Source organism: Blennius ocellaris (genome assembly GCF_963422515.1).
Source record: "Blennius ocellaris genome assembly, chromosome: 7".
Lineage (NCBI taxonomy): Eukaryota > Metazoa > Chordata > Actinopteri > Blenniiformes > Blenniidae > Blennius > Blennius ocellaris.
In genome coordinates, this window is record NC_137656.1 from 5,608,883 (window position 1) to 5,721,621 (window position 112,739).

The 112,739-nt window shown below is 41.3% G+C and overlaps 6 protein-coding genes across 7 annotated transcripts; 4 read left to right on the top strand and 2 right to left on the bottom strand.

Annotated features, from left to right (window-relative positions):
* Window positions 1-22,489: 22,489 nt before the first annotated feature.
* jak2b (Janus kinase 2b) lies at window positions 22,490-47,560 on the top strand. Its single transcript, XM_080499711.1, has 24 exons — window positions 22,490-22,920; window positions 28,255-28,493; window positions 28,882-29,005; window positions 29,112-29,229; window positions 30,928-31,073; window positions 31,477-31,768; window positions 33,245-33,364; window positions 33,521-33,678; window positions 34,459-34,570; window positions 35,916-36,102; window positions 37,390-37,514; window positions 37,653-37,787; window positions 38,787-38,874; window positions 40,859-40,986; window positions 41,080-41,218; window positions 41,688-41,839; window positions 42,019-42,169; window positions 42,637-42,773; window positions 42,960-43,149; window positions 43,890-44,014; window positions 44,101-44,273; window positions 44,745-44,862; window positions 45,709-45,822; window positions 46,704-47,560. The coding sequence occupies exons 2-24, from the start codon at window positions 28,268-28,270 to the stop codon at window positions 46,809-46,811; spliced, it is 3,366 nt and encodes a 1,121-aa protein (XP_080355837.1). The 5' UTR covers window positions 22,490-22,920; window positions 28,255-28,267; the 3' UTR covers window positions 46,812-47,560.
* A 1,323-nt stretch (window positions 47,561-48,883) lies between these two features.
* LOC308132706 (monocarboxylate transporter 13) lies at window positions 48,884-54,748 on the top strand. The gene is made up of 5 exons (XM_080499887.1): window positions 48,884-49,068; window positions 50,709-50,963; window positions 51,057-51,200; window positions 51,292-52,062; window positions 53,135-54,748. Exons 2-5 carry the CDS (start codon window positions 50,762-50,764, stop codon window positions 53,320-53,322), a joined length of 1,305 nt encoding a protein of 434 aa, XP_080356013.1. The 5' UTR covers window positions 48,884-49,068; window positions 50,709-50,761; the 3' UTR covers window positions 53,323-54,748.
* A 2,229-nt stretch (window positions 54,749-56,977) lies between these two features.
* Window positions 56,978-74,596, bottom strand: gldc (glycine dehydrogenase (decarboxylating)). Its single transcript, XM_080498984.1, has 25 exons — window positions 74,193-74,596; window positions 74,018-74,096; window positions 70,306-70,441; window positions 69,869-70,033; window positions 69,685-69,762; window positions 68,577-68,724; window positions 67,727-67,923; window positions 67,535-67,631; window positions 67,325-67,430; window positions 66,970-67,109; window positions 66,017-66,097; window positions 65,828-65,925; window positions 65,034-65,118; window positions 64,905-64,946; window positions 64,676-64,818; window positions 63,496-63,571; window positions 61,895-62,020; window positions 61,649-61,798; window positions 61,166-61,278; window positions 59,469-59,610; window positions 58,735-58,846; window positions 58,553-58,648; window positions 58,285-58,457; window positions 58,124-58,204; window positions 56,978-57,594 (listed from the first exon to the last, which is right to left on the bottom strand). The coding sequence occupies exons 1-25, from the start codon at window positions 74,472-74,474 to the stop codon at window positions 57,454-57,456; spliced, it is 3,087 nt and encodes a 1,028-aa protein (XP_080355110.1). The 5' UTR covers window positions 74,475-74,596; the 3' UTR covers window positions 56,978-57,453.
* Window positions 74,597-79,265: 4,669 nt separating this feature from the next.
* Window positions 79,266-84,363, bottom strand: coq2 (coenzyme Q2 4-hydroxybenzoate polyprenyltransferase). The gene is made up of 8 exons (XM_080498989.1): window positions 84,299-84,363; window positions 83,642-83,991; window positions 82,195-82,361; window positions 81,908-82,029; window positions 81,366-81,451; window positions 81,132-81,265; window positions 80,485-80,673; window positions 79,266-79,442 (listed from the first exon to the last, which is right to left on the bottom strand). Exons 2-8 carry the CDS (start codon window positions 83,934-83,936, stop codon window positions 79,269-79,271), a joined length of 1,167 nt encoding a protein of 388 aa, XP_080355115.1. The 5' UTR covers window positions 83,937-83,991; window positions 84,299-84,363; the 3' UTR covers window positions 79,266-79,268.
* A 2,346-nt stretch (window positions 84,364-86,709) lies between these two features.
* On the top strand, window positions 86,710-97,336 carry LOC308132761 (zinc finger protein 462-like; the record flags this gene model as incomplete). The annotated part of the gene is made up of 11 exons (XM_080499943.1): window positions 86,710-87,961; window positions 88,994-90,406; window positions 90,482-91,170; window positions 91,260-91,549; window positions 91,838-91,956; window positions 92,232-92,348; window positions 92,474-92,711; window positions 93,766-93,908; window positions 94,009-94,232; window positions 95,073-96,021; window positions 96,837-97,336. The coding sequence occupies 11 exons, from the start codon at window positions 86,710-86,712 to the stop codon at window positions 96,926-96,928; spliced, it is 5,526 nt and encodes a 1,841-aa protein (XP_080356069.1). The 3' UTR covers window positions 96,929-97,336.
* A 1,005-nt stretch (window positions 97,337-98,341) lies between these two features.
* Window positions 98,342-105,352, top strand: mfsd10 (major facilitator superfamily domain containing 10). Of its 2 annotated transcripts, XM_080499169.1 has the most exons (13): window positions 98,342-98,452; window positions 100,411-100,595; window positions 101,259-101,355; window positions 101,439-101,542; window positions 101,709-101,867; window positions 101,971-102,162; window positions 102,479-102,581; window positions 102,701-102,812; window positions 102,922-103,030; window positions 103,117-103,207; window positions 104,518-104,565; window positions 104,654-104,743; window positions 104,823-105,352. In XM_080499169.1, the coding sequence occupies exons 2-13, from the start codon at window positions 100,443-100,445 to the stop codon at window positions 104,924-104,926; spliced, it is 1,362 nt and encodes a 453-aa protein (XP_080355295.1). In that variant the 5' UTR covers window positions 98,342-98,452; window positions 100,411-100,442; the 3' UTR covers window positions 104,927-105,352. The 2 variants fall into 2 exon arrangements, with proteins under 2 accessions (XP_080355295.1, XP_080355294.1); XM_080499168.1 differs by having other exon boundaries at window positions 104,654-105,352.
* Window positions 105,353-112,739: the final 7,387 nt, after the last annotated feature.

The following is a 112,739-nucleotide window of genomic DNA, read 5'->3' on the forward strand; positions in this document are numbered from 1 at the left end:
ATAAAATCGATGGGCCACCTCTCCGTGACAAAGATTTGGCATTGTCACCGTTTTGTTTCTGAACTGTCATACAACAAAGAGCAGGAGGCGCCTGGCGGGGTGGGTCGTACACACAGCAACCAGAGCAAGGAGAAATCCATGCAAAGGGAGGCAGTGATCAGCCCGAAGGAATATTTCCTCCTGTCATTGACATAACTTTGTGTGAATATAAACAGTACCACAGCTATTGTGGTGTCTCGTTTCCTAGAAACTTGCATTTCTTTAGAGGTATCGTGAAGCACTAAGGCAGAGATCAAATGAGTCAGACTTTTTTTAATGACCATATAGATATCTAATGAAAAAAACAAACTGAGATTTGATTTACTTTGCCACTTTCTAGTCATTCATTTGAAACTACTCATTAGCTACACCTTTACATGAACAGCATTTAGAGATTTATTTTTTTAACTGTAATGAACCGTATTTTTATTCCACAATTCTGTCCTCCATTCACTGTGTCAGGGCCGTGCTTATTTCAGTTAAAAGAGACAAAGTGAGAGGTGTTAACTAGTTTTCTGAAGCTGATGGAAAAACTCGCAGCCATGTTGTGTTAAAGTTGAAATGTAAATGTTCTCCTTATCTGAGTCATTCAGTGTGCAAATTGAACCAAACAACAACCATGTGATAATATTCTTAATTGTTATCAGGACAATAAAGGTATGTAAAAAATACCAATGAAGTTATAATATAAATGAACCTAATTAGACCCGTTCTTTTGGTGAACTTAGTTTATTGCCAGTTTATTGATTGATTTAATCCATGTAGTTAGCATGATGAAAACCTCATTTAAAATTATCCACAATCATAATTTTAAAGGCGAACCAGTTATATGTTTGCACTATAATTAATTATGTACAGCCAGTAACAAACGAATGAAAGCAACAGCAGTGTAATTGCTAATTATCATTACTGAGTGAGACCAAATTTACAAGCTCCAATCCAGTAGATGTTTTTGTTATTGTTGTTGTTTTTTATTGTGGCAGAGGCTCTTTATTTTTCAGTCACCATCCCTGCCTTGCACTAATCTCCTGGCTCCACTTCTTACCACCCACACTCATGTCACAGCTTTTTTTCTCTCCGAAACCCTTTTTCTCACTCAAGAAGCAACTTCCTGTGTAGTTCACTTCACACACGTGTAGAGGCACGAACAACACGTTGGCAAACCCAACAGACGTCATGTGACTGACACTCAGCTTGGTAGTGTGAGAATTGAAAACTAATCAGCTCAACACACACACACACACACACACACACACACACACACACACACACCACAATGTATTTGCTGATTGCGTTCGGATACTTACCCATCCTTCCACTGAGTAGACACAAATAGCTGTTGGCTACTATGGTTCCTAAAGTACCAAAAACATCAACACAGTCAAGCATCTCATTGCGTACCCACATACTGCTTCTACCTTCATGTGAAATCTCCTTCTTCTCTGTCTGCTAAAGGTCGGATTAAAGCTATGATAATTCCCTGTAAGAGGAAAATATGTCTTGCAGTTCAACTCCTTACAATTTTTCCCTAAAACTTTCTTGTGGTTGTTGTTGTTTTCCACGATGAGTGACTGCCACAGATCCTCTGTAGTACACTCAAAGTGCCTCCCGACCCCGAGATCACCACAAACCATTCATAGATAGCGACAGAAAAAAGGAAGAAAGCAAAAAAAATATTCGTCAAAGGTGTGCTTGGGAGGAAAACAACTTTTTTATTGTTCTTGTTTTGTTTTGTTTTCCCAGACACAGGGTTTACACCGGGCGCTGCACAAGTCTGCGTAGCGCTTTTTGGCCTTTGGTGTAAAAAGATATGATTATGCTGATAATACAATAAAGTAATAAAGCAGTTATCATCCCAACAAGAGCAAGAAACAAACTGAGATAAAGAGCAGTGTTTAGAAAAGGGAGTGATGTCTCCCCCATTAAAATGCAACGAGCTACCCGTTCCTTCGAGGGCACAAACAAGTGGGAGAGGCGACGAGAAGAAGGAGGAGGAGAAGGAGGACAAGGCAAATAAATGAAGAAAGGAGAAAATGAGAATGAGAGGAGAAGATGGGCTGGTCGCGCTGATCAAAGTGCGAATATTCACAGCACTCTCCTCTCCGAGATTAAATACTAATTACTCTCAACAGCTGCTCAGTGAGCTCGCTAAGACTCATTATCACAATGTACTACATGTGTACCACTTTAGAAATGCAGGGCTTCACTGCTAAACAAGGCGTCCGCCAAGGGGACAGCACTTTGCAAGATGTGAGTATTCCTGCAGGAAAATTCTCAGTTATTACAATTATTTGGTAAAAGCCTTCATGAAAAACAGTGGGTTTCATTACCAATACAATACATGTTTTTCACTTGGGAGGTTACTATTTTGCATTTTATTGAAAGAGATTTAGATCAGTTTAGTGAAGGTACAGATCACACTGTTTGTGTTAGAATGCATCGAAGGCACATTGCCAGATTTTTCTTATTTCTGTACTGAGTTAAGTATTTATTCTTTTGAATAATTTTTACTTTTACACTCTGTTTGAACTAAAAGGTCAGGACTTTTTCACTGTTTGTGTTCTTAAAACATTCCTTGTGACTTCAACAATTAATGATTTAAAATAAGATGAAAATGAGAGAAAAATCAAGCGTAGACAGAAGACATCGTGTCAAGATTTTTTTTTTTTATTATCATTAGATCATTACAAATTATTGGCCAGTTTCAAGACATCCAAGTAAACAAGGAAAAGATAAAAATAGGTGCAAACAACAGCAAATATTGAATAAGAACGATTAAAGATGTGCATTAACTCTAAAAATATGTGTTTTTTGAGAGCCAGCTGTCGGTGATGTGAATGTCAGGTGGGAGATGAATCCAGAGGTGGGGAGCAACATAGGCTCCATGTTGGTTATAATGGGTGGAGGGATATTGGGGCCGATGGAGGAAGAGGATCTGACTTAGTTTGCGGCTTGGAAGAAAAAACCTAAGGAAGTTAATGATACATGAACATAAATGATAACATGCTGACCCCGTGATATTATTGATGTAGATTTGAAATGAAGGAGCGATATCGCCCTTGTGCCAAGTGGAGGAGTTCAAGTATCTCAGGGTCTTGTTCACAAGTGGGGGGGAAGATGGAGCGTGAGATCGACAGGTGGAGTGGTGCAGCGTATGGGTAGCACTATAGTTGATGGCAACGCTTAGTCTGTAAATTTGCGATTAGAAAATGTGTATTGTTCAATTTCTGGTGACAGTTCTGTGTATGACTTCATATTTTGTTCTCAGCATTAAGCAGACCAGCATAATCCCACCACTGGCTGTGCCCTCTGTGCTACATCATATAATTTAATTAACAAGTCCATGACAGAGGTAACAAAAACGTATTACAGTCAACATAAAAGGTGTCATTTTTTTGGCAGGAGAGTTGAATTGGACGGGCGGATGCTGTAATGCATTAAAATACAATGACACGGCAAAAACGAGATTATGATCAGAACTTCAATTGTGAAGGAAAGTCAGAAAACAAACCTATTAGGGCTTAGATTCAGCACTGGTCATAATAACTTTGTGAGGTTAGACCAGGTGTAATTGGGCATAGCTGTGCGCGTGTCGCAAGATGGGTGTGGTGAATCCTTAGTATAAACTGGGAAGTGAATGATGAAATCCACTCATTACTGGCAATCATCAACAAACAAACCGTTCTGTGCTCTGTGTGGCAACACAAACTGTACTTATGGCAGAGGCCACTCTTCACCAGAAGTCATCATTGTGTCCTGATGTTGCAGAATCCACATAATAACACACAAATAACACTAAAAACTAGTGTGGCAGATGGTGAACTAGTCGCACAACCAAGTCAGCATATCAGCGACTGGACCACACTGCGCAATTTTCACACAGGCTGGATCAGACACTGTGCAGATTAAATTGATTACTGCAGCTGAACTTGCACATTCAATGCTACAACAAAAGTCGGGGGGGGGGGAAAAACGTATTGAAAAAGCTCAGGAAATTTCTCAGAAATATTGTCCTTGTGTAGCGGAGACAGGGTGTTTATCTAAAACATGTTTCCTGACTCTTTCAGTTATTTATTCAAGTGAATTAGCTGCAGTTTATGTGCTGTTGTGGCCATGACTGTGACAAGTATCCTGAGTGCATAATGGCTAGAGAGCAAACTGTGTGTGTGTATGTGTGTGTGTGTGTGTGTGTGTGTGTGTGTGTGTGTGTGTGTGTGTGTGTGTGTGTGTGTGTGTGTGTGTGTGTGTGTGTGTGTGTGTGTGTGTGTGTGTGTGTGTGTGTGTGTGTGTGTGTGTGTGTGTGTGTGTGTGTGTGTGTGTGTGTGGCAGTCTGGGAGTGCTGCTTCTTGTTTGCGTGACTGGCAGTCGGGCAGCATGAGAGTTGACGGTTAATCAGTGTGTCACTTCCTAATGGGCTGAAATGTACACACAAACGTATGCACACACACTCGCGTAGAAGCACACACATGCACAGCAAGGAGCATAATTGCATGTGATTGCATTTGGATACCCATCCACACTCATGCTGATTAGCAATGTGACGTTAACAGAAAGTAACTGCAGAGCATAAACGGGAGGGTGAGATGGGGAAAAGAAGCGAAGAAGACTTATTAGCTGGCACAGTTGTCTGCATATTGCTATTAATGAGAAATTTGGGGCAATTAAAGTGATTCTGAATCCACTAAACAACCAATATATCTGTTCACGGTGAATCACCATGCTCCCTATCTGTGTTACAGCTTAAAGCAACATCCCTACTGTACTGTTTGAAAAGAGGGATTTGCTTCTGGATACATACACGTTCAGATGGTAAATCCAAGGTCAGGTGAAAGGAAATCTGTCATTTTTACTTAAATCTGTTATGACAAACTCTGGTACAAGCACTTGGGTCTGATAAAAGGGCCATGACATATCTGAGGAGAGTTAGAATCAGGGAAGTGTATCTTATTAGCAATGATGATCTGTCCACTTTTACCCATGCCATCAACTGAGTCATGGCCGCCCAGGATTGTTAGAACAACCACACGTCATCACTAAACTATTTCATGATGGTCTCAACTCAAATCACGTTCGACAATTGTGAATGAATAAATCTATCACTTGATGAATTATGCTTCACAGTCATAGGAAAGGCCGAAAGATAAAAAGCAACATTGCAATGAACACTTGGCCACCACATGGCAGTTGTTCCTGTGCTAACCTTTCTGACACCTACTGCTTCCTACCTGCCTGAAAACTGAAAGAGTTGGGAGGATTGTTAAGTCCTGCTTTCAGAGTCTGTATTCATATAGAAAATCAAGATCAATGAAACGTTGTCCCTCCTTCTATGGCAGAATGAAAATCCAGTAATTGTCACGATTCGAATAGTCTTTCGCTTCAACTCAAAGTCATTTCTCTTGTTTTGAACAGACAAAATATTCTATGCATAATCCCAACCATACCTGATGTATAGCCAGATGATTGACATTTACTTCTGGTTTGTGTGGGGGGTTTTTTTGTTTTGTTTTTTTTCTAAGTTCTCTGGCAACCCCGAGGGAAAGCAAGTCCCACATGCTGAAAACCACTGGCCCTCAAAAAACAAGTTTTACATTTTGAAAACCCACAAAAGTTGCAAATCACTATGAAATATGTCAAAGGTGATTCATTTTATTTTGAATTTGAATCACTTTTGCTGCAGTCAATGGTCAGTAAGCGAGAACTTTTCTCACTTGTACTCAGCTGCCGAGTATATCAGAACTTCCTCACCACAAATCTACCACAATACCACACAAACTGTCCACCTGCAGGTCCAGGACAAAGCTTTGCATTGTTGAGCAGCGTCACTGTGTCAATGTGAAACTCTCTCTGGACAATCGAGATTTCATTTTTACCCACGGACGCTCAAACATAATGTCGACGGCTGCACCAACAAAAGATCTTGCAGGCAATCGAGGTTCTATATTCACCAGAATTAAAATGTCAAGCAGGTCCTCGGGGGTTTATACTTTAATGTGAGAGGCATATTGCAATGCATCACAGCTGATTTACAGCAAATGATTCGTAATAAGCAGATCCTGCACATAGCATCTTCATGAAAAGATAAACAGGGGATTTTTTTTTTCTCCAGCACGGCCCTCCTCACTCAATCCCGTGAAAAGACTGAGACATCTCATTCTTCCCATGTATGCAGATGGTAAGAGAGCAGGAGATTGAATGGAGGAGAGGGAGGGATGGAGGGCAGGGAGGAAACGGAGGAACCGTGAGGCAGAGAGATGAGAGCGGGGGGGGGGGGGGGTGAGGAAGGGGCAGGGTGGAGACGGGAGAAGAGGGAGAGAGAGCGGCAATAAAGAAGCGAGGAGAGGGAATGACAGCCTTAATGTGTCTGCTTGAGTGACAGCCATGTACGGGTATTGACAGTGTGATTAGGGAGCAGAGAAGATGGTGGTTAAATGGCTTGTTAACCGGAGCCTAAATAGTGGGAGCACGATGGAAGGGAACGTGGAAAAGGAAATGGAGAAGGAAAGGGACGCTCCAAAACACTGACAGAAAGAGAGTTGAGGGTGTAAGAGTGAGCGAGTGAGAGGCTGCAAGATAAGTGAACGTAAAGGGGAAGAAAAAAAAAAGCTTGATCTTTTATTGGCTGACACAGCAAGACACGGCGAGAGCAGCAGAGCGAGAAAATCAGGGAAAGAAGCTGAAATGACAGACAGATATTCAGGTAAAAGAAACTCAAGACGCTATATCCAACCCGAATCCAAGTGGTGTCCAGCCCCAGTGCTATAGATTTAAAGTTGATGGCACTCACATAAAGTCACAGTCTTCCTGTGAAAAACGTGCATGTTATCATGACTCTAAAGCCAACACTGCAAGTAAAAACGCATCATTTTTTGCATTTTCCTTTCAGAAGCGTTTTGTGTTTGCACACCAATGTTATGAAAATGATATTCGTTTACGCAGAAACCGCAGAAAAAAGGAAAAAAGTTTCCATGTAAGGCCACTCGCGAGTGCTGTTGGTTGTGTTTGTGATGAAATCACGCACACATGCATGCACAGAGCATTATACTTTAAACACAAACAATGGTGAGTACACAAACATTCGTATAGACAGACGACCAAGTTGGATTGCTATTACAGGCGACCCTCAAACTACGAAGTCCCAGGAGAATATCGACTGTGAGTCACACCACTCTGTTGTCCGCCATATTGTTATTGTCAATCTTGCTACCGTTCATGTTTTATCTTGTGTTTTTTGTGAGATTCTGAATCTGCCTCTCGTTTCAGTCTCCTTGACTTTCCCTCCTTGTGTTTGATTGCTGTTCCCCGCCCTGATGTCTTTCACTAGTGTCTGAGTATGTGATTGTCGTCACCTGTTGGCTTTGGTATATAATGGGATTTTCTTGTCTATTCTGGTTGTCGACCCGTCTGTGTTCCTGTGTCTGTGTGGCTATACTTCTGAGCTTCAATGCTTCAGTGTTGCAGTATCGCTTCCTTGAACTTGTGAACTCCTTGACTTTCAGATTTTTAGTTTCGCTTTTTTACCTTTGCATGCACAGTGGCAGCATTTCCATCATTTTACACCAAGACAGAATTGGAGCATTTTTGAAAAGTTGCATTTTTTGTGGCTCCAAGCACCGCTGTGTAAACGGACACCCAGAACACAATGGGAGTTCTGCAACTTTACTTGAAAACATCGTATAAATTTGGTGCCTAAAATGACCCATATATGTGAGCATTTGTGTGGTTGTCTGTCTCTCTGAGTTTGCCATGTTACTTCTTGTCTCATTCTTCTCTCATTAGTTTAGCTATGTGCTATATGCTATATTATTATTTCTCTCATATTTGCCTTTAGTTTGATTTCTGGTTTGTTTAAAGGTTTTTTTTTAGTTGGTGCTTTCCAATTTCAATATCACAGATGTTTTATTCATCACTAAATAGAAGGCAGAAGGTTCACTTACTACACAACACCATCTTCAATCTTGAGCCAAGATAATGAATAATGTGGACCGATTAATTGAATAAATCAAGCAATGCCACACGTATGATCGTGTAATTTGTTTGACTAATCATTAAGAAAATCTGCACTTTGGCAAAGTGACTAATTCTCACTAATTCTCATTAATTGTTGGCCAACATTGAACAAAAACACTTCTGGAATAATTTTTGCAAGATTGGCATGAGCTTTGCCGATGTCATTTATAATTTTTCCCTCTATTTTTCATTGTTCACAGCATTTTGGACAAGACGTTGGCAGTTTACAGAGCTCTTTTTTATTCATTTTTGCAGCATTTCAAACTTGTTTTTGGCATAGTGGAGATTTTCTCAACCAGTTTCTGGCAGCGGGCTTACTGTGATTGGGCAGTGTTGGACCAATGCTAATCGAAAGTGGCATCGTGCCCGTTTTGGCAGAGCGTCACGTATCGACAGAGCAGCGGACACTTTCTCAACTCCAAATCCTTGCTGCAGGACATTTTCTGGCAGGGAGCATTAACTGTCTGAGCCAGACATGGGCACACACACACACACGCAAGCTCACACACACACAGAGTTGTGCATACACTTATAAATACAGACTAGTGTGTGAAGAGAGGACAAATGAGATGCAGGCATAGCAGGGGTGGGTGGTTTAGGTGTGAACATGTAAATGACAGGCGTATGGGCAATAATAACACAGCCAGCATGTCCTTCTGTTTTTTCTCACGCTTATGAATAAAAGATGGGCAAGGCTACTTTTTATGCCTGATGCAGATTGATTGAGTCAAATTACATGAGGGCTGATGTGCCTAATTTAGATCTTTGAGCTCGTTCAGTCAGAGTCAGAGAGTGATAAACTTTCAGCGGCTCCTTCCATCCATTCTCATGACTGTTTCACTCACTGCTTCATTTGATTCTTTTTTGATTGAGTGGTGAAAGTAACAAAGTAGTAGTTTTGGGCTATTGTGTTTTTATAAGCATTTGTATCAAATATAAATATGAATAAAACACTATTATTTACAATATGTCATACTCTTGAAAAGTTGAAACTGAGACCTTTAACCATTTCATGGAAAATATTAGATAATTTGGGAAATTCATGGGAGCAACACTTCCAAAAGCATTAATGTGACAGGCATGTCAGTCACTTAGAGCAGGGAGAGGATAAATACCAATAAATAAATACATGCAGAGAAAAACATAACCTTCCCCCAACTTTTGTTGGCAAAGGTAAAAAACCACAACACATACACCAATACAAAGGCTACAACAAAAATATAAAAACCACAACAGAGATACAAAAGGAACAACACAAACCCCAAAACAGCCACATGAATAGAAGCCACAACACAAGTGTGAATAAAACAACACAAATACATTTATACAGGTGACAAGACAAACATAAAAGCCACAACACAAATATAAAAGTTGCAACACAAACATAACAGCCACAACAGGAATACAAAAGCCAAAACACTAATACGAAAAAATCCAGAACAGAATCGATTGAGCAGCTTAAGTGAGCCTCACCAGCTAAATCAGCAAGGTCGGGAATGGAGCAGAGGAGAATAAAGCCCTCTAACCATCACTCCTGATCATCTGATCGTAACTTTAACTGCAGCCTGATCCCTAAAGCCACATTTTAAAGCTGTAAAGATTTTTAGTTTGTTGTTGGCTTCTGCATTTTGACCTCACTCGTCTGTGTGCTTCCACTTATTGGGCCCCTTCTGGAGAACAATGCAAGAACACACACACACACACACACACACACACACACACACACACACACACACACACACACACACACACACACACACACACACACACACACACACACACACACACACACACACACACTCTTCACCCTCCTGCCAGGAATCCCATCTTTCTCACAGACCACTGTTGTGTGCAAAATCTCCTAAATCATTTTTCGCGCTTTGTTTCATTTAAAGCTAATGAAATGGCTTAAACGCGATCTTTCACGCTGAGGTGCCTCCTCACAGGCACAGGCCAGACAAAACATCAAGATATTTTCCAGATGACAAATACATTTCGCAAGTATCTCGCTTTTCTTTTCGTGAGATTGTTCGCCGGTGTGCTGAGTTTTACAGAGGAGCAGAAACAGCAGTTTGTTGCCTGTGAAAAGTTTTTTTTCCATGCAGTTTTCACATGTCTTTTACATGAAAACCACTGTATATGACTTTAACCATTCAGAACAGTCTGTATCTGGAAATCAAAAAATGTAAACAATCAGGTGCTGCAGAGCGTACTTTAAGATATATTTCACCACTTTCTACAAACAGCAAAAGAAGCACCTTTACTTCCCAGTTTTTGTTAATAAAATGTTTTAGAAAGTGTGTAACGACTTTCATCATTTGACCCAATTCCCCTAAAGGACAGTTATGTGGGCTATATAACACAGACTAAATGGCCACCAGGTCACATTTCTGATCTGACAGATCTGAAATGTGACATGCATGTTAGATCAGGTGTTAAATCTAAATATATTTCTGATTTGGAAACGCTTGAGTCTGTTTTTCATGTGTTTGTCCCAGCTATCATAACACCCCTCACTGGATGATTCTTGTTGCACTCTAAACCTCGAAACTAATTCTTCTCACTCATCATACAATCAAATTCATCAAACTCGCAAATACACTGAAAATTGAGCAACCAAATGTTCATGGTTTACTTCTTTTATTTGCTGAAATTCAAAGATTGTTTAATAATACATTCTTATAATAATTTCATTATCCAACTGTATTCTTTTTTTATGTTTGTATTTGATCAAATGTGATTTGAATCAGATTTGATGTTGAAAACATTTCACTCAGGTAAAATAACTGGGCAGCTTTTTTCTCAGACGTCACTGAGGTTCAAATCAAATGTAATGTCTCAGTTCCTGTGCGTTAAAGGTACTCTGTTGTAGTTTTTCATCCTCTAAACCTTTGAATATCAACTACAATGTAACATAATAAACAAAAAGTAAGTGACTCACTGGATTTATAGCCTAAGTGTAAGAAAGATGCCATCACTTGAACTTGTTTTATGTGCAAGATGCAAATTACTAAATATTATATTGGTATTTTGCTTTGCATCCATGCTTTCAAACCTAAAGCATCAGTCAGGTTTTTATGGTTAAGTTTCCAAATGTGTTAATTTGCCTGATGAAGGGTAACCCAAAAGTAGATTCAGTACTCTGTATAGTCCTCTCTTGGTCTAATCCACATCCTAAATATCAGAGCGAGTGAAAATAGACATTTCCATCAGTAATGCAAAGTGCTGCAAAAAGCTGACAGCTATCTGAACTGATTGTAATGTGCTTGGAAAAAACAGAAAGTCGTATAAATTTTATTTGTTTGCATTTTCACATCTCGTAAATGCTGTGGAAAGTTGATCCTATCCGAGTTTGCTTTGTGTTCCTTCTCCATCTAGTTTTAAGCACACCAACATCAAACTTTAATCATTTTTCTGACTGTGTATATGGTGCTTGACCAAATACTCCACTGAACAGATGGCAGAAGCTACCGCTGTGGTGAACATGTTCAACTTTGGGACAGATCTCCATCATTTTGAGAGTTTTACGGCTTTTTGTGTGAAATTAAGCATCTGGTCAAATAGAATTCCAGCATTCAGAGCCCTGCAAAAAGGGGCCCTCAGCCTTTATAAATGCTTCTGACCAACTGTGGAACAGCTAATTAAATGAAATTATGATTCATGCAGCTTCATAATGTATTTCGAGTGTCTGGAAAAACATACACAAGTGTTTACTTGACTGCAAAAGTCTGAACTGGATTTAACTGGAGCCACAGTCATGGATTTGCATTTAAATGTATCCACATTAGTCTATTAAATGCACTGAACAGATTAAAAAGTTTCCAATTCTGTTGAAATATATGCATTTTTAACATTATATACATTCCTGTTATACTTTCAATAATTAAACTCACCACCACAAAAGCATAATGGCATTTAAAAACACTCTGAAGCCCACAGGTATGTAACTCTCCACAATGATCCATTTTACTCATTTGTCTCCATGGCCTTAAATGTGGTTGGAACAAATTTTAAGGTTGGAGACTAGTCATCATACAATAGCATTGTTTAAATTTGAATTTCCTAAATTGATCATTAGTACCAATCGCTCCAATCAAGGTTAAGCTCTGATGGCAACACATTTGTGGTAATGGAAAATTTTCATTGAATTTTGGGTGTCTACTTACATAACATAGTGCTCAGAGCCATTGAAAAAGCAAGTTTTTGAAAATGGCTGCCAAGATGGAACTTTTTAAATACGATCCGACTCCATCTCCCTGGAAAATGAAGAAAATGCAATTTTTTTCTGAAATGCTGCTACTCTACGTGCGCACTAAAGTTGTAGTAAATAGTTCTTCTGCACATTGAGTTGATGAACAACAACAGCTATGGCAGCCTCCAGAATGTCATGACCCCCAGTCCACTTCCTGGGACTGGGTAGTTACCTGGAATAGCAATCCAACTTCATTGTCTGTCCATCAGAATGTCCTTGTATTCTCCATTGTCATTGTTTAGAACATATTGTTCTCTTTGCATGTGTGTGTGGTCTCAGTACAAAAACAAACAATCGCACTCACTCGTGGCCCAGCACGAAAACTACATAATTTTCAGCATTTCTTGTGTTTCCATCAAAATTGACATAGTTTGTCAAAACGCTGTGTAAATGCAAACATTTTCTGAAAAGAAAATGCAAAAAAACATGCATTTTCACTGGCATGTAAATGGGACCTAAATGACTTATAATGGTGTTGCAGTCGAATGCCATTTCAGGAGCTTAGAAAAAACAGAGAACTGAGAAAGTTGATGAAAAGTTGGTTTGAGTTTGCACGTATAGATTACTACTTCCTGTGCAGGAGCACAACCTCCTATTGTTGCTTACTGGCAATAGTATATTGTGGCTAAGTGGCTTCATCCCTTTGTCCAAGTTAGTTTCTGTAGCTGCCACTCTTATTTTTAATTATACTTGAACTGAATAACAGACTCTACCTCTGGGATTTCATTTAATTCTGTGACACCTCTGGTTAGCTTAGTGACAGCAGGACCCTGTGGCTTTAAACAGTGTATTCAATTTATACTCAATATAACATGTTTCATAAATGGATGTAGATGGAAAATCCTTGCCTAGTTCAACAAACAAATAATCTTTTCTTTCAATAAACAAAGTTATATTCGTGTTTGGAAACCTGTCAAATGATGGATGGAGCTGCCCCAAAGATAAACATTCTCCACACAGAAATACCAAATGCAGAAATGTGTGCTATATCTTTGAAGTTTGAATAATAATATGTCGGGAGCCTACGTACCGTGTATAACTCAGTCTTTCTCATTTGTTCGCCTCACAATTTGTTGACGGATTATTTGTGGACGATTGTGTTTTCTTTGTGTTTTTGTGTGAGCACAGTGCTCAGCCTTCTGCAAGATGCAACTTCAGTTGACTCATTTGGGGGTTTTTTTTGTCTTTATTGTAAGCTGCTTGACTTTGTTATTGTTACTAAGTTGTTTCGGCTCTTTTTGCGACAGTTTTTCATTATATTTGTAAAAGCCTGTTTGGAAGCGAGGAAAATAAATAACTTTGTGTTTCCCACCTTGTAACGCTGGCCTGGACTGAAACCTGGACACTCACTGTGAGGCGGCAGAAAGAAACACCACATCACCACTCCATTCAATACACAGCAAAGTTTCGGAGTATTGTCCTTTTTTCTAACGGGTTATATACATTTTATTATTAGAATCGACTTGTCCTCCTTCTTCTTCATAAAGAAAGTCACATAAGATAATAATTTAAATTTTTTGCTGGGGGATTACATACATATATGAAATGATTCTATACAATTGCTATGCTTGAAAAAGTACAGAAATTGGAGGTTTTAGACACAAGGGAACAAATGTAAATAAAATAAGTATTACAGAAGTAATGTCAGTGTCCTCAGTGGGAGCCACAGTGTGATAGGCAAAAAAAAGTAGTGTATATTTAGTATGACTTACACAACTTTTATATGCGCCTCCATAGTGTAGGATTGTGTAGGATAGGATCAGTTAAGATATGGCATTTCTAAAGTGAAATCCAAAATGCAGTAGAAGTTTGGGAGCCGTTTCCCGGAGACGAAGGAGGGGGAAAATGCCATAGACAGAGGAAAGCAGATGAAAGAGGAGATGAGGGGATGGTAGCGAGATGGAAAGAGGTTCAGGTAAAGCGCGGAAGGGAAGAAAAAAAAAGATACTGGAGTTAGGAAATGAAAAAGACAAACAGTCAGAGGAGGGGGAAAAAAAGTTATAAAAGGGCTTTAAGGGGCTTATCGCTCATATGATAATCATCATTCAATTTGATTGGTTGGCAGATAGAAGGTCAAGAAGGCAGCGACTCATAATTGTGCCTCCCAGCTCAGGCGTTTCAGGTATTAGCTATCATGTGCATCTACGCGTGTTTGTGCGGTGTTGTGCTTCTGTCTTTGTGAGGACCAATTTGGTTTGTAGACCTTGAGATTGAGGATGTCGTTAGACACTAAGCACTTTCTTGAGTGTTGGTAATGTTTTTTTTTTGGGGGGGGGGGGTTTAGAGAACAGTAACAAGTAGTTTCAGGTGGTGATGTAAAAGATCCAGGTAGGTTAGATCCTGCATGCCTGCGTAATAAGAAGTCATTTACAAATCCTCACGTAGCTTTTATTGACTTTATTATGGCTCAAATGTGGTACAAGTGTGTACAATGTACCAATATAGTACAAGTGATTTTGATTGAAATCGTATTACTATTATAATTTCCCCTTTTCCTGTACAAGAATAACTTTTTTTATACAGCGTTTTAGAGATGATCTTTGATTCAACACCAGCGTTTTTCAAGTCAGAAGTATACAAGTACAGTTGTTTTGTTTTTAAATAAAAGTCTTTCTCTTACAGGTGTTTTAACACAGGGTGAAGTAAAAGACCATGGCAGTCACAGCATAGGTGTAGTTTTGTCAGTGCTATCTGAGTGAGTTTTATTCTGTTTCAAAACAAGTTGGTTGCTGGAAATGTAATTTCAGTCTTGGTTTTATTGTTGAACATTCACCACCTGAGAGAGAAAAACAAGTAAAGAATCTCAGGAGTTTAAAACCTCATTTTACATACTTGCTGGTTGCTTTGATTTTCAATTTGACGTGTTGCTTATTAACAGCATTTTATTTTGATTAGTTTTAATTAATTTATATTTTAATTCCTCCAGTAGGTGTGGAAAAACTGACTTTCATTAAAACAGTCAATTAACTCTTGTCAAAATTAAAACTCCAAGTGCTAGTCCTTAATTTCACTCTTTAATCCCTTTTTCTGTTATGCACACTGTTAAGAGAAAAAAAAGTTGTGGTCAAAATCCAGAGGGAATGAAATTCTTGGAGTGTTGTGAACAACTCAACCTCAACGTCAACAACTTCAACAACTGAACACAAAGGGGGGAAAGCAAAGTTGGTATTTTGTGAGTCTGTGTATGTATGTAATTAGAAGCACACAATCTGACAAAAAAATTTAGAAACGGAACGCTGATTTTCCTCCTCTGCCAGGTTTGGATGGGTTTATTTGTATGTGTGAAAAGCTTTTTGACTGTTGCAAAAGCTTCGGCTCTGTTCTCAAGTCTCCAACTACTCCAAAAATGTATTTAAAGAACTTGGAGAAGAAAAATGTGCTGTGTGCTTTGTGTGTGTGTGCGTGTGTGTGTGTGTGTGTGTGTGTGTGTGTGTGTGTGTGTGTGTGTGTGTGTGTGTGTGTGTGTGTGTGTGTGTGTGTGTGTGTGTGTGTGTGTGTGTGTGTGTGTGTGTGTGTGTGAGTGAAGCGCAGGTGGTCGGTTACAGGCATGGGAAGCCTTTGGAGGCTTCAAATCACCAGAGAGAGAGAGGGGGGGGGGGGGCGTGAGAGAGAGAGAGAAGAACGTCTTTGTTTCTATTTTTTTTTCTTGCAGCGGATTTTTTCCGTGCATGTTCTATTTATATATATACATTTTCCATACGTCTAATGGCTCGCGGCTTCTCTCTGCACAACTTGTGTTCATGTAGCACCATCTAGTGGAGAGATTTAAAAAAAAAATTCTTGTTGGTTAAAAAGAGTAAGTTATTACTTTTTGTTTGTGTTATTGAATATTTCTATCTTTAAAACACCTTTATCCAAACATTTTTTTCAAGGAAAAAAAAAGCTTGTGCAATAGTATTTCAAGTGAAATGTTGCATGATTAGCCTTCTAACGTTGTAAACGATGCTATTTACTTTGTTGCAGAAAATGAAATCAGACAGTCAATATCACTATCATGCCTGTGCAGACACTGATTATCTGGACAATCTGTCAAAGTCCAGAGCAGCTGTCTGAACTGCTGGCCTAAATACTGATCACTGCAAGGAATAACAAGTATTTCCACACATATTCTCCTTTTGTGGACGTAAATGTTCAGACTATAGCTATTTTTCCCAGCACTTTCCACCTTAACAAATCAGTTATGTAGTTATTCTATTCTTTGTCTGAATGGATTAGTTTTGCAGCATGCATGTAAACAAGCTGGTCTTATGAAAGTGCAAGAATCATAACCCAGTTTGTTGGAGTGACGTGGAGAAAAGTGGGTGGTCATGTGCAGTGTTGTGCAAGCAACAGCGGATTGGTACATTATTTTTCCCTGAAAAGCAGTGGAGTTCTTTTGATAGCTATTGGAAAAAAAAAAAGAAAAAAAAACTCCTCCCCATAAATCTGTCTCCTGGCCGTAATATTGTGGATTTAGTTGCATTATTGTTGTGTTACTGTGACAAATTGGGTGAGCTGTTGTCACTGCGTACCTGACTGATTCAATCATTTAGTTAAAGACATCTGATGCTGAATAATCTGGATGTTGCTAGAAATCTACAATCGGCTAATGTCATGTAGTCATTCGTGACATGTTCATCACGGTTTCATCAAGCATCGCGGTTGTATTTTATTGTCAGGTCATGTCATGTTTAGTTCTATGTTTTTGTGGTTTTAAACTAGTCTCTCTTTTTTTTCAGGTGTTTCATCACTCCCTCCCATATTCTGATTGTCTCCAGCTGTACCTTGTTGAGCTCTCATGTATTAAATCCTTGTCTCTGCCAGTTGGTTTCATCTAATTGTCACGCACACTCATTTTTCCCCACCATTGCATCTCATTCCAGCCTTTTTGTGTCTCTCATAACACTAAGAATTTATGATTTCAGCCATTGCTATAGTTTTCTCATTACGTCTTCATCCGATCCCTTTTCTGCCTCTGCTCTCTGGCTGGGCGTTGAGTTTTTAAAAATGTCCCTCAAAAGTCTGTCTCGTGAGGCGTGGATTCGATTCCAATCATGTCGCATCATGTCAGATGCGAGCAGGTCTTCAAGGAAACAGATTTATGAACAAATGACAACGAGGCTCGACCGATGGATAATTTCATTGTAGGTGTAATAGAAATGAATTTCAATATGCTTAAAAAGATTAATATAAGAATAGTTGCTGACAACCAGAGGAAGGCCAGATGTTTCAAATTAAGATTTATGGATCCCAACTGGCCCGGATTGTTTTTTTTTCTTATAATGAGGTTAGGAAATCTGGCATGGAGGTGCATTGTGGTTTAGCTTCAGGAAGGACAAGCCTCGTCCTACTACACTTTGAGAACGTCTGCCTTAAAACGGTTTTACCAAAAATATATAGTCTAACTAATCCATGGCACCGACCAGCAAAGTTTCATTTAGAAATAATGTATGACCACAATCTTTTAATGTAAGATCTCAAGAGTGATTAAAAATATAGATTTTAAATATTTGGTCTGGGACAAGTTGAGAGGGGTCAAAGTTGAGGAAAGTCTTCCAAGACATTTTTGAGATTTCACAATCAAGTGATCAGTGACCACAAATGTTTGTCATGTGTGCAAACTTTAACTTGACTTTTCTCAAGTCCTCTCATTCAAACTGTGTGAAACCAATTTTGTCATATAGAAGGACAGCCAGAAAACATATTTGGAACACAGCTGCTCTGGTAGTGGAGCCAACTAACAAGGCAAAACGGCAAAAGGACACAGGAGCAACGGAACAAAACTGAAGCACATTGAAAAATGGAAGAAGTAAATAAAATGTTATGTCAAAGTGATAAACGGATAAATGTCTCTTTAACATTCCACAACTTGTATTTAACAACTTAAAATACATTTAGAACTACAATCATAATCACATTTATAGCTGTTATTATTTATTATTTAGTGGGTACTGTAGGGATTCATACATATCAGACCCTAAATTGTTTTTGCTTGAGCTGAAAATATAACTGATAGGATGGCCAAAGAGCCCGGCTCGCTCTCAGGGAGCAGGCTGTGTTGAGAAAAAGGTGCCTGAAACAACACAATCTGGTCATTTTGTTCTGAAAAAAAAATTCCTGGACCAGTTTTTGGTTATGGCAAAGCATCTTATCCCACTAAAAAAAATACCCTGCCATCTATATCCACAAGAGGCTATACAATACTTAAGTAGGTGTTACTTGTCGAAGTAACATCCGCCTCAATCAGCACTCAAAACCACAGCACCCGGGCCAATTGCTGAACATGGCCAGTTTTTTTACCAAACCCTCAGACTTTCAACTGAAACTGCAAAGTATTGTACCGTTTGCACAATATTAATGACGCCTGAAATTTTCCATCAGTACCTCAAAAGTCTCACACGATCTTCTCACATGTTTTCCAACATTTTAAACAACTAAAACATTGTTAAAACATTATCAAATATACTTCACATATGATGTTGGTGCTTCACTGCATTGTAGACTTGGGTCTCAACTCGAGGTGGAGTTTTAACACGGAAACATTTTTCCAACAAAACCAAGCCGAGCGCAGAACAATGTTACTGCTTCTAACGGGGGGATTAATGTTTGAAAAGCAAAAACAAGTGTCCAAAGCACCACGGGCTCATTTTAATGTCCCATAGTGCATTCCGGGTAGCATGTGTTCCCTATTAATGGACAAAAAAGATAGAAAAGCATTGCCGTGTTGTCCAGTTCGGTCAATTTATGGTGCTTTCAGTGAAATACAAGGGTCACCATGAACATCCTGCCCACATTAGCTACCCTTTGCTGCATTAAGCTTGTCCACTGGACTGGACTCAAGGGTGTGTCGAGAAAACACACTTCTCTGCTTTTGAACCGACAGAATTTAAGGTTAACATCCAGAAAAGTGAAATAATATTGGTGGGAGGCATAACTTTAACAATCTTTCTAGCATTTCTGTCTCCCCCTGCTCCACCTGTTTTCTCTTTGTCTGTTTCTCTCAGTTCCACCACTCGTCCTCGCTTCCTCCTCTATACTCCTCCCATGCTTTCATTTCCTCCTTCCTGCAGTGTCCCGCCTTATTATTTGTGTGTCATTTTCCTCCCTTCACCTCCTCTTGCAGCCGCAGGCAAACTGCTTCCTCGGGGTTAGGAGAGCAAAGACACCTGAATATTGCCCCAGGCCAGGACCTCCACTGCCGCTTTACTTCATTCAAGTGTGTGTGAGTTTGTTTGTGGTCCAGGTGTTGCGGGTGTGTGCATGTATGCATGATTGTATATCAGGTACATGCTTGAAAGTTTCACCGAGCATCTTAAACGCATGTCTGTCAATCAGTCCATCTCTTCCGTCACACAAAAGCATCTTGCTTTTTAAATCATAATGCTTGAGAGAAAAACTGAACTCTGAAAAACTCAGCTACATCTATAAATCTACTTAACTTCTTTGGTGCAAATAAAAGCAGAAGGAAAAACTGACAATCCCAGCACTTTTTTTTTTGTCAGATGTTGCTTCCATGAGCAGATTTTAAATACTGTAACAGCTTTTATGACTCACCTCACCCTGCCTTCCATAGTCATCCTGCCCTTTCAGTTCAGATTTAAGAGTGGGATTTCTCTGGTGGGATTGGAGGGATATACTCATTGCCTAAATACCTCCCTGTCCACTTCTGCTGCTTACCTTTGTGTGTATTGCTGACACTTTAAAAAAAAAATTGGGGGGGTTCAAATAAATTATACACTTCTAATGTAAACGCTTAAACCTAGTGGTTTTGTGACATAAACGAATGAAATCCTTACTCACCTTTGTTTAAAACCCACATAAAACTTTCTACCCCTCAAAATCAATAGCCCCCTGAATCTTTGCCCCCACTGGTTTTCGGGACGTCCACTTGGGATAACCTTTCCGTTATGAGCTTTCTGCATAACTTTCATGGTCTCTAATACCAGTTACTTCACTTCACTTCCAGAAAACCCTCAATGCCAGTCTTTCCTCTGGGAAAACCTGTCACCTCATCGGAGCTGCTGATCTGCATATCAAGTGCTTCATATTTAATTACAAACTATTCCATTGCATCATAAGTTTCCTTCTTAACTGCAGCTACTATTCATGACGTGCGACTGATTCTGAGTGTCTCTTCCTGAAAAATGATAATATTGGTTTGTCGCAAAATATCTCAACAACTATCGCATAGCTTACCCAAAAATGACTTTTTCTTTTTTAGGCCCAGAGGACAAATTCATTGTCCACAGATCTTATTATCCTCCTAACATTTGTGATTCTCAGACTTATCCTTAGTGCTGCTTTGAGCTTGACCTTTGGATATTTTAGTGAAATGACTTAGTTGAGGGGTCTGTATTTACCTCTATGACCAAACTGTTTTAGTGACTTTCCACAAAATCTAATTTAATTGGTGCCACAAAAAAACACATTTAACTTTTAAAATGAGGCTAATACAGTTTATAAAGTTTCGTACATATATGGCTTTGATGCAGCTGTATCTTATGTTGAATTTTTGAAGTCTGAATTCCAATTCAGGAAAGTAAACTGTTTTGTGCATGATTTTAATGGTTTCATCCTTCTTTTTCAGCATTTTTTTTTTTTTACAGTTTTGACCTTCATGCAATTGTGACCTTAATTGCTTCAAACTTTAATGTCATTATCCAGATATAAAATATATAACACTTCATAGGGGACTCATTTGTGGACATGGAAACTAGAATGTCTCACTCTGAGGTGTTATTTAAGGATCGAAACAAGCATAAAAAAGATATAATAATGATAAAAACACAATTTTTAAAAATATATTCATACAATCTCAATTTGTTGGAGAGTGCAAAACTCACTGAAATCCATGTCCAATTGTCCAATTACTTATAAGATAGAAAAATGTTACTAATTGGGATTAATTTCTCACTAAATTTCACATCCTCACCGTTACTTAGTGCTACTGCCCCACAATAGTTTATTGTGAGTAATAAAAACTGCCGGAGCACATATTACCACGTACTGCATTTAAACATACCAAGCTCATAGAGAGGAAGTATTAAACATTTGCGAAAAAGTGATACAAATAAACAACTTGTGACCCACAGTAAAGATCTGTAACCCCCGGCTGTGAACCAGTGTTCAAGACAACAGTATGCTCTCAACTTTGTGCAAACACTTAAACAATATGTGAAGGGTCATTTCCTCTCTCAACAAAACAATGTTATTGTGCATTATATAAGGCCAATAAGGTAATGGCTTTCCCATTGTGTGGAGGATGGAACTATTTGTGTGTGGGACATGCCTGCAAGCAGAACTCTTTTAGTCACACTTTTTCTCTATCTATATCTATCCTTTCATCCATTCGTCCCTAAATATGTTCATTATATTTAGATAAAAGAGCAAAATCAGCAGGGACAGGAAGCACGGTGAAGTGGAGAGTTTTGGTAAATGAAAATTACGGCAGCCAAGCACAAGGGAAGAAGAACCTGGTGGCCTGTAAAGAAGTAGCAACAAGAAGGTGTATGCATGTTTGTGAATAAAATGGTTAAAACATACTCTGTGTTCGCATCTCTGTGCCTGGAGAACCCCAGAGAAGCAGGGTCTCCTGTTACAATATCAAATAAAAAGGAACTCTTCTCTTCCAATAACAAGTCTTAAGTTTCACAGTGGAGTCGTGGTTAGTTCACAATTAAAATCAAGCTCTCCAAGTACTGCCATGATGGCTGACCTGAACCTACAGTAATGGAGGCTTACCCATTAGCTATGCACTTATTATGTACATATTACTTATACACTTATTTTGAATATGAATTTCACGTTTTATATTTCTTCATTTTAAGTTAAATTGTATTTTAACAATTTTAGATATTTTCAAACACATTTTCTGTTAAAACATTTTATATATATATATATATATATATATATATATATATATATATATATATATATATATATATATATATATATATATATATATATATATATATATATATATATATATATATATATATATATATATATATATATATATATATATGACTTGCTCCCACGTACCACCAGAGTAAAATATAAACAGTCATTATATTTCAGAGAATACCTGAACGCAGCACGGCATGTAGGTAACAATCGACATATTTCCGAGCGTCCCTGAATGCAGCACGGTGCAGTGGGAGAGGCTCCGTGTTGACTCACTCGGCTCGGTTCACTGTGGCCGTCGCTCTCAAAGTAAGATCGCAGGCTTGTTAAAGCTGATCCATTTCACTAAGTGTCAATAATGTAGCTCTCCTTGTAGACGCATGTTCACGTCCAGGAAAGAAAGCCCGTGCGGCTCTCTCACGACCTGTTTGTTTTTTGTTTGTTTTTTAGTTTTAAAGATTGAGCAGATAAACAGAGTTTAAGTTCCTCCGCGGCGCGATGGGTAACGTCAAGCTGTCCAAACGCAGCTCCTGCAGCCAGTTAGCCAGCTCGTCAGCTGACTGAGCGTTAGAATAATGAACATTCGTTGAGGCTTTTCGAACAAATCGCCTGTGTTTGTACTTGAGAAGTGACGGAGCGAAGCAGCGAGCCGTGAGCCCGCAGCTCGTCCCCCGGCTGCAGCGCTGGCCTAGGCGGCTAGCGGGGAGCTAGCTAGCGGCACGGCTGGCTCGTCCGCCAAAGTAAGTATTTACACTCATTACTGTGACTCTTGACAGCTTTATTTAAGGTGATTATAAAGTTGGCACTATTAAACGCTCACTTTGCACGGCTGCGGAAATGCTTTTGCGCACTTTATGTACGAAGCGCGTAGCATGAAGTTGTGTTGGTGTGTGCGTGTGTATGTTTGGTGGGTGTGTGCGCGGCTGCTCGCGTGAAGTTAATCTACTGCCGCTAACGGCAACATATCACGGCCTTGATGGGTTTGTGTTGCAGCAGAGGGTGAGGGTATTTGACAAGATGTCAGCCTGCTAGCCTCACTCCGCATGTGGGAGACTGCCACCTTGCAGATCCCGCTATAAATAAAATGTTGCGTTTCTTTACTTACCTGTGACATAAAACAGTCCTGGAAGTGTGAAGGTGCCCTACCAGACGTGTCTCGTCGGTATCAAGGTATACGCCGACAATGTCATTTGTTCTTTTAAAAGACGTGAATGGGAAGATTTTAAATATTTTTCGATGGTATTAAGGGATCCCCCCCCATCAAACATATTTAGCATCACGAGGCACACATGTAAACACAAACTCAGAAGAATCTAAATATGTGATCAAAAGCGCTTAATTGCAAATGCCAACATACTGGAGCGTGTTGATGCATATGCACCACTAGATCATATCTTCTAGCACTTTATAGTTAATTAAGTTAGAACAAAAATCAAAGAATTATCTGTGTCTAATGCATTTCTCGTTTACGTTGTTTCAAGTGAAATCGATTTAGTGATTTCGTTTCAGAAATGCCTTGTTTACACAGCAACTACGAAAAAATTGTTTACTCAAAAGAGTTGACAATTATGTAGTTTTCATGCTGTGCAACGAGTGATTGCTGTTGGTTGTTTTTGTAAGGAAACCACACACGAAAACAGAGAACAATACTCTACAAAAAAAATGTATGGAGCATACACTGAGAATATGGACATGTCATGACACTCTGGAAGTAAATTTTGTTGTTATTGTACATCTATTCCCGTATGTGCAGAAGAAATATTTACCAAAGCCCTGGTGTTTATGTGAAGTAGTAGAGGTTCCCCTGTTTCCATGGAGACGGGATCAGAATATTTTTGAAAAGTACAACCTTGGAAGGTGCTTTCAAAAAGTGAAAATCCCACATGTTTCAAACATGCAGCCTGCAATCCTAAACAGGCCCATCAAAAGGTCTAATCTGTCCAGATTTTAGAATTTTGCAAAGCTTAAAAAAATACAGAGAGGAATTTAAAGGCCATTTTCTGTAAAAGTAACTATCAAACCAGATGGACGTTTGCATAAAATAGATTAGTAGACATAATGAAGGTGAGACCTAAAACTAAACAGATGACTGTATCAAAATGCTTGAAATTGACCTGCTTTTCTTCTCGAATTATATTTCATCTTGTGAAAACGTGCACGCTGAAAGCTTCAGAATTTATCACAGCCTGAGAAGCAACAGGCTTTTCTCATGTACGTTCTGCACAGTGTGCTTTAAATGTTCTCACTTTCTTCTTTGTACCAAAACAAAGGTACAAATAGTACATTTGTTGTTATAGTTGTTTTTTTACAGCATTATTCTAGCACACCAACATAATTGAGATCGAATGCTGCTGTAGGTGTTGGTATGTCTCAGCTCAGCTAAAATATGCGAATAATGAGCACTGCAGTGGACTAAACATGCGGCTGGCTGACTTGGGGAAGAAAAATCTAAGAACATATTTCGATTTTCAAAGGGAACTTCTTGTTCAAAAAGTGCTGATCTGTTACTTTCTTTACTTCCTCATATTGGAGCAGCTGCTTCTACTCAGCGTTTGTGTTGATCCAACTATTTTCACTCTGACAGTTTAAACATACTGTTGGCTAGGAGACCTTTTTTTGTTGATTTCTGCAGGCTGGCATCAATGCATCGACAACCGTGACCACATTCATCTTTGCGTCCCAGAATTTCGATTGAAGGCGGGTGACACAAATCATCCCGATTAAAAGAAATGAGCTACTCGCTTTGCTTTCACAGAACTTTTTTTATTTTTTATTTTTTTTGTCATTTGATGTCATAAAAGTAAAATGGTGTAGTTAGTATGATTGGAAACATTGTGGAAGTGTTTTGGAAAAGTTGTGATTACATTTCAGACTTTGGGTAGTAATGTCCTAACGATCAGGAAAGCAGTTCAGATCCCACTGCCAACAGGTCACCGCTGCGGGTTATCAAGCACGGCCCTTAACCCCAAATCGTGACGGTTGCATCAGAAAGGACATCCGTCTTTTCTCCGGCTGCTTACACTTTTAACGTAAACACTTAAACTTAGTACATTTGTGACATAAATTAAATAAATGGAGACTCTGGTAGCATTAAGACAAATATACTGCTTAAATCAGAGGCTGGACCAGTAAAATAGTCATAATATTGAAATTTTAATACTCTTAAGAAATAAAAAAAAAAAATCAATGTTTTCTCAGAAATGTTTACAATCTGCTTGGTGTTTTGATGGGCTGGATGGAACCTGTTTTGTCCCACGGGCTTTATGTTTGAAACCCGTGCTTCAATATCTAATCGCAGCCCCCTGGTTGAGAGTCTAGATCAGGTGTTCTCAACCTTTTTGACCCCAAGGCCCAATTTTCCCAGTACAAAGTGTCCCACAGCCCATTTAAATACAGTATTAACACTTTCATTTCAACTGATCTGAGTCTTTGTTTGATTTGTATTCAAACTAAATCAAGTCCAACCTCGGATTAGCGGCTTAAAGCTTGTTAAATAAATGATACGATGCACTGTGATGATCTCAAAAACATTTCTTTATCTTGTGTATGTATACCTGCACATACAACACTGAACAGGAAAACAATTATAACAACTGGAGTTGCTGCAAGCACAAATATAGAGGCAAAAGTTTTTCATTAAATACTGAAGAGAAAGTCCGATAAATAAAATGCTGTGTTAAAACCAGCAGCAGTGCTACGTTTGTGACATCTGTTACCTTCTTCCAGGTTATCATCTGAACTGTAGTCGGGAAGCCTGGTTTATTGCAGAGTTTCACTCGCTCACTTGTGGCTTGTGCCTGCTGTTGACGAAGGCTGTCCGTCAGGCAAATTCAGATGTGGAGTAGGATGGAGGGAGACGGGACGATGCTTGTGGTTGTAGAATTGTGGCTGTTTATTCCGCTTTTAACACCCGCTAGACTAACATGGGCGTTCCACACACCTGCAGCAAAATGCAGTGGAGTAACAAAAACTACACTTTCCAAAACAATGCATGCTATGACCCCACTTACCGCAATGCAATTGTTCGTTCAAGTGGCAGGCTCAGCATGGCTTCTGCCTCGCTACCCACGTTCATCAAATAAACAACGTGATAAAGTCAGGGTTGTACTTACGGACATATTTTGTTTTTGAGGAGAGGTGGCATCACTTTCATCTTTTTTTTTTTTTTAATAACTTCAACATCAACAACTGAATGGGGTGTCACCGCCCCAAGTGGTGAGAAGTGGAATTGCGGTCCCACAGCCAACTGGAGAATAATAGAAATTTTTTCGCGGCCCATCCTTGTACGGAGAAGGATGCAATGTTGTTCAAAAAAACTTAAATATGTACAAAGCAGTAGCAGGCCCATCATGGCTGGAGGCACAACATGCAGGTGGCTCAGGTGTCGATCCCTCAAACTTCACTTGAGAGACAACGTGTAAGACCTTGCCAGTCATTTTACCAGACCTGGAGCTGCACCAACGTTTGCTTGCTCTTAGTCCCAGACAGTGGACATGAATTATTTTGACGACTTGTCACGACCGTCCCTGGTTCACATTAACCCTGTACTCACCGCAGGGGTCTAGGATTAGTTGGTTGCATGTAGTGAGTTTGTGTGACAACGGCTTTATGGTCACGGAGCCCTGGAGCTGATCCCAGCTGACCATGGGTGAAAGCAGGATGTGACCTTGACATCAGGACAAATGCAGAGAAGATGCCTGCATTCATACCTAAGAGCAGTTATCTTCATGGCTTTAACTGAATTTTTTTAATCTCATTATGTAAAGTCTCCTCCATAAAGATTCAGAGACTTATAACCTTTGTTCCCAACTTAATTTTTTTTTTAAGTATCCACATTCTCTGGCAGCAGCAGGGACCTAAACAATCACAATATTCCCTGCTGTTAACAAAAATCCCTTCACTGGGGAAGGAGGTGGCTGGTATGGATAGGAAGGCTTTTGCTCGAGAGCGCAGTCGCTCCTGCTTTGTATTTGTCCCTCCGCCAGTTGAGTGGACAGCTGTTGACGGGAAATTGATTTTTGTGCCGTTGGTGTCACTCTCCTGCAATATTTGCAGATTGTTTTAGACTTGTACATTATCTTTTCACCATCCAACCTCGGAAAGCCAAAATGCTGCCACACCTCCCAATTCCGCTCTCTGTTATTTGCATTGCAATACATATTTATTATTCCATCAATGTAATTTGTCACACATTTAATGTCTCGCTATGCATAATGAATCCCTGGTATTTACTGATGGGAACAAAAATCTTGTTTTCAGGTTAGGAGATTCTGGTTAATTTACTTTTGTTCCATTAAAAAAAATATATAGACATTTGTTTTTTCTGTTGATTAAATCATCAGTGTCTTTTCATTGGAGACGTGAAAATATTGGAATAAATATTTTCTACTCATTGGTCATTCGAACTGAAATCATTTTCTCAACTTGTGCACTTTTGCATTTATTAAAGCAGGAAAAACTATGTTTTGAATGTCGGACGCTAACTTTAATATTTGTTTCTATTTGTGAAAGGGTGAGTATGTGACAGGTGCACAGTCAGTAATCACCCATAGTTAGTTATTGTACTCTGACAACTTGATTTTGAGATGGATGTAACTCTGCCTGTGAACCAGTGGCTGACTGAATAGCAGCTAATTGAAAGAGAGGATTTAATTATGCTGCTTAACTTCAGTCTCAGTCCAGTCTGGATATACGTGTTGAACGACGATGCCTTCAGTCTTCACTGTTTCAACTTGAGTAAATAATGACATAAGAATATTTGATGCACAGTTGGGGGGTGAAAGAAAAATGGAAAAAAAAGAATCATCTTATGTATGGGTTTACATTGAAGTGGATGACTCTCACCAAGAGCTGCCCATTTCTGAATTGGATTTACAGATTTTATAACCTTTCTTCCAGACAGTGGGTCCTCTGTGCTGCAGCTTTATGTAATGCTCTTGATAACCGTTTATGCAACAGATCATACCATGTCGCCTCATCAGCTTTTTACATTTATCACACTTTGCTGAGAAACGGGACAAAGGCGAGCCTCCCTTGTCTTTCCTACTGACGTTGTGTTTTGAACCGATTGAAAGGTGCGTGTTGTTGATGGCCTCCCTGCCAGCCATGGATGCTGTGACTGACACGTGCCCTGCGGTACACCAAAACGGGACCGCCCGCCGGGAATCTCCGGACCCGAGGCAGACGGCAGCCGTGCTGAGGCTCCACTTTTACAACAGCAGCCAGGGAGCAGGCGACTGCGGCGGCCCGCTCAGCTACCCTCCTGGGGACTATGCGACGGAGGAGCTGTGCATAGATGCAGCCAAGGCTTGCAGTGAGTACCGAAGTCCCAGAACTCTACTCACACTCAAAAGGCCAAACTGACAATCGAACAGCTGAAGGGAAACGTTTGCTTTTCAACCATCACCTTGCTTTGTTTCCAGTCCGTCTCACTTTCTTCAGGACGTTTGAGGATAAGCAAAAAATGTAGCTGTAATGATGAGATGAGACGAGAGTAGATTTCACCTGCATGTCTCTGATGACAAACCAAACACTCCAAGCCTTTGAGTCTCTCCGTCTTGACCTTTTTTATTCTGTGTTGTTACTGGAAACAAAGAGTCTGCATCCTGTCTATGACATTATGAATTCCTGAAAGCTCTAAATATTGAGGTCAAGCTTACCATGCATTTTTTTTTTCTCTCTCTCTCTTCTCCTCACTGTAGGTATATCGCCTCTCTACGGCAGCCTCTTCGGCCTCTTCAGAGAGCGGGACCGCTTGTGGTTTTCGCCCAACCACATCTTCCAGCTCGACGACGCCGCTTGTGAAGATCTGTTTTTTAGAATACGGTAGCCGACGTCAATTTTCTTCACCATTTTTAACATCCACAATACTCACTGAGTTTGCGTTCATCACTTTTTTTTTTTTCCTTCTTTTTTTTTTTTGAAACCACAGGTACTACTTTCCTGGCTGGTACAGTGGGGGAACGTCCCGGGCGTATCGATACGGGGTCACCAAGGGGTCAGAAAGCCCTGTGCTTGATGACATTGTAATGTCATACCTGTTCTTTCAGGTGAACTTGCCCTCCTCATCAACTGTGACAGTGCGACATAAAGTGCCCTTCATATGTGGGTGGTTTAACATGATAGCATTGAGGAAATTGATATGATGCCCTGCAGCGCAGTTCATATAGCAAGCGCTCTATTATCTGTTGGGTGGAGGACGAGTCGCTTCAAATGAAGGTTTTACTGAAAGAGAAATGCACAAGTGACAAACTGCGCTACTCCTGAATTTTATTTTCTTCTGAAATGACATCACATGCAAGCAAAAAGCAACAGTGACACAGCTGGAGCCGATTGTCTTGAGGTTTTATATGTAAACTTGAATGTTTTCTTGTAGAAATTCATCTGTTTGAGAGTTTGGGGCAGGTTCAAAACTGAGGGTGTAATTCAGCCTGCGGGACCACCTAACAATGATGTTGGTAAGATTGACATTCAACAGCAGGTCATTTTCTAGTCAAATTAACTGTAGATTACTGGACATAACACTATATTATCGTCTCAGCCAAAATATCAGTGAAGCAGCATTGAAAGTTAATTACCTTCAAGGTCCTGCTGGCTGAGTAGCATTAATAATAAAGGCCATATTGTTATGATGGACTTGTGAAAATGGAAAACCCCAGTCTGCTCATTTGTTGCATTTTTGGATGCTAAAAGAAATATGGGAGACAACTTTAACATTTGATTTCTTTTTTAATTACTATTATTTGAATTTGATATTTCTGTTACTGTGTGTTGTTGAATATCCTCCTTGTGTTCAGAGTGTAGGAAATATATTAAATGTATGATTGTGGTAATGTACTCGTACATTCTTGCTTTAAAGATTAGAAAAACACCAGAAGTTGTTGGTGTTTAAAGGTTTTTAGGATGTTGCAAGACTTATTTGACCCCATGGACATCATGCTGATTCCCAATACCACCACTTTGATATTTCCCTCATCAATGCAATTAAGAGATTTCAGCCATTTAAAACTTGCAGACTTGATTTTATTGCACCCAACAGCAAAGCTACAGTTTCCTATATTTGCTCTATCAGGACAGTCGCATAATCGTAGTATAATATTCGAGAAATAAGTGTCTGTGTAAACCTTGTAAAGTTACAAAAACAAATTCTGAGGTGAGTTCTAATGAAACTAATGTTAATGAAACTGTAATTGTTTTCCATTGGTCTTATAAATTAGTTTTGACAAGGTTTACTTCAGCACATTGTTGTTCATTATATATATGTTCAGTCAAAATGAAGATAGACTGTGTACTGACTGACTATCCACTCTTTTTGGCTCTTTGGCCTCATCAGGAAGCCGACAGTGACATGTAGGTCCTCTCAGGCAGCTCGAGCCAGGAGTATGACTGCGGTTGAGTCCTGAAGGATAATCTGGAATTATGTCGGTGGAAATCTGCCCCGGTGGCCCGGGACGTGCCTAAAAGGGAGAAGGGTTGCCACCCCGCGGGGGGTCATTTGAGCCCATTATGAGTCTGGAGCCTCTAAGCCATCACTCATGCTTGCTCGCACTTATTGTGATCAGTTGTAGTTTTCAGGCGGTGAAGTATACGTTAAATTCCTCGCAGTCTAATTGGGAGTTGAGGCTGTTGTGCTGGAGAGTACGCCGATGCATGATAAGATGCGAGATCGCATACCTGTGTTCACCATCCACAATCGAAGCGTTTTGCCTGTGGTAGCTCCAGCTTCTGTGTTCCTCTCCTTTTTGCAGTGGAGGTATGACTTTGTGAACGGCTTCGTGAAAATCCCCAACTCCCACGAGACCCAGGAGGAGTGCCTTGGTATGGCTGTGCTCGACATGACGAGAACCGCCAAGGAGAGACAGATGTCACCTCTGGACATCTACCACACTATAAGGTATTTAAGGAATTCATCTGAGTAGGGGAATTGAATGTGTTGGGTTTTTTACCATCAGTATCTGCAATAATCTTCCAGGGGTTTCCCCTATTTGTAAAAGGTGTGAAACAAATTCCTTTCGCACATATGTTGAGTCAGCAGTCCTTTTGATTGCAGTAAGTTGTGTTCATGAGAAAATGATTTATTCAAAGTTGACATGATCGGGTTTACTTTTCAAATTGCAAATTCAAAACTAAAAACAAAGGACCTTCGAGCACGTTTTATGTTAAATCTAAAATGTTAACAGTTCCAGTCTTCTGAAATATAGATTTTTTTTTTTTTCCTAAAGACAATTCTGTGGCTTTCATTGTTTCAAACAAAACAGTTCAAGGCATTTGTTCTAAAAGTGTCCTTCTTGATGTAGCTACAAGTCCTTCCTGCCAAAGGACATGAGAGCTCAGATCCAAGACTGCAATTTCCTGACGCGCAAGCGGATCCGCTTCCGCTTCAAGCGCTTCATCCAGCAGTTCAGCCAGTGCCGGACCACAGTGCGTGACCTCAAGCTCAAGTACCTCATCAGCATGGAGTCTCTGGAGAGAGCCTTCTACACGGAGACGTTCCTGGTCAAGGAGCCGTCCAGCGGGCAGCTAATCATCCTGGTGGCGGCTGACACCGGCATACAGTGGTGTCGGGAGAAATTGAAAGACTCGGACCAGGTTGGTTCCAGTACCGAGAACATTTGTCATACTCCAAAAATGAGTGTCCAGCAGCAACAATAAACTGTTTATTGAAATACATGCTGAACATCAAAATCACACTATCCTGACTCAAAATTGCAAAGTTTATATCCTGGTGTTTAGCTTAAGTTTTGGTACGAAATAAAGAAAAAAAAAAAGTAAATGAGAAACTATTCAAAAACACGTTGGTGTCAAAATTTCATCTGAAAACACATTTGAGTGGGGTGTGTCTAAATTTAGCCTTCAAAAACAAAAACACCTCCCACAGACATAAGTCACAGTGGAATTTGTTTACATGGTTTCTTTTTTCTGACAGTTATGTGATGCCGAATCAACAGATTTAATCAGGTTTTTCATAATTTGTTAACAGGAATGTATTTTACACAAATGACTGAAAAGGTTAATTGCAGAGACGCACCTCTGTGCTATATAGAGTCCATTTAGACGACATTGCTCCTGTGCATGTTTAGAACCCTAGCCCTAAACTGGCGCTTTGAGAACAACTATCATGGTCATGATGAACTTGATGGAAATGAATTTACCACCCTTCGGGGCAATTTAGTTTGTGGACAGCGGGACTGAAAGCCCACCCACGCAGAGGGAAATTGTGCAAGCTCCATGCAGAAAGGCTCCCAATCCAAGAAATTGACCTAGAACTAACCAATACAAATGTAATTTCCTCTGCAGGTCATCAATAAAGAAAGACGCTGACAGTCAGTTCCTCTATTGAGTCTAAAATAATATTTAAAAAAAAAAACAGTTGGCACCCACATGGCACAGACCAGCTCACTGTAGTTGGAACACACACACGTTGTGAGGGACTTAAGAATCACTGCATCCTCACCCTTTACTCTGTTTTTATGCCGTTACACTTTTTTATATATAATCGGTGAGTTTGAAGCTGATTGAAATGCCACCGCACAGTAATCAACTGGCCTTATGTTGCGTTTACCTCAGCACACAATATCGGTACAACTCTGGGTTTGTGTGATGCTGGATCTAATGAATAACTGGTTCATCCTGGACTGACCCCGGTCTCAACACTTCCAGCTTTTCCCAAATTAGTATACAAGGAACGAATTGACACCACTGACAAGTCAATTGAGTCTGTGTCCGGTCACCAAAGAAGCACACAAGCTAAAATAAGCGATTGAAGGCATGATTGATGGAGATAACACCAAAAAAAATCAAGAAAAATACAACCCCAAAGCTTGTGCTATGTTTCGCAAGTAAACCGCGTCCGTCACGTTAATTGCTACCAGTCGCTATTTCATCAAACATGTAATGTCTCCCGGCAGCCATGGTCTGTTCCCGAAAACCTTTATCAACTCTGATCAGTGTTCACACACATCTTCTCTTTTAGGAAATTGTTGTTACCTAAAACCAAGAAGATGAAAAATTAGACGGGTAAACTTCTTCTTTTATTTAATTTTCAATCTTTCATTGCATTACCAGGAACTTCAGACTTTGTGCGACTTTACCGATGTCACCGACATCAGCGTCAAACAAGCCAACAAGGAGGGCGCCGCAGAGAGCCGGGTGGTCACCATCAACAAGCAGGATGGCAAAAATCTGGTAATTTCACTCCCGTTGAAACAAACATTCCCATCAAGCTTTTTGATGCAGGAATAAATCATGATAAACGTGCAGCTTCCGTTTTATAGCGTCATGTGTCAACTGTTTTGGATGTCTTTGATTTTGTTTTGTTTTTGTTTTTTTCAAATGTTTCAGGAGCTGGAGTTCCCCAACCTGAGTGAAGCCCTCTCATTTGTTTCGCTGATCGACGGCTACTACCGGCTAACCACAGACGCACACCACTACCTTTGTAAAGAAGTGGCACCTCTTCGACTTGTCGAGTCCATATCCTCTCACTGCCACGGTCCCATCTCGTGAGTATTAGTGAACAATCTGATTGGAATGATTTAATCAGACTTATTTACAAGCCTCCACAAGATAGAGGTTGAAACTTTCAAGGGTTGAATGGAAGTTTATTCACAAGTGGTGTAAGTTCCCTGGACGGGGTTTTAGGAATGACTATTTTAGAGTGCGGTCTAAAGAGCTGAACGTTTCTAATATCCTATTTTTTCTTCATTCATTGTTTTTTTGTGCTTTAATCAGACAGAGGAGTCGAACATTTTCTGCTCGAGCTTCTCTCTTTTGGCTTTTGGCTTTGGCTCATTTTATTTACAAAACACACAATTTGGACCTCCTCTTTGTTTACAGTCCATCGAGGATGTTTGTGTCACTCACCTTCTTTTTCTTCTTCTTCTTTTTTTTTTTTTGTGGCCATTTTAGTAAAGTTACCAAACTCGTAAAAATGGTCTCAGATTGCATGTGCAGGATGGACAAACTTGTTTTCTATTACCACACTCCTTACCAGTTGTTTCTTGTGTATGGTGAATGTATTTGGTATATAAATGCCACACTCGTTTATTACAGTCTGTGACCAAGAAAAATGAAGTACAAATCCTACTTTGGACAGACGTATTTTAGCGTCCCTGAGCTTCCTTTGCTGCTAATGGCACTGTACGAGAAGAAAATGCTCGATCACCTCATGATATGTTCAAAATCCATAAGCGTTACTCTGCTCTTTGCAGTTTGCATTCCGACATTGTGTTGTATTTTTCTCAGTACTCCGCACGTTGTTTTTTTTTTTTTTCCTGTTGCAGAATGGAGTTTGCCGTCTGCCAGCTCCAGAAGTGCGGGAACAAACGTGGGCTGTATATTCTGCGATGCAGCCCCAAAGACTTCAACAAGTATTTCCTGACGTTCCCTGTAGAGGTGTGTGTCACTCAGCTCTGGTGGTTTAGTTAAGCGGAAGTATTGGTTCAGCTAAGACTCAAAATGTGACATTTTCTCTAGGTTGGTCACATCTGACATAGGTGCATATACAGTGGGGTTATATCTTGTGTTGACTGATTTGTCTTTACCTCTGTGGTGTTTTACTTTTGATTCATGATGAAAATTTAAGTTTTATCCATTTTTTCCCCCCACTTACATTAAACGTGAGATTATATAACTGCAGTTGATTTTAAGAGGTTTTCATTTGGTTATGAGGAAGAAAAAAAGGTGTCCCAATCAAAATTTGATTCTTATTTAAAGGGAGTTACTAACCTAAGCATTAGTGAGGCCAAACAGTGGGGGAAATCACAAGAAAGAAAAGAAAAAAAAAAAATTCTGGTTTTTGTTCCCCTGTACAAATGTAATTTTGGCAAGCTCCACAGAAGGAAACATTTTTCCTGTGAGGCCAGGTCCCTCGTTTGAGACCGACAGGTTAAGTTTAGTTTACCACAGGGATGTCAAATTCTTTTTAGTTCAGAGGCCACAAACAGCCCAATTAAGACCAGTTTCACTCCAAATTGTGTAATACCTACGTTTGTCCTCAGCTCAAATACATAGTTATTTCACAAAATTGCACAGAATCATTCTGAAAATGTGAGATGGGTATTAGGCAGTCTTTAGGTCACATGACTGCTGAGACTCCCGACATAAAGACCAAACATGGCGGCCATCCCTTCTATTTTCGGTGGAAATTGCTATATCTTTTAGATAGACTGTGGCTTAAGCTTTGTTTTGATAGCTTTTCTTGTGACGAATGTACACTTTATTTTCACAGTATCTGTTCACTTTTTGTGTACGATCTGAAAAGCAATTAAAACGAAGCTAAAGCCACAATCGATCTTAAAATGTAGCAATTTCCACGGAAAATAAAAAGAATGTCTGCCATGTTTTGTCTTCAGGCCGTGTTGTTTGTGTCCGCTACCCCTAGTTTCACACATAACTTCATTAGTATTTAAAAAAAATGCAAAGCAGAGGACTCTAATATAAAATTATCTTTGTGTACGTTTTCACAATCCCACATCAGAGAGAAGTAAACTTGTTTTCTTCTTTTGCCTGAAGAGTTTCTCAGGTTTTGCATTTCATTCTTTGATTTTGAACATGCATAGGAAGATTGTGTTATCATTAATATGTTCTTTTATCGCTTTAGTTTTTTGATCACATGTTGCTATTGTCACTAAAGCCACCTCTGAGTATTTTGTATTTGTCCTGCTCAATAAAACGGGCGCCGTTGATTGATGTCGAGATGGGAAACAAACGTGGTTTTTTCCGTTTTATTCTCTGCTAGGTGTATGACACTGTGGAATACAAGCACTGCCAGGTAACCCGGTCTGCCTGCGGAGAGTTCAACCTCAGTGGAACCAAAAGGAACTTCAGTAGCCTCCAGGAGCTACTCAGCTGCTACCAAAAGGAAACTGTGCGCTCAGACAGCATCATTTTCCAATTCAGCAAGTGCTGCCCTCCTAAATCCAAAGGTACGCCAAAAGCTGCCCAATGTTGTGTTAGAGGTTCATTATAAATCTGCTCAGTGTGCGCGCTACTACACGATAAACGTAAACGAGTTTTGTTGAGAGTCATGACACGGAAAAATCTATTCATTGCCGATTCAGCAACACGTTTGTCGGTTGTCTTGGATCATTTGAATGCAAATCATTTCCAAGCCTAAGAGTTGATAACAATTTAGACCAGTGGGTGTCAAGCATAAGGCCTGTCGGAAATAACAGATAGGCTGTGTTAGAATTGAAAGGAGAAGTTCTCTGTGTCGTTTTGTTTGTACACTGAGCATTAATGGCACTTTTAAGGAATGTCTGTTATGGGTATATAAAGCATGCAAGTGTTTCTCAAAGACGATGCACATTAATCATTTGCAGTTCAGAGCAGGTAAAGAGAAATTTAATGTGTGGAGTAATTTTAGCTTTTTCTTCATATGGTTTTCGCTGCCCTGTCTGTAATTGTATTGGCTGGACCTTCTAAGATAGAAAATCCTGAAATAAAAGATCAAAGTTTTTGTTTCAGCTACATGATTCGCTATATAATTTGATTAAACAATGCTATGAATGTGTTGTGTTGATCCCACTTACAAAACACGGTCATGGGTCACGATCACGATCCTTTTATTTTTTCCACATGGCTGATCACGTTGTGATATACATGCAACAGTATCTGACCACTACTGGCCGTCATTCACAGACGAAAAACATAACAGTTAATACCAGTCCCAGTTAATGGATGCTACACGTCAATGGCATGTATGGCTTGAACCCCAATCAGAGATGACAAACCCATCAGAGAAATTAGAAAGACAAGAAATAATAAAATAATAAGCAATGACTGCTACCAGTGTACAGGGGGAGGATGTGTTGATGTAGAGTTTTGTTCATTGTTTGAGGTGTGTGTCCCCCACCTCTTCCTGGTGCTCATCCAATGACAGAAGTTGTATGAAATACATCACTGCTGTTCATACTGAGGTTGGTCTGGAAAAAAAGAAGCCATGTACCTGTTATAGGATCACATATGAAAGTGCCCTGGATCCAGATCCTGAAAGATATTTGGGCCGTTTTTGCCTTCAAGTTTAAGAAACTTTTGTCTCTAAAGACGGCATCAACTTTTCCAGGAATCTGTGACTCAAAGTTGTCTCTGTTTTCCCTTGTTTCTTGTAAATCTCCCCAAACTGATTTTCACAATTCTCTTGAACCACTTGCATCGTCTGGTGAGAAATAAAAAAAAAAAAAAACACCCCAACTATATTTCTTCATCAACAGAAAAGTCCTGCCTCGTCGTGTGCAGAAGCAACAAAGGCTCCGAAGTGCCTCTCTCTCCATCCCTGCATCGACACGTTATCAGTCAAATGGTTTTCCACAAGATCCGGAAAGAAGATCTGGAATTTGTAAGTCGTCAACCTCTCGTCATGACGGTGACAAGTCTCCATTTAATTCTTTTTTTAATTTCCACTGTAAAGTGCTGCGTAATTGTTGTTGTTCGGGTTTACATGTGACCTTCTGTCCTGTATTGATCTTCCTGTCAGATGGAAAGTCTGGGTCAAGGGACGTTCACAAAGATCTTTAAAGGGATCCGCAAGGAGCTAGGAGACTACGGGCTGATGCACCAGACGGAGGTCGTCATGAAGGTGTTGGATCAGGCACACAGGAACTACTCTGAGGTCAGTGGCTCCAGAGACCAGCAAACCATGAATTGTCTTTTTGTTTGCACGCCCCAGATTTTGTGTTATTTGGCAGAGTTTGCACACTTTGCTGAATCAATACTTGTCTTCCTGTATTTTGCGCACAAATTGTCCAAACTCTCACATGATGCTGAGCTGCACATTCAGATGTCGTTAGAAATGGTCTGATAGATGAACAGGCAAAATCCTCTGATTTGAATCATCTTCTTTTATTTTAATGTACATTTTGTGTGAGGAGCCAGCTTCCCATACTACATACATGTCTCATGTCCAGTAAACCTTAAGGTGAAATAAGATTTTACCTACAGAGGGCTCGTTCAACCAAAAAATGGAACTGAGTGATCATGTACGGCAAAGAAAGACGGTTTAAAGGACCTTCAATGAATTCATCTGCATGCATGCATGCATGAATGGTTGTATTGTAGTCCAAAAGCACACAGCACCAACTAGCAGCGGGACCTTTCTAAATGTCCAGTGGTCTGTATCAGAGCGTTTGAGTCGAGCTTGGAAATGCTTTATAGTAATTTGAAATATGAGATTCTGAGTTGACATTTTAAAAAAAATGTGCTGAGATCCAACGCACCAAACAAACAATCAATGATGTTACTGTTGATCAAGTATAAATCCAAAAGCCCCTCCCTTTGCTTCCACAACTGTAGCTGTTATATGATGATGATGATAATAATTAGTAATAATGTCTTGACATTTGCAAATAGTAGGTTATATTTAATTGTTGTGATTTTTCCAATATTTTCTAGATATTTCTGATTAATCTCAATCAACTCATTAGTACCAAAGTGGTGTTGCCATAGTAACCATGTTTGTACCAGTCCCCCTCACTGCACCGCTGAGGCTGTATTTTAGTTTTCCATTAATGTACTCAGTTTATAAAATAAAGTACCAGGGTTTGTTGGCCTCCTAAAAAAAAGTTTCAAAGACGTGTGTGTGTGTGAATAAGAAGTTTTTATTTCTTTGCAGTCGTTTTTTGAAGCCGCCAGCATGATGAGCCAGTTGTCCCACAAGCACCTGATCCTCAACTACGGCGTGTGTGTCTGCGGGGATGAGAGTAAGTCTGCTGCCCTCCAATCTCAAGCACAAGTTATGTCCTCAAGTGCCACCAAACTCCTTAATTGTTTAAGAAGCCAGTGATTTCAATCCAGTGATGGCAAACACACCTGTGTGTCCCACTGTGATCTTCGCTATTAGCTTGCGGCCCAGAGCCGCGATCAAACCATTAGCATGGTGGCTTATTCTTAGGAGGATTATAATACCCTGGCCCAGAAATGCTGCGTTCACCTCGCAGGACCCCTGCTGCTCTGCGCTGCCCTGTACACTTCGGCTCAGGCTGACTTGCATATCAGATGGTAACATGGTTGGCAAAGGATATTCTGTGCACTAAACTAAACTAATACCTTATTAATCCCCTTGGGAATTTTGTACTTTTTTTTTTTTAACTTTTATAAAAATCACACAGCTTTAGTAATGTGCATGATAACTTTACTGTTTCAAAAGTGCTGCTCTCGATCACTGTGATTAACCCTTTAAACTCCCTTAAAAGCCTTTTTATTTCCCCCCACTGAGACCTGCTGTGTGATTAAAGACCAGTTTTGTCTTGTTTACTTTTTTTTTTCAGGGTTATCGGGGGCTATTATAAAATATATTCCATAACACTGATCATGTGAATCAAATTTGAAGTCGCAACAAACCAAAACCGAAATTGAATTTTACAGGATTAATTCAAATTATACACAGAGCAACACTGAACAAGTCTTTTCCCTTTCAGGTATGCATCCCTTCAAGACATAGCTTGAAAAACAAGTACATCACACAAACCGTTTACTCTAGGTTGTTTTGTTTTGTTTTGTTTTTTTTACTCTATTTCATCCAACTCTTTTTGTCAAGCCACCAGGCAGATAATAATCTTATTTATTATCTTTGCAAAAGTATAGATTTTCAACCAGAAGCAGCCAGAGCGTTGCTGCATGCAGCTTTTTCTAGCGCTCTTCTTTTAACTTCTGACAAAAAGCCAGAGACCAGAGGTGTCAAACATGAGGCCTGTGGGCCAAAACTAGCCAGCAAGGAGTTCCCATGTGGACCGACAAACCTCCAAGACAATTGTAAAAAAATATATATATAAAAAAATTTTTTTTGATGTTTTTAGCTAATTCCTTAAGAGTACCAACACAACACTGAAACCCGAGCTGAGATATTGGCATGAAGGCGACCTTGTTATCAAATTGGCCTCAAAACCATGCTGTCAGGGTTTTAACTTGATTTGAACAGTTTATTTCAGACATGTGGGAACAACAACAAAACAAAAAAAATTTAATAGACACACAAACGAATATCACAGAGCGAATCAAACCAGTCCCTACAAACTAAATAAATAATGACCCGACATATCTGAAAAAGAGCAGGAAGAAGCAAATTTTATTTACTCCTACCTCCTAAGTGTCATAAAATATTCTGATTCTACAACACTGAACAGATCTGCAGAAATCTGTGAACAAGACTGACGGACTTTAAATTTGTGTGTGGTTTCAGAATTTGAAATTTTCATGTACTCTCGTTCAAGCAGAAACCAATGGTTTTAAGATTCAGAAGAGGAAATAATATAGCTTTCTTTGTGGCTCAAAATAATTGTCAGAGTATCATATCTCTGGAAATTGGAGATTTTTCGTACCTGTGTCACACCACTGATGTGCAAAAGAGTATTTTAAGAATTGTTTGGGGAACAGAGATCCATTTAAAGTTTACATACCATCCATTCAGCCAGTCCAGTTTGGTAAATGCTTGTTGAGCATCACAGCAGTTTTGGATTTGAGCTTTTTACTTGAATTGATAAATAAAACTTTCTGGCCAAAAGAAATTAAAAAGTAAACTATACAAGTTTGTTCCACCTCATTACGTATGTGGATTCTGCTAAGGTCATTACGAAATGAGAATCGGGTGCTCAACGATAATTTAAATGATGATAATGCTTTGAAATAATATTCTCTCTGTAGGTTTCAATGTGAAGCTCTTTTTTTTTTTTTTTTTTTCCCCCGCAGACATCATGGTTCAGGAGTACGTGAAATTTGGCTCACTGGACACTTATCTGAAGAAGAACAAGAACTCCATAAACATCCTGTGGAAGCTGGAGGTGGCCAAGCAGCTGGCCTGGGCCATGAACTTCCTGGTACAAAATCTACATTCGTGTCACATTTATGAACTTGAACTGGTCCAAAATGATGCCGATTTCTGAGACTTCAGTATGTTTGTGTACCTGCAGGAAGAAAAGCACCTCGTCCACGGCAACGTCTGCGCTAAGAATGTTCTTCTGATCAGAGAGGAGGACCGCAGGGCCGGGAACCCCCCGTTTATAAAACTGAGCGACCCTGGGGTCAGCATCATTGTCCTGCCGAAAGAAAGTGAGTCAAGGTGTTCTGTTGAGTAGTGATAACCCTGTTCTGCCAGCAGGGGGCAGTAGATATCCATTCAATAGGTTTACTCTGAAAGTTCATGGCTGTGGATTCATTTAATGTGACTAAAAACTTGAAATAAAAGTAGTAGAAAGATTCTGATAGAAAATACTTTTATTTTGTACGTGTAGAAATACACAAAACAAAGTACAGAAGAAGCTCCTATAGTTCATTTGTTTAAAAAAAAATTTATTCTCAAGTCAGAAACAAACGGGAGCACAACTTTAAATAGGAAACACTATGATTTGCATTTAAGACTATATTTTTGAGGAACTTTTCATTTTTAAATGGAAACAAGGACTCTTGGCATGTAACTATTATAGATGTAATTAGATTAGTCTCATGCATCACTTCCTTTAGCTTCAGTACTTCTTCATTTGCAACCTCTAATATGATTAAATCTTTGTTGTATGATCAGTCCTGATCGAGAGGATCCCTTGGGTGCCCCCCGAATGCATCGAAGACCCTACCAAGCTGAGCCTGGCTGGGGACAAGTGGAGCTTTGGCACCACACTGTGGGAAATCTGCAGCGGTGGAGAGAAACCTTTATCCACGCTAGACAACTCCAAGGTACGACCCGGCGGCGTGAAAAATATCCGTTCTGAAGGTTTGAATAAGCATGAGCAAAGAAGTCTACATATTTTTGGATTAATGAGAGGACCGCGGTGTTCGGCTTGCTTAAGATGTCCTCGACTGTCTGTTTACCTTTTTGGTGCACCTGCATAAATCACCCGCTTTGTGCCTCCCAGAAAACTCTGTTCTACGAGCATCACCACCAGCTGCCTGCTCCGAAGTGGACCGAGCTGGCCAACCTCATCACCAGCTGCATGGACTACGAGCCCACGTTCAGGCCCACGTTTCGCGCCATCATCCGAGACCTGCACAGCTTGTTCACGCCAGGTTGGCAGCAAAATTACCCTTCGCCCTGTCGTTGCCAGATCGGGAATGTAGGTCACACGGGCGTGGAATGTCAAATTGCGTAAGCATGTGGATCACAATGTTTCCACCAACCTGCCAGTGAGCCCATCCTTTTTTTTTTTCTTTTTTTTTTTTAATGAAGTGAGGGGTGATGAGTCGAGGAGGGATCATGTTAAAGGGATTCCTCTCCATATTGGACCTGTTACATAACTCTAAAAGGTTGAAGGAGAAGGCAGTAAACACCCCCCCCATGCAGATGCATACGTGTTAATGTGCTTGTAGATGAGAATAGAAATTACAAGATGTCTTTAGCCTGGTTTGTAACCAGTGAAATAGTGTTGAAAAATGGTTAAATGTTGGGCTTTTCTCATCTGAAAACATTAAAACAAACTCTTTTCATTCAGTCGATGTAGATTCGCGTTCTAATTTTGTCCTTGTGTGTTCTGCAGACTACGAGTTGATCGTGGACAGTGACATCCTGCCCAACAGGACGGCGGGCTCTAGCTGGACCACTGGCGGTTTTGAGAATCAGGAGCCAGCTCAGTTTGAGGAAAGACACCTCATATTTTTACAACAGCTAGGCAAGGTATGTGTGAGAGGAAAACTAAAGCTTCGGCACTGTCTGATTTTACAGATCCACCTGTATTTATTCACAGGTTGGCACATAGGGGGACATAGTTGTCATATCTTTTACATAAGAGTTCAAAACTTCTTGGTTTCTGTTTGCCTGGTGGTGAATAGTCAGAATCAGAAGTGGTTGCTTTTCCATCAGGGGAACTTTGGCAGCGTGGAGATGTGTCGCTACGACCCGCTTCAGGACAACACGGGGGAGGTGGTGGCTGTGAAGAAGTTGCAGCACAGCACAGCGGAGCACATCCGCGACTTTGAGCGCGAGATCGAGATCCTGAAATCTCTTCAGCACGAGAACATCGTCAAGTACAAGGGCGTTTGTTACAGCGCAGGTACTTCACTCACGTGTGTAACACATGGTTCTGAAACCTTAAGTCTCAATGACTGCAATCTTTATGGAGTGAGTAAAATAATGGCAGCTTTCAAAACACACTGGATGACACAAAAAAAACAGAGCAACGCTCTCCAGCATATACTTGTGCTTGTCAAGAGTCGTTCGGTAATGAGACGCCATGAAAGAGAGAATTTAGTCTGAGTGTTCTTAGCAGCTTTCCACACAATTCATGTCCTAAAATGAATACGTCATTAGAAATGAACGCTTCATTGTCTGGCTGTATCAGCATGACTGCCATATTGGATGAGGACACGCTTCTCCAGTACAAGATGGTTTTTATGGTTAAATTATGATACCATTGAAGTCTCAAGCGCTATACTTTGTTACAAACAGATGTGTAGCTATCATCCAGAATTGTTTCGTTTGTTAAAAATAATGGTTTTCATACCTAAAATACTTTAATATAATGGTAACCGTGCTAGTGATGTTAGCTATTCACCGTCTGTTCCTCATCTGGGGATGACGACGTTTGAAAATTCAGTAAGATATGATTATCTGCTGATGTTTGTACAATCATTGACGAGAGAACTTTTAAACTAATCAGCAACAGATTTTTATTCGTTGAAGTCGGTTATTAGTTTTAATGGAGTTAATGAGGAGAAACAATTAATCCGCTAATAAAATGCAGGATCAAGATTCTTCCTACCGCCATATTCAGCGGAGCTGTTTTTGTTTCAGGTCGACGAAACCTGCGTCTCATCATGGAATATCTCCCATTCGGGAGCCTGCGAGATTACCTCATGAAAAATAAGGAGCGGATTGACCACAACAAGCTGTTGCACTACACATCTCAGATCTGCAAGGTACCGCTCCCTCGCCTGTTTTAGTCAGATTTTAGTTGCTGCATTTCAGGCTCGGTGATGGAAATGTTGTATTTTGTCTTGCTCAGGGCATGGAGTACCTGTCCAGTAAGCGCTACATCCACCGAGACTTGGCCACACGGAACATCTTGGTCGAGAGCGAGCTGAGGGTGAAGATCGGAGACTTCGGCCTCACTAAAGTCCTGCCCCAGGACAAAGAGTACTACATGGTCAAGGAGCCTGGAGAAAGCCCCATTTTCTGGTCAGACTTACTTCATCAATGTTTAAACCTGTTTTTTAAGGGAAATCTCTCAACATGTTGTAACCTGATGAACAATCAGTGGTTTAGTTGGTTTATGTTACCATTCTCTTGATTGGATGGACAATAACAATCGGAAAAAAATATACATGCTGCAATGTTAAACACAAATTCGTATCACATTTAAGACATTAAATTGCATGCATAGTAACAAACAAAAGCCTGGACCAGGTTAGCAATTAGCAGATATGCGTTCAGAGTTGTCGCATAATTGAAATAATGCAAATGACTGAAGAATTGTGTCCTCCAGTGAACCTGTAACCACGAAAACAAACACAGCTTGTCATTATTTTGACTTTGTGGAATTCCAAATGTCACTCCAGCCCTTTCTGTTGAGTTTGATGTGCATTTCCAGCCCTTCTTGACAAGCAGCGCAAACAGGCTCCCGGGTTAACAAGCCGTTTTCTTTTACAGGTATGCCCCCGAGTCACTGACGGAGAGCAAGTTCTCAGTGGCGTCCGACATCTGGAGCTTTGGAGTGGTGCTTTATGAGCTCTTCACCCACAGTGATAAGAATTGCAGCCCTCCTGCAGTAAGTACAAAAACATGCTCGCGTGCAGCAGCTCATCTTTCATGGTAACTCATCAGTAAGCGAATGGGAACAAGTAAAATTACATCATCACCGCAAACGTGCTGGATTGGAACCTCTCCGATGAGCTGGACTGTTTATGTTCAGATTAGTGTTACACGAGGGGGGAAAAAGGAAGAGATGCATCTTTTATGTCAACCTGATATTGAAATGCTGGTGAAACACGACTGTTGCAAGTCATTTTAGCATCGTGAAGATTGATGAATATTTTTTTAAGGTGTTTTTTGAGACCTGTAATCTGTAAAACAGCCATCAAAGCTGTGAAGCTGTTCAAACCGGTTTGCCTGACGCGCACTCACACGCACACACACTGGTATATTATGATCTTAATCTAACAGCCTGGCATAGTAGTGATATGAGTAGGAATCAAACACTGCTGTGAAATAAAATGTTGACGGCATCATTTTCCACCCAATTTTAGAAAAGTATAAAGTGGAATTCACATTTCCAATACTTCCCTCACCTGCCATGTAAAAACCAGTTTGAATGAGACTTGTTTTTGCCCTTGTATTGGTATTTGTTCTGGACTACAAACAAGTCCTTGTTTATTTCCACGATCCCTTTTTCATGATCAGTCTATTCAAGGTGCACACAAGGTGAAAACCTGTTCTCACAGTCATGACAGTCTGATCTTACCCACACCCAGGACTGGCTCACCGCACTTATGTTGACAGTTTTTTTCCCTGAACACACGATCGTGACATTTCACAACTTTACATTCAGAGCCGTGTTGATTACCTGCCCGGTTTCTGCCGAACCCTCGTCATTCACTCTCCTCTTGTTCACCAGGTGTTCATGTCGATGATGGGGAACGACAAGCAGGGCCAGCTGATCGTCTATCACCTCATCGAGCTGCTCCGATCAGGCAGCAGGCTGCCTCAGCCTCTGGGCTGTCCCACCGAGGTACCTCACTCAACAAGTTATTGGTTTCACGGGTGATGGTTATAGTAAAGTCCATCTAATGACACTTAAACCAGATATTACTTGTAAGCACTGTTGTGAAATTAATTTTTATTGAGAAATGGTCAATTTGGTCGATGAAATGAGGAATTCAGTTATTTTCATTAATTAATTAATAGTCACCGTTTGAATTAATCATTGTCAGTTACAATTTTCCTTTTCTTTTTCCTGTGGTCCCCACAATAATCAAACAAGACAAGGTTCTCCGTGTTGAAATAATTAACAGTATCAATGAGTTTCTGAACAACCCCCCCCCCACCCCTTCAATAAATTCTATTTATTTTGAGATGTTTTAAAGTAAAAACCTGGTGGGGAAAAAAACCTTTCCCGTTCTTTCTGCACAGAAATTAATAACTTTATTTCTTGCATGTTTTTTTTTTCTTCTGGTTGTATTACAATCATCGTCCACTACAAACTCAGATAGTTAAGGTCTTTACATCGTGGTCAGAACTGAGCTTTTAGTTTTAAAACGGTTTATGCCTACTGATGGACAGTCGAGATGTCATTCACTATTAAACGAAGATATTTAAACTGAAAACTAGTCTGCCATGTTAAAATTGAAATGAATGATCCACAACAAACATTTATTGTTTGCACATTTGGTAGATCCGATTTTTAGTTTTAATTACTTTGCTTCTCTTTAAACTCATGATTGTTATTAACACTTGTTTTGGAAGAAATAAACATGATACCAGAGGTACATATGTCTGTGTGGGAAAACTAACCTTGCTGATACTTTTGAGGTGTAGCAATACTGAAACGCATGAAAACTTGACTTTTTCATGATGCGCTCATGCTCGCTAACGCTGCACTGTTCCCCTCAGATCCACGAGATCATGGAGGAGTGCTGGGACAAAGACCCCTGCCTGCGTCCTTCCTTCAAGGAGTTGGCGCTGCGCATCGACTTGTTCAGGGACAGCAAAGACTTTTAGAATCACCCCAAGTGCCGCGCTGCTCCTCAGCCAAGACGCGCTCGGTGTGGCAAAAGGGACAGAGGCCAAAGAAAAGCTCCTCCTTCTTTTTGGGATCGACTGGGAGAGCGGATTACCTGCTCGCCATCTACTGCCAAGGTGCCTTTTAAGCAAGGCACTGAGAACCCCTCCCATCAGACGGAAGCGGTGCAGGATGTGGCGATCGGACTGTTTGAAGAAACCAGTGAATGTGCTGACTCAGCATTTTAAAGGAGGAGTTTGTAGTTACTGTGAGTAGACTGTTGCCAGGCCTGAAGCTCTGTGTGTGTGTGTGTGTGTGTGTGTGTGTGTGTGTGTGTGTGTGTGTGTGTGTGTGTGTGTGTGTGTGTGTGTGTGTGTGTGTGTGTGTGTGTGTGTGTGTGTGTGTGTGTGTGTGTGTGTGTGTGTGTGTGTGTGTGTGTGTGTGTGTGTGTGTGTCCTACAAAAGTGCTAGCAGGGCTAGCTCTTATGCCATCACCCAAAGACAAATAGGCCGGTAGATCTGAGTGTTTTCTATTTGTGTATATACCTACAGTGTATTTGTGTACATATGTCCAGATTTTGTTTTTTATATATATATAATTTTATAAAAATGAAAATATAGTGAGCGCTACATTTCCGCTGCCAGCAGGATGCCGTTGTAAATGAAGTACATACAAAAGTGATTTTAAAAATGTTTTCTGTTTTCAATGTGAGAGGTAGTGTGAAGATTAAAGAACAGTTTAATTCAGGATCTGCTGTACTTGTCTTTCTTTACTCACAGAATAAACCACAAGCTAAGAAATGCAGGTCAAAACAGCTCTGAGGCGCACCGACTGCCAGGAACGAGGAAACATTCGAGGACATTTATCAACAGGATCTGATTATGTAACTGCGTTAACAAGAGAGGTGTGAATAAGTCGCATGAAGGGCTTCGTCGTAGCTGTCAGGACATGACTTTTTCAGTGGGGATAAAACACTAAAGTGATCAACAGCATGATCATATTATTAAAAACTATTCAAAGTAGAATAGACTCGACTGAAACGACTCCTGCCGGCCTCGGCTTTATACTTCCTCTCAGACCGTGCACGCCATGGCAGACCGGAGTAGAACGCTACGCGTCAGGGCCACAAACCGTCACACGCCGGGATAAGCCACGATTGCACGTGATGAAACTGCTTCCATACGCCGTAGCTTGCCGAGGGAATCATGACGAAGCACCACCAACTAATCAAAGTGATATATTTGAATCTAAAGCACAGTTCGCACCAAGTGGTCATGTTTTACTCAATCTACAGCAAATTTTAGCCCAGGGGTCAAGTTCAGCTCAATTTAATCTTGAGTGGTCTGGACAATTTAAACAAAATTTTAACTTTGAAAGTTTTTCTTTATTGTGCCGCAGAGTATGCATGAGCAAAATGTCTATATTCTCACACGACTAAACGATTACTACTGAATATTGCCAACATTCTCAGCATAAAGACAATTGTCGTGAAATCTTCTGGTACAAAATACAGTGAAATGTCTAAAAAAAAAAACTGAGGTAGCTTTTATACACATAACTCAGCTCAGTTTCAGAGTTGTATTTTGTCCACTTCCTGTAATCCCAGCTCAGGATACTCAATATTAACCTTATTTCACAATACTCAATAATATTGTCATCCCCTATGCTCAATGTTAATACTTATTGCATATCTGCCTTGTAGACAATTTACAGGCAAAAATAGTTTCAAATGCAATTAAAGTGACTTAAAAATACTCATGTATCTTCGTCCAATTGGCAACTGTCTGATCTGTAATTTTCATTGGTCAACATTCAGAACTTTACTATGAGATTTAATACGGAAGTGAACAAAAGTAACATTTTGGTACTTGCCATTACAGTGACACGAAATAGTTAATTTAGAATATTTAGAATAAAAACTACAAACCCTAAGTGTGCCGTGACGTATTGAGTTTCCTGCTCGGTGGCGCTGCTGATTGGCTGGTGGTTGGAGAGACGCTCCTCACGAGCAGCTTCCAGCTTTAAATATCAGCATCACCGCCCGGAGTCGCTCCCCGTTTCGCCTCCGTGTCGCTGCAGCGGAGGACACCGAGAATTCACCGGCAGCTGGAGGACTCTTCCCCGGTGACGGTGCACGTCCTCCTCCGCCGCTTCTCCTCCGGACTTGGAGGCCGCTCGAGGAGTCCGAGCGGCGGCTCCACGGCTCCGGGGCAGTAATGTGGAGGACACAGGGAACGACCCGGGACGTGAATAACGTGAGAAATTCAACTCTGTAATCTATTAATTTGTTTATTCACATGCCCGCCTCGTACGCTGCGGAGAGTTTTTCATGTGTTTTTCGCTTTAAATATTATCGTTGTTGTTGTTGTTGTGGTTGTTGTGGTTGTTGTTGTTGTTGTTGTTGTTGTTGTTAAAATCACCGAATCTCACTCAAATAAACTCCAGTAAATGAGTTTACACAGCTTCCAATAGTGTTTTTATCCACTCAGTTTTGTAATAAATAAGGTCTTGTTGCTGTTTCTGTGTTTATTATAAAGTCGCATACAGGAAGCAGGGGCGCCTCGAGAGAACTGAGGGCCCGGGTTTGGAGGGGGCCCCATCCCCTCGATTATTATAGAAAATAATAGAATTCAACTATTTAACACATCTATTTCTACTAATTGACATAGAACTACAGTTTCACAATATAAATACATCTTAAAATTGGACTTTGCTATATCAAAAAATCTTAACTTGCAGCTTACATTGCTCCTTTTAAATTAAGTTAATAAGATTGCAGTGTAGATATGCATATAGTGATTACAATGAGACAACAGGATTATGAAACAAAAGGCTTTGTTGACTATAAATTGTGAAATATAGTGTTTTATGATTAATTTTTCACTGCCCAATTGATTTTGGTTGCATATATTGCAAAGCATAAACAAAATACAGATGCATACAAAAACAAAGCCCAAATCTATTTCCAATAATATGAATTATACCACATATTGACCATTGTAAGAAGTGAAAAGAGCATCTTATTTCACTATTCATCCAACAGCATGCTTCATATCTCATCAGCATTCCTCTTTCAGTTACACTTACACAAACATATACACAGGAATATATTAGTCCGACACAACTACGTTTCTTTGCTGTAATAGAAATGGATAGAGTACCCTGCTTCTGTCCAAGCAATTCATATTTACTGTAAACAAATTATAGTATAGAGATGTGTGCAGCATAAATGTAATTTTGACCTTCAGTAGAAAGTTATTTTTCAAACTTTAAAGGATGGTGCTTTAATCAATTTTAATAAAGGTTGTCAATCAAAATGATAAAAAAAATATATATTTTAGGCCAAAAATTTAGTTCAATTTTCTCTGCGCTTTATTGTACGATCAGCGGGAACAATTCTCTCACACATACATTAAAGACATTACAGAGACTGTAGAGAGTCATGCTGCATAAGAAATATTTCTGTAAAATTCATATTGGCGATATGCTGAGGAACAGAAAACGTGCTGCGATAATTCACTCAGGGATGTGATCGCCGTGGGGCCCCCACTGCGTTGACAGTGGCGCCAATTAGCATGACATGCGTCATATATCACCGCCTGGTCCCGTGGGCTCTGCAAATGGAATGCAGAGGTCAAAATATTAAACAAAGAAACTGTGCTGATGATGTCATGGATTCCTCAATTACTGGGTGAAAAAAGGGTGAAAATCATGAGCGCACTAGAAATTGCAATATTTTTGATAAAATTTAGATTATACTCCCACATTGCAAAATCCAAGGTGGGAATTTCCCAATTGGTGTCTCTGATGTGTGCACTGCGTAATATGTCTGACAGCTGCCCGGCATGTTTTGCATGTTTTATGATCTCCACTGAACATTTGTAATTGCTTGTAGGCAGAGCGAGTCGAGAGAGCGAGAGGCCCCTCTCCCCCGGGTACCTGACAGCCATGACGCCCAGGAAAGCCCAGCCTCCTGATGGGGGCTACGGCTGGGTGGTGGTCATGTCGGCGTTCATCATCATGGGCCTCACCACCGCCGTCCTCAAGAACTTTGGACTCTTCTTCCTGGAGATCCAGAGCCACTTCGGGGTCCTCACCAGCACCACCTCCTGGGTCACCTCCACCACCATTGCTGTATTTCACCTCTTAGGTCAAGACCTTCAAGCTCCAGAATTGTATTAATATATATATATATTTTTAACTCTAGGAAGGTCTTCATGTTGACGTCTCCTCCTCTCTCCAGCTCCAGCTGCCAGCGCGCTCACCCTGCGGTTCTCTCAGAGGGTGGTCATCATCGTCGGAGGTCTGCTGACTTCCTCCGGGGTGTTGCTGGCCTCTCTGGACCTCAGCCTGCCCTGGCTCTACTTCAGCCTGGGCATCCTGCAAGGTAGCGTTTAATAGTGTCTGAGGTGGGCACTTATTATCAGAAGACCACAATCTAAATCTATATTTGATGGCGTGAAACGTTTGTCTTCCAGGAACGGGCTTCGCCTTCTCGTGGCTGCCGGCCAACAGCATGGTGAGCCACTACTTCGTCCGGTGGCGTCCCATCGCCATCGCCATCGCCAGCGCCGGGGAGAGCGTCTTCGCCTTCTCCTTCAGCCCCTTCTTCCAGTGGCTCATCGAGACGTACGGCTGGCAGGGCGCCTTGCTCATCATCGGAGGCCTCCAGCTCAACATCTGCGTGTGCGGCGCGCTCATGAGACCCCTGCACACGCGGGAGACCAAAGACGAGGCTCACGACGGCGACGCCGCCGCGCCCTCGCCAGAGAGGAAGACTCTTTTCCAGTGCGCCCTCCTGAGAAAACCCGAACTCTGCCTCTACTTTGCGTTCGCCATCTTGTCGGCTGCGGGGATTTTCATCCCGCCGCTCTTCATGGTGCCGTTCTCCAACAGTCTGGGGATCGAGAAGTACTGGTCCGCCTCCGTCCTGTCGGTCCTGGCGCTGGCCGACCTGCTGGGCCGGCTGGCGTGCGGCTGGCTGGCCAACATGCGGCTGATGAGGAACCTGCAGCTGCTCACCATGGTGACCGCCCTGTACGGCGTGGTCCTCCTGCTGCTGCCCGTCAGCTACAACTACTGGGTCGTGGTGGTGTTCACCTCGCTCTACGGCTTCCTGTTCGGCTGCACCGTGGCCATTCACATCACCGCCATCGTGGACATCGTCACTCTGGAGGGGTTTGACAACGGGCTGGGCCTCTTTATGTTGTTCAGGAGCGTCGGCGGTTTCGTGGGTCCACCTGCCGCAGGTGAGGAGTCCGTGTTTTAAATTCACTTCAGTTTTATTTCTGTAGCGCCAAATACAATACGGTCATTCCGAGGCACTTTTACACAGGAAATACCAACGATTCCACATGAGCAAGCAAAGGAGATGACGGAAAGGAAAATCTCACTTTAACAGGAAGAATCCTGCAGAATATGTAGCCTATGTAAATTAAACATACAGCAGCTTCACTAGAAAATGGTCCAGGGTGGCCTGGACCAGCCTGAATGTAGAGAGTTTCAGCCGCCAGATAGACGATGAAGGCGGAACAAATAAATAGGCTTTAAGGAATCCAAACACCAACACTACTACATTTTTTTTTTGTCACAGTCATGACGCAATGTGCTACTATAACATCAGCACTTATAGCAGAAAGGTAACCAATTGTGGAAAGTTGTAGCAGCGCTCCAATTTTATACAGATAACATATAGAAACAATTCACAGTGCTTTAGAAGAAAAAGAACAGAAATGTATTAAAACAAAGCAAATTAGAAATCTATTCAAGAGGAGAATAAATAAAGTAAAAGTGCTAAAGAAAAATCTATTGCTTCTAGGAAAGCTGAGTTTATAATAATATTTTAGCGCCTGATGCTAAAGAGAAAGTGTCAGCCGTTAATGACTGATGGTTATTTAGATGCTCATAATGTAATAATGTCTCATTTTAAGGAAAATGAGGCATCGTCACACTTGTTTTGGCCCCTGTCATTCCTCCAGAGGTGGACAGAAATGTAAGGAAGTGATTCGCTATTAAATAAACCTTAATAATTGTACTACTGCTCCGAAACAGTTTTTTCTTAATTCATACGTTTACAAAAACGATTATCGCACACACATTTTCTCACAATATGTGCTGTTATTACATTATGAGCAGCTAATAATGCTAATAATATGAGTTCAGTATTACTACATTCTGCGCTAAGCACTGGTTATGTGCTCCTGATTATATTACATAGGGTTTTCCTCAGGTTAACTGATATAACGCCTAATGAGTGAACCATTTAGTGCTCAGCAGAATCAAATGTTAACGTTCTGATGTGCTGCGTTTTCCCCCCTGCAGGCTGGCTGGTGGACCACACCAGTGGCTACAGTTCTGCCTTCTACCTGTCAGGCCTCTGCCTGGTGTTTTCTGCCTTCTTCGTCGTGCTGGTCGACCGCCTCATCCAGAGGAGAAAAGCCGCCGAGGCTCGAACCGAGCAGGCGATCGACCAGGAAGAGCTCACGGGGAAAAAAATAACTGTTGCGTGACAACTTTACCAGACCTCGAGACATTAAGAAGGCTCTGGGTTATGGGAATATATACATATATTTAAATCTGATTTTAGAGAAGTGGAAACAAAACGCTGTGTATTTCTATTTAAAAGGAACACTATGCTATAGTGGAGTTGTGCCTTTGTTAAACATTGGTATTGTGGTATTACGAGGGGAAACGGTTCAGGGCAAGTTGGATCACCATCTGATTTAAGTAAATGTGCAGGAAGCACATGACAAAGCCATCTTTGAGATGCTTTATGTCTCATTCAGCCTAAAATATGAGGTTATGTTGTTCAAAATTCCACTAAAATATGACATAACATCAGCTAGAGACCAGACCACCTGTTTCCTACACCCTCTTTGCAGCTGGAACAAATAGGACAGTTGATCCTGATGGGTGGATGTATAAACCTGTAAAGACCAAATATGGTCAGACGTGAGGTTCCTGGAAACTCACATCAAACTGTTTGGGAGACGGTGAGAAACGATTCATGATTAAGAGGACGTTCAGGAAAGAACCAGTTATGCCAGCTTATCAGTGATTTACCTTTAAAAAAAAAAGACACTTTGAGGATAACTTTCTTCATTATCATCCTCAGCATCTGTCATTTGTAGGAGTTGGGAAAAGCTCTACCAGATATGGCAGCTTGTGCTGTGAAAGAGGAAAAATATTTTTATAGGTCATTCTTTTAAAGCTCTGATGTTCTATGTAAAATATAGGTTTCATGGGATTTCATAGTATTATTAACACTGTATTAAACACATTGACTATGAGTAAGCAGGTGTTACTGTTGCATTACAACAGTTACAAAGGAACAATGAACAACCCAATGGTTCAAAGAAAACATTGGGGTTTTTTTGTTTGTTTTTTTAAATCAGTTGAGACCACACAATGCTATGCCATCAGGGTGAATTTGAAAAACAAAAAAATACAAAAAAACAAACTAACATAATGCAACAGCTATAGGATAAGCTTTCTCGGACATTTCACTGCATTTTACACCAGAAGGTTCAATTAAAATTGACTTTATGTTGCACTTGTAGTCATTTTAGTATAGTAATTGTATGAATTTGTGAAAATATAGACATTTTCATCACAACAAATAAAAAGTTTAAATGTAAATGTCATTACGGCACTATTTCACCCCCAAACTAAAATGTGTTTGGTTCCCCGTGCTTAGCAGATCGACATCATTTCACTTCCTTTTTTTATTTGCAGCAGCAGCAGGACTGTCCATCATATGTAGGTCATACTGCTCAAGTGGTGACCTTTTAGTATTCATGGCTCTGTCAAGCAGTCGCCATGTTCAGTCAAATCTGTTGAGCTTTTTCACGTTTTATATGGACACAGTTTTAAGAAATGTTTCTGTTATTAAGGTTTGAATAATAAACTTGCCCTGAGGGTTTTTTTTAAAAAGTCTGACTTGTTGTTTCCTTGTTTTACATCTGCTGAAATTGGGCGTGTCTCTGGATGAAACTGAGTCCATGTTTAAGGCCACATGACCCCCGGGTTGTGGATATTTCTGCTCCGAGCGCCACACATCGCTCAGATGTTTGGAGTGCATTTTATATAACAGACTCCTCCAACCAGCACCGACTGGTTTCACGCGGCAGAAGCAGTCACACCCAACAATAAACGTTTGACATCTTAATTTATTGTGCTAGTCAACAAAAACATTATTTTTCTCACTCAATCATTTTATCTAAACAATTATATACATTTTCAAAAGAGATGACCGGTTGGCGTCATATTCAAAACTTTCATAGACTTGACAAAAAAGTATGCAAAAAACATGGGAATTTCCCAGATTTCTGTATCGATTAGTCATGAAATTTCATCTGATTTACATCAAAGTCTCAAGTTTAGACAACCACAACGTGCTTAACCTAAAAGACAAATAATTATGTTAATAACTTAATACTCCAATAATTAGACATGCACAGACTGATGCAAACATTCAATAACTGTAGTATTCACAATTATGATTATATTTTATCTAGTTATGTGAAGCACTTTGGCTTTAGCCACAGCTGTTGTAAATTGCTATACAAATAAAGCTGACATGATAAGAATCTGCTGGCTTGAACAATGCCTGCACTGGGAAAATATTTTACGGCCTGATAAAACAGATTTTTGTGGGGACGAACACTCGGTTCAGTGTAAAACTGGGACTGAATCCCCATGTTAAGATAATCATATGAGCACCAACCCTCTGTATTAAACTAGGGAACTATATTTCAAAAAGCTGTCCAGGTTTGAATGAAATACATCTACAACAGAACGAGTTAAAAGCACCTAAATCTCCCCCGTTTGGAGGAGCCCCGGGGAAGCTGGAAGTTAATCAGAGACGCTCTGGGAGGAAGAAGGCTGAAGCAGCTTTGTGAGGAAGAACGGTCCAAAGTTCCTCCAGCAGCTACGGAAATGATTAAATCCAAGGGTTTCTGTACTTTCCCCGCCACCAGCAATGTGCATGTTTTATTAGAAATGTTTAAAGACGTGTCCTCAAAATGCCATAAAATAATTTAGTAACTCAATGATGATGCAATGCCTTTATGATTTATTATATCTTCAGTTAAGAAAACAACTTCCAGTGTTTCAGATTTTAATTCGTGGTTGTTTCATAAACTAGCTTCAGTTTCTTGGATGTAAGACGTGTGTGTGTGTGTGTCGGGGGGGGGGGGGGGGGGGGGGGGTCCAATTGTTCACATAAACCCAGCAATACAAACGTGGAAACAATAGCCACAAGAAATGCATTTTCTTCTTTACTTTATCAAAGCCAATCATGAATCATCAAATGTTTGTCGAGAAAAAGAATCCAAGAATGTATGTTTCTTTTTTTTTTGCAATATTTACTCATTTCCTCCAAATCAACTGTAATGATCAAATGCATCTATTGACTTGAATCGGCTTCATGTGGTTGAAAACTTTGTGCCAATGCTGAAATAGAGAACAAAATGTTTAAAGTTTCATCAACAGTCTTATCCAATAACATCCACACCTATGCACAAATTGAAGTCGAGTAAAAACCAAACGAAAAAAACCAACCAGAGAAAACCCACACATACACAGAAAAAAAACGTGCAAAGTCCACAGAGAAAGATCTTACAAAGACAACATGGGGACCTTCTCTCTCTGGTGTACTAAAGTTTGTGAAGAGTTTGTTGGTTTTCTTGTGCAGTGAATTTTTTTTTAACTTATACAAATGCGATAAATTCAAATTGAAGCAGATGTGATGCACATTTTCACCATTTTATGAATCGTGTCAAAATTGCCAAACCAAAATTGTAAATACCAGTGTTAATTCACGTGGGATCGTTTTTACCAACTCAATTGGACGTTCATTAGAATGTGCTGATGACCAACACCTACAGGTGAATGTAGACAATGGGTCTGCTGTAAAATTGAATGTGTCCACCAGATGGCAGTGTTGTTCATCTGTAGGGATGATCCCGTAGAAGACGTGAACAAAGTCAAAGACATGAACAAAGTTTAATACACAAGTGGACAGTTAAGATTAGAAAATTCATTTAAAACTACCACCATCTTTGTCTACTTGTTCAACAAAACATCACAACATCTTCAAACATTGAATACATATAAAAAAAAAAAAAAAACTATACCAACTAGAACTTCTATAGTTTGTCATGATTTTGGGATGAAAAAAAAGGGAAAGTAAACAAATTTATTTTACACATCAAAACAGGCACTGAGGTCTTGTTTTTCTCTGTCTTTTTTTTTTTTAAATCAGTAGTAGGAGTAAAGAAATTAATCGAGCTCAGCTCAACATCCAGTTTCTCCAGAGAGGTGTTACAGAGTGGCGTCTGTGGCGACGGGTGAGCTTGTTAACGTGGAAAGGTAGAAAAAAAAAAAAAAAAGAAAAGAAAAAAAGTCGCACCTTTGGTCCATTGGAAAAAATTTGAGTTCATCCACTCCGACGAGGAGGGGCGCAGTGAGGCGAAGCCCCGTCCCAATGTCCACCTCGCAGACTTCTACTGGTCGACGACGGCTCAGAGGAGTCTCCCATGCCGACCCGACCCCTTCCCACCGAGCAGCGGGAGTCCGTGAGGTGTGAGCGGCTGTAGAGCAGAGTGGAGTGGACACCGGGACCGAGCCGCACGGCGCGCCTACGACGACGCCCTATTCTCCTCGTACGGGGACTCGTACACCTCCATGGGCGGGCAGGTGCACACCAGGTTCTGGTCGCCGTAGATGTCGTCGATCCTGGAGATGCTCGGCCAGAATTTGGTTTCGGGCTTTATGAATGGCTGTTAGAAGGGGAAAAAAGAAACGTGAGAAACAAAACATCTCGTGTCAAAAACAAACACCTAAATCTAGAAGTCAAGTTTTTCGACTTCATCGATGTTAGCAGTCATCTGCTGCTGTCCTCCACAAACGTGCTAAAAAAAATGTTTTAAATGGCCGAAAGAGAGAAATATAACGTTTTCTGTAGTCATAAATGAATAACTTACAGTCTACCACTACATAAAGGAGATTTGAACATCTTGGGCTGACTTTTCTTTTGGTAATTATGAGTAAATCGGTCATTAAAATTACATCATGTCAAATAATGACAAAGTACTTTGAGTAGAGTTTGATTAACTACACACCTCCAACTATGATTTTTACATTTATGGATCTCAGTTGTGGACTTTATTGACATTCATAATGTCAATAAGGAAGCCAATGGAAAGTCGAGCATTCAACCAATAATGACTACTGGTTGTGAGTTGCACATCTTGGTTCTGACCCCTAGATGGCAGGAAAGACTGCAACATTCATGAAGTCGTCGCTCACCAGGGGGAACGCTGCATGCTCCCTGGAGTAGGGTCTGTCCCAGGTGGAGGAGGTGATGCACGCCAGCGAGTGAGGAGCCATCTACACACAAACACACACACGTGAGGATCTCGGAGGGTGCGCGAGAAATCCAAAATCTGAAAGTAAAGCTGGAGGCGTACCTTCAGCGGGTTGATGCGCGAGTCCATCCTGCCCTCCTCGATGTCTGCGATCTCCTGCCGGATGCCCAGCAGGGCGTCGCAGAAGCGGTCCATCTCGGCCTTGTCCTCCGACTCGGTGGGCTCGATCATGAGAGTGCCGGCCACGGGCCAAGACATGGTGGGAGCGTGGAAACCTGTGGGTCAAGAAATAAGGAGAATATCAAATAAAAAAACCTCACATCAGCAACAGTTTGCACTGGAAGCCAAACACAAGTTTGATTCAGCCCACCGTAGTCCTGCAGCCTCTTGGCCACGTCGACCGCCTCGATGTTTGCCGTCTTCTTGAACGGCCGCACGTCCAGAATGAATTCGTGGGCAACGTAACCTGTTCAGAAGTACGAGACAGTCACATCTTTTCGAAGGGGTTTCCGACTTCATCGTTAACCGCAGGCATTAGGTGGGCGACTTTACCTTTCCTGCCTCTGAAGAGGATTTTATAGTGACTCTCTAGCCTCTTGGCCATGTAATTGGCGTTGAGGATGGCCACCTCTGTAGAGTGGACCAGTCCCTTCGAACCCATCATCTGCAACGTACAGGTCAGGCATCAGCAGGAATCTACACAATATGGAGCGTTTTTATTGAAACCATTGAAGTGGGATCAATATGGAGGGCAGAGCTGTAACCCGACCTCATGAATACATAAAAACATATGAAGCTTATAAAGACTTCAGTAAATCGTTAAGCAGAAAAACAAACAGTGAAGCCAATACAATGTCGTACAGGACGAACACAGGACAAAAACCGGATTTAGAATTTCCCTGCAGGCTCACGTGGGTCAGTCAGTATTTCACCTACAAAGCAGCACGTTGCCCAGGTCCACTCTGAGGATAAGAGTTCTTGATAACAAAATGTCAGTCTTTCCTCCCCGTTCCCTTCAGTAAACGATCAGATCGGCTTTTAGAAAACCTGCACATGGCGTCCACTCAGCACTCCCTCCTGATAAACCGCAGACAAAAGGCAAGCGTGACACTTATTAACCAGTCGGAGTGACTGTGACCTTCCTCCTCAGCCAGTTTATCACAAATCCACACTTTGGTGCACTCGAGCCTCGCATGAACTTCACATGACGGGCACGTGGCCTGTGGACCCGAGGAAGGCTTGGAGGCGCGATCAGAGCGAGCGTGACCGGGGGGATCCACACAGACCTTGATATAAGCCCAGGAGATGGGCAGGATGGCGCTGGAGCCCCAGGGAGCAGCGCTGATGGTGCCCAGGGAGCTGCTGGTGTTCACGGACTGCATGGAGACCACCGGGTGGCTCGGCAGGAAGGGGGCGAGGTGGGCCTTCCTGTGGAGGACACAAGGGAGAACCTGCCGTCAAGTTCACATGAAAGCCAAACAAAAAGTTCTCGACTGAAAGCATCACATTCACATTACTAGTTTCCAACATGGATTAAGAAACTCTTTCTATGCAAGAGCCATTACTGAACTCAATGTTTGACTGGTGGCGTTTTCCCACTTTGTGAACTTTTTTATCTATTTATATTGTTGTTTCGCTTTTATCAGCACATTCTATTATATTTTATACATTTTATATTTTTTATAAAACAGCACTTTAAAGAGGACTGCACCTTATAATTTCGTTGTACGGTGTTTCAATGACAATAAAGACATTCTATTCTATTCTGGATGGAAATTCCTGCATCAGCGGTTTGTTAAAAACGATCCCTAATGGTTTTGATGATTTAACGGTTTCATGAAACTTTCACATAAAATGTACATTTGCCACTATAACATTAAAAACATTTGAAATTATGTCGACGTGATCTCATGACACATTAGTTTGATCCACTGTCAAGACAGGAGATTAACTAAAACAAATACTTCTCGGTGTTAATCTCAGAGGTGTCAGCCGTGCAACACGATATAATGACAATTTCTGCAAAGCTTTGAACAAGGCAACAATTTGCAATTGTAAAAAAAAATATATATATACATATATATATATATTGGGAAAATGGCAACACTAAATTCACCTGTTCCAACAGCACCACTTCAAATGCACTGAGCTGCATGGACCAATCATTTCACAGTGTTTCAGGTTTTCTATAGTGTCCAACATAAAAACTATTATGGTGTCACATTTGTGCCCCTTTTATTTCCAAGCAAATGTTAGATTTGAATAAGTTCCATTTCTTTGTACCCAGTGTTCAGTAAATGAGACTCCTGATTGTCATCCTGGAAACCAGAATCCGTTCGTGTCTGCAGGTTTTTGATGCAGGCGGCTGCTGGAGTGCAGATTAAAACCATGCATGAATAATTGATCATAGATTATAGATTCTCAGTTAAAATTAGTACATTGTGGAACGTTTCATAAAATCGTCTAGTGTTCGAGACTTTTTAAACTTTATTCAAAATCACCTGCCGTCCAACATTTCCTTTATTTTATTCCAACTCTGCTCAATAAAACATTTGCAGTCAGCAGACTGCATTTGCTTGCTTTGCTACGGCCTATTTGACTCAGTCACCAAAATGCAAAATCCAACCAGGCCTTGGAAACAATAGAAGTAATTATTTTATTCTTTTTTTGCTTTGCTCTGTTGATGTTTTGACTGATTTCATTGGTTCGTCTGAAAAACTTTTCAAACTCTTGACTAAAACAGTGACAGTCGTACAGCCCAAGCTAAATAACAGTGGAACTGTTGACTACATAAAAATAGCTTTTCCTTTTCAAAGAAAATGACCGATTTTAAGCACCGAGCCATTCGAGAGTTAAATGTCCAACTGAAGCGTACGGGTGTGCCCACACATACACAAGTTAAAACGTCGTTCCACTCAGCCATTAAGACACTTGAAATGCACGCACACACACACACAAGTTTAGAGCTCCTACTGGGACTCACACGCCGATGGGGCCCATGCCGGGTCCTCCTCCACCGTGAGGGATGCAGAAGGTTTTGTGCAGGTTCAGGTGAGACACGTCGGAGCCGTAGTCTCCAGGACGACACAGACCCACCTGGGAGATCCAGCAGTTCAGTCAGTATGCGTTAGCTTTTTTCTAAAGCTTACTGTAACAACACGATTGCCAAAATTCACCCTCTGGTGGCAATTTTCCCTTTTAGTCATCACACAAGATATTACATGATAACTACTACAACTTTCATTATGTCAAACTCCCTCTTTCACTTTGAGGAGGCAGGGTCTGAGGGGCCATCAGGAAATGGTACAAGCTATCATCTGCATACCGCAGAGACCAAAGGTTCCCCATTTATAGCATGATAACACATTGATAAACCTTTATCTCATTAGCCTTCAGTTTTCCCACATGTACTTTCTGATTGAAAACTCCAGATTCTTCCCTTTTCTGTTGCCTCTTCTAATCTCACCTGCGCGTTCATGTTGGCGCCGTCCAGGTAAACCTGACCGCCGTTCTGGTGGATTAGGTCGCAGATGTCACTGACGTGCTCCTCGAACACTCCGAACGTGGAGGGGTAGGTGATCATCATGGCGGCCAGGCTGGCCTTGTGTTTGTCGACCTGCGAGGAGGAAAAAATAAAAAGGGTTCAAGAGAGATCCCAAAGAAATCCCACAAAGCTTTTAATGCAAAGTGGACTTTCAGTGTTTAGCCCCACCAAAGCTTTGAGGTGTGCCAGATCGATGTTTCCGTCCTTGTCCACCTCCACCACCTGGACCTTCATGCCCGCCATCTGAGCACTGGCTGGGTTGGTGCCGTGCGCCGATTTGGGGATCAGACAAACCTGGAATGAACAAGGGAAACAGAAAATCATCAGGACTATAAGCAGGTTGTGGCTGGAGGCAAAAGAGCCATACAAACATGTCAAATCTGCAGATAAAACTTTGTCAATACTCTTTTTTTTTTTTTTTATGAACTTTGAGTGAGGCAATCTGTCCCAACACACACCTCTGACAGGAATGTGCAACTTGTCCTCGGGGCACTAATTGATTTTATGCCTTATTAGGGATCGTCACACAAGACAAACTGGGGCACTTGGACCTGTGGTTTGGCCAACCTTGACATCTGACTGCCTGTAAAAACACCAGCGCATGTTTTCCCATTTCACAAAGTCTTAAAAGCCTCCAAATATGGCATCTTGAAAACCGGCAGCCTATAGTGGGATGACAAATTTTTCAGCCCCTTTGTTTGCACAAACAGCAGTTTGGACCTTGACTGTTTCCAGGGAGCAGGGAGCCACCAAGATGTTAAAACACAAGCTACACACAAAAATAATCTTGCAACCCCTCCTGTTCCTGCCAATCAGCACAGTGAAACACTGAAGAAAAATAAAACGCCACTTCCAGCAGGGGAAATCTGAACCGATGTCAAAGTGACCCGTTGTAACGAGTGAACAATTAACCTGGCTGGCAGGACCCGACACAGATAGTGAGGAGACGCTGTGTGGCTCTGCACTCCTGCACACCTCTGCACAGTACAATACAGCTGCAAATAAATCATCCTCGCATATCAGGAGGTAATACCGGTTCTGATGACTATTATGTACTAACTGCATTCAACTCAATGTCGCTTTAGCCTCTCCAGTTCATGTAGGTGAGAAAGAAATATACCCTCGAGAGTGACGTTGTACGATATAGCGTGTTTGCTCTTAGTATTGGCTTTCTATATTAACCGAGCTAGAGTAATTTCATTCTGTGGCAGTAGCTCAAATGAGCGAACAAAGGAAAGTGTGTGTGTGGGGGGGGGGGGGGGGGGGGACATCTCCCCTGTCCTCACCACACACTATGGCTCATTTCTGGAAGATTCCATCTTCTCCATCGATCAGAAGTGACTGAAACCAACGCAAGCTTCAGTGTCATCTGAACATACAGATTTGCCTCATTGCGAATGCCATTTGCATCATTTTAACTTATTAGAAGGAAATAATCTGATTTGCACTATTTAGAAAACAACTTGACCAAAGAAGAAAAATAAAAATGCTGTTTCAACAGCATGTTTTGCCATTATGCTGCATTCTTCTGTCGGTGACTTAAAATGTGGCACAATTCTAAACAAAAAGTGTTTATCACAGTGTTTGTCTGGCCATAGTTTCAAGCTTTTACGCTTAGCAAAGCCAAAACACTCGGCCCATCTTCCGTCACAGAAATGGCAGCTGCTTTAATTTCCCCTAAACTGCAAGACTGCATATCAAAGCACATAATCATTCAAATCTGCATTTAAGATAAAGTTTAAGATCAAATCGCATGGGGACACACTTACACTTCGCGAGTTCTCGCCCTTTGAGTTCAGGTAGGCTTTTATGGCAGCCAGACCGGCATATTCTCCCTGAGCACCACTGCAAAAAAAAAAAAGACAAACACACCACGGTCATATATCTCACACACACACACCTTTATTTCACGGTCTGAAGTCCGACCTGCAGACATTACCAAAAGAGGAGAGAAGGATGGGATGAAAAGCTGAGCTGCACGATAACTCAACGTAGCGTGACTTGCTACAACGCTGCTGATAAGAGGTCAAACTTAAAATCGAGTTTGTACCTTTGACTATTGAATACTGACTGAGTCCAGAGTTCATCGCATTTCTACTTTTGAACTCTGAGACAAAAGATCTCTGCCTCTGAATGGCCGTCGATATTATCCTGAGCCCATTTCCTATGAAGAAAACCAAATCAGAGGTGGAGTACTGATCAGGTCAGTCAACTTTTCAAACCGACTTAACGCCTGCTCAAACGGCACAAAACTAAATTCCCCTGGACATCAAGATGTTCCGATTTAAATAATATCAATGACAACCCTTAAAGACATACGTCTATGCAATGTGGTGAAATAAGTGGTCAGTTGCCTCCCATCTTGGTGTGAATGTCATAGGTTCAAGAGGCTTCCATATGGAGGGTGTGTGTGTTTTTCCTTGTCTTGGAGAGCTTAATTGACCCTAAAATTGCATGGAGTTGTAATATGTGTGTTAAAGTGTCTCTGTGATGGACCCTAGTTTTGTTTGAAAATCCACATGATGAAATTAACCAAAAGCTTTCTGTGCTGTACAAGATTCTTTTTCAAAACCTAGTACTTGCTTCACTGGTCTGTGTGGATAAAATTAGTTCATTGTCAAAGTATCAATATAGCAGTATTATTGTCCGCTGAACCTAATGAGAGAGCACTGACCAGTCAGCTGCAGGTAAATCAGTTAGCTGGACGAAGACGCTCTATAATCTGGATGTTAGTGCAAGTTGATTGAAATCAAATAAAACAAAAATCTTTACAATTTCCTTTGTACATTTCCGTCCCCCAGCCTCACTCCAAGACTTTTGACCCACCAACAAAAACTCACATTTGCACTTTTGATTTGACAAAAAAATGTTAAATGTCAGATTTGTCCACACCCAAGTCTCACCTAAGAAAGTACGTTTATTGGACACAAGCCGGTGGTGGAGCCTCACCTGTTTGGCTGGAAGGAGATCTTATCATAGCCCGTCAGCTCGCAGAGGTCCTTCTCCAGCTGCCAGAAGAGCTTCTGGTAACCTTCTGCCTGATCCAGAGGGACGAAGGGGTGGATGTTGGCAAACTCCCTCCACGTGATGGGCTGGAAGCGGAGAGCACGGCTGTGAGACGGAGCGAAGCGGCCGAAAGAGGATTTCACAGGAATTGGCCAATAACCGACGTACTCACCATGAGCTCTGAGGAACTGTTGAGCTTCATGGTGCAGGAGCCCTGTGGAGGAACACAACCAGTTCAACGCTACACATGACAGGTTAGGGGCTAATAGGGTGTGCTTTTTGAGTCCAGGCGGGGGCTGACCAGAGGTATCATGCTGTGAACCAGGGAGATGTCCTTGTTCTCCAGACGCTTCATGTAGCGCACAATGTTGGTCTCCGAATGGTAACTGAGAGGAAAACAAAAGAGACCGAAAGCAGTGAAGACCCGTTACTGCAACTCAAACACCAGGTCCTAGAAAGGCAGAGTCAGCACTTTTTTTACAAGACAAAGAATAAACGGGGGAGGACTTGGACATTAGAAGCTCTGATGCAAGATTATTTTATGATGCTAATAAAGATAATATGTTCTACTTTTGTCATTTTATAACCATGCAGAAAACAGAAGATAAATCTCAGTGGATGTACGGAGAAGACGACCAGGATTCAAATATCCATTAATAAAGTATTTGAGGAATTCACAGCAGCATTAGCGTGGGACAATTAAACAAATAAGATCGAGAAAAAAAGATTTGGAACACCAGTTCATAACATGAAACAAAATCCTTGTTTAAGTGTTAGTTAATTATCTCAACTTTATCAAGATATCAGAGCTCTACAGAAAGTTTAATCTTATTTAAACTCAAATCTGCATTGTGTGTGATGATTCAGCTCATTAAACAATTCTAAGTTGTTAAACTGTCTCACTAAGAATCAGTGATGTTAAAGTGTAAATTGTTATAAAAAAAAAAAAACTTATTACTGAAACTTTCACACAGGTGCCAGAAAAGTGTTGGAATTAACTGATATTTAAAAGTTAATTGTCAGTTTTTTTGTTTCGTTTTTTTTTTTTTACTGACCAGAAGCAATATCAGGAGAAATAATTGTAAATAAACCAACCTGTTGAACACCTGGTGCGTCAGGTACTTGCTTGTCCTCTTGAAAGGACTTCCCATGATGCCCTTCACCCGCTCACCCATCTTTTCAGCGGTCAGCTCCTGTGGCCGTTAAAGTCAAAGGATGCAGAAGGGGTTGTGAAGATTTCGTTTAGAACAAATGAGTAAGAAATTAATATAAACGTCAACGTACAGCAGAGGATTCACAGCCAAACACCCAGAGCAGGTCGTCCAGGTCCCTCTCGGTCACCGTCTCGTCCAGAGAGACCCCCACCTGTTGAAAAGAGCAGCAGAAAGGTTTAAACCTCACCGAGCTTAAAACAAGCTGTGATTGGTGGGTAGTGGCCTCTTCTCAATTTGGTCACGCGAGTCATATTTAACTTTCCCTTTTACCTTAAATAAACCTGCATATGCATCTACTTCCTGCTACTACATAAGAACTGCAAGCAGGAATGGTGTGATCAGGTATCGGCAAGTCACCTGTTGTCTTTCCCAGACGGTTCGACTCATCAAGTAAATACAATGACAAAAAGCAAATGGAAAAGACAAAGACAAAACAGGAGAAGCATTGACAAAATGGAATATGCAAAGACAAGGTAGAAAAAGAATGACTACCTTTGTATATTTTTTGTATTATTGAGTTTCTTTACATTTCCACACAAATCTGCCATTTCTCCTGTCACACAGCAAGTCAAGTTCATGCCATGTGCCATATTTGGTTTCCATGAATTACATATTGTATCTGTGACGCAACCACAGAAAGAGTGAGTGTGGACTCTGGATTAGTTGCTGCCTTGAAGGCAGTCAAATTGGTCGAGTTCAGAAAGAGGTGATCCATCACAATATATAGATGATTTTGTGCTTGAAACAAGCAAAATAGAGGCTTTCAGATAGTGAAACTTCAAATCAAACAATCCAAAATATTTTAAATGTGGCACCTTTAATAATTTGCTCTTTATGTATAATCTGTAACCACTTCTACATCCCTAGATTCACACTAAAGCTTATTTCACAATTTAGTTTTAACTCGGCGACACTTGGGCTTTAAAAATACTTCACAACTTCATCTTCCACATACTCCTTTTCATCATGATTACTTCTTAACCATATAAAAATGTTTGTTGAAAGGGCAGTGCTGGTGCTCACCACGCCCTCAGCGAAGACGCGCAGGTTGATCTGCCGCTGCTCGGCCCGTTCCAAGATGTCTTTGGCCGCCACGCCGCAGTTGATCTTCAGCGTGTCGAAGAACATGTCGCTGTGCAGCCGGTGTCCGGCTCGCTTCAGACCTGAACCGCAGGGCGATGGGAGGAGACGAGGGTCAGGTCGGATCAGATTGAGATGACACACACTGGTTTGAATCTTTGGACAAGTTGTCAGTTTATGGCAAAAAAATAAATAAATTATATATATATATATTACAGTGCTTCGTTAATTTCCCCCCCTTTATCGCTGTCAGAAAGTGGTGCCTTTAAATGTTTTGAGAGGACATGACCCACTTTACCTTCAGCGAGGATGAGTGTAGCATTGTGCGTCCTCTCGGCGATGTGTTTGAGTCCCTGGGGTCCGTGGTACAGCGTGAACATGGCAGCCATGTTGGCCAGGAGAGCCTAAGTCCAACAAACAAGGCAAACCTTTAATCTTGATCTCAAGTCTTTTCCTCCAGAAGCTCTCCGGCTTCCTTCTCTGTAATCACATGAAATGCGATCCTCACCTGTGCCGTGCAGATGTTGCTGGTTGCTTTATCCCTCCGGATGTGCTGCTCTCTGGTCTGCAGGGCCAGACGATACACCTCCTTACCGGCAGCGTCTCTAAAAAAAAAAACGGTTAAAACATGCAGCTCTTCAAGAAAATGTGGTGGTTTCGTCGACTCGTTTCAGACGTGGGAAGTGGCGTCGGCCCTCACCGGGTCACTCCTACCATCCTGCCGGGCATCATGCGCACCAGGTTCTCTTTAACGGCGAAAAAGGCGGCGTGGGGACCGCCGTAGCAGAGGGGGACCCCGAACCTCTGGGAGCTGCCCAGCGCGATGTCGGCCCCGAACTCGCCGGGCGGGCGCAGCACGCAGAGGGCGAGCAGGTCGGTGGCACAGCAGGCCAAGGCCTGGACGAGACGGGAGACAAGAGCAGGATCCATCAACCGTTTTATCGCAGGCGCTGCATGTTTGTACAGATGAGTCAACCTGCCTGGAAATCCCACTCTCGAGAAAAGAACTGGCTCCGTTAACATTTAACAAATATTTGAGGGTAAACCGGATGAATCAAAAATGCGCAAAACAAAAACTAACCCACGTAGCACAGGAGTGACTTGTCATCAAAGGAGAAAGGATGTTTGGGAGCTACATTTATTATAAATGTGGGTGTGTTTCATGTCTAATGTTCCTAATAATAATTCAGCAAAAGGGGAGCGTATAGAACAGAGTGACGGTATAAACCCCGGGTGAGATTAGTAAACAAGTATACTGGTTTGTAGCATCACATTACACCATCGTGAGACTATACAAAGTTATTTTTGTGACTTGTAACTGAAGCCGCCTTATTAAAAAAAAAAAAAAAATTCCAGATTTTGTACAGAATAAAAAATAAATTTCCAGGAAGGAAAATTAGAGTCAAGACTCATGCACATACTCCTGATATTTACTTTCTTTGCAGCAGACAATATTGTCGGAAAGCAAATGGCATTTAAAGACCCAATTCTGGCCAATTTCTTCAGAAACACTCAAGATGCACAGTAAACTGCAGGTTTCAAACTCTCACCCCTCCTTTGTGTGCGCGATCGACGAGCGCGGTGAAGTCCTCCACCCTGCCGTCGGTGTCCGGGTACTGAAAGAGTACGCCGCTCACGTCTTTCCCGCTGAAGTCCATCTCGTGAGGCAACTTCAACACCGTTTTGACTCCAATATAGCTGCAACACATCGGAGTTTGATTAACAGTCCGGCGACATTCAAATAATAAGCCACGACCCTCAAATTCAAGCCGCTCGACACCAATTAACCATATAATACTGTTGAGTTTTGTGACATATACAAACACAAGTATGTGAAGTTGATGTTTTCAAGCACAGTTTCAACCAGCAGTACTTCAGGGGTATATTATATGAATATTTTTGGTTCAATCACACTTGTTTGTTATTTAAAATTCTGTAATTTTACATAATTGATCACAGTTCACTCCTTCACAATATCTATAATGCAAATATTAATATTGTCATGATAACCGTTGTTGTACAGCATTACTGCAAACCCTTTTTGGTATTGGTACAAAAGTTGCTATTGCACCAACTTTTAGTCAAAGAAACAACGGGCTTCATGCTGCAACTACAAATATAGCTTCTTGGGAAATTGCTGCATGTGTAGAACAAGAAGCAAGGCTAATATTTTAAATCATTCCTCTGCTATTTGTTGGATCTCCGTTTACAGAATCCTATTCATCTCTTTCTGCCATATGGCAAAAGTAGAGAATCAAATTTCCAAATCTGTGCAAAAGCACTGGTTTCTGTCACGTCTTTGGCTTTTACCGTGAAACTAGTACTGAGAAAATACTGCGGAAACAAAAGTTCGTATGAGGATATTCAACAGGATTCAGCACGTCGATTATTCATCAAAGTTATGCAGGCCATGACATGATAAATATGCAGTGACTCAAGTGTGGACCATGCAATGATTGCTGAAAGGTCAGGTATCATAAACAAGTTATGAGTTATAAGTTATATTTAGGTTGTTGCCATTTGCACTTCCACAAGGAAATCCCGGACTGACCCACTATCCTATGAGGTCAAGTGGGGTTTGCTTTGGTTTTTTTGGCCGATTTCACAAAGAGTCGTTTCATCGTCATTTCTTTGAGACGATGCATGGATTCCACATACTTGGCTCGGGTCTGCACCACAGCGATGGTCTGGGGGTGGCAGCGTGGATCAATGTAGAAGGTTCTTCTTTTGTTCTGCCTGTGATGGGAAGCAAACAAGACGAGTGACAGAGATCAGGGTCATTTACAAAACAGCCTGCACGGACTGCAGGAACAGTCCGGGGTAGAGCAGAGTGCGTGGGCACCTGTGGCAGAGCTGCATGGCCTCCGCGGCGGCCGTCGCCTCGTCCAGCAGCGAGGCGTTGGCCACAGGCATGCCCGTGATGTCACAGATCATGGTTTGGTAGTTGAGGAGGGACTCCAGGCGACCCTGGGAGACCTCGGGCTGGTAAGGCGTGTACTGAGTCACCCTGTGGACACAAGGGGATACAATGAACCAACAGAGTCTGGACGGAAGGACAAAAGGCACAAGGTGGAAGGAATGCGTCACTCCGGGAGTTTGGAGGGACAGGGGCAGCCGACTTGGACCAGGGTGAAAGAAAATCTTGTTCAGCCGTCAGTGGGAGAGATGCACATCATCAGTTCTCACACGAGTTTAACTCAAGTCACAAGCCCTCCACCAACGACTACTCTCGCTACTCGATTTGGTGAAAGAAAAAGAAAAAAGAAAAAAAAAACTCACCAGCCTGCATTCTCCAGCAGATTTCTCTGGATGGGCGGTGGCACAGAGCAGTTGTAGTAGCCCATGCCAATGTACGATCTCCACACTTTGTTCTTTGATGCAATCTTCTGCAGAGTGTCCAGAATCTCATTCTCGCCTGATAAAAAAAAGCATTACGAATTTAACAGTTACGCAACACCAGTCGCGATACTGTGGTCTTGAAACCACAGCATTAAAATGAAGCTGATTAACAGTTTGCTGAATCACTCTTACCACAGCATACAACTGTCAGTCATTACCCCTCATATAAACAGATAAAACACTATAAATCTACACATTGTATGCAAGCATTAACAGATTTATTAATGTAATCTCAGACTTGAATTAACACCATAATCTGTGGGGGGAAAAAAAACAAAACCTCAGAAGAAATGTAGATGTTTTTAAATGGTCACCTTTCCAATAAAGGGTTATTTAGAATTATCTTCTATTATTTAGAATCATAGATTCGGCCTAACATCAAGCATTCTCAGTCGCTTTGTTAAACATTGAGTGATGAAACAAACAAACACAAACCCAACGATCTGATGGAGAGCGATGCATCCCTCACGTGAGAGACTGACTGCATAACAGAATCAGGACATTGAATGTGGAGTGCAGTCAGATGAGGTCAGGCTGGACAAATATAGCTGGAAACTGCACTGATCTTTCCTTGATCTAATATTCTAAGGGATTTACTATTCGAGCAGTAAACCCCGGGACACTACTGTAACTCAGCAGTTCAACTACGACCACAGGTAAAATTCATACTTTGGTGATTTAAATTACTTGACACATACTCTGGGCAGCTTTTTGGAGATTTATGAGTTGTAGCGCTATATATAAATAAAATTAAACACAAAATATTACTTGGGATGTTTTTATTGATTAAGAAGAATTTCCTACCAACTCAATTTGTAAAAGGGAAAAGAACTGCAATGCACGTGTCCCTCATTTCTGGCCACGTCATATTCAGCTATCCTTCTCCAACAGGAGAAACCCATAAAGTTTCCTTCCTGATGTTATTTAGCCTCGTTCCCCACTGCTGTAAGGAGTTGTGCCAGTGCACGACCAGCCTCTGAGATTCCTCTGGCCTTCCTGGCTGCCTAGCAACTCCGAGGAATGGACAATACAGCCCGTCTGAAGTGAGCACCCCGACGACTTCTGCTTTTTCTAGAAAAAGAAAGACACCTCCAGCACTCTGCGTGGAAAAAGGGAATGTGGCCAGTGCAGGAGTGGATATTTACAGCTTCTGTTTAAAAGAAAAGGCAATAAACAACCTGTATTAAACTGAAAAAGTAAACCACGAAGCAGTTCGTTTTAAATTTTAAATCTGTGGATGATTAGCAGCTTTAAAGCGAGCTGGTGGTGAGAGTGTGAGCTCATTTCAGTAGAGAAGGACAGCTTTCCCATGGTCCCCCTAGTTCTACAGAGCACCAACACACACACACACACACACACACACAAAACAGCCTGATTCAGAAGCATCCAGGAGGTCCATTGTTGAAGAGAGAATCCCTCGCTGGCTTTGCAAACCGAAGCCCTTCAAAGCTGAACAAGCAGAAAAAGCGGCACGGCCTTCTGTCTGTTCCTTCAGCATGGCTTGTTGTATTATGAAAGTGGGCAGAGTCGGAGGAGACATATTACCTGAGAACAAATCGCGAAAGTTTAACCGCCGCTTTGCTTTTACAGTGAGGTTTTGTCCAATAATCTCCCTCACGGGTCAAAATGTCTTACGTGAATGACTAAGACTATCTGTGCCTCAGATTAGGGAAGAATGGAGTCAGCACACTCCGAGGTGTTACGACACACCTCACGATGAATCAATGAAGCAGCGTGCATCCAAGATGGGCGGCAACTATGTGTCAAAGTTTATCTTTTCCCTCGCAGGATGACACGGCAACAAATTGACCAAGCAATATGAAAACAATCTGCAACTATTCATTCACGTAGGAACAGCTTGTTGTGTGCAAACATGTCAAGGTTTTGTAATGAACCAATAAAGTTATTTGCATTAAACCCATGAACCAGTTTCCTGTTAGGTGCAATGAAAGAGCCCAAGTAAAGTGCTGCAGCCTTCTTTATCTTCCCATCACTCCCCGAGCCTATTGGAAGTTACCACAAGCATTGTTCCTGTTCATGACCCCGACTGAGGATCAACTATTTGCACCATTTATATTATACTTATATGAGCCTAATGGCAACTCATGAATGAATGAATGAATGAATGCAACTGATTCATTGGAGGGAACAGGGAGGTTGCTTTCCCTGCAAATGTGCAAGTATCAGTTCCTGGCTGCGCAAAGCTGCAGCTTTTATTTTAATTTGTAAACACCACCAGAGGCGACCGGGTTTATATTGGACAAAACTTCCATTTTCACTACTTCTTATTTTCAATAAATCGATGCTGCTGAAGATTCTCAAGAAATATAGACTGAAGTGCCAGTTTCAATGATATTTCCCAGCATTAGTTTTCTCTTCTCAAATTTGCACATCTGCCCACTCAGAACATCAACATTGTGGAAATTGAAAGCAGTGGCAACTTTATTAGGTCTAATGAAGAATATTAATGTGATCCAGCCACACATTATGTGGCAATACTTCTTTAATTTCATTATGTATTGATATGATGTAGTCTGTCCAAAAAACTGGTGCAAATCAAGTGATGGTCTTGACCCCAACAACATGCAGGCAAGTCAGACAATGATCTATGCAACACCAATTGGTCACACACACACACACACACACACACACACACACACACACACACACACACACACACACACACACACACACACACACACACACACACACACACACACACACACACACACACACACACACACACACACACACACACACACACACACACACACACACACACACACACACACACACACACACACACACAAAAATGCCATACAAGCTCACATACGATTTAATTATAGCATCTGTGGTAATCTGAAGCTGAATATTATATCATGATCTTTGTGAAAGCACAATGTATTGGGGCCACAATATAGTGGATTCATTTGCATATGAAATCACGTTATTTCAGAGCTGACAAAGAAGCAGTAAAAAACGCTGTTAAACCACACTTTAGGCGCTTTTCTTATGTTAATGTGGCTCGTAATTCTATTCCAATGTGCGTCTTGTGGGAAAATTGAAGCAATAAAACGAAGGAATAAACCAACAGCATCCAGGCAAATGTAATGCAAAACATGCCAAAGTCACCTTATTAGGAAGCCCCTCGGCTGTGATGTAATGTGAACGCTGTAACCAGATTGAACTGGACTTGGGACTGGAGCTTCAAGGCTAAACTTTACACTCCAGTTGCCATCCTATGAGCATCGGCTTCCCAACAGGAGATTGGTGCCGCTCGCCGAGTTTCGCGAAAACAACTCCAAATATGTTCAAAGGAAGACTTAGACCGGGGAGAGCACAATAGAGGGGCAACCTACATTTCAGCCACTCGCTCGGCTTCATTTAACGCCCGCTGGATGAGAGGAAAAGGGAAAAGACAGCTCATCGTGCAGAAATAGCGAGAGATGGGCTCGAGAAATGCTTTTATGAGTGATATTTAGGCGTTTTTACGCGCGATGCGCGCAGAGGATGGCGCAGCGTTTGAGCGCTACACGGATGCAGAAATGAGACAATGTCACGCACATTTATTAATAAATTAAACCAAACTTACACACTGGATCATCCATTTTCATACCGCGCTGCATGCGGATGGAGGATGGAACTGTGCTTTCAATCAACTGGTCGATTGACTGCGCGGGATGGAGAAAAAGAAAAAGGTGGTTTTGCAATAATTAAAACAAAACTAGTGAGTGGTGTGATCAAATACGAGTGTCAGAGCTTTTTACCTCCACTCCCAGGACGTCCAGCATTTCTCTCTTCTCCCGTTCACCTGGCCCGATGTGCCTCTCCGCGAAATCATCGTGCCTGGGTAATATTCTCTCGATCTGTCTGGAGGAGACGGTCGCAGACGTGCCCAGAGCCCGGGCTGCAGCCGGCCAGCTGTGCGGGGCTCCGCTCCGAAGTTTCCACACCACGCGGCTCTTGTCCCGCAGATGCCCGCACGACGCGCCGCCGGGACTCAGGGACCTGGCAAGGAGGATCCCCCACGACTTGGCACAGCTCTGCATCTTTGAACTTTTGGAGGAGGCAGCAACAACAACAACAACAAAAAAATCACACACAACAACCCCACTGAGGAAAGACGGGCGAGCCCCTGGTATGACGAAGCCTCCCCGATCCGCGCAAGAGACAAAACTCCTCAAACTGCACCGGACTTTATACGTCCAAGCCAATTGCACAACTGCAAGCCAATGAGCGCGCGGACGCACCGTGACGCAGCGACGATCCCCCGGCGGGGCGGCTCCTCGACTTGTCCAAAGGACACCGACTCTGGAGGAGCTTCAGCAGCGTTTCATCACCTCTCTGTTTTCACTTTTCCATCTGTGTTGTGAAGAAAAGAAGAAGAAGAAGAAGAAGAAGAAGAAGAAAAAAAAGAAACTTCCCCAAAAAACCGTCTTATGCCGTTTATTATGATATCAAAGAAAGGGGGACCTCAAGGCTCTTTTTTGGTACAACTAAATTAAAACACAAAAAGGTGTGATCAGTTTGATGGATTGATAATCACAATGCCAAATAAAGGTTAGCTTCAGTTAACCAATAAATCTGCAGTTCACGTGGTTTATGTAGGGATTCAATAGTTCTACAGCTAGATTCTATTAGCACACTCATACCACAAACAGTAATCATATCTGAAAATGAGTTGGAGGAAGCTGATCTGAGGATCGTGTGCTTTGGGATTTGGTCACTTGAACGAAAGAGACATGCGTCAACAGTCACAATTGCATTGGTGCTCAAACTACCATCATAAGATAGCATATGACTAAACATCATAAATTGAGTAGTTACTAACTTTAAGGCAGAAAAAAAAATCAATGTTGGGATATGTCTTTGGAGATCAATCAAAATTGTCAATTGTACTCTTCAGCCTGGTTAAAAACTGTTTGTGGCTTATCTGCCTGTGACTAGTGCAGTTGAACCTGTTTTGCCAATGTTCATATGCAAATCTGTAATTCGAAACAACAAAAACATATCAGTGTTACACCCATTGCATTTATAGCATCATGCTGACATCTCTGCTGTGCCAGACAACCTCTTTGAATTGGCACTGTTTTGCCTCTGCAGCCTGGTCTTAAAAATAGAAACAAAATAGAAACATCCACAGTGTGAGAGAACACAAAGAAAAGGCCATCATCAAGTTCAGAAGGCTTGTAAATGTGTACTCTTCACATTTTTGCACTGTATTTAACTTGGCTGCCTCTTCAACTGGAGCTCAAATATTTCTCAGTAATTGATTGCTGGATTTTTCCAACAAGGTTGGTTGAATATTTTATGATGAAATTACTTTCTTAATTGTGTGGAATGTATCGAGGAATAATTTGTTCTGCACAGGATGCTGTTGTTAGTGTCAATATTCTTGTTCGATGCACAATGTACAGTAATGGTAGAATCACCATATTTTGACCCCCCCCCCCCTCCATTCTCACTCTCCCTCTGTTTTTTCACATTTTGTTACGTTACTGCCCCCTTTTAAAAGATAGATACATTTTTTTCCCCTCAACAATTCTACACACAATATGTATAATGATGTCATGACAAAAACATTTTTTTAATTAAATTCTTTTAATAGAAAATTTAATATAATATAAGTATTCACAGTCTTTTCCATGAAGCCCAAATTTGAGTCTGCAGACCAGAAGTCTTCAAATCGGGGCCTCGGGAGCCGGTGTCCTGCAAGTTTTAGGTCTCTCACGGGTCCAACACACCTGAATTCAATAAGGGGCTCATTATTGGGCTTTTTTAAAAGCTCGGTTATCACCTCAAATTTAGATTGAGGCGTTCTGAAGTTGGGAGAGCGCTAAAACATGCAGGACACAGGCTCTTTAGCCCAAGATTTGAGGACCCCGACTGTAGACCTTCGAGACAGGACTGTCTCCAGGCACAAATATGAAAACCGTCTGCTGCTTTGAAGGTCCTAATGAGAACAACGGATTCCATCATCTGCAAATGGAAGATGTTCAGTTCCTCTGTCTTCTCCCTCAGGGTGCAACTATCCGTGTTGTTATGAGTTTCTCCGGTGTCCTCTTTCTCTCTTTCTCTTTGCTCTCCATAACTATTACATACATATGATGAATACATATGATGAAAATAGTTGTCACAGCTTCACATTTTTGCGAAAATTTATGTAATACAGGGAAACAAAGTAAGTGTAAGATCAGGGTTAGGTTAGGTAATTGTGATCCAGTTGGAAGCACTCTTGTTGTGTGTGTGTTTAAACCAGCAGGATGCTGGTAAGAGAATAATTACTATTGCAACAACACTTGCAGACCATGTTTTCGAAAGTGTTTGAGAACATGTGCACCACTTCCTTTTTTGTTATTAATGTTGTACATGTGTAAAGTCAAACAGGTTCCAAATAAGTTTCCTGTTTCTCCTGTGTACTGAGTTCCACATGTGTTGCATGTATATGTAGTTTGTGGTGTTCATGTTCATTGTTGGATGTTGCAACAGCTATTTTTAACATGAGTGAGCCAGTAAAAATATGAGTCAGGAAGAAACAGCTTTCTTAATTGTCAAACATCAGGGAAGAGGGAAGTGACACGCTGCAGATTGCACATATCCATGGGAAGTGCAACATCAGCCTTTTTTCTGTTATATCATGACTTTCAAAAGTATCTTTTACCCAAAAACATAACACAACATAAAAGACTTGGGATTGTGAAAAACATCACTGTGATAAAGTAACTCACTTATTATGAATCCAATAAATGAACATTCTGTGCTGTAATATGAGGCTCCGTTACTGTCCTGACTGATTTAAACGAGCTGGACCTGCTTACATGTACCAATTGTCTGTACTTAATTTAGATTAAACGCATTTTAGTGTTCTGTATTTCCACTTTGAGAATGGGGCCACACTGAGGTGTTGTGATGGGCACCATCAGTTATGGCATCCCCGAGTGGCATTTGCATATTCTTCCGAGTTGAGCGTGGCTTTTGAGGACAATCTTGGGTGTATGTGGTTGTTTGTCTTTCTGTGTTTGGCCCGCAATGGACTATTTGAACATTTCTGTTTCATATGGGATACTAATTCACCATACATGATTCATAATCCATTCCAGGTCAAACATAGTTAGTGTTTTCATCTATTGATATTGGCTGGCAGTGTCTGTCAACAAAAGCCACTTCAAGTTGCTACAATCATATAAATATGGACCAACAAAGTGCTTCCCTCGACACACAGCACTGATAAAAGAACACAAAGCAAACTACTGCTATCGCTAATCGATAATAGGGCAGGCAGGAGCTTTGACTTCAATGTTAACCACGTGAGGAATGTTTCAGATGGTTACATATGGAACTGGCTTATTACAATAAACTCAGCTCTAGAAGCGTGTCCACGGACCCTTGACAGCCTGCAGGGGCTTTCTGAATCTCATACTCTAAAATGACCTAAATATGTGAGTTTTTGACTTCATAAATGCTACCAAAGTGAATATTTGTAGAAAAAAACACAAGAGCTGAAAAGTCACGAGTTTAAATAAAGCTCATTTAATTAAACATGTGCATCTAACTTGTCGTGACAATTATAAAATTTTCTTGTGCTTCATACCCCGTGCAAAACATTTGAACGGTGCAATCCGTCACAGGGGTATAACTGCCTCATCGTCTCAGTAACAGACAAGCTGCGGCATAAACAAGTAGTATCAAACTGATCTAATAGGAAAGAGGAGCTTCTATCAACAGGTATCTGCTTGTTGCTGTCTGGCACTGGGATTAAGGATCCAGTATTAGTCTCACTGGAAGACGAGCGAACGTCTCAGTAATGCCGCAGGGTTTGCTTCTTGGAAGAACCCATCTGAACATTCCCATTAGTGAAGTGGACTATGTGATGGACACTTCTGGACCACTGAGGCCTCGAGCAGCGTGTCAGAGTTTGCTGGGTGATGCAACGTCACTACATTTCTGAGGCTTGTTTACACCAGGCACATCGCACTTTTGAATTTCCCATGTGGTGGAACTGGTTTCACTTCAATTACTTTGTAGGAGTTTACTTGGGCGTTGTCAGTGAAGGCAGATCAACATATTCACAGACACCTTGTGGCAAAATCTTTCATCAACATGGAGGAAGTATTACACTTTATTAATCTGGGTCAACACTCATTGTTGTTAACTGCATTAATATTGCAGTAGAATTGAGAGACGTGTGCTTCCACTTGGTCCGGTGATTCTACTCAATGAAAGGAAACTGTATTAATTATTCATATTGTATTATTCAATTGTCTACATTACTGTAATCTGATTACTTTGGCCTCTAATATCTGCACAGTACATTTAAAGTGACCTAACACTCCCACAGTCCAAAAGCATTTGAGGCTAATTGTTTTTTTCTAAATTGCTCATATGCTCATTGCTTCTGACAGTTTGCTGATCAGTACAAGGTGCCCCCCTGCACTTAAATATGGTACACAAATAAAGTTGCCTTGCTTTACAATTTAATGAAAAGTTCAGTTAAAGCAACTTCCCTGCTTCCAGGACTTGAGTCATGATAAAATAGGTTTAGAAGACTGGTGTAGATTAATATGGATAGATGACCAACCCAAAACCCGAGGCTGGTGCACAATTCATTGATCAGACGTCTAAAGAGAAACATCACCCCCTGGTGGTAAAAGAAAATAACGCATACTGCGGGTTAAATGTACGTTCATAAAGGGAAATCATATTACTTTATTTTAAAAACATTTTTTTAATGTATCGTTGTTTAAGACAACAACCAAAAACACACGTACAAAGTGTGCATCCAATTATCTGAATTCTTAAAAAAAAAAAAAAAAAAAAAAAAAAAAACCATATTGTGTATTTATTCATGTTGAACACTGACTGTCTCTGATTTCTTCTTCATTTTGCAGCAAAACCTCCCTTCGCTGTTTCCACAAATTGCCTGTGACGATGCCTAAAAATAGCAACAGTCCAAGATTCTTGTTTGACACAAATTTCTTCCAGCAGTCCTCTGGTTTGTTGATGTCAAGTGTATAAATCTACAAGAGAGGGAAGAACATATTGAGTAATATCACTTAACAGTATGTTATTCATACCAGTAGTTTTCAAAGTGTGTGACCCTGAGGGGCTCTCGAAGTTGCATGAGAGGCACAGGAACAACTAATATATAAGGATCACTGGCCTTTACCCGCTTCTTTTTATTTATGTGTAAAATTGATGATTTAAAAAAAAAATTACTACAGAGTAAACAATATTGGATTTAAACACAGAATTTTAAAACTTTTGAGCATATTGAAAATACACTCAATAATTAAAAGTATACTAATCAATTAAAATGATAAAGATTTAATGCAAAATTCTAAGTTTAGCAGGTATGACAGCTGCACACAGAATTTAAGCATCTAATAAGCATAAGACTTGTATTTTTTATTGCTTATGGAGCTGTAAATAATACACTACATTGCCAAAACAATTTGCTCAGTTCTCCAAATCATTAAATTAATGAGTTCCAATCACTTCCATGGCCACGGGCGTGTTAAACCAAACACCTCGGCATGCAGACTATTTCCGTAAACATTAGTGAAAGAATGCGTCGCTCTCAGGAGCTCAGTAGATTCCAGCTTGGCACAGTGACAGGATGCCACCCGTGCAATAAGTCCAGATGGGACATTTCCTCACAATCAACCGTGAGTTGTGCTATAACAAAGTGGAAGCAATTGGGAATAACAGCATCTCTGCCACGAACAATCACAGAGCGGGGTCTGCGGGCGCTGACAAGCACAATGTGCAGAGGTCACCAACATTCTGCAGCGTTTGGTGTTGAAGAACTCGACTGGCCGAGACAGATTCCTGATCTCAACCCAACCGAACACGTCTGGCATGACTAAGTGCCGACACTGTGAGCCAGGCCTTCTCGTCCCACGTCAGTGTCTGACCTCACTCAAGTTCATATGCGTGTGAAGGCAGGCGAGCGAATAATTTTGGCAACATTGTGCATCTCATGACGTGGAAAACATTAGTGAGTAGTACAATCGCGTCAAATTCGTTTACTTGATGCAAGACTATGCATTTATTCCTCACCTGGCGCGCCACATGAGCAGCCACGGCGGTCAGGACTGTGTAGTATGGGAGTGTCTGTTCAGCGTTCATGCCCGCTACGACCAGTCCCGACATCATGGCCACAGCGAAACCACTCAGCCAGGGTTTGGTTTGGTCCTGGAGCCTCAGCGCAGTAGATTTGACTCCCACCTTGATGTCGTCCTCCTTATCCTAGTTAAAAAGGAAAGAACCATGGGAAAAAACTTGACATTGGTTATCTGTTCAGTTCCACCTTCAGAAATGGAAAAAAAAAATAAATAAATCTGTGAAATATCATATCTACAATATAATAAACAAAAGGAAATTCAAACACTTGAAGTTGTTTAGCTATTAATATGTATGCATATCTGTGTGTCCTCTCACCACATACTGGTTAAAATTAAACATCTCATATAGAGAAGCATCTCAAATACAAGGGAAAAAGTTTTTAACTAGATTTTTATGAAACTGTGAAAATCCCATATATTTTAGATGCTGTCAGTCAAACTTAAAAGTTAAAATTTTTCTTAACTGATATTTTTGGAAAAACACACCTGTGTGTCAGGAAATACTCTTTCACTCATTGAAATACTGACCCTTCTCAAGTGATATATTTCACAGGAACTAAACACAGTTATTTCTGGTGTCACCTGATGTGCATATATCGTGTCGTATATCAGCGTCCACATCAAGCCTGAGAAATACAGCGGAAGGCACACGGACCAATCGCAGGAGCCCTTAACAGCCGCCCAGCCCAGCAGAGCGCCCCAGTTAAACGTGAGCCCTAAAAGAAAGGGAACAAAAACACTAAAGAACTTTAACTTCACAGACGGTGTGAGACGCTACTTTCATACAGAGGACCGCACAGAATGAGCGGGTCATACCCAAGACGAACTGTGGCCAGTAGGTGATCCTCTTCATCAGCGGGTAGGTGATGACGAGGGATAAGGAGGCAGCACCCAGAGCTATGCTGCGAGTCCAACAGAAGTGAGAATTACTAACCCTTCTTTAAGAATGGTGGAACATATAAAATGTTTATCTTCAACTTTTTATCTTTCAACCTGTTAAGAGTTAACTAAACTAACATACAAAGATTACTAATGAAACGTTCATATTCTTAAGTGAAAAACACACCTTTTTTTTGTATTTCCATATGAAAATAGAAACAAGGATATCTCAATGAATGCATCTCACAACTACAAATATTTCCTTAACAAGGTATAAGGGTTAACACTGCACATAAACAAACAGCAAGTGAAGTGACACAGGTCTAAAAAGAGATTAAAAAACAAACAAAAGCATTAGTAACCATCTGAAGCGCCACACTTTATTCATTCCCTCACTCATGAATGTATGCATTGGTTGCATCTTGTATTGTTTTCTCGTCCAATTGTTTTGAATTAAAGCTCAAAAAAAAGGAATCAACCTGTAATAGTTGAGGCACAAAAGAACCCCAAGAGCGAGAGACAGCTGCCCGCCCAGAAAGACCAGTGCCTGGAATCGAGAGATCTCTCCGGACGCGATGGGTCGGGAGGCGGTCCTGGTGACCTGCAAGAAAACATTGTGTGTTTCAACCAATCAGAGCCGAGAGCAAGTCCTCTTTTTCCTGTCATATAGTACAAAGCTGAATGTTTCTGACTGAATACGGATGACTGGATGCAATTTTGTGGGAGAAATATCCCCAGAGTGAGATGAACGTCAGACTCATAAAACCTTTTTGTCAAAGTCTTTGTCCCACATGTCGTTGATGGTGCAGCCAGCCCCCCTCATCAGCAGGGCCCCTGTGCCGAACAGAGTGAGCATGCCCAGATCGGGCAGGCAGCCGGGGTCGCCCGCCAGAGCAATGCTCCACGTACAGGGGAGGTACAGCAGCCATGTTCCTGCAGCACAAGTCAAGGGGTCAAGTCAGAGGATTGCTATTAGAAAAAAATGCACAGCTTAAAAATTAAGGAGAAACAGAACAGGTTTTTTTTTCTGGAGATGTTAGGACACTAACCGTTAGGTATCATCATCCCGATACTTTTCCTTTGGCTAATACGCACAGCATCCCTTGACTTCTTTTAGATCATATTTTTTAAATCAAATAGTTTATCGTGTTCAGTTTTTCTTTTTTGGACATGTTATTGTAATATTCCAGTTTTGCTAAACTGGTTTAATACTACAGTTGGACTACTGTATTCAAAATATGGAGTGACAATAGTCTATAAAAACTCTATCAGCAGGGACTTGAAAAGATTAAATGGTAATTTATCCAACGAGTTTCATACCAGCAACATAAAATCTGTGTGTGGAAACAGTGCCGTGCTTTTACCTTGCTGAGCATTCGTTTCAAATAAACACTTAGCAATAGCAAAACATTCCAGCTTCAGCTGTGTAAAGCCTGGCTGAATAACAATATGTGAGAAAAGCAGCTTTTAAATTCACAAGACCAGCCGTAATGTCATCAAAGAATCATTAAAAGGTTCAGTATTTGTCATGCACACTTTCCTATGACTTACACTCAATGAAACCTAATCTCAGTTTCTTCACTTCTACTTACTACAACTTCAGAGACCAACTGTGAGTAACACTAAGGTGTTACTGATTTACTTTACACTTTTAAACCAATTATAATGTGCCTGATGATGACGCCTCAAACTCACATTACCAAGCTTGGAATGGACCATTGAGGATTATCTGTGTCGATGAATTGGCTTCCCTTACAGTCTGAATCAAATGAGTTAACAGTGATTTGATCATTTTAAAAAAAACAATTAAAAAAAATGCATTGATTCATGATACCACTTGGCAGAACAGACCGAGAACAAGTTTAAGTGTTAATAATGTGTGCATGATCCAGTGTGGATATTTGTGATGGTCCAGTTGTGCAAAATACCTCATCTGTGATCAATGACTACACTGCACTCAGATATAATTGACATCTAACATGTTGACGTAACAGAGATGTTTGCCAAAACAAATTCTACTTTACTCAGTCCGCCGCACAACATCTGGTCAAAATGACGGCTCTTCCAATCTTCGACTAAGGTTATGTAACTTCCACATCAAATGTGCCTCAGTGCTACCTCTTGGCCAGGTCATCACTGTAAATGAGAACTGGTTCTCAAATGGCTTACCTGGTGAAATAAATATGTACATACATTTCAATGAATATACAAACCAATGGGTTTATCCAGCCGCATCAATCGCAGGTATGGTTGGACGTGAACTGGTGCTGAGTTCACAATGGCAGCAGCGGATAAACTGAAGGATCTTCTCCCACTGTGCACTCTAGCTGATGGCCGGATGCCATTGCAGTGCTGAAAAATCCTGGCCTCTGAGCAGCCTTCAGTCCTCGTCCATGTCTTTTGAAGGCAGCAGTGTGACAGGCTTGAGATGCAGGAGTAACCACCTCCATGATGAATCCTCCTCAAAGTGTCTGCGGTCAGCAGGCTGCTCAGCTTGGCTCGAAACATTTTGCCTCTCTGAGGTCAGATGGGCATTTTTTTTTAACCATTCAATGAGTAGCTCCTGAACACACAAAGAAGAAGAAAACACAATAGCTTTTCCACAGAGTGACAGTGATTTGCTTCAACAGCCTTTTCTTTTGTTTTTGCAGAGTATGAGCTGCACAAATACGGAGCTGAGTTACAGTCCAACTATTTTAACTGTGTTATCATTAAAACAAATATACATATATCACTATTCACCGCTTGAATCGTTCATAATATGTCTAATATTAACTGTTAATGTAAAATGCTGGCTAATCCTAGCTTCGGTTAGCTGCCTCATGTTGTCCTCCTTATAACTGTACGAAACAGAACCAAAACCAACTTACAATGTGAGAAACAGAGACGAAATGTGTGTTTATAGGACGAAAGAAACGACATGCGGCTGTCAGGTCATATATTTACATTCTTCCGTGTTGTGGTACGTCTCCTATTAACGCACGACAAGAAACATTCATTCCGGAACCAATGATGGACCACTTTGAAAGCCACTCTTTTTTTATTAATCGAATAATCGATTCAGAACAATGCAAATATTTCAAAGATATTGCCATTTCTAGTCTAATTAACAATGAGGTTTTAATACATGTCAAAAACATACATACATACATACATACATACATACATACATACATACATACATACATACATACATACATACATACATACACGCATGCATGCATGCATGCATGCATGCATGCATACATACATACACGCACGCACGCACGCATGCATGCATGCATACATACATACATACATACATACATATATACATACATACATACAAAAAATAAATAAATTATATACACTGCTATCTAGGCATACATACATTCACACATATAACACATATTTAATTTAACATGTCTTACAACATAAAATATTTTAAGACTGTGAAATATATATGTATACATAAAATACACAAAAAGGCATTAACCCAGAATAAAGAAATAAATAAGTATACATGGCGTTTCATCACTGTTTTGTAGACACATAGGAGACATGTTCATTGTAATACGATGATCGCTCTTGTTTTCCAGCCACACTACAAATCAGTAGCATTATAACTGACACTTACAGTCATCCAAGCTCTTTTTCTAAGTAACACAACAAGACTTAAGAATGACCCAAAATGAACTTATCTCCTGGAATCCATGTTTTTTTTATTTAATTTTTTTTATTTTAATTTTACGTTTTAATATTTTTACAATATCATTTCGAGGATATGATGCTCTTGCCTGTGCCACTAGGGTGCCACAGTTTGAGAGCCACTGGTTTACGCTGTATAATGATATGTGCAGAAAAGAGAAATAAATAATCCAGATGAAAAGTACACTCTAAAACTGATGCTTATTCTATTAATTTTGAAATGCCATACATCTAATATGTCGTTTTTAAGTATACTATATCTTAAAAAGAACTTTAGGAAACAAATTACATTTTAAAAGTTAGGCGTTACTTTAAAAAAGTAAAATATCGAAAATAATCATACTACTTCCGACTGCGGTCTCATTACGAACAGTTTTTAAAAAAAAGGTTAAAACACGATTTAATTTCTGAACACATCACTACATACATATATTTACATCTTTTCAGTAATCCCAAACACAGTAAAAAAAAATAACAACACAAAAAACAAACAATAAACGACAACTTTTATTTGAAATACAGAATTAACCTGTTTATTGTGAAGGGCCGGGCACTCCGGGTGGAAGTGCAGTGAGACATCGGAGCGTGGAGCCACACACGCTTTTCCTTTTTTTGTAAGCCCGGGCGGAAGGAGAAGCCGGACGGAGTGGTACTCGCGGGAAAAATGGCGGAAATGTGTGGCTTCTTCACGTTATCAACAACTACTCGGATGATTGTCGTGTGAGCCTTCGGGCTGAGTCTATCTGCACTCGTGAGTACGCAACCTGCACCCGCGGAGCGTAGACCCGCGTTATATCTGCTCACTTTTTCCTCTTTATTGTGATCAGAGTGAGTTTACCGAGCGGACTGCAGGTCTCCTGTGTCCTGCTTGGAAAGTTCAACACCGAGGCGGAGTGCTCCCCCTTTTCTTTTCTCCGTCGGTTTCTTTCAGAAATGCCCTCGTTTGAAGTTATTTGAGATGTTCTACTAAGTTTGAACTTCTTGTGTAATTTAGTAACGCGCGCTTTTCCGTGATTTAGGTGCTGGGCAGCTCTGATTTTTCCATGTAAACCTTGAGAGAGGAACGCAACATGCAAAACGGTACGTATCAATCATGATGGTCGCTCGAGACGTCACGTGATCGGATAGTATTTACTGCCATGTTTTACTTACTCCAGCAGATTCCGTGCAGCTTTCCAACTCCGGCCTCGTCAGTCAAAGCAGCAATACAGTGTCCTCTGCAAAGCCTTACCACTGTAGCCACTGTCCCCTCGTCCTCAAATCCAAGTTGTACCTTTTCGAGCACCTCAACAAGGTCCACGGCTTAAATGTGGACGCTGCTCTCACACATTCTGGCTTGAAACCCAGCAGTTCTGGAAGTGATTTGAAATGCCAACACTGTGATTTTATAGATGACAGTGGGGATGGTTTCAAGGATCACCTGAGCCAGTGTGTGAAGAAATCTGAGGTGTCCTGTTTGATGGGCCCTCGTGCCAGTGATCAAAATCCTGACACTAAAATAACATTAACTGAGCGCAAGGAACATCCAAGCAATTCCTCAAAGTTTAAATCCCCGACTAATTTGTCAAAGCATCTGAAAATATACACAAAACCGATGCAAACCATCACAAAGTTCTTAGTGCCAACATCTAAATCTACCAGGAAGTCCACAAACCCTGACGATGCACAAGAAACTCTGCTACTGCAAGAGGCTTCATTGCGCTCGACCCCAAACAGTCACGGTGTGTCTCAGGTCAATGCACAGTCGATTGACATAAACACAGTTTCTCCTCACTGTTCTTTGCGATATGACGCGCTTTGGGCTGCCACGCTGAACAACTCAAAAACTGAGGAAAAATCTGAAGAAGAACTCCCCAAGAATGTCGCCAAGAGGACTAATAGTGACAGTCCAGCAGGTGGCCCTGTTAAAAAAGCAAAATTACACACAGAGGATACAACTCTTCCACAGAATGAAAATGCAAGCAATCGCAAATCATGCAAGAACTTCGACTTCGAACTTAGTGAAGATGAAAGTGAAAAGAGGAATCCTGCTCACGTGGGCGCATTGGTTTATTTTTGTAAGCACTGTGACTACAGTGATTTGGGCGTCAGAGGCATGTCAAACCATTATAAGAGCAACCACCCTTACGTCAGATACAACGCCACCTACGTTCAGGACTCCAGTGATGAGAGTGCTACGTTTCGATGCCTGGAGTGTCCAGTGGAATTTACTAGCACAGCCAACCTCAAGAGGCACTACAAGAAAGACCATCCAGATGCCCCAAATGTATTTACAAAGAAAGTAAGTGAGCTTAATTTGGCTTTCAGATGTTTTCTGTGCCCATTTAACACCACTGCATTGAAAAATCTGAAAGAACATCGCAGTGAAATGCACCCAAACCACAAAGTGAGTAATTCTTTGTTGTACTACCGATACTCTGTGACGGGATGCCCAAAGGAGTCACATCAACTGAGTAAACATGAAAGAAAACCAGAAGATTCTTCTCCTGAGAATGGCTGCTTATCGCAGAAAAAAGCCAAAAGTACCACTTTCCCTCAATCCACCTCCAAAGGAGCAGGCGTGACCTTGTTCAAATGCAACAACTGCGCCTTCAGTCACAAGTCGGTGGTTGTCATGCATGTTCACTATCAAAAAAGCCACCCGGAAGAGGCCATGACTATTGACAAAATCAAACAGTTGGCTCGTTTCACAGTACACACAACAGAGCCGACGTCGCCTGAAAAGTCTGCAAACTCTGAGACGGCATTAACAAAGTCTACAGCTTTGAAGAGTCCCTCAGATCCCTCAAAGAAAGGCAAAGCTGAGCCATCACCTCCAAATGACATCAGGTTGTCTTTCGACACTTGTGAGAGTCGGTCAAAGTCCCCAAATAATCAAGTGGATAAATCTTTGAAGAAAAAAGACAAGTCAAAGAATCCGTCCATCAAACAAGAAGTAGAAATTCCGCTAGATGAACACAATGATCCTTCCTGCTCAAATGCTGACATTTTTTATTGTCCTTTCTGCACATTCGAAAGTTCCAAATTGAAAAGTGTGCTTCACCATCAAAATGCAAAACATGTTTTACAAAACATTGCAAACACTGACGAGATCTGTAGGTACAGTGCTGAGGTGCAGAAAAAGAAAGCTCTTAGTAAAGCCGAGATGTCCGAAACCATTCCATCCCGTCATTCTGACACTGAGCAACAGGTGAAAGTTGAAGCAAACGATGATACAGATGCTTGCTGGACTGAAGTTAATCTATATGCAGATCCAACCAAACTGTTTTATTGCTCACAGTGCAACTATGCAAACCCTTCAGCAAAAGGAATCCAGTACCATCATATCAGAGTGCACATGGGCAATGTTACCAACAAGGAAGACGTCATCAAATATACAGATTCTGTTTTACAGGAACTCGAGACAACAAAATCTCAACCAAAGGAGCTCCCGTTTTTGACTCGTCTACCTCGTCCGCACATCCACAAACGTGATAGACATAAGTTCTTCTGCCACTTTTGCAACTACAGGCATGTTGGTATTTCCCAAGTCTTGAGGCATTACAGAAAAGTACATCAAGGACACCAAGAGAAGCGTTCCACCATTGAAATGTACACATCTCTCGTCCTCAAACAGGCAGGGATATTGCAAGTTAAAGCAACAGTACACAAAGAAATCGATAAATCTCTGAAGAAAGTCAAGACGGTAAAAGAAACAAAGCTCCCCAAAATCTCATCAGGTAAACAGAAACTGCTGAGGTCATTATTGTGTAATAAATGTCCATACAGGACACAGTGTGTCTATCTTTTAAGGGGGCACTTGGCTAGAGTTCATGATAAAAAGTATCGGGCCTCAGAGATCTTGAAGTATTGTTTTAAACAAGGATCATTACAAGCAGGCTTTCACTGCGAGTTTTGCGTCTTCTCCCACGAACATGGACCCACCGTCTTCAAGCACTGCCAGGAGCGACACCCGTATAGGAAGTTGACCCTCAACTACGTGTTAACTCAGCTACATGTCGGTGCCCCAGCGTCGCCTCCTAAAAATAAGGAGCGAGAAGTGATGAGCACAGACGCAACAAGCGACGATGACCGCAATGACGGTTTACCGTCCAGACAAAGTGAAGTCAAGACGTATCCCTGCAGCGAATGTTCTTTTCAAGGAAGCTCATTAGAAAGTGTCATACAACATTTTCGTACAGATCATCCTTGGACTGAGAGACACAGCCAAGTTCAAGACGACAGTGAAGCCCGCCCACCGTTTGATTCTTTTCAAGAGCCACTTGATTTGAAGAAATCAGATGGTGATGATGATGATGACGAAGAATCCTCTCAGGAGTTCAAGTGCCCTTTTTGCCCAGCAGTGCTCAGCACCCACCATGGCCTCAACACCCACTGTGGATTAAAACACCAGAAGGATGTGAACAATACTGTCCAGTCAACAAAAGTCAAGACACGCATGCGCCTGTACAAATGTCAACACTGCAGCTTCGTCAACACTTGCTACCAATGGGCCCAATCGCACAGCCAGAAGAAGCATCCCGACCTGACCGCCGAGCCAGAGAGTATTCATGTGGATATGAAACGGGTGCAAAACTTGGAATGGGTAACAAGACATCATAGTGGGATGTTGAAAATTAAGGCGTACATATGTACAACCTGCTCTCTACTCTGTAGAACTGTGTCGAAACTGATCAGGCATCGGGAGAAGGACCATTCCGTGACCTCTGTGGCTGCTGCACAGAGAGAGCTCAAAGCAGCCTCGAAGCCACCAATCAAATGTAAGATAGTCCTGCCTCAAGTCCATGGTGCTACGAAATTAAAACTTTCGAAGGCCTTTCTAAGTAAGAAAGGGCCTTCTAAGTTTAAGTGCCTGCATTGTCATTATGTCTGCACCACCATTGTGAAGCTGGGTCAACACGTGCGTCTTCAGCACAACAACAAATATGCAATTTCAAAGGGTTCCTTGTACAAATGTGTGGTCTGTTCCAAAAGATACTTCACGAGAAAGCATCTTGCTGGTCATTACGTTATGAAACATGGAAAGGACGCCTACTTGGCACACTTTGTTCCAGTCTACATGCAACCGAAGCCGGCCGCGACATCTTCTGGCTCCCCATCAAGTGAGCAGCGCTCTGAATCGAGCACATCGGCAGAGGAGGGTAAAATACAGATCTACAGGTGTCCATTCTGTTTATATGTGCACACCAGCCCCCACGGAACTCTCACCCACTGTCAAATGAAACATCCTAATTTCACAGTGAAGACGGATATTCTTCAAATAGACACAATCCAAGTGACTCGCCTCATCGGTAGTCGGCAAGGGTCCAAAACTAAACTGGGAGGGTATGTGTGTAAAAAATGTTCACATGTTTGTACGTCAATAGGAAAATATAAACTCCACTGCCAAAAAGGCTGTAAAACGGCTTTGAACGATTTGGACAAATATAAAAATGTGGCTCCTCACAGGTTTCAGACCTCAATGTCTTTGGGCGACGAGAGAAGAGACGGAATGTCCGAAGTTGATGCTGAACAAAATCCCCCGTCGGTTGCTCGTGAAACAAACTCATCACAGTCTCCGCTAACGCAGTCCGAGTCAAAAATATACAAGTGCCACATGTGCAACTACAGGGGATTATACCGGCGATATCTGCAAGCTCACTACAAACAATTTCACAAACTGAATTCAGATGTTATAATGAAGCTGCTGCAGAAGTATAACAAGCGGAGATCCTTCAAGATGTCGAAACTGCTTGAATTACCTGAGGAAAAATGTGAGCAAATCCCACACAATAGGTGTATAAAGTGTCCAGACCTGACGTTCGACTCAAAGGAGCTGCTCCTTGAACACTACTGCACTTTTCATCGCTCAGAAATACAAATGGACTTTGTTGTGCTGTCAACTGGAGAAAGGAAGAAATCAACGGGGCTTTACATGTGTAAGCATTGCATTAGACAGTTAAATGGCATTAAAAAGCTCGGCATTCACATGCAAAAACACAGAGAAACCAAGAAAGAGGAGGCAATGAAGCAGGCAGCTCTCCAAGAGTCTACACTGGATCCCAATTCCACTGAGGTATGTTAATTTATCCAGAACACAAATTTGAACTTTCTTTGTTTCTATTAGAAGAAATTATTTCAACACCATTTCTATTTTATTTTCAGCCATCCATGATCGATGAGCAGCCCGCGTTCGAGTCTTTGGAGGAGTTCACACCAGGAAGCGCGACACCGTTGGATTTGACCGGTTTGTCGACCATTCCTGTCGAGTCTCTTCCCAAACTGGACGACACGAAGCAGTCGGCGCCACAGGGAAATGACAACAAACACACCTGTAAGCAGTGTGGGCGGTCGTTCATATCCCCAAAAGTCTTGCTCTCGCATGAACGAAGTCATGCTACCATGGCAGCTATCAAGAACTTTGGCAGCAAGTTCATAACCGACCTGGACAGCAGGTGAGAAGCTTCCGTTTTTACTACAAATGTTTACACTTGTGATGTGAATTGTGAATTCCCATGTTTACACTCTGCTCCATTTAACGGTTGTAGCCTTCAGCTTCACAAGTGTCGTATCCTATTTTATTCAGTTTAATTTAAACAGCACCAAATACAACATACAAGTCATTTCAAGGCAGTAGAACAGAATTCGTTTTTGTCTCTTGCTTTTGATTGTCACTGGCTTCACATAGCAAACAGGACTTACTTTTGTTTTATCATTCAATTTCTCTCTTGTTCTCTGCACAGAGTTTCCAAATACGTCATATACAAGTATGGTGTTACGAGACCATTTCAGTGTAGCATCTGTTTATACCGAGCACCTGTGCTTGGCCTGTGGTGGAGTCATTTTCAGAAAAAGCATCAAGGTAAGATTTATGTTTTATTTCTGGTCATAATTCTGCACATAGAAAATACAAATTCTGTTCATTTTAACTGACCAAGAAAATCACAGGCTGGAGCCGGTGGCTTATTTATGCATGTCCTGTAAATTCTATGGAATAACCTAGAATATGTACAAGTTACAAACTTTGTATGAAAGCCTTATGTCTGCAGAACTTGGTGTTTATGGTGTGCTGTGCCTCTTTCACATGAACTTTTCTTGTGGTTTCCTTCCATCGTCTTTGTGCTCCTGAATGTCCAGATGTTGTGGATCTGACTAAAGCCATCCACGATGAGGATGTTGGTGAGGAAAGCGTTGAGAGGATGGGCATGGAGCCTCCAGAACTACTGAAGCAAACCGGCAGCTTGTCTGATCCTGGTGACAAACGTGCAGTGACTGAAAGCAAGTGCTCCATTTCTAGCTGTATAGGTTCTCTCAATGCTGTCAAATAAATCTGTTTAAAAACAAGCCACTTAAACTGACTGACCGTGTCCATTTGACAGACTCCATGGACTTGGAGCCTCCGGACGTGAGGAGGCAGCTCAACCACTTCAACTTCATGGCACAGAGGAACGCTGACGCGCATGAGCAAGAGTGGAGGTTACGCAGGGACAGTCTGCTTTACTGTGAGATGTGCGATTTCAACACTGAACACCTGTCGAGTATCCGGCGGCACTACCTGAACCGCCACGGAAAGAAGATGCACCGGTGTAAACAGTGCGAGTTCTTTACCGAGTCAAGGTACGCTGCAGACATTTTCCCCAGCATGCTGAATTAACATACATTGCACTCAACTTTTCCACCAGTTCCAGTTTGAACAACTCAACATTGGAGTATTTGTCTACTGTGCTATAAAAGACCCGGTATTGCTCATTTGACTCTAAACTCGTGCTTCTTGCCCACATATTCATTTTCATACTATTAAGCTGAAGATTTTAACTTCCTGCGTTTCACATCTGATGATGGTTTTTACCACCGTTGCAAAAGCCAATCTACTGGAAGTTGAAGAGTTTCCCTGTGGGATTAATCAAGTATTTCTTTTTTCCTCCACATTTATCACCTAATTGTCCAAATAATCATGCCAATGGTTTTATATCACAGCGTATTTGATAGCTTTTGTATGTCCTGTTACATCTATATCCTCATATTTATGCCTGGATAATACGTTTCAGAGATTTGACTCTATGGACACATCTCAAAATTCAAATGCTATCATCCCTGTGTATAGTGAGGAAAAATACTTAAAGATATCACGTTGTGTTTAATTTGATAGTGTGTCAATTCTCAAAAACACAATGAGCTTTTAACAAATTACAAAATGCGTCCACATATTTCCATGTTCTCTACCTTTTGAATATTTGCGAGCTAATACTGACGGCACATTTGAATTGATTTTATGTTTCTCATGTAGAAATGCCTGAGAATACTTCCAATACTGCCACAGACTGAGCTTGATTTTTGATATTTGATGGACACTGATTGGGGAAAAATACTCTTCTCTGTTCCGATTCTACAAAAAAATAAAATAAAATCTTTTCAGTTTTCAACATGTATCCTTTTATATTACTTATATATCACAATATTTCACAATATGGCAAATTGTTATTTACGATGTAGCACATGCATACACAAAGCCTAAGCCTTTGTACACAAAGGATGTCAAAATTTAGATATGAATAGTCATAAACACATATTTACAGAGGTCATCTTTCACTTGAGATATGTAGTTTATTGTTGGTACCACAGGCAATCTCTAGATATTTGTCACAATTTGTATTTTGGTTTCCTCCTTCAGAAAAGTCCTAGAAATGCACATGTTGATGGGCCACTCCAGCTGTCAGTCTGTGCCGACTCATCAGAAAGACCTCTGCTGCCCTTTCTGCCTCTACCAGACCAAGAACAAGAACAACATGATCGATCACATTGACCTGCATCGCGGTACGTACGTCTGTGTTCTCCGCGCTCCTCGTCACCCCCGTCTGCCGCATCCTGCTCACTCCGCCCGTCTCTTCTTTTTATTTATTTATTTTTTTTCCAGATAACCGCGTTGTGCCAATAGAGGTCCGCCGCCCGAAACTCTCGCGTTACCTCCGAGGCGTCGTCTTCCGCTGTCACAGGTGCACCTTCATGAGCAGCAGTGCGGAGAACCTCCGCCTGCACATGACCAGGCACGACGACGTCAGACCCTACAAGTGCCGGCTCTGTTTCTTCGACTGCACTCAGCTGAGCGACCTGGAGGCGCACCTGAACGATAAGCATCAGGTGAGGATGTGGTTGTAGTCCCCAACAGTGCATTACTGGAATTCCTCCATCTGGAGGAAAAAAAATGCACTCATTCTGTGGGGAATTTGTGTGTCTACCTTGGTTCAATCTGTTGTTTTTAGAGTTATGGGATGCCGCTTAAGTTATTTTCTTTTGAAGATACTGGCCCATTTGAAGACATCACTATAGGGGGAAAAAAATGACAATCGATGGCATAATGCTGAACTAATTCTGTCATTAGTCCAATGTGTAACTTTCAACTAAGCAGATGGAGATGCCGTCACCTGTTTGTTGTAGGTTTCACATGTGTTGCCTCAGTATGCCGTTGTGGGATATGTGGGGAAGAGGAAGTTGTTGGAATTCCAAGTTTAAACTTTTCCAACTTGAAGCAGTCCTAAGTTCAGATTGTAAAACACGATTTGGTTTTGGTAGCATTCAGAGATTCCGTAACCATTACAATGACTTGGGTTTGAAGTGTTCTGGTCAACGAAATGCAACATGATGGTTTTAATTTTAGATCTCCACTGGCACAAAAACAGCATTGCTGGCTGCATCAATATTATCTGCATTTCAACTGCAGGAACATTTAATAAGGGAGAGCATTTATCAACCTCCCGCTATGCAGTATCTTCACCTAAGAGAATAGTGTAGATTTTAACAAATGTAGTACTCAAGTGCTTGTGGTGTTTTGGGTCCCTGTCACTGCTCAGGTTGTCTCCTGTCCATGCTTGTCTCAATGGAACTATCCACAATACCAGTAAAGCGAAATCAATATGAACACAAGTTGAACCTCCATGTGTACAGACATGTCAGCCTCTCCTTCCTCTCTTTTTTGGACAGGTCATGAGGAATCATGAACTTGTGGGTGAGGTGCGTCTCGACCAGCTGGAGGCCAGGTCTGGTCAGACCCCCTACGTGGAAGATGAGCCTTTGTCCAACGCAGAGCTCTGCAGCAATCGTAGCGAAGACGAGGACATGGAGGAGTTGTTTACAGACTGCAGCGACGTTCAGCAAGCTGGGAACCAGAATCAGGGTCAGGAAGGAAATGGAGGAAGCCCCAACATCAAGACTTTGTTGGACATTCATATTGCTGAGCAAAAGAAGCATGAGCCAGAACCACAGCCTGGGTTGAGGTCAGAAAGCGACGAGCAAGACCAAGCAGAACTCTGGGGCAATGAAGGCGGGGAAACGGCGGGGAGCTCGCCCACGTACTCCAACATCACTGATGAAGGCGAGCACACTGAGTCACAGAGAGCACTGACCATTGAGGCGAGCGTAGAGGACGACATCCTGCGCAACATCCTGACGCTTGACGGCGACGGCAGTCTCTGCAGGACCTTGAAGAAGCCCGACCCGGACAGAATGGTTAAAATGGAGCCAGATACCTCCCCGAGGGATGAACAGAGCAGCATCACTCAGGACCAGAACTTGGCAGAAATCAGTCCAACACATGTCACTGATATCAAGACCAAAAAGAGTTTCACCAGCGAAATTCAAACTCTCCCGCCCAGTATTTTGCCCAAGCAGCCGAGCTTGAGCCGTGAAGACGGCTCTCCGACTTGCCAGCTGGACCAGGAGCAGAGTGGGAGGAACGACGACGACGCACCGTATACATGCAGAGAGATGCCAGTGCTGGAGAATGAATACCTCAAGGATAAGATGCACTTCCTGGATTCTTGCAAGCAAGAGAAGGACGGTGATCATCTGGTGAAGGAAGAAGACGTCAACATGAGCAGTGAAGATGACGCCAAGTCCTGCAAGGAACAGCAGAGTGCCAGTGAGCTCACAGGTAACTATGAATCTCATAATATTTCCTCATCTTTTTTTTGTTTGACAGCGACAAACCATCTAAAATCTGAGTCGTATTCCTTAAAACAGTGGTCCCTAGCCTGTTTTGCATCACGGATCGATTTTAAGCAATATAATTTTTTCTGCGGCCTGACAAGACGGTGTATGAAAGGAGGTCAAACACACATAATAAAGCACAATAAAGTGTCTTGTATATAATTTCATTATTAGATATGTAACGTAAATTTACTCATTCCAAAAACTCATTTTGATGGCTTCGCTAGATAGCAGCTCACCACGTTATACACTTGATTTGGAGCATGAGAATCACTTGTTGAAGTCCTAATTTAAGCAGGATTCTTGGTATTTTCTTTTGAATGGAGCTTTGCTTTTCGTGGCAGGTGAGGAGCCTGTCATAGAAGCTCTTCAGCTGTGTTTGCTTTACGTTAGTTTGACGACTTAACGATGCACGGAAACAACTGAGGGAGTCGAGTGCGGTAAAGAAGTACTGGCTGAATAGAGATTAATGGATTTAACTGCACAATTTCAAAATAAAGCTTTCGTTGGGGACCTCTGCTTTGAAGCATTTGCTGCTTCCACTCCATAGAGTAATTTTCAACTCGGTGCATTTGCTCCAACTCGCATCTGCTTTTCCTGGAGAGAAAGTCATTCTGCATATTCAAAAATCCATTTATTGAAGTTGGAGTACCTTCGCCTACACAAAAATGTGTTGAACACGTGTACTCAATGGGTCTTAGTTAATCACAACTTGAGAAAGTGTGAATCACCCAGGTTTTACTTTCCCTTCTTCACCAGCAGACAAGAGGAGCTTCACTTGTGAGCTCTGTGGGAGGAAGCTGGCGAGCAGCTCTGAACTGAAGCTGCACACCGTGCGTCATGGGATGTAACGTTTCGACTCTCGCCTGCACACCCAAGGAGCTCCGACAGACCGTCCACTGTCTTTCAACTGTTACTGATTACTGATCAAGTGTTGTTGTTTTTGTATATTTGGAACCTTTTGTAATGCGTTTTTACTGTAGACATCTTGCATTCAGAGTTTAAAGTGGTGTCTTTCAGGAAAACAAGTGTTCACTGTGTGCAACTAAGATATTTAGTTTTTTTTTCTTCTGACAGTAATGGATGTCCATGTATAAAGTTTTTTGATTCTCCGCTCCCCTGCATTTTGTGACGATGTGTTTTATATAAAATCTGTTGCTGTAAAACTAGTCGTTACACTTTGACCTGTTTTATATATCTACTTTAACTGACTGTTAAACATAAAGATGTGAACAAACCTCAAAACCAATGGGAGTAGAAACAGACTGCTGCTTCAACAACTTGAGTATTATGCAGTTTCATCTAAGTACCATTTACTTTGGTATTGCAGTTCCACAATGAAGCTTTTGTTATATTTTCAAGCTATGTTTTAAAAATTAAATAAAATATGAAAATATACCTGTTTTTTTTTTCCTGTTAACACTTGATGAATGTTCATAAAGTGCAAGTCATTAAAACTGCATGTAAAATGATTGTCCTAATAGCACATGAATGCAATGGATGTGAAACTAAAAACTAAATCTTGTATGCAGAATAGACTATATTCTGATTTTGTAGAAAAAAATACAAAATGGCAACATCAGACATCTTGAATGATGTTACATCACCATAACCAATATTGGCCAGTTTAGTCATTCTAGCTATTTCAAATCTCATAAAGCCAATCATATAAAACTTTGCACATGTGATGGGATATTTGAGCCATTATCATAATAGCATTTTGGCAATGTAATAGGTTATTAGATTAAGAAGTAACAGTAAAATTTACATATGTCAAGAAAAGGTGGAGAATGTTTTTGTGTTTCTTATATTTCTTTGTAAAGCATTGTGAACTGCCTTGTGTTTGAATGGTGCTCTATAAAAAATAATTTCCCCTTGCCTTGACTTCATAACTGCACAATGATGTACAGCAAAAACGACATTGAAATCCTTTTTTTTTAATTTTCCAGTTTAGATCAAGGGCCACTTACAGTTCATTTGGTGCTGAGATTAGATGAGATGAAACAAGATTACATAAAATCAAATTGGGTGAGATTTAAGTGGATTAGATGAGATTTTATTAGGTTTGCTCAGATGAGATATAATGTATGAAAACATGAGATAGATAAGATCAGATAAGATATGACTATTCGTTAGAGTAAATAATCATCAGAGGTTTCATATGGATGAAACCAGGTGAAGTAAGAAAAATACGAGCAGCACCTGAACGCACCGTGGTGTGTTTGCGGTCATTGGTCACGGCGCGCTGTTGTCATCCAAATGTAAGAGGACACCGCTTCCTGGTGTGTGGACTCACTATAATGGTCAGATGAGGAGGAGGAGGAGGTAGAAACCTTCCACACCTCGATGTGAGAGCAGCTCTCCCCGGAAACGCAGTGAGTAAAATCCTTCACCTTGTCTCGGATCTCGCCGTGTAAAGTGAAGATGCTGCCGCCGGTGTTGTCACGGGGTCAGCGTCCGGTTACACTGCCATCCACTCACAGGGAACACATTGCGTCTTTCATTTGGGTTGTTTTATTTGTATTTAATTACAAATAGATTACTTCACGAGTAATGAGAAGAGTGTATGGAGCAGGATTTGTTGCTGTGAGCACGCAGAGGAGTTATTTCCTTCTTCCTTCAACGTCGCATTTCTCAGCCTGTTTCCTTATGACTTACTGTAAAAGAAGTTAAGTAACACCCTGGCACACAATCCTCTTTATAAACATGTATCTTTGGAATAAGCAAACTTTTCACACAAACGTTGAAAATTTGGCAACATCCACAAGTTCCACACGTAAAAAAAAAAAAAAAAAATTACCAGTACAAGTAAAGTTGATCACATTTTATAGCTCCTGCTTAATGTAGGTCTGTTGAAAGATTTATAGATAGGAGGAAACACTTACAAAAAAAAACTCGTTGAAAGAGAAGAATTGTTGAGACATACAGTATGTGTTCAGTCAACAATCTGTCAGCAAGACTTTTGAGGATGGCACTCCTGCCTCACATTCAGAAAATTTCTGGTTTGAATCCTGTTTGGGGCCTTTATGTGTGGAGTTTGTATGTTTTCCCTGTGTGCATGAAGGTTCAAAAACTATAATAGTAGTAATTATAAGAATTATAATAATAATTATTATTATTAACTGACAATTCTGAATTACCTATCATCCCACAACTTTTGAGATTAATGGATGACCAATAAAACAAACAGGTTTGAGGTGTCTCAGAGAGACAGACAACCACTCACATCTTGAGGCAATGCAAGCAAGATTGGGATTGGGATTGAAAATGTATTGTCATTACATGCAGAGAAGTACAAAGTAATAAAAAGTCATTTGGCATCCCATTGTTATATTCAGAAATGTGTGATTATATATCTCTATTTGTATGAACAGAAGAGCGAACCCAGTCAACAGTTCAAAAGATCAAATGACAGTGAAATATACATATGTACATATTTTATATAGATAAATATTAATATATAGACTAAATGTACAGATATACAATTGAGACGTATATAGACATACAATCATAAAATGGGTGCACATGTGTAGAGGTAAGGTTGGTGGGAGGAAGAATCCAGATTGAGAACAATGGTGGAGTGGGGTCTGCAGGGGTTAAAAGTTTAAAAGGGAGACATCTCTGGTAAAGAGAACTGTAAGCTTTGGTCCTGGGGCGCCTGAAGTGCCTGCCTGAGGGAAAAGGCTGTAAACAGCCCATGTGCCAGGTTTGAGGAGTCCTTAAAGATGCTGCAAGCGTGAAGCAGACAACATTATCTCTCGTTCAGGGTCACCAATTAACCTCACATGGGGACTGTGAAAGGAAACCAGAGTACAGGGAGGAAACACAGGTAGAACATGCAAACTCCACCCAGAAAGACCCCGGTCAGTACTTGAACCCTGAGGTTAAAGTTTACTAATATAATTATCTGATGCTGCAAATGAATAAAATAAAACTACTACTATACTTATACTATATATACCTATACTATACTCCTTCTTTAAACACAGCATCATTAACTGTAGAAGCAAACCAGATGCATGATGTTGTATGTGAATTATAGAAAGACAATAATGTGCTACAATAAATAACTATTCCATCAGTGCAAGTTAAAGGGGGAATAGAGACACTGTTTAAGTCCAGTTCATCCCAATTGCTTAAAAAACAACAACCAAAAAACATGAAGTGAAGTATGCTAATATTCAATAAATAAGATACAATATGACCTTCTGTCAGTGCAGATCATTTGAGAAAATAATACATGCTAATGAAACAGATTGGGATATTCTCTTGAAAAGTCCTGGAAGTGAGGCGACACTTGTTCTCGTGTTCTCATGTTGTGTGCGTCCAACAGAAACAGAAGTGTTGCCGAACTCAGGCGGAGGAATGTCGGGGGAAAACAAGCCTGCAGACGATGGAGGCTCCTTCTCATCGAAGGTCATCCGCGTCGTGTTCGTCACACTGCTGCTCGACTTGCTGGGATTCACCCTCATTCTACCTCTGCTGCCTTCCATTCTGGACCATTATGCACAAACTGGGGTCAGTTCGGTTTCAGTGCTTTGTTGCATTTTTATTTTGTGTCTGTGGACTTCTTGTTTATTTATTTAAAAGATCAACCAAATCGCAAGGTGTACAAGCCTTTATTTTTTATATATTGCTAAAAACTGGATCCTCTTTTACTCACACTTGCACACTTTTAATAAAAAAAACTATATTACTATATTGTATTAGATTGTATGGTATTATATTATTATTGTATTGTATTGTATTATTGTATTGTATATTGTATTATTACACACCCTACTTGATTAGAAGAGTGTTTTATGTGGGCACATTTAATCAAGAAAGTGTTTTAAGCCATTATGTTTTGAGACATGCCTTTAATACTTTGGTAAAAAAAACCATGATTTAATAAATAAGAAACATAAGAAGTGGAGCAGAAATAGATTCCTCTTGAAGACAAACTAAAAAGAAAGTACAAAAATGTGGTATTTAATCATGCATTTGTCATTTTCCTGGCTGACCTTGAAAAGGTGGCCTTGAATTAGATTTCTTGGAGGTGCAGATTGCAATGTGCTCTCACACAGAGAGAGTTTTGTGTAAAATCCCGACCAAGTCACGAGTGAGCCGACTAATTGGAAGAGGAGTCTGTAGAACCGTGTTAAAGTGACGCTTGGGTCTCTGTGTTGTGTGGTCTGACAGGATGTCGTGTACGAGTCTATGCAGAGCGTCGTAGACTGGTTCAGGGAGGCGGTTGGGATTCCTTTGGAGAAGAAGTACAACAGCGTCCTGTTCGGAGGTATGTCAGATTGATTTCACTGCCCGTCGAGCTGAGCCGGAGCTGATCCCAGGACTGGTTGATTTTTTTTTTCTCTGTTGCAGGCCTGATCGGGTCGCTGTTCTCTCTGCTCCAGTTCCTGTCGTCGCCTGTGACGGGCGCTCTGTCGGACCGTCATGGCCGACGACCTCTACTCATTCTCACCACAGTAAGAAGAAAAAAAAAGCCAGTGTTCCACTTATACGGAATTATGTTTATTAACGTAGTAATCCTAATCCCTGCTGATCTTTGAGTCACTGACTTTGTCACCATTCATTCCCCACCTCGTCACAGTGCCGATTCATTCAGATAAAAATGGACGCCTTATTTTTCAGTTGGGGCTGATGTCCTCCTACGCAGTCTGGGCCGTTTCCCGGAGCTTCAGCATGTTCCTTTTGTTCCGGGTAATTGGGGGCATTTGTAAGGGGAACGTCAGCCTCTGCACTGCCGTCGTGGCTGACCTGCCTTGCCCGAAGGCACGGAACAGAGGAATGGTAGGTACACGCGTCCTGGCTCTCATCACGATCGGGATCGGAGGCACTGGAGCATCGGTTACGACGAGGATCTGATCCTCACGGTTGCTTCTCATTCGTGCAGGCGATGATCGGCGTGGCCTTCTCGTTAGGCTTCACCGTCGGACCCCTGCTGGGAGCTTACTTTGCCATCAGCTACAGGACAGCAGGAAACGACTTCTACCACACTCCGGCTATGCTGGCCTTGGCTTTCAGCGCCGCCGATCTCCTCTTCATCTGGCTCGTGCTGCCAGAGACACTAACCAAAGACAGAGAGGTCCGTTTGTGGAGACGGTCGGTGTGAGACAAACCCAGCTGCTTAGTTTAAGTTAGGAGGCAGCGGCTTTTAGCAATTCTTTTAAAAATTAAACCCACACATTTGAGAGTAGGATTATCAAGGTCTTTTATTTATTTTTGACTTTATTTTAACATGGACTCTTATTTATTCTTCTGTTTGAACCTATTTCCACTTATCTATTTCACTACATTTTAGGCACCTTATTTTATCTATCTATCATCTATCTATCTATCTGAAAGTGCACTTTCAGTGCACATAAACCGACAGCCTGATCATTTACAATGTTTCATCCTAGACTTCGTCTTCAAGCTGCGGGGACTCCCGGGACCTCCTCAGCCCCATATCTTTGTTCCAGTTTTCAGCCGTGACCAGGACCGAGGAGCCTCCTTCTAAAGAACGTAAGCATTGGACACAATGGATTTCCCGAGCAGGGTTGGAGCTTATTTGCCCCTTTGACCCATTTATCAAGCATGATTGAACCTTGGCACGCTGATAGGAATCTGTATTTCTCTTGCAGAAATGCAGCGGCTTCGCATGTTGGGCCTGGTTTATTTCTGCTACCTCTTCCTGTTCTCCGGCCTGGAGTTCACACTAAGTTTTCTGACTCACCAGCGATTCCACTTCACCAGGTGGGAAGTCAAAGATAAAGCCCCGAGCTGTTTATTGGGATGTAGTGAGAAAAAAAGGAACAAAAACTAGCTTACGTTTTCTTCTTCTTTTTTTTAAATCTCACAACAGTATGCACCAAGGCAAGATGTTTTTCTTCATCGGTGTCATCATGGCTCTGATCCAGGGAGGATATGCTCGCAGGATCAAACCAGGGCACCACATCAGGGCCGTTCGTCTGGTACGAGCATCACGGTTGGATTTCAGATAATCCCAAGTTCTAGGTGATTTGACCTCGCTGTAACTTTTCCTTGCTTTTTTTTTCAGGCGATACTAATGTTGATCCCAGCATTCATCTTGATTGGATTGTCCGTGAACGTCACGATGCTTTATGTCGGCTTGGCACTGTACGCCTTTGGTGAGTCACCGTGTCTGGAAAGTAGCAACAATAACAAATCCTATTCAAACTAAGCAGAACAAAATACACTCTTGGAAATTAAATCAAATGGAAGTGGGGGAAAAAGGTTAATATATATATATATATATATATATATATATATATAAACATGAATTAATTAATACAATAATATGCAGAACCTGGTCATTTCAGAAAACCTTAGTACAGCATATATGATGCAACGTAAGAATGTTTTTCTTTTTCTTTTTTTTTACTTAAACTGAAACAGAAGTGAACTTCTTTGAACTAAATATTACTTTGCAGTATCTGATAAGACACGTCAAAACAATTTCTACTGTACCAACAATGCAGCAGTTAAAAAAGCATTTCGCAACCCGAATAATCTGCTTCAGTACGTGTGTTTCGTCATCGACCCAAGACTAACAAAGTCAGGAGAAACTGTTTATGCTGCTAGTCGAGTTTTTATTGGGCTTAGAAGGTCAAATAGTGATGTGACAGGAAACAAAGCCTGTATGGATAACTACAAATCATCATTTTGAACTCTGGGCAGTGAGGTACTTTCTGGCTGAAGTTTGCATGTTCTCCCAAAGCCCGTGTCGGTTTCAGTCAGGGCCACACTCCTTCATGCTTTGAGGCAGTAAACGCTGAGTGATTCTGGCCTGTCCCAGACAAAACATGAGCAATCGTGAGCATATCACTTGTTGTGGCTTACGCTGGGTGTTCTCAACCCGTACAATGAGTTTTGTTCAAAGAAGGCTGTTAAAACCGTGCAGACTGAGACAATTCTCCGTCTCGTCAGCTGCAAGCGCAGCACAACGTAAACACTGCATCAACACAATGGTGAACAGTCCCAAGCAGTAATAATGATGGACCACATTCACATTCTGCTCTGTTAACCTTTTATTTTGTGGTTGAGCAGGATGAGAGTGCAGTCAAACTTAATGACAAAGACAAGTGTCTGCCAAAGTTTATAACATGACAGTGTAGCAGGTAATGAAATGATTTGATTGCTAAAATGATGGACTTTTTATTTAAATTAATAAAGACATACTGTGACTTGAACAAGCATCCGGACCCCTTGATCTTTTCCAGTTTGTCACATTTCAACTACAAATTTAAATGCATTGACGTGATAGACAAACACATGCTGCATAATTGGGCTGCATAAGGGGTGTGGATACTTTCACAAGCCACAGTAAAACCCTCCCAATCAGTCACACATGGATGAAACACGGTTGATTTTCATCAGCGTATGAGGTGATTTCAAAAACATGAAGCATGCAAACAGATAAAGCTTCTTGTCTCCACAGCGGCTGCAGTCGTGGTTCCCTGCCTGTCGACGCTCGTCTCTGACCACGGTGAGCCTGCTTTTTCATTCCCACTGACGATGGCACTCTTCATTACGACGCAACGCGCTCACTGAACTGACTGTGGCTGCCCTTCCAGGCTCGGCCAGTCAGAAAGGCACCGTGATGGGGATCCTGCGTAGTTTGGGCGCCCTGGCCAGAGCTCTGGGACCTCTCGTGTCCTCCTCCGGTGAGAGATTTCGAGATCATTTGCAGCTTTTTAATTATTTCAGTTCCCTCGTGTTTTACTCGTTGTGTTTTCTCTGCAGTTTACTGGATAGCCGGAGCGCAGGCCTGCTTCCTCATCACCTCGGCCTCCTTCATCGTGCCTCTGGCTCTGCTGAGCACAGCCAGGCAGCTCAAAGTGGACTGAGCACCACAGAGGCTCAAACATTTTTTTTTTTTTTTTTAACGAATGTTTTTAATGTTTACATCTTCTGGGAAAGTTCGCACTGAGTTTTCACTCTGTCTCATTCAATAATAACGGGGAGACGTTTAATGTCTGTGCCGTTGGCCAAATACAAAATCCCGTGACGCAATAAGACGATCCCATGAATGAATGTTGTTTATGTGCACATGTGGACCGATTAAGACTGTAAACTACACGGGATTGGGCCAATCTGAGGAAATGTATGGTTATGGGTCAAGGATATAACTTGATATTGTCGTATTTTATCAATCACACTGATTTTGTATTTTTTTAACATAGTATTTTATATTGTCACTCACTTTGAAACATATTGCTGTATGTAGAGATATTTATCTCATCTAAAGTATTTAATAAATGGGACAAAAATGGCTTCAGTGTAAGATTCCCTCTGTAGTCCAAGCATTGAGCTTCACTTAGAGATATTTGATAGTACTACTACTGTCAATATTTCCAGCAATGACAGAAACCTTTAAAAGCCGTTGGTTATTTTTGACAGATGAGATAATCTTATCTTGGTGAGAATTACATTTATAAAAGTGTATAAAAAGCAGCTTTCACAAGTCAAAAACCCCACTGATTTATTCAAAGCAGCTCGTAGTGAAACGACTTGATCCTTGTTCAACAGAACAGCTGTGAACTCTCTCCCGCCGTGGCCTCTTCTGTGTTGTGCATCTCTACGACGGCGCCCGCTGGCGCCCCGGGCAACGCGCCCGTATGCAACGCGACGTGCCGGGCCAAGCAGGACGCCACGTAGAAGCCCTTCCCGCAGATGACGCACTCGAAGGGCTTTTTGCTGCCGTGCCTCCTCATGTGGACGGACAGGTCGCCGCGGTAACGGTAGTCCTTCCCGCAGATCTTGCAGGAGTACGGCCGCTCGCCGGTGTGGATGCGCGTGTGGTTGTTCAGGCCGCACAGCTCGTAGAAGCTTTTGCCGCAGACGTTGCACTGGTAGGGCTTCTCGCCCGTGTGCCGCTTCATGTGCCGGTTCAGGATGGACGTGTCGGTGAAGCTGTTGCCGCACACTTTGCAGGAGTACGGCTTCTCGCCCGTGTGCGTTCTCTTGTGGACGTTCAGTGCAGATTTCTGACTGAACCTTTTATCGCAGATGTTGCACGAGTACTCCTTGAGGTCTGTGTGGATTCTCAGGTGCCGGAACAATCTGGACTTGAACCTGAAACCTTTCCCGCAAATTGGACATTTGATTGAATTCGGACCCGAGAGATCACTGGAGGGAACCTCGAACTCGGGGAACGGGCGTCCTCTCCCAGTCGGGGTGTCGGTTACAGCGGAAATGTTCGGTTGTGGCTGTGCAGCAATGTCGTGTGCCAACATTTTCTGGGCCGCACTTTCATCTGGAGTCGCGGTTTCATCCTCGTCGTATGTGAAAGAGAGCATGAAGCAATCCCCTTCCTTCCTCAACGCAGACTGATCCCCGTGTGGCGCGATGCACAGATCATCCTCTTCCTCTTTAATCTGGGAGTCGTCTTGTTCCACACTGGAACTTCTCTCCTTGTGACAGAGCTGCTGTGGAATCACCCCCTCTTTCTCCTCCTCCTCCTCTTCCTCGTCCTCCTGATAGACAGCTTGCTCTGGTTCATCTAGAGGAAGCAGTGACAGAGAAGAGGATGAACACAACCGCATGTTAAGATGGCCCAACTCAACCGCTGTGAAAGCAGAACCACAGTAACAAACACCAGCATTTCGGTTAGTTTATTATATGATGTGTTACACAAAACAGTTTCTGCAGGATTACTGGAGGAGGGGCGCTTTAATCCAGCTCATTCAGTTGAGTTGTGCTGTTACAAACAGCAGTAAATAAACATTGGGCTTCCTTTATACGAGCTGTCTGCATATTGCTGCTTCTCAGTGCAGCAGTACAGCATTAACTGAACGTACCATCATTTTCTCACAACAATGATCTGATTTGTGATAAATACAAGCACTGGATGATGTCTTCTAATATCCTCTGCCTCATGCTCTTTATCTAAAGTGTCTAGAGAGTGTTTTTTTTATTTTTTTATTTCTATCACATGCATCTGCAGTTTCCACCAGAAGTGGTGCGATTTGTTGACTTAGTTATTTTTCTTTGATTTTCTTTTTGTGGTGTTTCCACACTGTGACTACCAGGTACAAAATAATTCAACATTTAATCATTCAATTCACATTTAATCAATGAATACATTTTTTTTATGTGAATTAATCACGGCGATTCACACATTTTTCTCAAATTTTAAATTCTGTCATGTTGATTTTTCAGAGTATGAATGCATAACGCATCGAAACACATTGTGGTCTTTTGACAGATTGTGTAGCCGAGCTTCTAAGCGCTATCATCCAAATTATAGAGCATCTTCCTCCCACCAACCGCTGTAACGTCAGCGGCAAATAAAGAGTGAACCAGTCGTCAGACTGACCTAGGCACGGCTCGGCTGACGTATCACAACAAAATTACATAGCTCAAGCAAAGTATGAAGAGAAGGTCAAACTGAGGGAGACACTTTGCTTTTATCCAGTAATTACTTTTATTTCACAGTTAAGTTACAGTACTACTTTTTCAAAGTACAAAAACTGCTTCGTAGTAACCGGCGCCACATGTATACAACAGAGATAAAACTCATGTAAAGCCTGTTTTGTTCCCTCAAACAACCTGACACGGCATCCAACCATTAGCAGACGTTTATTAAAAAGAGCTTGGAAAGATCAGCAGACGACGCTGTCGGTTTATATGAGAGCAGTTATTGTTTGACAGACACAAACTCAACTCCCTGCACACATCGTTTCTCCATCATCTGATCAGCAGCGATGTTTTCACTCAATGAGCCGACAATGATGAGGTTAAAACCATCTGTAGTTTTAGTTTCCCCTCAGGGAAATCGGTTTGGAGCTATAAAAAAACACAAAGACATCCATAACATGATACACACACCCACACGACCCGTCTGGACATAACCATTGTTGGGACGCGTATGAATGATCCTCTAAAATGTCCAGTTTTGTGATGAATACATCAAAAACCATGCGCTTCTCCCTTTTTCTTAATTTGATCAATTTACATATCACTTCAGCCATGCAGCAAACAACTGTAAGTACACACTGACAAAAACAGTAAATTCTCTACTTGGAGGAGGTGCACAAAAAACAAGAAATAAGCTGAAAACATCCACCGTTTAGCAGTTGGTAACAAAAGAGTAGTCATAACAAGTGGTTTGTACCAGCAGGCTGAGTGAGAGTGAGGTGGAACAAAGTGTTTGAACAAAGGATTAGCTGGTCGCCTTCCTGATAACCTGCTTATTGAATAGCTTCACCATAGTACACCAGCTTCCTCCATACAAGGTGCATTTATTATGTGATCTGACCTGCATATAATCATATATTATTAGTATTATTATTATTAATAATAAAGAATGATTCTTCTTAAATGCAACCAAACATAAATATGTTTCTTCATCAACACGGAAACAATTTAAACATTTGATCTACCTATTGGACACAGTCGAGAAAAGAGAATTGGAAAATGGGAATAAGTATTTGTTTGAAGATTTGTATGTGTGGAAAATGTTTGATTCGATCATATATTCAAGAGACACATGTTTGATATGTGGAAGATACAATATGTTTTAGTTTCTCAAACATACGCGTGTTTATAAAATATGGTTCTCAACCACATAACTGATTTATGAATTGCACATTAATCAGTTTGAAATTCAGCACGGATAACCTCCCAAAACAAACTATCACATCAGGCGTGTGTAATTCAATTAAAGCCACGATAAAGTCTTCAGAAAGTGCTGATTTGAGTGAGGAATCAGACAAACTGAAGTCCACTCAGAAACCAGTTATAAAGCTTGTGTCACCTGAGCAGAAAACTTCAAACTGTTTGGAGTTTGGCAAGAAACGTCAGCTGATGTGAACCACACCTCAGAAGAAAAAAAAAAATACTACTGAAAATTCTTGGTCAGTATATCCCCTGGGGCCTTTCTTTGTCTTTTCTCTGATATCCTCACACAGTTCAAATACAAGTTTCTGAGGTTAAATGTGGCTGGATGGCTGGATGGATGGATGGATGGAATGGCCACTTTCTTAGCCTATCTTGCATTATGTCAAGCTTAAAAGGAAGCACTGTTCTTCAATTGTACCTACACAATCAGTAAGCGCCAGTAAATAGAGTGATATTAATAACTACTTCCGGGCTGTCACGTGAGCGCTCCCATCTCTTCAGTGGAACTTTCAAAAAATTCCCTCCTGCATGAATGAACCACACTAATAAATCAGCGTTTTTAACAATCCGATGTCATCTCTGACGGTTTATACGTTATACAGTAGTTTATATCCAGCATGTATGAGCTTCAGCTGGCGATTTCAAGAGTAAAGTCCATCATTTCGGTCCCTCATTCTACGTCTTGTCTCCCATTGTTCGCGCAGGTTTGACCATTTATGCTGCCATCAGCGGATCGAACATGAAGACAGAATGTGTTTTTAGCTTCGCTTTTCTGTGCAGACAGAGTGAGTGTTTAACAGACCTGTCTCTGGTGGAGTTATCAGTGTCTCTGGGGTGTTTTTCTGTGCTTTCTGAGCTCCGTGCAGCAGTGTTCGCTGCCGGCTGATCTCCTCTTCGTAGTGGATGACAGTCTCCTCAAACACCCGGAAGATCTCCTCCGCAGCAGCACTCAAACGCTCACCAATAAACTTTCTAAAACCATCTACCGAAGACATATTTGGTTTGAATTTAAGCTTTTATCGGCGTTTTCTTTTCCCCACACCACTGCGTGAGGCGGCTGCGCTCTGCGCTGTGTCACACTTTAATGATCCGACTGTGGACGTGAGCCGGTTTTTGATTCCGCTACAGATCAAGTGTCAAACATTTATTCTAAAAGGTTCCCCCCCCTCAGAAAGATCTAGACCAAAATAAATTGTCTTTTTAAGAAAAAATCTTTATGCCATGACAACCTAACATAAACACCACACACAAACATAAAATAACAAACATTACATGTCTTTTGGTGTTTCATCAGCATATCATATAATAATACAATCTCATAAAATCTGGAACTGGGTTGAGCACTGTGTTTAGACCAAACATAACCATGCACTGGATTCCACTGCAGGTGCTCGGAAATATTTCCATATACCATTGTCTATGCAAGACAGCTCTTTGTGCAATCCACAAGTAAAGGTTTAAGCCATATGTACATGCAATCTAAGACACTGTCATCTTCACTGAATCAGAGCTCATTTAAGATGGTCTGACACCTTTGGTATTCGCATGATTCAATATATGAAATAATTTTTTATTTAAAGCTTCTCCCTGTAGAAGGATAAGCACCTCCCTTGGCTGCCTTTATTATTGTTGTGTGTATGGAAGCGACTCACTGTTTAAAGCAATCTGAAAACATGAACAATAACTATCCACCGTGTACAATAAATATTTTAGGATTCTTATGTGATAGTCATATTATTCAAAACAGATGTGAATGGTCCATTGTTCATGTCTCTGTGTTTACACAGCATGTTGAATATTCCCACACACACTTTGTAAAAAGTCAGTTCCCCGCGTGTGTCTTCTTGTGATTAGCCAGGCCCGACGCTACAGTGAACGTCTTCCCACAGGTGTCACACTGGTACGGCTTGACGCCAGCGTGGTTTCTCACGTGAGCTAAGAAATTATTATGGTACTGAAACGTCTGGCCGCAGGCCTCGCACTGGTACGGCGTCTCGCCCGTGTGGCTTCTCATGTGAACTGACAAGTCTCCCCGGGACCGGAAGTCCTTCCCGCACGTCTCACAGGAGTACGGCTTCTCACCCGTGTGGATCCTGATGTGGTACTTCCAGTCCGACAAGAAATGGAATCTCTTCCCACAGGTGGTGCAGGGAAAAGGCTTGTCTTCTGTGTGTGTTCTCATGTGATTATTCAAAATCGATTTCCGTATAAAGCTCTTCCCGCAGGTGGGGCATGCATGCGGCCTTTCGTTTGTGTGCACTTTCATGTGCATGACCAAGTTCGCCTCACTTTTGAGAAATTTCCCACGTGCTGCAGCTGTAGCGTTTCCCATCTGTGTGGCCTCTTCGATGACTTTTCAGAGTTGCCGCCTGAGTGAAGCTTTTGCCGCAGATGTCACAAGCGTACGGCCTCTCCCCCGTGTGGACTCTCAGGTGTGTGATCAGACGCGACTTGAACCTAAATACTTTCCCGCAGGTTTCACATGAAAAGTTTCTTTGACTTGTGTGAGTTTCACAGGGAATGCCGGGCTCGGTAGAGTTGAAAACATCCTCGATGTCACAATTGTTCCTTTTTGTGACATCTTGGTTCTCGGTGAACTCAGCGTTGTCAGAGAAGCGCTGCTGACCTGGGTTTCCTTCAGCGACCTCTGACATGTTTATAGAGTCTTCCTCTTCAGGATTCAGGTACGCAGCTTGATCTTCACAAGAGGCATCTTCATCATAAGTGACAGTTACCATATATGTGTCAGCCTCCTGCTTCAGCGCGAGCGGCCCTCTGTCCTCACTGACACAGAGATTCTCCTCTTCCTCTTTAATATTGGGAGGTTCTCTGTCCTCTTGGTCCAAACTGGGGAGAACCTCTTTATTACAGTGCTGCTGCTCTTTGGAAGCCTCCTCTTCCTCTTCTTTACAGGCATGCTCTTCTGGGAGCTCTACCGGGAAAAGTTACACAAATGACCAAAGATCAAATTCGAACCATAAACATTTATTTTTAGCATTTTGTTGTCAGTTTGTTTGGATGGATGTATCTGAAATAAGGGGCTGTTGATGTTCATCAGGCCATAATGCGTGCCACCAATACAAAGGCCACCATATCCAAAATGTAACTCAAATGAAGAGATGACACTTAACAATAACACCTGCCTCTCTGCAGTGATCACTTCACACCTGGTAGGTATACATCCGACTTGGAGGCCAGCGTGGCTTAGACTTTAGAGAAGCGGACTTGTAGAAGATCACAAGTTCCATCCTCTCTGCTGACAGGTAATTGCTGTGGGTAACTGAGCAAGACCCTCAACAGATCGCACAGCAGTTATGGTTAATAATGAATAGAATGGGATAAATGCAGAGAAGTCATTTCCCCAGGTGGATTCAAAAAGTATGTTTTCCTTCATTAATCGGAGAGGTCGGGAGTTCATTGCATGCAGCTAAATCTATCTAAAACTTTCTAAGAACTTGAGACAGCACTGTTGAGAGCAGCTCCGTGTCTCACATTAAACTTTATAATATTGAGCAAACAAACATTGTAGTTGTTGTTACTGGTACACTTATATATATATATTTTTTGAGGCTGATAGTTATTGACTTCTGCTGCACTTGCAGTTTTGAAGACGGTCTTTAGTGGACGTGCCTCATCCGTGAGCTAAAGATTTTATCTCTTTAGACTGCATTCCTGTCGTGATACGCGAACCGGAGGTTTAGACCGGTCTAGGCAGGTACTTTTTGTGCGGTGGAGACGGGGCTTATGATCCACTTTGTTTTTTATTTACATTTGACATAGTGTTTAATAAATATGATTTGCGGAGAGGACAATCTGATTAAACAGATTGACTTCTGAAACACCACGTTTCACATGACAGCCAAAGGAAACGATGTGATCTTCAACACGTAGCTCAGCGATCATGAATGTTGTCCAAACCTGTATCGAGTGTCTTCCCTCCAGGCTGACTTTTGCCTTCCAGCAGCCGCCTCACCTCCCCTTCGTACTGGAGCACAGTTCCCTCGAACACTCGGAATATCTCCTCCGCAGCAGCACTCA

Coding starts and splice junctions, on each gene's coding strand:
- gldc (XM_080498984.1), bottom strand. CDS start 74,474: ATGCAGAGCTGTGCCAAGTCGTGGGGGATCCTCCTTGCCAGGTCCCTG. Junction 70,442..74,017: donor GAAAATGGATGATCCAGTGT/GTAAGTTTGGTT, acceptor TTTTTTTATCAG/GCGAGAATGAGATTCTGGAC. Junction 58,847..59,468: donor TCTCCTGGGCTTATATCAAG/GTCTGTGTGGAT, acceptor TGTACGTTGCAG/ATGATGGGTTCGAAGGGACT.
- LOC308132706 (XM_080499887.1), top strand. CDS start 50,762: ATGACGCCCAGGAAAGCCCAGCCTCCTGATGGGGGCTACGGCTGGGTG. Junction 50,964..51,056: donor TGCTGTATTTCACCTCTTAG/GTCAAGACCTTC, acceptor TCCTCTCTCCAG/CTCCAGCTGCCAGCGCGCTC. Junction 52,063..53,134: donor CGTGGGTCCACCTGCCGCAG/GTGAGGAGTCCG, acceptor TCCCCCCTGCAG/GCTGGCTGGTGGACCACACC.
- mfsd10 (XM_080499168.1), top strand. CDS start 100,443: ATGTCGGGGGAAAACAAGCCTGCAGACGATGGAGGCTCCTTCTCATCG. Junction 102,813..102,921: donor CAGCGATTCCACTTCACCAG/GTGGGAAGTCAA, acceptor ATCTCACAACAG/TATGCACCAAGGCAAGATGT. Junction 104,566..104,653: donor GACGCTCGTCTCTGACCACG/GTGAGCCTGCTT, acceptor CTGCCCTTCCAG/GCTCGGCCAGTCAGAAAGGC.
- coq2 (XM_080498989.1), bottom strand. CDS start 83,936: ATGTTTCGAGCCAAGCTGAGCAGCCTGCTGACCGCAGACACTTTGAGG. Junction 80,674..81,131: donor ACACGATATATGCACATCAG/GTGACACCAGAA, acceptor CTTTTTAACTAG/GATAAGGAGGACGACATCAA. Junction 79,443..80,484: donor CTGCTCATGTGGCGCGCCAG/GTGAGGAATAAA, acceptor CCTCTCTTGTAG/ATTTATACACTTGACATCAA.
- jak2b (XM_080499711.1), top strand. CDS start 28,268: ATGGCCTCCCTGCCAGCCATGGATGCTGTGACTGACACGTGCCCTGCG. Junction 33,679..34,458: donor CACTGCCACGGTCCCATCTC/GTGAGTATTAGT, acceptor TTCCTGTTGCAG/AATGGAGTTTGCCGTCTGCC. Junction 37,788..38,786: donor CACACAGGAACTACTCTGAG/GTCAGTGGCTCC, acceptor ATTTCTTTGCAG/TCGTTTTTTGAAGCCGCCAG.